This window comes from Numenius arquata, chromosome 6 (genome assembly GCF_964106895.1).
Source record: "Numenius arquata chromosome 6, bNumArq3.hap1.1, whole genome shotgun sequence".
Classification (NCBI taxonomy): domain Eukaryota; kingdom Metazoa; phylum Chordata; class Aves; order Charadriiformes; family Scolopacidae; genus Numenius; species Numenius arquata.
Genome location: NC_133581.1, coordinates 40187577 through 40301635, shown reverse-complemented (window position 1 = coordinate 40301635; position 114059 = coordinate 40187577). Strand labels below are relative to the sequence as shown.

The following is a 114059-nucleotide window of genomic DNA, read 5'->3' as shown; positions in this document are numbered from 1 at the left end:
CAATGCCACCTGTCTCATTTTTAATTATTGTTTTCTGCTAAAGAATTAAGATTGATTTTGGTGCAGCATCTTCCAGAACCATTAGTTTCAGTCTCTAGCCTTCAAAACCGTAAGTCTCAGTCTCTATGATTATGTGCAATGAAGCTGGGCTTCATTTAGGATTTGCATTTCCTGGTAAGAAAAATAATGAAGGCTTGCATGAAGAAGGAAAAAAAATAAATTAAAAAAAAAGCAGCCAGAACATTTCTACTCTGCATTTTTCCAGTTGATGATAAGCTTGACTGTATCTGTCCCCCACCCATGCAAACACTGAGCTTTGTTTCTGTAGGTCACAAATGGCATGATTTTGCATTTCTGCCTGCCTGCTGGTCTGGGTGAAGTAAAGCAGTGAGGCTTTGCAGAGTGGGACAGCTGGGTGAAATGCTTCTTGCTCTCTTGATTCTTTCTTTCTCTTTCAAAGTGAGTTGCACTAGTCCTTGTGGGAAGGAAGGAGAAGATGGTGGTTTTGTCATTCTCAGTGACTGTTCTTTTCTTTGGCAATCTTGGAATTTCCCCAAAGGCTTTTGTTTCTTGCAGGTCCTCTGATATATTTTTTTTCTTCAGTTTCTTTCCTAAGTCTCTGAGCCCCAACCAAACTTGATCGCTCTCTTTCGGCAACATAATGGAAAACTAACCTTTGACCCATCCAGACCCTTTGGAACACCAGGGCTGTAATAAACTACAAAAAGATGTGAAGGTATGGCTGCTGCTTGCCTCTGGTCGATGGATTTTATCAGAAAAGGTAGTGCAGATTCGTATCACTCAGCCACACCAAGGTTATACAAAGAGCAGCAAAGCCCCAGGAGCGTAACAGTCGGTCTGCTCTTAAACCTCAACCTTTATCTTTCACAGCCAGCTTCCTTCCCACACCGCAAGCACCACATGTTATTTTACACTGAAGCAACACTCAGCAACTGGGGTCTCTCTGCCTGAAGAATGGAAAGGGAGAAGGAGGATGACATGAACGCAAGATGGGTGGGCAGCATGAGGACTAACAACTATGGAACAATGCTCTTACAAACCAGTGCCAATCTACTACCTGCCACAGCGTGTGAGCTTTGGAGTGGTCAGGATGGGCTTTTCATCAGTCATTTCTTTTTGTCTCAAGCTGTTATCTTCACCTCTAGGTGATGAGAAGTGAATTTGACTGACGACTGCTGAATGAAATGAGAGAAAGCTGAAGGAATCAGAGGGTGGTAACACCTGCTTCAGCCTGCCGGAAGGCACCCATGACTAAAAGCAGTGCCCCCCCCCGCCATACCCCAGGGGAATGTATTCACTGTACCCGGAGGTTGGTGGCAGCTCCCATAAGGTTCCATCACTAAAAGGTCACATCACCCCACATCTGGTTTGAAAGTTGTTGAACCCCATGAATAAGTGAGGAAACTGGTTGTACTCTTCTATGCATGTCCAGTTAATCATCTCTATAGGGGCAAGAGCGGCGCTTACTGGAGTTCACAAGGAGTGAGGCCTTCTGAAGTCTTTGGCAGGGGATAAATTCCTGAGCATATATGCCTGGACAACAAAAAGAAAACAAAGGAGAATCTAAAGCCCTAGGGTAAAGGTCTGTCTGAGTCAGAATGTGTTGGTATTTACTGATTACTAACAAACAGGACAGGTATTTGGTAGGTGATCAATATGTTGCAGAAATCAGAATAGTATTTCTTACTCTTCATCTCCCTGATATGCAACATAAAATGATAAGCCATTTATAAACATGAGGTGGGGTAGACAAGAAAAAAAAACACCCCAGAGACAGCTGCACAGACCAGCAGCTGTGACACAGGAAATTTGGATGGAAAGAACCATTAGTGCATTGAGACCATCTCCTCGCCTGTTAGCAGGGCCAGCCCCCTTTTAGCAGACTTTGAAAAAGCAGCTCCTTCGTGATAGATAGACTTTAAGATTTTGTGCTTCTCAAATAGCGTCTCAGGGAAAAAGCCTTTTCAGGTATTAGTCTCTGGCTCACCTTTTCTAATTTGAACTTGTGTCCATCCTGCAACAGAAATAGGCCTGTCCTCTGTATTTGAAAGACCTGTCAAACTACCATTTTGCTCCGTGTTATCCAAATAATGACTGTTCCTTTGTTGTTCTACAGCAAGTTCAGTTAGATGACAAAGCCCATCCTAGGATAGGCATATGATGACTAGGAACAGCTGTTTTGCAGCCAATTTGTTGAGTGATGTATGATTGTCTTAAATGCTAAAGGAAATAAATAGCGGACAAGACTGTACATGCCTCTTGGCCAAAATGCACATCTCCCATCAAGCTTCAAATATTATAGTTTTGCTTTGCAGACCATCTGCTTATCCTCTCAGTCCCTTAGGAATGGAGTGTATTGAGCTGTTGATAAACACAAGTTCAAATTTTCGAGACTTTGTGACAAGTCTGTAGTTGGGTCATCCTGATTTCCTGCTGATAATCTGACCGATTTCAAATTAATTCTGAGGAAAAAATCCAAAGTAAATGTTCCATGTGTAACTGGATAAATTTCACGGCCATTCGGTGTCCAAGAATATTCTATCCAAAATTAAAACCTTTTCTTTTATCCTATTATAAACTACTAAAGATACTCAATGGAAGTTTTTTGAAGAGCCACAGCTGGAAAACTACTAATTGCACTGGCAAAATAAGAACTTCTGAAGTCTTGTCTGGCTCTTAAGCCCAGTCTGTCATCTTCCCCATCTTGCCAAACACAGAAAAGCATGTGTTTTCTGTCAAAGTCCCACAGCAAACCATGTGGAAAACAAAGAGCTATAAATAACTCCTCCCCAACATGAGAGCTGACTAATCTCCTGCTTCCAATAATATCGCCCTCCAAATCCCCAAAATTTTCCTTCGCCTTTACCTGTCTTTGTATTAAAGCCACATCGCTGCTCTTTTCCTGACCACCTATCTCTTGAGATCTCATCCTGCTATATTTGGTGTTCTCTTTCAGTCCTCAAATACTTGCAAAAATGTCACTTTGATTACCTGTAACCTCCAAATTACTTTTGTGGAAAGGCAGATTTCATAAAAGAAAATGGAATTGCAAATGATAACATAGGAGAGTATGATCCACTGTTTGGGGTCTGGATTGTAATCTAGGATATTGGGTTAATTTTCTAGCTCCTTGACTCATTAGCTATCCACTTGCACTCTCTATGCCTTTATTTTTTCCTGTCAGTCATGAGGGGGTACATGTTTGGTGCCTTGTTTGAAGTGAAATACTGTGTCTAAAGAAGAGTAAAATGTTTTGAGATGTATTGATTGAAAAAAACAAGGAAAAAGGAAAAAAAAAAAGGCAATATAAGCATTAAATACTACTTCCACAAAGAAAAGTCAGCTGAAACTGTGCTACAGAGCTTAAAATACAGGTCTGGGGAAAAAAAATACAGGGAGGGATTTCCTCCTGCTGTCACTGTTGTCGCTCACCGTTTATCAGTTATGGGGCATAAATCACCCAATCACCCACTCGGTCTTGAATCTGCCCTACATTTAATGGAAATATGCTGCCAGAAGTGGTGTCATCTTTACAAAGCATATGCTAGCAGTTTAAAAGGGAGGATAGTTCAACAGCCTATGACATTAGAGCACAGTTCCATAAACCTTCATATAATAGTGGCACAACAGGGTGTTTTCTCAGTAGAACTGGCATGGATTTGTTTGAAACTGTGAGATACATAAAGCACATGATAAGGAAGTTTATGCAGAGTTTTAAGGTCTGGTTTTAACTAACCACTTAGTAATGACTATGTCAGTATTTTTAATTTTGTACTATGTTTTAATGTGTTATAAGCCAAACAAATGATAGTTGAACTGAGCAAGAGAGATGATTTCATTTGTTGTTAAAAAAGGAATTTTTCACATGACCTAAGTCACACAGTTAATGTAAGTCACTAGCTGTATTTTTTTAATTTATCTTCTTTTGTCTCCAATAATTTCTTCTATAGGTTCTGTCATTCATTTGTTGCATTTAATTTCAAGTTAGGTTACAAAATTTTCCTTGCACATGTATCATTTCATCCAGATGTTGGTCTCATCTACTGCTAAAATAATAATAGCAACAATAACAATTTTGTAATGTGTTAAAAATCAATTATTTGTGTTGGCTACAGTATTTCAGAATTCCAGCGTAGTTTGTTGTTTTGAATTTATTATGTATTTTGATAATGTTAGGGTGAGTCATAGTTAGTGGGGAAGACTCAATAAATGAAGAACTGAAATCTTTATTGCTTTTCCATATTTTCTTTTTGAGTACAGCTTGGTCTGTTTCTCAGCTGATTGTAAATTAAGAATTTGGAAGAGAACAGCAGAGGAACAGTATTCCAGTGAAAGAAATTACAGCTTTCTTTTCATTTGTGAATGAAATTGTTTCTTTTCAATTGTTAATTTTCCTAGATTTTCCTAATTGTTGTCACAGTTTTAAATTTAATTTCTGCAAGAGATCTATAGGTATCTTTTCCTGATAAATTTGTTTAGACAAAGTCTGGAAGTTTCCCCTGCATACTTTAGCAAATCTCTATGGAGTGTATGTATTAAAGTAGGAAAGTTAAATCTTACTGAGCCATGAAAATATGGCTTCATAAAGCATTTATCTGCACAGAAAATTTTTAAATGTCTGTGACTTTATATGTAGAAAATTTTGATTGTTTTGAAGTTTTTTGTACAGCTTGATTACAATCTCTTCCTTTTCTTGTGTTTTGCCAGGCCTATCAGAGTTTCTCTTCTACATAACTTGCCCTCATTCCCTGTATATTTTTAATAGTTCATTTCTCTGTAATTTCTTGTCTCTGGGCATCAGTGTCTCCCTGACTATAAGCCCGCCTCTCCCTGCCTCTTTCTTCTCTTTTCTGGGTCCTTGTGTCTTTCTGTGCTGTCTAATGCTTTCCAAGTCCTTCTATTCCATGCATCCCTTTCCAGGTACCGCACTTTCCTCAACACTCTGGTTTGTTAGGAATCCAGTTACGGTGCTGAAAAGGCAAGCCATAGTTCAGCTCCATCTACAGGCTTAGGAATAACGACTATTGTAACTAAGCACCCTAACAAAATATTTTTGCAGTGCAAATAAGTCCTCTGTGTGGGAGGCCAACTTTTCAAATGTGCAGTGTATCGTTTGAAAAACTCCCTTGGGGCTCTGACCTTGTAGGCAAATCTCTTAGAACCTAGTTCCAAATGGCTTTTCATGGTGAACTGTCCGGATAGATAGCGTCTACTCACAAGACTGCCTTTTTAGCAGGCCAGAATCAAATCTTGCTTGTGTCTGTACATGTATTTCATCCTAGCCCGAATGAGGAGAACTCGGCCTGCTTCACCCAAAGTGCCAGCGCAGGAGGAGCTAGAACAAAAATCAGTGACTCCATTTTGACACAGGCAGGAAACAATGAGAGGGAGGGGGCCTTGTTTCTACAGCATAAATAACATTTTTGTGACTCCCATATCATGATTCAGCAGCTCTGATGTCAATTTACAGTAACAAAGGAGATGGGAGATGGTCTGTGTGGGAAGGAGTGTTGACAAAAGCATCTTGTACAACTTCCTCTGGGCTCCTCAGCTGTGTTATCAGGGGTGGGCAGCTGTGTAGGACAAGCCCAGCATTAGGGGAGCAAGCCCCAGACTGCTGAGAAGAGGTCTGTGGCAACAGCAAGAAATGAGGGTGGTAGATAAGCTTTCAAACTCAGGATCTGTGATCTTCGTGGGGCCGCTGGCTCTGCCAACCAGGAGATGCATTTACATAATGTAAGTAAATGCCTGTACTGCAAAAAACGCTATGTGCACTGTTCAAAGCATACCCCATTTCTGATAACGCAAATTTGTGAAGTTTAAAGATAGAGGGATGAACCTAAAAATGTCATGGTTGGTTAAAACGTGTAAATCCTTGCAATATTAATTTGGGGTTCTCTTTTTTGCATTCAGATTTTTCAATTTTTTCAGTTTCATGTTTTCAAATTTTTCAAGCTGCCTGATAAAACCTTCTGAAAGAAAGAGAAACTGAGATTCCACAGAACCTCTCAGTGAGAGGCTTGGCTTCTAAGAACACCCAACAAAAGATAGAATACAAAACATTGAGTGTGGAGTTGTGGGGGAAAAAAAGGATTTGGCAGTATTGTATCTCACAACTTTTCTCAGCTGTCTGTTTCTCTGTCGCTATTGTATCTGCTACCATCCATATCCAACTACACTAAAATCAGTTTTCTAGACCTCATCTTTGAGATGCTATGCCTGCATCCCAGTTTTCTCCTCCTAAGACACCCTTTGAGCTGATCTCTACACAGCCTTTCTTGTCCCAGGCTGCTTGTTTTCTTCTTCTAATCATTTCTCTTGATGTCTCTGCTAAATTTTCACCTTTTCATCACTGATTACAGCACCAGGAAAACATTGCTGTGTACTGGATTGCTCATCTTGGATGTTGTGTGTGAATTGTTCCGTTTAACCAAAACTTCAAGTTTCTCTGATGCCTGGTAACAGTGAATGTTAGTTGAGGTTCAGTGGCAATTCTCTTTGCTGTTCTTGTTCTGAATCCTCCTCCATAATAATGTCTGCCACTGAGTTTCAGTGTTGCCTGTGGCACTCCCTCTATTGCTCCAGTCCCGGGCTGCTTTGCCAACTAGAGAAGAAAAAAAAAAAGGGCTTCCCCCACCTACTTTGAAGCACCTCAGATGAACTTTGCTATCAATTGTACTTTTTTTAGTGCTAGCTTTATACAACTTCTGTCACCTTAGACAAACAGAAATGGAAAAACCCTGATCTCATAGTTTTCTTCCGTCTTTGAGAACGTATTCCATAATGCAACGTGTCAGATTGAAACATAGCAAGAGATGTTCTCCTTGGTCCTCTTCCAGAATTGTTTGTACCAGCCTACTGAGTAGTTTTGTATTTTGCCTCAATGGAGACTGCCTAGATTCATCAAGAGTCTGGAAGGAGGCTGTGAACCACTGACCTCTACACCATTGTGGCCTCCTCATTAGAAGAAAATTGAGACTAGGCTTTAATACTTGGACATAGAATTTGAGTGGTGAATGCTAATAATGGATCCTCATGCATTTAAGAAGCTGGAGAATTTAGTTCTGTCTCTGCTGGCTTGAGGTGGGCATTGTTGTGAATCACAGTATTCCTGCTTTGGAGATCCTTTTGCACTCCGTGAACCCCTTCGTTACAGAGGCCTGATACTTAACACTTCCTGCACTTAGAGTGTAAGCACTAATCGTACAACTCTGCCAAGTGATGGCTACTCCGCATACAGGGTATGTAGCACTGTACAGTCTGGAGCTTGCACCACCACTCAGGGCGAGTGACAGCCCAGCTCTCACTGCTTGCAGTAGCTGAGAGTGTGAATCTTGGAACTAAGTATTCAGAATATGGACCTCCCTAGGGAGAGATGTAGCTCTCACTGTGCAGAGAATGAAAGCATGAATATTGGTTACAAAGTATTGGTATGCCTGCAACACTGATACTGAAACATCCATACTGAACTCCAGCTTGTCCTCTGTCAACGTAAGAGCAGGAACCATTGTTTGGGCTATACCCTGGAAGATGTGTTAGGTTGTAGGAATCCGTGCTTTCATTATTGAGCGCAGAAGAACATACAAAAACCCTCTTTCATGGTCAGAACCCAGCCTTAACTACATTTAGATATAAGATAAAGATCATGTACCTAACATATAACATATACTGAAACGCAGCTTGGCAGGGTAATATTTAAGTCTGAAACCTCAGCAAAGAACAAACCAAGGCTGGTCTTCTGCTAGAGGTCTAGATTCTGTTAGACCTTCCAACACTATTCATTGTTCACGGTCCTATGGATTTCCCTTCCTTTTCTCATTTACATTTGTTAAGTCTAGGTAGATCACCTTTTCAGGATGAACCATTGGTTCTAACTTTTGTAAATCCTCTATGACTCATCTGCTACAGTTCACTCCTCTGCCCTAACCTGCTCTCTGGCTGTATCTTTCCCAGACCAGGCCCGTCTTTCGTCTTTTTTCTCCAGCATGACACTGAAATCTGCCCAGATTAAATAGTGTTCACCAGGCAGCCTGGTTTATTCCTTACAAACACTAGGAAAGTGCGGTGGGTCAGACTGAGCTCCCAGCCGGAAGTTGTCCGTCTCTGCATGGAGGCAGGTGTAAAGGAGTCAGTGGGGCTAGTGGACAGACTTGTGGTGCACACAGAGTTAATGTGCTGACAGAAACACTGAGGTTTACATCTGTAAAACCAAATATAAAAATAATATGATGAGTAAGACTAAAATTCCCTGTTCTGAGCTTCCAGGGGGCCAGCTCCCCTCCCCCCCATTCAGGGCTCAGAAGTCACTTCTCCTTTTCTGCTGTGCCTTGCAGAAATGTGTCCTGGGATGAGTCAGAGCAGGACTTCCAAGCAGTAGCGTTACTGCATTTGGCTCTCACCAAACAGCAGGCAAAAATGCCTGCTGCTGGGGCCTTGCAGTTCGTTTCATACACTTAGAGAGCTCTCCTTCTGATTCACTTGTTGCCCCTTGATACTGTTTTTTTTTCTGAATCATAGGATCATAGAAAACATTAGGTTGGAAGGGACTTCTGGAGGTCACTTCGTCCAGTCTCCTGCTCAGAGCTTCACAATTAGATCAGGTTGCTCAAGGTTGTGGCCAGCTGAACTTCTGAAAATCTACAAGAGATACCACAGCAACCTTGGACACCTCTTCCAGTGCCTGGCCACCTTTATCGAGAAGAACTTCTTAAAATCTGTGTGCCCTATCTACATTCACGGTCTGTCCATGTTTCTCTGCTTGCCCGTGCCCCATCTGTCAGTGTTTAACATCTAGTCTTCCATATGTGGGCACTCCAGAGATGTTTTTATGTGGCCTCTCCAGAGATTTTGCTCTGGTACCTCCTCTTTGCAGTTAATGCACTCTCAGGGCACCATGCATGTCACACTGCTCTCAAAAGTGAGCTATGTTTAACGATGTCCTGAGGACAGAGTGCTGATAGCACTATCAGGTGTGAAGAAGCATGAATTTACAAAGCCACTCTGATCCCTTTATTAGCAAGTTTTATGGTGGAAATTCAGCTGCCAAAATGTCTTCCTAGGAAAGAACACCCCCCCGCGGTGGCTAGGGAGCCAGACTCCTCTGGAGGGTTGAGCAGATGCTTGCCAGGCTTTCATGAGACACTTGGGGCCTAACTCCCACCGAGGCTGTGCCTGGCTAAAGCAAAGTCTCCCACAGTGCTGGAGTGACTGGGGGAAGGTTTAGCACCACCCCAGCGCTGGCGGTGTTCCCATCCTGCCAGCAGACCACCTCATCTTCGTGGGGAGAGGCGAGCAGTGATACAGCCGTACCAGCCTCATACCCCGACTCCATACAAAGCCCACGTCCTGCGCTCAGCTGGGAACTGCCACGGCAAAATAAGTCATTACCAAACTCTCCCTGCAAGGTGCAGTCAACTCCCCGTGGCATTTGGGTATTTTACGAAGGCCACTCATGTAGTATGACCCTTGAGTTTAATTGCTTGTATGCAGTAGCTGTGTGAAAGATCAGATCTTATCTACCAAGTTATATCTTCTTCCTCGCCCTGACGCTGGTCAAATTCCCGATTTCCCCGCGGACAGGCGCCTTAGCGCGAACCTCGGCAGGGACACGGGAAGTTGGTGGGTGCCCAGCGATCTGGTTTTGCGGGCAGGTAGCGCCTCCCTGCGGTGGCTCTGCAGAAATACAGCTTTAACGGGATCGCCCCTTTGTCCAGCACGGCGTCAAGCTGCTCCCGAGCAACTGTGAGCTACAAACTCCAGAACCTCAAGAACCAGAGAATAACTGATTTTCCATTTTTCCTTTTACATTTAGTCCATTTTTTTCCCCAGCTGAATGCTGTAAACGGGTTTGTCAGATTGGTAACCCAGCTAATAATGTAATACTTTATCAAAGTAGGACTTTGAAAAAAGAATAGCAATTAAAAAATCAAAAGTAATGCTTTTAAAAACAATCTGCTTGCAGAATTTGTCATTAATTGACTAGAAGATTTGAGTGACTGAATTTTTCAGTAAACAAATTATTTGCCCGGAGCACTGTGTCCAGCTTTGGAGTCCTCAACACAGGAAGGACATGGACCTGTTGGAACGGGTCCAGCAGAGGGCCACAAAGATGATCAGAGGGATGGAGCACCTCCCCTATGAAGACAGGCTGAGAGAGCTGGGGTTGTTCAGCCTGGAGAAGAGAAGGCTCTGGGGAGACCTCATAGCAGCCTTCCAATATCTGAAGGGAGCCTACAGGAGAGCCGGAGAGGGACTCTTTGTCAGGAGATGTCCTACAGGACAAGGGGTAATGGTTTTAAATTGGAAGAGGGGAGATTTAGATTAGATATCAGGAAGAAATTCTTTCCTGTGAGGGTGGTGAGGCACTGGAACAGGTTGCCCAGGGAAGTTGTGGATGCCCCATCCCTGGAGGTGTTCAAGGCCAGGCTGGATGGGGCTTTGAGCAACCTGGTCTATTGGAGGTGTCCCTGCCCAGGGCAGGGAGGTTGAAACTTGATGATCTTTAAGGTCCCTTCCAACTCTAACCGTTCTATAATTCTGTGATTCTGTGAAGATGTGCCAGGCTCCACTGATATCTCTTGGCTTTTGTGGATGCACAACGCGCCAGACTTTGGGGGCTGTGCACAAGGTGTACCCCACGGCTCTGTCTTCATGAGTCCCAGTGAGCTATAGTGGGTTTACATATTTTCTGGAAAGCTGCTTCAGTTCGATCATTGCCTCACTCTAGCAAGAAAGACACAAGAGACCACAAGGGTAAGCGCTGGAGACACCCAAGTAAAGATGTTAGAGAGGCAAGAACATCAGTTACAAGTCAAAGAACTGGATATATGGTGACTTGTTTTGTTAGTCTGCCTTAAAAGTGATCTGCTTTGGGTTTTTGTTATTGGTGTGTTTTTTTCCTCAGCTGAGAAAATAATTATAAAGTAAATAAAGTAAAGAATACAGAAACCTCAAAGTCACTTTCAGAGAAATCAGGTTGAAGCGGCTCCATGGCTTGGGGGAGGCAGGAGAAGGTCCCTTCTCCCCGCTCCAGTCGGCTAGTCTCTATTGTGACAAAATACCAGCTTTCGGACCCAGCCTGCTGGACCCTGATTTTACCATACTGGTCTCTAGACTAGCACTGAAAATTCACTGCAGTTAAGAATTCAGCCACGAACTGTGAAAAAGCTCCCTTTGATCCATGCTGTAGTAGCAGCTGCCACTTGATGACATGAGCTACTGAGTGCACATTTCATCCAGAATTCTTCCAGTGTTGGCTTGTGGCAGGATGCCACAGAAACTGAAATTCTTGCAGGGAAATCCTACGTCACTGAAGTCAAAAGCGAACTCTCACTCGTTTCTCTGAGGCTGTGACACCACTATGGATTGCAATAGTCCAAAATTCTCCGTGTGGCGTGGTTTACCGGAGGAGGTGCCTGTTGTCGCTGTGTTAATCCCAGGTATGATCCATCAGCACAGGGAACCATGGAACGCTGGTGGTAGTTATTCAGGCAGTAGGAAAGGGGCTGTGGAACACAAGAACCAAAAAGCTTACAACTCGAAATTGTAAGATTCAATGCAAAATACTTTTTTCTTAAAAAATTTACTTTCAGGATTCAGCTTCCTGTATAAACATTCTGCTTGCAAGTGAGAAAGATATAACTTTTCTTAAAACTGTGTTTTCGGTGCAGTAGTGTGTAGGGTTGTGTTCCCATCACATGAAAGCAGAAAGAGCGGCTAAACCAGACACTGGCTGACTTAATTCCTAACTCCTGCTCCAGGGCATGACATCGGTATGATGCGATGAGGTGAGGGCAAAACTGGAGAAAGAAGCATCAGCAGCGTCTCCTTGGGGAATGGGATCCATTCCGAAAATTGGCGTGAGGAACAAGTTCTGTGTCTCGGGGAAAAGGGTAAGAGATGGAAGGAAATGGTACCTCAGTATGTTTTGGAAAGTGTCTGTGTTGGAAACTATACAGCTCCGAAGTAGCTCAGCTTGTAGAAAAGTAAATCTTTGTTCTCCTCTGACCTAGTTTCTTTAGCACATGCAAGTTTCTGCCCATCTCTGCAAGAGCCATGGATATTATTCTCCACTAATAGTCAGGACACGGGTGATTCTGGAGCTCTGGGGTTACATAAGTGTCATCCTGAAGGCTGTAATGAACCGTAAAGATGAGGCAAATGTGTTTAAAAGTCATTGTATCTTTTAAAAAACGTGTGGAGGCTAAATCTTAGAGGAGGCTGTCATATTTTCTTCTGCTCTAGCAACTTCCAGAAATTCAGCTCAAAACCAGGTTTCCGCTCTGCTCGTCTTTACGCATCTGTAGCCCAAAGAATTTATAATCCAATTAAGACGGGTTTTTTTTTTTTTGTTTGTTTGTTTAAATGTAAAAAGATCTCAGTAAGCGTATTCTGGAAAGACACGTTTTCCACAGCATGCCTGTTTCTGTCCCACCGTCCAGAAGCTCCTACCGGGGATGTGTAAGAACATCTCGGGAACGGTACCAGACGCGGACCGTCAAAGGCTGTTTGCAGGGACTTTCCTTCCGCTGGGGTAGGACCTGCCGCCCGGGGGCTCGCCGAGGCACCGAGCGTCCCGGCGGCGGAGATGCCCCTTCCCCCCGCCCCCGGCCGTGGCTGTCGGGACGGGGATGGGCGCCGGGGACGCGCTTCCTGCCCGGGCCGGCGGGGCGGGAGCGGGGCTCGCCGGGCCGGGGCGGCAGGAAGCGCTCCGGGCTCCCGCCCCCCCCGCGGCGGCGGCCGGAAGCGCGCGCGGTGGCGAGTCCCCGCCGGGGCGGCGACGCTGGTTGCCGAGGAGGCCGGGACCGACGTGGCCGGCCGGGGGAGGCGGGGCCGAGGGGCCGCCGGGCGGGGCAGGCCCGCGCCGAGCCGCGGCTGGATGGCAGCGGCGGGGCCCGCGGCACGGTGGCGGCGGTGGCGCACGGTAACGACGGCTGGCGGGCCCTGGAGCGGCGTAGCGGGGGGAGGGGGGTCGCCGGGCTACCCCCGCTCTGCTGTTGCGGGGCCGGGGGCCGAGTACGGCCGCGCAGCTCAGCCCCGGGCGGCGGCGGGACGGGGTGAGCGTGGGCGGCGGCGGGCAGCGCCGCCCGTAGCGGAGCCGAGTCTGGCATCGGCGGGGCTCGGCCCGGGGCAAGTTTGGGAAAGACGTGGGGGGCAGCGCCTGGCCGGGCCGCTGCTACCGGGAGCCGTGCCCCAGCCCGGCGAGACCGCGGGCTCCGCACCGTCCGCTCCCGGGGCCCCAGCTCTCCCCAGGCTCCCGGGACCGGCGTTCTCCCCCTCCAGCCCGCCTTTGCTGCAGCTCGCTGGGGGAGCGGCGCCCTGTGGCTGCCGCTGCGGGCGTGCCCGGAGCTGGGAGCTCGGAGCTCAGCCCCAGCGGGACGCGGCGGAGAAAGTTTTGGAAGTCGCTTCTCCGGCAGACGATGCTGCGGGAAGGTCTTGGCGCCGGGGGGGGTGCCCGGCTCTGCCTCCCCCGCGGGACGCGAGGAGCGGGGCGATGTCCCCGGCTTCGCGGGCTGGCCGGGGTCTGCGTGGCCACGGTGGCACATGGACCTCGCGGGGCAACTAATGTGCCGGTCCAGTAAGGTGCGTGAACAGGCAGGGTTAATTTCCCTCCCCCGCACCCTCCAGTATGCCTCACGTTGCGTTGGTCAGCATTCCTCTGATGGAAAAACCTCGCTGTCTGTCCCGTCAGACGCCATCCCCCGTGATGACAGAAACAGTGACAAGAGCGGGGCCGCCGTATTAATCGCCTGCGGATAGGAGCTGTGCGGGAGCCTGGCCCAGGCTGGGTGCGGGTGTCTGCTCGGGGCGGGGGGTGCGGGAGGGGAGGTTCTGCCCGACCTCTGCCTCCGGCTGCCACGGTGAGTGGGCTGGGAGGAGAGAAATCCCACCTAGCCCCGAGGGGGTGAACGCTATTGCCTGATCCGCGGACTTTCCTCTGTCATCCTGGGGAGGATGGGGAAGGAGCCGCTGTCTCCCAGACTACGGTAGTTTTAACTGCCTTAGGTTTTCCCGGGGTCTGTGGTCCGTTCTGGTCTGTGATACCCCGTTGGCGTTAAATCCTGTGCATCTCTAGCTTTTAGCTGCGCGTGCAGCGATGGGTGTGATTTGCAGAAATGCGAGTCTCTCTGCAAAGGGAGTTTTTACGAGACGGATGGGGGAAAGGGGAAGGGTCCCGCCAGAGCGGTGCGTTCCCTAAAGATGGGCAGTGATTGAGAGAGAAGGGAGTGCTCGGCGCGGCGGGCGGACACGGGAACTGGAGACCTTCTGTGCCACCGCCGAGGTCAGGGCTTCCAGGAGGAATTCAAAGCTCTCCACAGGGCTAATGGAGGGAGGCGGCTTGTGGAGAATTTTTTGGCTGAAAATTATGCTTCCTCCCTGGAAAATTACTTTTTTCCATTCCATGCAGTACTCTTTTGCAACTGTAATACCAAGCAACCGGCTTCCAGGGAAAACACTTGTAAAAAAGCCTTTTCTTTTTCACCAACACCCCCCACCCCCCAACATCTAAAACGTTATTGTGTGGCAATGGGTAATTACGCTGAGACAAAGATGAAGCTGTGTGGTCTGAAAAGGCAGTGTCTAGGAAGGGAGGCGGCAGGTTGCTGCAGGAATTGTCGTCGTGTCAATATTTTGTTTTCTCTTTTCCAATAGGTTTTTGCCTTGGCATTTTAAGTTTTGTCCGTGTATTTTCTCAGCTACTGCCTGCTACAGAGGTGCTCAGTGAGCGCTGTGAGGTGGGGGGGAGTCTCCTGGGAGGAGGGTAGGAGCTCTTCTGGCTTGGGGTGCAGCCTCCCCCGGCCACCACTCAGGGATGTGTAAAATGGCAAATTCTCATTTGTTTCTTCTTCCTGAGCTGGGAAGACCTCACGGTTATTCCAGTCCTGAGGCTGTTGCAGAAGGAACTGAACGGACCTGACTCCTGAATGCTCGGTTCAGAGACCTGCATGGGACACGTGGTGTTCTGGAGAACGCTGCCAGTGGTAACGGTGACCGGGTTGTGATCCGGCAGGGCTGGGAGCTGTGATCTCAAATGGTGTCGTTGTCAAAACTGACAAGTAAATGATGCACTGGCTATTTCTTTGCCATGCGTGTTCTTAAATAGGTCATATACCCTTCTTCAGAAAAACACATCTCTATAAGCCTGGTTATGCCTCTGCCTCATTGCGACCCCCGACTTCTCTGAGAGCCTGCAGGTCCTTTCTCTAGAAATTTCTCAAGACCTTCTCTAGCTGGGTTCCTAAAACAGATGATGTTGCCTAAAATTAGGGGTATGTAAAGACTTCTTCCACCCTCTGCAACTTTAGTGGCAAGGTATTATTTTCTCTCTGGAGCATTTTTTCCCTAGGACTGCATCTTGACTACTCCTTTTCTTCCTCCTACATGTTTGTCTTAGGAGCAGCCAGTTTGAATATTTTTACAAACTTTACAAACATGCAGTAAACTTAACGTCCTGTGAGGAGTGTGTACTAATGAGATAGAGAAGCAAAGGGGCTATAGAGATAAAAAGTGCATTTTTTTTAGAGCAAATGGTAATGATACGTTAAGAAGAAGCAAATGCTGGGAATATGCTCTAACTAGCTGGGCACAAAGATCAGGTGTGTTCCAGGTGATGCACGAAGTTCGTCATAGATGTTTTATAAGCATCAGGAATTTATGGCACGAGATAGGGGTTGTTCTTGAGCCACAGGGTAATGACAGGCAGGCAGCACAGGTGTAAAGAAATGCAGTTTTTCTCTTGTGTGAGTAAGAAGAGAAGAAAGGCCTGGGGGCTGCAGAAAGTTGACTGACACAAATGTGAGTTAGGGGCATGGGTTTTCTACCCCTTCATGCCCATTTATTGTCCATCACTGTCCCTTTTTGGAGGAAAAAAGGTCCCTTTCACTGCTGTAAGAAGGACATGAAGCCAGGTGTGCAGCCTGTTTTCAGAGACCTCGACATGGCCTCTGTCCTGTGTGCTGCTGCCTCTCTCCAGGATTTTGGTCACTTAGCCGTGAAGACCCTTTCAGGTGTCCCTTGGGGCTGTGAGTATGGAGAACAAGATGGAAAAAATGGACCTGTTGCAGTGATTTCTTTTCCAGGCTTTCTCAAACGCTGTTAACTTTGTGATGACAGTGTTGCAGAAGACGCCCGTTTGTGCCACTTCCTGTCATTGCCGAGCTGCAGAGAGCATTTGTTTTGCTGTGTGTGTTTGTTGCCTCTTCGTAGGCATGTGGTGATTGTATAAATCCCGATTTTTTTGCTCTGCTCCTCGCAGTAAGCTGTTCTCAGTCATTTTCTAGGTCTAATCGTGCCGTAAAGGAAAAGAGCATCCATCAGGCCCGCTCTGGGGTTGGAAGGGGTGCCCGTCTTTTTTTTAAAGTAGAAAATTCTCTAACTGCAGATTGTCGTGCAGCAGCTGGGGAGCAGAGAGAAGGCTGTGGCTGGTGTAGTCTGCCAGAAGAGTCCCGTCACCTCCCTGTGCAGATGCCTCTGTGGCTGCTGGCTTCAGAAGAAACTCTGTTTAGTTAGGGGACAGCTAACATTTTAAGAGCTTCCTATCTTTTTGTGGTTTCATTGGGTTTTTTTGGTTTCTTTTGAAGGAGAAATTTGGGGGATTCTGTGGCATAGTTTTACCACAGTTGTGTGTCTGCATAGCTGTGGGAGGAGCCTGAATCCCAGTGAGAGGAGCCAGAGGGCCTGGCAGCGTCCCAGGTACGTTGGATGGTGGAGCGGGGCAGAGGGCAGCATCTCTGGTCCGTCAGGCTCTCCTCACAGTTGTTACTGATGATCCGAGCATCAGCCCAGTGTCTGTTCACTTCCGTGCCTGAGCTGAATTGGTGCATGGAGTGGTCTAAGAGATGTGTCCTTTGCTGCCTGCCCTCCTCCCCCCCGCCTTCCCTGTTGTTTTGCAGTAGTTGTTCCAATAATGATTTACAGCTGAAAACCCCCTTTGGTCGAGCGCTGCCAGTAGAACAAGGATTTCAGCAGCTTACATTGAATTATAGGTGTAGGGCTAGAGGGACTTCAAGAAGGGGTCTAGTCTTTGCAATGAAATGACATTTACATCAAGTGTTTATTATTTTTCTCAAAAGGAAAAAAAAAACCAACCAGAAACAGTCCTGGAGTTTCTGCATCATAGATAACCTGTTTCAGTATATCACCACTTTGGCAATATGTAAATTTGTTTCTTCATATCCAGGTTGGATCTTGTTTACCATTTGAGCTGATGCCACAATGTGGAAGAAGAGTTGAGCACTTTCCCCCTTTCTTGTCACTTTTAGTGGATGCAGACTGTTCTGTTCCCTTCAGTGTTATCTTTTTAAGACTAAACACTCCCAGGTCCTTCGGTCTTTTTTTTTTTTTTTTTTTTCCTAGGTCATGATTTCTACATCCTAAGTTATGTTTCTTTCCACTGCAATGTCTCTGATTTTTGCATCTGTTTTATAAAGAAGAGTATGTGAGGCTAGGTGCGGTCTGTTGGCTGAAGTCTCACCTGTGTGAATGGAATCACTGCTTCTGTGTCACACCTACTCCGTATCTACTAATATGTCCCAGGATATGCCATTTGCCTACTTTGCAGCAACATAAGCCTGCCAGCTTGGAATTAATTTGGGAATTTTTTTTTTTCTGGTGACACATCAGAGTTACTGTTTTGTCATGTCCATTTGATTTTTTTTTTTTTCCCCTCAATATACTGTTTTGTACAGATCTTTACCAAGATTGGTTTGATAGTATGTTATAGGCAGGTCTAGGGTTCCTGCAGCTGGTTCAAAGCACTGCAATAAGATGCCACAAAATCCTGAGCTGGTTTGAACTTGCTATGTTGAGGGATTTTTTTTTTTTCTTGGGGGGGGGGGGGGGAAGTGCTGGGTTTTGTATGGGTCAGTAGAGTTTACACTTGATCAGACATTATCTTGCCACAAAAAGTTGTAGTGGTTCTTGCACAGCCAGCCAAACCAGTGTCTTCATTGGCTCCGTCTTGCATCCTCCCTGCCCCTGGTGTCCACACGGTCACTGCAACTCAGTGTTCTCCTTCATGGGAGCCAGGGGACCCTGTCCTTTCATTTTCTTCTTGATTGCTCACTGCAGCTGGGCCTTCCTCCTGCAGTGATTTAGCTCAGGGACTGAAATTGGAAAAGGGCCAAGTCTTTAAAAATAACAGTTTTTCCTGCTAGTTTGTTCTGACCCTGCTCACTCTCAGAGTCAGGTCTGAACATGGGGAGGGGAAGCTTCATGAGGGGGTTGGGGAGAAGGGGCAACAACACCTTTTTCAGCTGCAGTGAGCCCTTACATTGGTTCCAACACCCTGAATTTTGCCTTGATGATTTCAGGCCCCTTTCTGTCTGGCTGTTACTTAATGCTTTGCTATCTGTATCACTTTCTTATCTTGTAGGTAACTACAAACTGATCATTTAACTTGATCAAGAATATTTCAGAGGATTGAAGTTACTGGTCTGTAACTTCTTAAGTCTTCTCCCACCTTTTTTTTTCTTTTTATAAAGGTAGGTGAGGCATGATGCTTCTCCAGCCTTCTGTGGCCTTCCCATATTCCTGCAAATTTTCAAAGATGGTCACTAATGCTTCAGAGATTACTTTGACTGGTTTCTTAAATGCTTTCAGGTGAATGCCATTATTCCCTCTCAACGCACAGCTGTTTTGTAAACATTTGTTAAGCTGTTCTTTCCTAACCTGCCCTTTTCTCCCATTTCCAAGTTAATTTTGCTTGTCACATTTCACTTTTTCTTCTGGAGACTGAAGGAGCATTTGTACTTCAGCCTTTGCATCTTTTGCTTTCCTGCTTGCCAAAGAGAGTGTAATTATCTTAATTTTCCTCTTCTAATATGCCTGCTTTTCTCCAGTTTCCTTGTGACTGAAGAGTTCTTAGTAACAGCTGTGCTGATTTTGACTAAGAGACCATCTAACCCAGTATTATTCTAGGAAAGAATAAAAATAGGACAAGTATATATGATATTTTCCAACTACTCTTCCAGCTCCTTTCAGATAAGAGGATTTCCTGAGTCTAATGTGAGCTGTCTAATCATGAAAAAGAAATAGATTTGTCTTTCTAGTACTTGTTCTGTCTTTTGTTGCATCCATGTAAAATTTTCCATCATTTTTGGAGAAGTACTATCACACAAGTTACCTGCTGATGAGGAGTCACATTTGTTCGTGGTGTTAGGAAGCTGACCCTCACTGGCTTCACATGGTGGCTGTTAGCACTTATGTCCAAAGAGATGGTGAAAAATCTATCCCGTTCACCATCTTTACACCACTCGTGATTTTACAGACCTCTGTTATGTTGCCTGTCTTGCATCCTTATTTGTTACACGGATGCTGTTTCATGGCAAAGAGTAATCTTATCTGGGTAGCATCTCTGCTCAATACCTTTCTCTGAAGCCTCAGGACACTCAAGGGCAAGGACAAGGGTACTTGGAGTCCTTGTCCAGCCCACCTGAGGGGAGATGCTGAAAGCCAGACTCTTTCACAAGATGTCTCATGTGCAGTTTCATACACTCGATGATAAACAGCCTCTCTGCCCTTTAGTGCTGTGTTGAAATCAAGAAGAGTTTCAGATGCTCTTTATGGGGCTACATACCTGTGCTAAAATGCTGAGGGAGGGGATGGTGTGACTGAGGCCTTTCCTCTGGGATGGTGGGAGGGAGTCTCGTGCCCACTCTCAGAACTGCTCTCCCCTGCTCTTTTCAGAGACTGGCCAGCCTGGCTGAGACCACTTAGCGATGACAAAACAAAAGCTTCTGCTTGATGGGACACTCTCCTTGTTTCTAATCGTGGCCTGTGAAGCTCAGCAGCTCCCGAGGAGTCATGTTGCTGCTAGTTCTGGTCCTCTGTGTGAGAAGGAGGCAGAGTCCTGGGGAAACCTTTTCAGCAGCGAGCGGCTGGATGCCTGGATTTGTTCCCTCATCGGTTCGTTTATGGTGGGGCTGAGTGGGGTCTTCCCCTTGCTGGTGATCCCCTTTGAGACAGGAGCTGCTCTGCGGTCAGAAGGTAAGCCTGCTGCCTGGATTAGCCTTTCTGAAGCCAAAAATCCTGGGTTGTGGCTGAATGGCACAGTGGTGAACAGAACCTTGTCATAGAAATACAGTCTTCTAAAATAGACAGTCCGTTTCTGGTGCTTTAGTCCATACCTGCCAGTTTGGTAGGGAGTCCTTGGACAAATGCAGGCCCTGGATGGAGCTTGTACAAAGAGTATTGTTTGTTTTGCACCCTGCTTGGTCCAGGACCCTGCCACACACTGCTGTCCCATCCAAGTGGTGCAAGGGCTTTCTCTTGCACTCCAGCTATTTGTTTTATGCTCACTCCTTTGAAAGCTTGCTTTGCAGATGCTTCTAATTTAAGTCTCTGTTCAAAATCTCAGCTGGAGATGTTTTGGGTCCCGTCTGAGTTGTGATTGGTTTTTGTTTTGTTTTGTTTTTTTTTTTAGCTGGATCACACCGTTTGAAGCAGTTGTTGAGTTTTGCAATTGGAGGACTACTGGGGAATGTGTTTCTGCACCTGCTTCCCGAAGCCTGGGCCTACACATGCAGTGCAACGACAGGTATGAAAGGCTTATATGCCCAGAAACTGTCCGTGCTATGCCTGCTGCTAGATTTTTTAAGTCCTTTCCATGTTGAAAACACAAGACCAGCCAGGCTGGGTCAGCCTGAAAACTGGTCTAGGCTGGTATTCTCTTTCAAACAATGTTTAAAAGTGAATGCCGAGGGAAGGATATAAGAACAATAAAACCACATCTAATACTTCATCTGTGTACTCTGCAGTTCTCCAGAGATTTTGAGATTGGAGGCTTCCTGAGTTGGCCATCGTTTCTTTATGTTTAGTAACGAGCAGTAGATTTCTTGTTTATCAGCTTTTCCTATCTTGACTTGGACTCTGTAAATTTCTGTTGATTTTCCCTTGTCCTTTCTGTAAGGAAAGGGAATGCTGCTTTAACCTGATGAGAAGTTATTAACGTGTGTGTTGTCTGGTACACGATCATGTGCACCATCTCAGCTGGGGATGGTGGGTACTTTGATCTATGGGAGCCCAGATGTATTGCTGTCTCAATCTTTGCTCAAGGAAGTAATGGAAAATTGTTCATAGAGCCATGACTAAGGTGGGGGGGAGAGAAAAAGGAAATGCAGGTGACAGAAACCTGTGTTTGCCAGAGAACTGAACACTGTTTGGGTTGGGATAGAGCTTACGGTATCGGTGTATCTCCTTCACCCCCCGAATAGCTAGGGCTGTTGAAACCTGTAGTGATTTTATCTCTCTGCTTCAGCAAACTGATAGCATAGAAGGCAAGTGCTGCTGCATCCCACCTGTTGAGAAACCAAGAAATCATTTCCACACTGAAAATGTGAGAGAGGGAGAAGGATGCCCTGGATTTGCCAGACTTCCTTGCACTTATGTCCTGGGATTTCAAATCTGCTGGGGCTTTGGTCCTCTTCTTCCTCATGTACCGCCAGCAGAACCTGTTGTCCTTTATTCCCCCCTTTCTGCAGTGGTTCCCAAATGACTCTGTCTTCCTGCTCTAGCTTGTTTGCTTCTGCCAGACTGTCCTGAAGCATAAAGGTTTCCTTGACCCATGTAAGCCCCATTACAGAGTCATTCTGTTCTTCCACTGCAATGCGATCTCCATTTCTGCAGCCAGGCTGGATGGATGATTATCTCACAAGCTTGGCTGTAATTGAAGAGAAAGTTTATAGCTTTGAGCTTAATAACTTGCTCAGGTGTGGCAGAAAGGGGAAGGTGAGTCTGTAGCTCCACTAATGGCAGATTTCATGTCAGGGCTTGCTGCTCAGTAGATATAGCTGCAGGATTTTTGTTGCTGTAATCTTCACTTGCCTCTGGAGCTCAGGAAAATTGCCAGTGTTGTCAGGAAATATTCTGGATTGCACTGCTGAAGCAAAAGGGGTGGGGGCTCTCACTCTGAGTGTCCTGAGATGAGGATACATGTTACATCAAGAATGAGCAAGTTAAACTAATTTGCTGTGTGATGTGTTTGCTCCTTGTTCCTACAGCAGGTGTTCCCATTGTCCTTTCTTGGTTTTTGTCTTGGAACTGCTCATTAAACTGTCTGAGGCGGGGAGGGTTCACATGTGGGAAACACTGTGTACTTGATAGTGACACAAAGATTTCTCTCTTGTTCCTCAGGAGAAGGGCAGAGCTTTCAGCAGCAGAAGCTTCTGGGTCTCTGGGTGATCATTGGTTTCCTGACTTTCCTCGTTCTAGAGAAGATCTTCCTGGAGAAAGAAGAGAAGGAGTGCCCTGGTGTGGTAAGTTAGCAGCCAGAGGGGAGGGAGTGCTGTTATGTTTGGAGCATTGTACTAAACACCGTATCTGCCCTATCTGACAGGCTCAGCAAATGATCCCGGAGCTGTGAGTAGCTTGTCAATGCCCTTTGGGAGCTTTTTGCCACTTCTTTGACACTGGGCTCTAGAAGAAGGTGTTTCATCTCCGGGCTTTGGTTTTGTGGTTTTAGCTGAAATTTCTCACCTCTGGGCTGGTTTTGTTCTTGATGTGGTGTGTGTGTAGCAAAGCTCCCCTTTTATGGGGACTGGGAGCTGGAGCCCTCTGCAGATGAGACTCTTGCTCAAGTAAGCTTTAAGGGATGACAGCTTGCTGGTGCATGTTCCACTGAGCCATCGTGACTCACGCCCCTTCTGGGTCCTTAGTCAGGACAAAGACCAGCCTTCTCTAAAAGGTGTTCTTCAGTGTCCACTCTTCTTGGGTATGGCCTGGACTAGGCATTTGTTCGGGTAATTTTGTGTAGTAGAAAAGGTTTATGGTTGGCTAGAAAATACTAAGTACAGAGGAGAGTCACCCACCTGGAAAGGGGCAACGTAGACAGAGGTACCAGAAGGTAATTCCAAGATAGAGGAGAGCGGGTAGTCCTCAGCAGAACACCTAGCAGCAGTTCCTATAGACTATTCAGTCCTTGCTGTGCCATGTCTTTTGAGAGGCGAGTCTGCAGGTCAGGCACTGCATAAGAGCAATGAGGGGTTACTTTGACTCAATATGAGACTTTAAAGTCTGAAAGGAACTTAATCTTCTCATTTACAGAGAGACTGAAGCCTGAGGTGAGCATTTTGTTGTTTGGGATAATTCTCTAGACTTAGTAAAACTCTTTTTTTTCCCCCATCCTCTACCCAGATGGAGCTGTATTTCTCTGGGCAGCAGCTGCCAGCAGGAGCGGCAGACTCAGTCCCTCCTCTTTCCAGTGGAACCTGGTTCATGCCAAGGGGCAAGACTCCAAGGGGGCATGACTCCAATTCCTCCTCTCTGCTTTCCTTCGGTGACTGGGGAAGTCTTTGTTCTTGTTGTCTCACAGTGCAGATATCACAATGCTCTCTGAAATCTGTCTCATTTCTGGCAGTTGTTGTTATTAAACTGGTGTACCAAAGCTGCTGCTTTGCATTGTAAAGACAAAAGGATTAAGGGTGAAGATTGGATTTCTGACCCTAATTCACGCTCATTCATCAATGACAAAAAGGCAGTGACAAGTTGTTTTCCCCTAATTTAGGCCCATGATTCCAAAGCACCAGCTGGAAAGATTCCCAATGGAAGTGGCTACCCGCTGCCGAAGGTGGCAGGCCAATCCCAAAGAGCAGGAAAGGGTTCAACTCAGTGTAACGGCTCCTCTCTCCAGTCTTGTCCAACAGACAACAGAATCAAGGTAAGAGACCCACAAACTGACCTTCACATCTCTTTGGGGCACGTATTTTAATATTCAGTCAGGAGGATGAGTTGTCTCTGGAAAGAATCGTGCCTGAGCGAGGAACTCAGTGTTTAAATGAGTTGTGCTTAATTTTGCTCTCTCAAAGTGTCTGTCCAAGTCACAGCAGGGAGGAAATAGCGAACTTGGAGAAAATCTGCCCTGCAGCTTATGCAAAAGAGGCAAAGTCACTATTGTGAAGGCATAAGTCTGATGATGTGCGTTTTGGCTGAATCCCGAGACCAAAGTCTGCTTTCACGTTTTGTTACTCCATAACATATAGTAGTTATATCTTTATTTGCTTAAATTTTTCTGCCATGATTTCTCTGCTCTCTAGTGCCTGCATCGTACCAATTGAGCTGCACGTTTCCATCTAAGGCACCTTTTGGAAGCGTTTTGCCAGTTGAAGCTGCCCACTGTAACACTTAGTTCAGTTTCTCAGATTAACAGTTTATCTGCTGGCAAAAAGGGCTTCTTGTCCACTTCTGCCTCCAGTCCTGTGCTTCCCATCGCTTCTTTTGCACTGGACCTCATCTGACCCCACATTGAGCCTACTCAGGGAGCTAAAAAGGGAAAGAATTATTTTTTTCTTTCCCCAACCCCAGGTTTATTTCTCTCCTAACTTAACTTCTTGAATTATCTTGGCAGGTAGATAGGTAGCCTGTAGTGATGGGATCCTTCTCACAGGATTGGAGGTAGAGGAGGGAAAAGGAGTGCTGTACCATTGGGCAGTGGCTAACCTTTCAATTGGCTTTGCTTTCAGTTTTATGTTACTATCTTTGCACTGCAGAAACCCCCGTCTGGGTGAATATTACAAGCAAGAGGGTAAACAACTGCTTTGGTGAAGGAGGACCTATAATTTGAGTTTGAAAGCCCATAAAAATGTGCAAGATCGTAGGAGAGTAGCTACGAACAGAAAGTATGGTTGCATGAACTAGCCCAAACCTGGACACGTGGTCAGTCAGAGGCTCTTCAGTCTTTTCTATTTTAAATGTATTTTGCTGTAACTTTATAGCTCTTACTATGCAATGTGAAAGAAATGCTGAGGTCACTGGGTATTTTTGATATCTGTCGCATTCATGTAATCTGTACAGAACAGTGTACAAACTGCAAGGTGCTGCGTTGGCGTTTCTAGAGGTGATGGTGGTGAAGGAACCAGTATTACTGGGTTATGAAACATTGTGCCATTATTTTAGAAACGTTTATATAAGGAACTACAGACTTAGAAGATGGTTAGACTACCACTGATTTCAAATAGAAATGAAACACTGATGCAGGACACAATTGCTCAGGGCCTGGTCCTAATGTAAAAAATAATAATGTAATTAATGCTAATTGATACGATCTTAGGGAAGATAAATGCTTGCCAACCAGACATTTTTCCCAGCCTTTTATTCAGTCATAAGATTGTTTGATAGAGGTTATGACGCTGGAAAATGTGTATGAAACATAACTTTCTCCCACATTTTAATAAAACTAGTACTGCGCAAAATCAAATTTGCTAGTATTAGCTGTATTAAAAATCACTTATTCTATATTATATATACTATATTAAGCAGGGACTAGATTAATGCAGCCCCCCTCAAATCTGTTCACTGATGGTTTATGCTTTTTCTAAGTGGTTATTTATAAAACCAGTATATCTTCACATTTGCAGATAGTACTATATTACTTAAATGGCACATTGTGACTGCATGAGGTCAGTGATACTGATTAAACTGAGTAATTTCATCAAAAGAGCTGAATTTTACCATGTTTTGGTACATGCAAATATTTAGGAAAGAATGCAGATCACATTTACAAGATAGGGACAGTTTCCAGGAAGTCAGTGCCTTGGAAAAAGGTATGAAAATCACAGTAGGATATTGTTTGAACATGTTCTTCCATTATCGTGCTACAGCCAGAAGGATGGGTGAGTAGGAAATAGTACATAAGAGGCAAGTGTTCCTCTTTCTATATAGCAGTAACAAAACAGCTATCTGACTTTTTCCAGTAGCATTATGCACAGTATCCAAAATACTACTGATAATTTGTAAAGGGGTCGGGAAAGAGCTGAAATACTTATTTTAGGTTTACAGTATGTGATAAGAAGTGGTTTTCTTTAGTCTTTAGCTCTGCAGATGTGACAGATTAGGGGTGACTTAAAGTATACAAATACCTGTGTAGAGACATGACTAAATTTGAATAGTTAAAGCTATACCAAACTGCAGCAGACTAGAAATCAAAGACAACTCTGTAACTGGGCGTAACTTGCCAGTGGACCAACTTACCTTAGAGACATAGGAGGTTCTTTGTCACTAGTGGGCTTTAACCTGTGATTTAAGCTACTTTGGAGAAAGTATGCTATATCTTAAGAAACAATGGGCTTTGTGCAGAAATTGAATGAGATCATTTCAGTTGTGTTATGTAGAAGGTCTAGACAATGGAGAGCCTTTCTAGCTTTAAAACTCTAATGTGTCTGTTCAGTCTTACAGACTTTTAAATATGTCAACTAGAAACCAGTGAGTTCACTTGTGTAATTTTAACTTTCTACTTTCTGAGTGTATAATCTGAATATATTAATAGTCTTTCTGATAGGGGGGAAATTACCAAAACTACCAAGATATTCCTGCGTTGTTAGCCCGTTTCCTTAGGCAACAACATAAGCAGTCATTCCATCTGTCTGTCCATCTGTTCTGCCCTTCATTTTCAATAACTTTTGAACCCGTAATTAATTTTACCTGAGTTCAAGAGAGGATAGAAATCTTGAGGGTAATCAAAATTTCTGCAAGTTCCATAAAAATCAGCGTGGCGGTAGAGGAGGAATGCAATCTAATGCCCTGTTGAAAAACTGGCAGAACTTAAACACTGCATTGCTGCTTGGCAGATCAGCAGGTAGGTCTTGCTGCCCCTACCTGGGGGGGAAGTGGCTGTCATGCAGTGCAAGGAGGGGAAGGGGCATGAAGGGAAACCAGTGTTGGCTGGAAGTGAGCGAAGTAGGTGCTTGCAAAGAAAAGAGAGAAAGCCATAGCAAGCCAGACTTCTGTTATTCACTCGGTAACCCCCTTTTTTCAGAGAGGAAAAAAAAAAAAAAAGTGAAAGGTACTATTTAAACGAAGTCACCCTTCAGGGCTTAACGATTAGTGAGCTGTAATCAGTCATCCTTTGTACATATATATTAGAACTTCTGCTCTTCAGCTGCTGCTGTAATGATTTGTCCTAGCTTGAAAACTGCAGGTGGGAGTCTTCCTTTGCACCCGTAGATCAGTTCTGTCCTGCATTGCAGCCTTTATTCCCTCAACAAGTAAAAACACTGAAGAGTACTCTTGTCTTGCTTATTCTTTTTTCTTCCCTGTGGCATATGGGGTCTTTGCTGATTTGTAGAAGTATGTTTTATTGCACAGTGACATTAATTCTGAAGCATGAACATAAACACTTCATCTGGCTGTCTGCTTTATGAGCAACGAGAATATCCTATTAGGAATTCGCAGAATGTAAATGTCAGAAGCTCATAACTGTCAAATCAACCCAATTTATTTCTGAGCACTCCAAGGCTTTGCTTCTTTCAATGACAGCTTTTGCCCAAGCCACTGACAGGAAAAAAATCATAATGTTTTAATCATGAAGTCTATTTTTTTCCCTATACAGTGGTATGGGAAAGCATTTTTGTGTAAAACTTATGTGAATAATTATTACTAGCCTGTGGGGAAAATGCAATCACATAAAATCCCAACATGAAAAGGACACATTTTAGGCAGTTATATTTGACTGAAAATGAGAAATGAGAAGTAAAACTGCTGTGTTCATGGGTCTGCCTGCATGCATCCCTTTGTGTTCCCCTTCTTACAAAAATATGCAGCGAACTACTTCTGCATCCACTGTAGAGATGTTACGCAGGTTATTACTTAAACGTGATCTGTAGTTAGATTTTGCTGAATTCTTTATTTTCATATTTAATCATCAATGCACTTTTAAAAGGGTAGAGCCTATAAGGATGTCTTGGGATTGTGCAGTAGAAGTGTCCTGCAGAAAGGTGATGCTTTGGGGAGGTCAGACAGAAAGCCTGACCTGAGCTGGGGCCCGCAGATGGCAGGAAGAGAAGGTGTCCCAGGCAGAGTTTGATAGAAACAGGGAAGAGCAGGAGACCAGAAGGGCTGATGAAACCCATCAGCACTTGCGTTTTTCCAGCTGAACGTTGGCACCTGATGCTATGGCGAAGTAAGAAGCCTTACAGTTTCTAGACAGTCTTTCCACTCACTGGATGCTGCCCTATATCTGGAGTTAGTGTATGCCAGCTTGGTTCTTGCAATCCAGAGACAGCCTGATCTATTATCAAACACCTGGTTTGGTAATAATTTAAACTGCAGTGCTGTTATAGCGAAATGCAGTATCTCAGGACCCACACGCAGTAGTTTTTGTTAAATCTGAAGGAAATTTCCCAAAAACCTTTGAGCAAAAGATCTAGAGCGGTACCCTCATAAATCACTTTTAGGTCAAATACTCAGAATTTGTCTGGAGATGACCATAGTTATCATGATAGTCTAACACGGAGAGGGACTTGTAAGGAAGGAAGCTGCTTTATGCTTATAGTTTTTAAAAATGTGTTTATATGCAAATACATATACATGCTATCCAGCCTTCTAGTAGGTGGTTTTTTGGTGACTGTCATCACTATCTTCTCTTTTTATTCTTTGGTAAGGGAAAGCAAACCCACAAGCACAAGTTTTTTTTAGTACAATACTTGAAAATTTGTTTAGTTATAAAAAGCAATTTCAGCAGCATTTGTTCTGTTGCATTGTTCTTGCCAGCTTTTGAAGAGGAGGTATTTAACCATTGGATATTAAAGTACATGACTAGAAAACAAGGTCAGGTCATATTTGAAGCCAGTCACCTGTGTAAATTAGTGTTAGCTAAAATTGACTTGGAATCAGATATATTATTCATTTTTGCTTTCTTCTTTTTCCTCTCTCATTTTCTGTTTCTAGAGCTCTTTGTCATTTGCATAAGATGATTCTCCTAATCTCAGACAGTACTTGCCTACCCTAAAACTTAGTTTACTCTAAAACTGAACATAACAGTTTGTACTTGACCACTGACATAGTTTCAGGTCTTCACCAGAAGATCTGAAGACGTGCCATGTCCTGACCTTTCCCATCTGACCGTGACTCTGCATAACCTTTGTCTAAGCCATGTGCTTTCTTTTGTCTTGTTATGTCTCTGCCTTTATCAGGGGCTCTTCCTTCTCTTTGCAGATTAGTGGATACCTCAATCTGCTGGCCAACACCATCGATAACTTCACACATGGCCTGGCAGTAGCAGCCAGCTTCCTGGTCAGCAGAAAGGTAAGGTTTCTGTCACCAGCTGCGTACTGAACTGGAGAGGCCTGTTCTCACATGTGAGTCGTCATGCAAAAAAGACCCCAAAGATGCGAGGAGTTCCCTCCTATTTTCTGGAAGTTTCTGAGAAAATGGAGACAACAGTAAAGAGCAACCCTATCCTGACCCTCTAATGCAGAGCTTCTTCGAACTTGGGACATGTTAGTCATTTGTACTGGCTTTAGGGGAAGGGTTAGCTCATCTACTCTTTTGTTGAATAGTTCTAAAGTCTGAGTAACAAATCTTAACTTGGAGAAAGGGTCCTTGACATGCTGATGAAAGTCTCATCTCTCAGAGCTGAGGGCACTGTTTCCTAATCATCTTCTTTCCTCTGCTACAGGTTGGATTCCTAACCACAATGGCCATTCTCCTGCATGAAATCCCACATGAGGTGAGACGGGCTTTGTATCCTGCCATCATGAGAGATTACAAGGGTGCTTCATATACTAAGAGGAGGGCTGTGTCTGGTTAACATTTTCTTGTCCCTTTGAAAGCTGCTCCCTCTGGGAGACTGGCAACATGGAAAACCAGAAACAGTCTTGAAGCACTGGTCTTGTGACTGAGAATGTTCATATTTGTTAACTGTCAGCTCTTGGTTTTCTTAGGTTGGAGACTTTGCAATCCTCCTTCGGGCTGGCTTTGACCGCTGGAGTGCAGCCAAGATGCAGCTTTCCACAGCTCTGGGGGGGATTCTAGGAGCCTGCTTTGCAATATGCGCTCAGTCACCGAAAGGAGCAGGTAAGGCTCCCTGGGACCTCTGTAGGAATGGGAGGGTGGGGCCTGTCATCCCCATGTGTGCATCTTCTTTGTCTTCTCTGTTCTCTCCCGTGTCTTTGTCTCAGTAATAAGAAGAGCTTTCTGTATTTGTGCAGGGGAAACGGTAGCTTGGATCCTGCCTTTCACTTCTGGAGGATTTCTGTATATTGCCTTGGTAAATGTTGTGCCTGATCTCCTGGAGGAAAAGAACCCTTGGTAAGTGCTCCCTCCTATTCTGCTGCAGCAGTTCTTGCTGCCAGAGAGTGGGGATATAACCCTTCTCCATGCCTGTTCTGGGAGCACGTGAATGCCAGCTTTCCAAATCCCACGGGCGAGGCTGGAATCTAGGTAGACTGCTGCACTAGCTGTTGCATTTATGGGGCTACAAAGACCCTATAAAACATGAGAACCTTCAACTGGGTCAGTCCCAAAGACTGTGCTAGAGCCATATGTAGCACGACCAGCTAGAGCAGGTTGCTTAGAAAGAAGTCCAGTAAGGTGACTCGTTCTCCAGTTTTGTCAGCTTCTGTTGTGTAGTGGTTTAGGGGCTGTCTGAACCAGGGCCCCATCGAGGTGTGTGTGTCTGATAACCCCACATGAACCTATCCGTCACATACTTATCTCGTCCTTTTTTGACCCTGTCCATTATTTTGGGCTTCTGCGATCTGCCTTCTGCAGCAAGTTTGCATAGTTTGACTGCAGTGTGTTAAATGATGATGCTTATTATTGAGGGGTTTTTTTCTTGCTTATTAATTTGTATTAGATGCTGCTGTGTTGCTGTGTGAGTAGAAAATAATAGTTTTCTTCTCAATATCATTCAGCATTTCATAGTCTGTTATTATATACCACCTCAGTCATCTCTCTTCTACACTGGTATATATATTCTGGTATATTTGGCCTACCCTCATTTGTATTATTCTAATTTTTTGTAGCCTGATTTAAGGCTGTAGCAGGTCCAAATCCAGCTGTACCACAGTAAAGGCCTCTCAGATCTGCTGGCAGAGCTGCCCCTGAATGCTCCCTCTTATTTTGGTTGTAATGAGATAGGTAACTTCAGTAGTGCAGTAGCCAAGAAGCCTTGGCTCAGCTCGTTCATTTTGACTGAAACAGTTAAGAAAGCATTCAAAAAAACAGCTCCACAGTTACGTCTGAGGAGGCAGGAGCCTCTGGTGGATCAATGTTACCAATGGGGAGCTTGCTTTTGGATTGGTAGCCTTCATAGAGCTGTTGTGTTCTCTGTGTGGTAGATTTGGAAGGGCAAAGAACAAACCGTTCACAAACCTATTGGGATTGGTCTGTGGCTCTTCCTAATTTTACTGTTTCTTTCCCAGGAACTCCCTGCAGCAAATTCTGCTCCTGTGTACAGGCATTACAGTCATGGTGCTACTCTCGCTCACAACTGAGTGACCTCTGCGCAGACCTCATGATGCCTCCCAGAGCCACCACAGTGACTCTGAGCTGTTACAAAGCAATAAGGAACATTAATGTTACTTCCTATGTGTGAGTGTGCGGATCTGGCTGCTAGTATGAGAAGCAGGTGAGAAAGAGGTCTGGGTGTGCAAGACTTCATTCCCTGGCTCTCCTATCCCTGTTCTGCTAAAATCCACACATTGGGGCTTCTGGGTTTTTTTGTTAGTTTGTTTTTTTTAATGGAGCAAAAGATAACAGTGAGCAGAAACAAACTGAACAACTGCTCCACAGCAAATGGACAATGTTTCATTCTGATGGAACTGCACCTCCCAAGCTCTTGTGTGAAAACAACAGAGGCGATTCCTGTAGCTGATGAAGAGGAAGCACTTTTCCTACCACTCTAATGGCTGGAGGCAGAACAAGAATGGCAAAGCAAAAATAAGCTAACAGCTTTAGCCAGAGCTCCCTGCCCATGAGAAGTTACGGTGCTATGAGATAGAGGGGAAAAGACCCTTTCCAACTTGATCTCCGGCTTTTCATTGACATCACTTGTTCCTAAAGATAGTATTAGCCTCAGCAGTCCACCTCTTTGGTCTATTTTGTATTTGTTTATGCTGAAATCGAGCCAAAAGCTTGAGGCACTTTAGTCACTACAATTAAACGGAGCTTGGAGATTACTTGCCTCAGACCAAACCACTCCAGTAGCCAGGACACCTAACTGTTTATCTGAAAAGCAGTCAGTAAATGTTTCTTCTGTTGCCATACTACCAGCTCACCTACATCTGGAAGGAAGGCCACGTAGCTGTTATGACTGAGTCCCCTCTCTTCATACCCATTAGCTGAACATGGCTCTCAGCCTGCTTTCGAGACCCAACTCACCCACCCTCTGCCCCACACCAAAGTTTCAGAGCTCTCTTGAAGTGTAGCTTGTTAGCCCTGCCTGGCACACTACAGGAGCCCTAGACTGTAATGGCAGAGGTTTGGGCAATAGTTGAACACTACAGCCTGGTCAGGAGCCGATGACCCATGGGTAGCTTTTCCTCTGTCAAATGTAGACTATTTAAGAGCGCGCTATAACCAAAAATATTGATAGTGGCCTGTTTCTGGGCTTCTTACCTCACGGTGGAGTTAGTCTGTTGGGGACGAAGGGATAAGAAGTAATACTGACAGCCCTTAGAGGAAGGGGCACAGCAGGAAATAATACTGAAGGGAGGGTGAAGTGGGAAGGGTGAAACTGCTGGTGAAAAGAATTTAAAAAACAGGTCTAGAAAAGCTATGTGCTAAGTAAGGAGAGAAAGGGATACGAAAGGGCAACAGTAAGTATGCTTTAAGAGGAGTTTTCTGTTGGGATAAATTTTTTGGCAATTTGAGACCAATAAAAATAAATTGCATTTCTAGTGCTTTCCCACATCCCAGCTCCCAGAGCTGACCAGGCCAGTGTTCCCCAGGGATATTTTGTTGCCACAGAGATGTGCACAATTACTATATTATCCCTTCTGCAGGGCGTATCCTCACTTTGCTTAAATCTGTTTAAAATCGGGTCTAATTGAACTAGCGGAGTCATTGGACACAAAACGGGTGCCACAATGTGTATTTCACCAACTCAGCTGTCTTTTAAACAGCTTTGATAAATCAGTACAGCTCTCTGGTCTGCACAGGGCCTTATCGAGAGGGCTCGTCCCTGGAGAGGGCGATTTGGGTCAGAGCAACGAGGCAGGTATGCTGCCCACAGCAGAGGCATTTAATTCCCTAAGAGATTCCTGAACTGTTGACACAGTTCTTTTTTTATGACAGCTCCTGTCCTACTTTTCAGAGAGCGCCGGAGAGCTTGTGCTTGCAGTTCTCTCTGCTCTCTGTTTAAAATTTTTTTCAGCTTTCCTTACCCCAGGCTTACATCAGTAACTGGTTTCACTGCAACAACAAGGGAGGCTTAGTGCAATGTTTTTATTCCTCTTTACAAAATTGCCTTCCTTTGCCAATTTACTCCCTCTATCATTCAGTTGTCACGAAGGTAGCATCCGCTTCCTGCTTTCCTGGAAGGAGGATTAATCCAACTAGCCTGCAGGGACTGGGGAGTGTGCTAACCCTCTAGTTCTAGCTTTGGAGTGTTTTTTCCACACACCCCCCCTCACTCCCCCTTCCCCAAGGACTGAAGCGAAGCGGACCATGTAGTAGGGCTCCAGGGAAAGCGGGTTTGCACAGAAAGATGTGCCTGCTGTTTCCCAAGGTGGCTTTCTCAAAATGAGGTCGGCATTTAAGTTGAGGCCTTGCCAGGTGAGTGCCCGTGAGTTGGCGTTGTTGCATCAGCACTGAGCCTTGCCAAGACTGAAAACCACAGTCAGGGTTTTGTGCTCAGCGTTCAGGAATGTGAAGTGGATGACACTGAAGAAAGAATTCCTGAGTTGTTTTTCTTGGCTGCTACCATGGGCCTGGACAGTCTGCGGTTCTTGGGAAGATACCCTGGAGGTTGCACAGGGCTTGCAGGAGGGAGAGGCTCGTTAGTTTTCCACTACATCAGACCTGGGGCTGAGGATGGAGAGCCTTGGGAGGAAATGGAGCATCACTCCACCACGTTTGTCACTTTTGGAAATGCAGAGAGAATCGTATTTTCTAGCTCTATTTTTTCAGCTGCTCTTATGCATTTTCCCCCTTCATCTGTATTGGTCTGCTCTGCATGGAGACAATAGAGATGAAATAAATGGTTTTCCATGTGGGTTTGTGGTATTTCTTGTTGAAGCTACTACTTCTCTTTGAATTACAAATTCAATTCAAATTTCATTTGAATTGCAGAGCAGTATCTCTGGGTTAGTCTAGAGAAGTCTGGGCTCTGTCTTGTCTTCCTTTCTACTCCTCAGACTTCCACAGTTGAAAGAAAAGGTTCTGATGCGGTTCCCTGTTCCTGCAGCGGTGTGGGCCAGGAGCCCTGTGGTCTGATCATAATTCGTGGCTGCTGGTCTAGGTTCCCTGAAAAGCATCACCAGATGAACTGCTCCTCTTTGAGGGGAGAGCTTGCATGGTAACTGACTATCCAGAGAGTTTTGCAACTGTACTTCGTCGTGATCAGGTTTGTTTGTTTGGGTTTTTTTAATCTAAAAAACTCAAGGCCTATCTGGTATGAGATAACATGAAGCTGGTTACCTGCCGCGTGGGACAAAGGCACACTCATCAAACGTACATTAAGAATTGCCCAGAAAGGACTAAAAAGGGTTTTCTCTACCCTTCAAAAAACACAGGTTCAGAGCACAATTATCCCCCTCTTCATTTGTGTCCTTGTGGCCAGGAAGGCCAATGGCATCCTGGGGTGCATCAAGAAGAGCATGACAAGCAGGTCAAGGGAGGTTATCCTCCTCTTCTACTCTGCCCTGGTGAGACCCCATCTGGAGCACTGTGTCCAGCAGTTCTAGGCTCCCCAGTTCAAGAAGGATAGGGAACTGCTGGAGAGGGTACAGCAGAGGACCACAAAGATGATGAGGGGCCTGGAGCATCTCTCTTACAAGGAAAGGCTGAGGGACTTGGGTCTTTTTAGTCTGGAGGAGAGAAGGCTGAGGGGGGATCTGATCAACACTTATAAATACTTAAAGGGTGGGTGTCAAGAGGAAGGGGCCGGTCTTTTTCAGTGGTGCTCAGTGACAAGACAAGAGGAAATGGGCACAAACTTGAATATAAGAAGTTCCACCTAAACATGAGGAGGGACTTCTTCACTTTGAGGGTGGCAGAGCCCAGGAACAGGCTGCCCAGGGAGGTGGTGGAGTCTCCATCTCTGGAGATGTGATTCTCTGATTTGAAAGATTTTCAGCCTATAAATACCGAGTGATACCATGTTGCTCTTGGTTCTTAGTGAAGCCTTCTTTAAGAAGGAAGGGAAAACCATAACCCTGGAAGAAGATGAAGGCAGGCAGGTGATCAAGGGCTTGATTTCATGGTCTGGTGACTTTGCCAGCAATCTGTGTTTGGAATCTCTGTCTCTGGCTTTGGAATGCCCCTGCCTCTGGGGCTGTGCTGTGAGCCTCCCTCCCCCCCATTCTCAAAAGTAATCAAAAATAACATGGATTAATGAGTTCGCTGGCTCACAGGCTCAGCAAAGGGCGGCTCTGACACAATTGCGGTAGCCCAGAGGGGACAACAATTGGAAGGAGTCTCGTACATGGAACTTTCTAAGGTGGTGGTCTTGCCGATGCCCTTGTCTTCTGAAACCATAGCCTGAGGAACTAATGTAGAGCATAGGATGTCATACTAAGATTGCAGATTTCGGAAACATGAATATTTGGATCTTTCCAGGAAAGAGCTGTTACAAGTGAAGGATTTTTCCCTGTTATCTAGAGCAGTCATTGTATTTGAAAATTATTTTTCATTCTTGATGTGGGAGACTTAATTTAGCTGGTACGTGTAAGAAAATTCTTTTGACAGCAGCCCTCTCAGTTTGTTTGCCTCAGAGGCACTAATGTGCAGCTGCATGGATAGTAATCCCATCTGTCCAGGGCAAACTGCTGAAGAGGATCATGCTGAAATGTGGTTAAAACAAGCTTTTATCTGTGGTTTGCTGCATGTTTCTACCAGGCACAGTGCTGTGGGGGGAGAGCAGCAGTACCTTTTTCTGGGCGGGGGCCCTGGGAAGGCATTTGGGTTGTGCTCAGTGCAGCCGAGAGAGCGAGAAGTGATGAGGTGATGGTGGGGGAAGGACCTCAATCTCCTACAGTTGAACAGTTGCACCTGGAAAACAATTTCAAGTACTTGTAGCAAACAAAACGAAGAATTTTTAGAACCAGACATTAAATTTGTAATTTAGACTAACCATATCACTAGATCATGATGAGGTTCAACAAGGCCAAGTGCTGGGTCCTGCATTTCGGTCACAACAGCCCCAGGCAACTCTACAGGCTTGGGGAAGAGTGGCTGGAAAGCTGCCCAGCAGAAAAGGACCTGGGGGTGTTGGTGGACAGCCGGCTTAACATGAGCCAGCAGTGTGCCCAGGTGGCCAAGAAGGCCAGCAGCATCCTGACCTGTATCAGGAACAGCGTGGCCAGCAGGAGTAGGGCAGTGATGGTGCCTCTGTACTGGGCACTGGTGAGGCCTCACCTCGAGGGCTGTGTTCAGTTCTGGGCCCCTCACTACAGGAAGGACATTGAGCTGCTGGAGCGTGTCCAGAGGAGAGCCACCAAGCTGGTGAGGGGTCTAGAGAACAAGTCATAGGAGGAGAGGCTGAGGGAACTGGGCATGTTTAGTTTGGAGAAGAGGAGGCTGAGGGGAGACCTCATTGCCCTCTACAACTACCTGAAAGGAGGTTTGTAGAGAGGTGGGTGTTGGCCTCTTCTCCCAAGGGAATAATGACAGGAGCAGAGGAAATGGTCTGAAGTTGGGGCAGGGGAGGATTAGATTAGATATTAGGAAGAATTCCTTCACTGAGAGGGTGGTCAGGCACTGGAGCAGCCTGCCCAGGGAGGTGGTGGAGTCGCCATCCCTGGAGGTATTTAAGGAACGTGTAGACGTGGCACTTCAGGGCATGCTCTAGTGCCCGAGATTGTTGGGGGAGTTGTGTGTGTGTGTGTGTGTATGGTTGGACTCGGTGATCTCGGCTGTCCTTTCCAACCATGACGACTCCGTGATTCTGTGATCATTTTATCTGGAGGCCAGAATTGAAAAGTCGATGCCCTGACAGTTGCCTTTGGGGACTGACAGGGCTGCAGCTGGAGGGGCCAGTCCCATAGAACACGCAGGATCAAAAAGGGATTTTGTGCCCTTGGAAATGTTGCATTTAGCTAATGGCTTGGATTTAGCCTGTTTCTCGTGGCATAAAATAGATTGACGTTTTTTCAGCTCTTCGGGCCTTGTTTTCCATTCACTGATAATGAAGGGCCGAGGATAAATCGTGATCAAAGGACCAGCAAATGCTGCTGCTGGTGGTATTTCATCCGGTTAAAACGGCTTGATCCCGTGGCGTCTCGCTGGTAGCCGGGCTGATCTCTGCCCTTCCGCCCTCCGGCTCAGCCCTGGCGGGCAGCTCGGGCCTTGGAGGGGCGAGGGGGAGGCAAGAGGGGGCTACGGGCACGGTCGGGGGCCCGGCTCATCCCCTGGCAGCTGCCGCCGCTCCCCCCGGCCGGCCCGCGGGCACCCACGCTGCGCGCGCGGGGCGAGCGGCGGGCTCCCCTCAGGGCCGCTGCGCGCGCGGCCGGGCCGTTACTGGCCGTTAGCGCGGCCCTTGCCCCGCGCGCGGGACGTGAGGGGCCTCGCGCCGCGGAGCAGGAGCCGGGGGCGTTGTGGCGGGGGGCTTGCGGGCGGCCCCGGGACCCGCTTGAGACCGGGCCTCGGGTGCCCCGGGGGCCGCACCGGTGCAAGACCGAGCTCCCACCCGGGCCCCGTGTCGGGGAGCGGGGGTCGCCGGCCTCGTTTCCCTTCCGGGGGCGGCGCGGCGGGCGGAGGCCCCCAGCCGGGCTGCAGGGGAAGCGCCCGCCCCTGCCGCCCCCGGCGCGGTAAGATGGCGGCCGCGGCTCAGGCGCTGAGCGGCTCCGGGCTGCTCCTGGCCGCCGCCGCCCTCGCCCTCCTGGCCGTGGCCATCGGCACCGACTCCTGGTACGAGACGGACGCGCGGCGGCACCGTGAGCGCTGCCGCGGCTTCGGCCACAAGCGCAGCGACCCGCCCGGCTCCATGTCGGCGCCCAGCTCGCACCTGCCGCTCCGCGCCCGGCCCCCGCGGGCCTTGCTGCCCGGGCGGCCCCCGGCACCGGCACCGGCAGCCGCCGCCGCCGCTCTGGACTCGCACTGCGGCCGCCGCTTCAACTCTACCGTCTCGGGGCTCTGGAGGCGCTGCCACCGCGCGGGCTACGAGCCGGACAGCGAGGAGCTCATCCGGAAAGGTGCGGCGACGGGGGGGGTGGGAGCGGCCAAGGGCCCCGGCGGGGAGGCGGTGGGGCTCCGCCGCTGTCCGTGGTGCTGAGCGCGGCTGCGGCGCGGCCCGGCCGGGGCTCCGGGTGTGCGGGTGGGGCCGCGGCTGCCGCCGCTGCGGAGCGAAGAGGGCGGCGGGAGCGCGCGGACGCAGCCCCGCACGGCCCCCGTGGCTCCAGGTGTGCCCTGGCGTGCGGTAAGCGGCGAGCGTGGCCCTGACCCGATCCCGGGGTCTTGTACGCCTCCCCATCTGCTTAGAATGCTGCAGTGCTGGGTGGGACCGTGTCCTCGGAGAGCCCCATCCGTGGCCCGGTGCGGGGCCTGACGCTCGAGCAGGGTCTCGATGGGCATTCTCCTAACCTTGTTATTGAGCGCTGAGAAATGCACTGTGTTGTTTATAGCTCTGTGATGTTTGCATCAAGGGGAAAGGGACCTGTTGTTTGTGTTGTAGCATGGGGGAGTTCTCGCTGCTGCAGTGGATTGCTGGGCCTTCATGGTGGCAGATGACACTCAGGGCTCCAGGGGTGAGAGGAGAGAAAGCTGTGGATCTTTCGCTATTGTGGCACACGATACAAAGCCAAGCAGTTCACAAAGTATGAGTAAAATTCAGGGACTGGATGGTACAAATAATGTAGTGGGCTGACCCATTAAGTCAAAATAAATGACATATAAAACAAGCTTAGGATTAGAAATGCCATGTATGGTTAATGATAAATAACAGGACTTATTGTTCCAGCAGGTACATATTAGCACAGGGAGAGTAGGAGTTAGGAGAAGTGCTTCCATTGAGGCAAAAAATGGAAATGCTATCTTAAGAAAGTGGGAGCAGTTCTTCAGTGTGGCTTCCAACTGTGACGCCAGTCCTGCACAGCAGAGGATGGATAGACTGGCACTGCGAAGCGAAGCTCGTCTTTGTCCCTTCTTTCCAATGCACAGCAGTGGCTCTCACTTTTAGAAACTCGAGTGCTGTGTGATCTTCCCTCTCTAGTTAATCTCCTAGGATCTATTTTATGCATTTTCATTTTTATTTCTATGTTGATCTAATTTCACTAAAAGGAAGCTCATTAATTTATTTCTATTAATTGTGCCTGTCATGTAAAATATTTATCTATTTTTTTTGCTTCACTGAAATGCTTTCAGCTCCCCTTGAGATTAGCAGACATGGGGGAAGGGATGGGAAGAATACTAGTTTGGTCCTCAGTACTTCTGTTTCTGAGGTATTTTCCCAACACTACAACGGTCGGGCAGAGAGGCTGGAACCTGCATTCTGCGTGCACAAGGGTGTTACGGGGGGTAAATGATCTTCCTCAGGGTCTGATGTGTAAAACTGGAGGGACTCTAAATCCAAAAGATTTTCCTTCTACTTTCTTTTTTTCTTCAGCTGTTCTAATAAAAGACCTTGCCTTTCCCTACAACCCCTGCTCCCCTCATATTCTTTGCCTATTAGGTCTGCAGTTGCTTCTGTGAAGGTTTATGTGTTATCTTATGGAGGGAAATTATTAATAATAGTTCTTGTAGAGTCAGATCTTTAAATAGATATGACTCTTTTCTTATCCCTTCCCCTGACCTGTTTTACTAGCAGCCTTCCCTTGTTCCCGCTGTGTCTATCTTTTCTCTGACAGCTGTGATTAAGCAGCCTTTTCTGGCCGATGGTCAGGTGTGGCTGTGGCTGAGCTGTTCTCTGAAGCATGATACTAGATCTGGGGCTTCCAAAAAGCAAAAATGGGCATTTTTTTCCTAGTGTAAGCTGAAGATCACTACTGTGCACTTCTGAAAGCCATACTTTCTCCTCCATTTGCAGTAAGTTTTCAACTAGCTCTTTGGTGACATGTCATGCCTTCTTATATTCCCAATATTCCTTAAACTAGAGAATTTTATAGGCTTTCAGTGACAAAGGAATAGATTTTTTTTTTTTTTTTGGTGATAGTCCCATGGTAATTTCAGTTTGGGTTTATACTTTCTTTTCTAGTACCTCTGAAGTAAGGTGTCTTTTCTTCTGTCTCTCTCTTGAGTTCTGAATAAATGACTAAGTCCATAAGTATCTTTATCCATTTAGATAGTTCCGCGGATTTCTAGTCCGTTATTTATCTACTGCTCTTAATATAAAGCAGTTCTGTGGAAACTTTTATACTTGAGCATTTTAACTGGCAATGCGTATGCATGCATACATTTATATATCTAAAATATATATATATTTTTAAATGTAAAATATATTCACTTCATATATTTAAAAGGAAAAAGCAGGAGTCAAAAATGTAGCATGAAACTGAGAGGTGGGGAATGTTTAAATGTAAGAGGGGAATGATGTGTGAGATTTTTCTTAAAATGCAAAATCAATATTTTGGAACTGTGAAAAAATAGATAGTTTCATTTTAAAAATACAGTTAGGAAGGCAAAAGAAGAAATAACATACAAACCAAAAAGGGAAAATGGAGATAAGCAATTAGTGAAAGATAGCAGCCAAAGAACTGAAACACTTGGTGGGGAAACTAAGAGGATCTGTGTGTTGGGGGGAACCTCCGAGTGTAAGAACTTGAGCACTACCATCACCTTGTGGAGCCTGTGCTGTGCGGCTCACACGCTGGGTAACTGATGCTGCGACAGAAACCTTTTGCACGGAGAGTTCTTAACTAGTGAGGTCTTGCAGGGTTTTTATTATACGCTGTTTAGTGGTCTTCTCTATTAATGTGGAAAAAAAGCATTGCTTACAAAGTGATGACAGTAGAAGCTGATTAATTAGGAAAGATCCATGCTAATAGGCTGCTTTGGATAACTTGGTGGGCTCATTTGAACAACAGGCATTTTAACAGCAGTAAATTGAAGGAATTAAAAAAGAAAAGGTTCATCACTGTTCATAAACTGGAGATTTTATTGCTTTTCAAGCTTGCTCTGAAAAGACTCTGGGGTGGGACTGGTATGTCTCACATGTACTGGGCAGAAATGACTTCTTAGTACCGTGATGTAGAGAGTGAGAGAAAGTGAGAAGAACCACTGGATGCTAAAGCAGAGGAACACAACAGTTTGTGGCAGTAATGAGGCCCTTGAGAGAAAACTGCTCAGTCCTCGTGCCTGTGCTTCCTGTCCTTTCCAACTGATGATAAATTGAAAGAGTTACAGGAATGACTGTGAGGTCTGTAGAGCATCTGTAACAGTGGCATATTTAATAAACTCGATCTTTTTGGTCACGGCCATTAGAAGTATGATCTGTTGGTAAATATGATCTGTAGGAGTTATTGTGGTGTTTTAAAGGAAAGTTGATTTACTAGATTTAGCGGCCTTTGGGTGGCGATGTGGACAGAGTGATCCCGTAGCTGTGATGCTTTCCACAATCTTGGGCAGAAATGGTAGGAATAGGCCAGGGAGCTTCAGTGGCTACTTGGTTCTGGAGCATGAGGTAGGGGAGGGCCAGACCTCATGTGGTGGCTTAGTGTTAACCGCCCGTGGCTGCTCCCTGACCTTGCTCATGGTGAGAAGGAGAGGGTCTCTCCCACCTGTCAAAGTTTGTCTTAGAGCCAAACTGCTCTACGACAGGACTGGGCCAGGTAGCAGAACTGAAAATGAGAACCCCTCCATTTCTTCCTCATAATGCTGGCAGCACAGAGACGAAAACTTGCACGTTTCAAAGAGAGAGATGAGAACTAAACTGAGAGAAAGTCTCAGCGTGCTGAGCCCGGGATTACAAACTGAATGTGTCTCAGCAGGCCTGGGCCTGGCTTTCCAGGTGTCTGGCAGCCAAGGGGCCTGTGTTCTGCCTGGGTATCTGGAGGTCCAGAAATTATTCCTAGCCAACGTCCTCTGATCTTTCCCAGCCTTCGTGTTCAGTCAGGAGAAAGGACTCATCCAGGGACACTCACAGGTAGTGTCCCAAAGGTTGTGAGAAGGTATGGGAGAGGAACCTGTCTGCAGTTGCAATCCTGAGGGGGGAAAAACCACATTGAGGACAAGGTGTGAGGAAACAATGTTTGCCATGGGAGGGCACAGGCATGTAGCTCAGCCATGAAAGTGTCGATGTGACACTGCCGGATGCAGTTCATTGCTTCTTATGTTTATTTTTTAATCAAGAAAATTGCACATGCAGTGCAACTTTCATAGTGTTCTTTTAACGCCCAAGAGATGCCAGGATCAGGCTGTCTGTGTCACCTTTTTCTTGGACGTGTGCTTTATGCTAAGCTAAAGACATGAGCACCTGCCCCCTTCTGTCCTGTATTCTCAACGTACTTGTGTGCCAAAAAAGACAAGGCTCGCTTACTTGTTCACCGCATGACTCCATTCTATTCAAGCTCTTGCCTGAAGGCAAAGTTGTTCATTTTGGCAGGCTTTCTTATGGTACTCGTGTGAGCCTGTTATAAACGAAAGCGAAATCGCTTTCCTAACAGGTTTCTGAAATGGAGGGCAGGATGCTGTCCCTATTTTATAGACTGCCATTTAAGGTATGTGAGGGCTTAGGACAAAGGGCTTACTGGAGTACCTTTGAAATACCTTTGACTTTGCAATAATTTTGAGACTGCAAACCTGATTTTTTAATCCTTTTTTTTTCTTGAGTGCTTCGAGAACAAGGTGTTATATCGCTCTACATGCAGCCCCGTGGAGTTACCTGCCTATATCTGAGTGCATAGCATCTCTGCAAATTATAGATTCACTCAGAAAACGGGAAGCCTGAACTAGTGACTGCAGATGCAAAATCTGGCTGCTGAGGATTGTCTGGGTGCATGTTATAATTTTCCGGGAGAGAGTAGGTAGGTATTCAGCTGAGAGATCACCCTCACTGCTTCCCTAATCCCCTGACTCTCTTGCCTACCTGTTTCAGCTTTTCTAGCAGACCTACAGCGAGAGGCCTCCTTTCTTTTGCCTGTGGTGGCTCACACCAGAGCAGGTCCAGCCTGTGCTCTCAGAGAAATGGGAATCTTAGTGGAAAAAAATGGCTTGTGATGGTGTAATCAAAGGCTGTCACCAAGCCCATGGATTAGAGGTCAGCACTGAGCATAAACCCTAAAATTCACTAGCTCCTGAGCTCTTCGTTTTGCAAACTTGCTGTTTTAATATAATTTTATGTGCTACCCACATAAAATTAGCACTTTGAATTCTGGGGAAGAAAGGATTAGGGGTAAAGGTTTTAAATCAGAGGCCAAATGGATTGATATTGGAAAATTTCTGGATAACCGAGTTTGTATAAAAAGGTGGGAAGGTTTTACTTTTAGTCTACGTGTAAGCTCTTGTAATAATACAGAGCAAAGATTTTCTCAGTGACATTTTAGCTGAGGAGTCCATAGCTTTGATCATAAGGGATGTACATCTTTAGTCTTTGATTTTTCTTTAATGAGCTATAAAAGTAGTAATCCTTGCTCTTAGATAAAATACTGCTTCGTATGTAGTACTTTTAGAATCAGAATATGTAAGTGCATAGATCTTACTTTTAGTGAATCCACTGCATTGTCATCTAAAATCTGATGTCGTCAGTTGTACCATAGACATATTTCTCAACAACATGTAAATCATATCAATATTGAAACTGAATCCGGTCAACAGTTATAGGTGAAATTTAATTAGATATTGTTAATTAGATACAGATCTGCTGTATATGGCCTAAATTCCTAATTCAGATGTTTACAGAGCTTTTGCAAATGAACTGGCACTCTCTGTTGCTGGGCTGCTTTCTGATCCGTTTGCTCAGGCAGCGCTACAGATTTGTTGTGAAATAACCTGAAAGAGGAGGCAAATGGCTGAAGGTGAAGGGCAGCATCTCACTGTATGTATCAGTCTGTGGTGTCGGGGGGGTGGCAGGGACCCAGAGCAGGGGAGGGGAGTGGTGGGAAGCACAGCTGAGGATGGGGTCCTGCTTGAGATGGTTTCCTGCTCAGAGGCTATTGGAACTCTAGCTTTGATTTTCCCCTTTCGGGGCGTGTTCTTTACATGTCTGTTCCACTCAGTAATAAATGTCACTATTTTGTTAATATGGGGAAATTCAGACCAGCTTTCCCTCCCCGGCCTGATGGCTGGAACTGGCTGGGCCTCTTGTGTGAAACTCCTGATACTTGTGAAGCCAGGACTTCGTCTTTGCAAGTCCTTGCAGGAACCAGGTCAGTACAGTCCCAGTGAACGTTGGTTAGAGAACAAAATCATGCTTCCCGTTGCGGCAGGAGCAGCACAAAGCCCATTTCTTCTCCTGGGTTGTCTTTTGCAAGGCTGATCACTGAGCCCACAGCGCCCTGCTAGTGTAAGCTTAATTAGCTCACTGGCCAGCTGATTGTTTCTGAATGGTTCTTCTGCCCCAGTATTCAAATAGCAGTAATGACCCTGTAGCTGTTAAGGGGAACCTTTTGTACTTGTTTAGCTCTTTTATGTTTCTGGCTGTTCTCTTCCACCCCACCATCCACATTTATTCTCCTCCCAAACCGCACCCTCAGCTTTACTTATATCAGGGCAGGCAAGGCACCTTCCTCTCCCTCCTCCCCCCCCCCCCAGTATCTTCTCTATTACTGGTTGATTTCTAAACTAAAAATCCCATTCAAGAAGAGCATGCATCTAGGTTTGCATTTGTTTCTGGGGTACGCTTTTCTTTAAGCTATAATGGAAACAAGCCTACTTGGGTACTACTGTTTAGCAAAAGGAAAGCAATGGAGTGAATTCAGACTCTTCTCCTATGCAGTTCACTTCCCAGCATTCATTCAAAATTTTCTGAGTGATTCAACTCTGTCTTCTTAGAGACAAAACAGTCCTGTTGGTATTCAACCACGTTCTTGTCTCCTCAGCCATCCCAGAGATATCATACCAGTTCCTCTAGGAACCTTCTGGAGCTGGTTTTGCTGACTGGTGGTCCCGTTTACCACCAGCTGTGCCTTCCTGGAGCCTGCCTGGGTCAGCACCTTGCTCCCTCTTTGCCGGTGTTTCTTTGTAGCAAGGCTCTCTCCCCTTGCTAAGCCCCAAAGCCTTTGAAGTAAACTGTTCTTTTTTGCTTGTTTTTGCTCGGTTACTGAACTAAGCCTTCCCCTGTGTAGCTCTGTTGGGCCGGGCAACGCAGCAGCAAGTGCAAGGCACAGGGGCTTCATGCCGTTTCACGCCGATGTCTCTTTTTCACAGGGGTTATTCAGCGCTGCACTGCTGTGAAGTACCACTACACCTCCAGCTCGCTGCCTCGCAACTTACCCATCAACATCACAAACACCATCCGGCAGGATGAGTGGCACGCGCTCCGTAAGTAGCCAAAGCAGCAAACAGGACTGTTGGGATTAGTGAATGCTTCAGTGCAAGGCCACGTGAGGGCTCTACCTCAGCTGGCCGTCACCGGGCTCTAAGCATAAATATATATTTGGTAGCAAGGAAGGGCACGCCGCTGGGAGTATAGTTGGAAGGGGACGAGAGCTTTGGAGGGGCTTAAGCAGTGAATTCCCGAATTACAGGCATGTGTTGTGTGTTGCAAGGTGTAATCATATTCTGGATTTGAGGAGAGACAGTTCCTAGCTGACTTACAGCAAAGGTGCTGCATTACTGTGTAGTCTGTATAGATCTCGTTGCATTTTCCTGTGTGCGCACCAGTGACCCTGGCAACCAGCTTTTTCAGGGAACAGCTCAGCTTGTCTTCGCAACCTCGTTACCAGCCCCTGGCCTACAAGCTGCCTCATGCCCAAGTCCTTCCCACACAGGTGACTGACCAGTAGCCTGTCGCTGAGAATGATGTAATCAGTTTTTTCTGCTGCTGCTTCTCTCTCTGTTTGTTTCTGGTTCTCTTGCCTCACATAATTCTGCCTAACCCTTGTCATGTGAGCCTCAGTGCTGAGGAAATCCAGCTAGGGACGGAACTAGGAGGAGACAAGAACAGCACTTGTATTATGGATGACAAAGTACTGTTCGTATCACTGGTGCCCAAGCTTTTTTTTTTTTTCCAAGCTTGCTCCTGGAGTTGTTCCCATGATACTGTATTGATCTGCTGTCTGCTTCTGTCCTCCTGCTATTCTTCTTTTCAGAAGCTGCCTTCCATGCACTAGTCCTTTACTTCTCTTCAGTGTCCCCTCTCGCTTCTTTTATTTCTGTTTTCAGCAGACGCTCACCCAACAAACTCCATCCCAAAGAAACCCCAACAACAACAAACCCTTGCAGTACGAACATTTACAAATCGTTGCTGAATTCATCATGCACTCCTCCTGTCCCACATTGGGGAGTATTTGGCCAGTATTCCTCTTGATCAGGGCAGAAATGCGCTCTAATTGTACAGTGCCCAAGTTAGCTGGGTTCCCTTAGTGTAATGGGCAAACCATCTACCTCAGAGAAGCTTCAGGAGGAGCAGTTCATGGGTGAAGTATGAACTTTAGAACCAGCAAATCTAAATCTGTCTGGACTCTCCCCTGGCTGTCTTGTCTGGGTGCTACCATCTTCACGTCTCCTTTCTTGCCTTTCTCCTTTCTCTTTCCTCAGACCTGCGGAGGATGACAGCTGGCTTCATTGGCATGGCAGTCTCCATCATCCTGTTTGGGTGGATCATCGGTGTGCTGGGCTGCTGCAAACAGCAGGAGCTCATGCAGTATGTGGCTGGGCTGCTCTTCCTAATGGGAGGTGAGGGCCTTTCGCTTCTACTCCTGAAGTCACCACGGTCGCTATTGCTGCTTGGGGAGGTGCTCTTAAAAGTCAAGTCAGCCCACAGCAAACAGCAGTTCGTTAGTGCAGTGAGCCATCAGCACAGCGCAGAGTTACCACGTCCAGCACTGGGCAGGACCTGTGCTTGCCATTTGCAGCCTTCTGAGTAGACCCTGCAGTATGTACACGAGCCTTCTGCTTGGGAAAGCCGGTGCATAGCCACAGGGACCACGAGGAGCACAGTCCTTGTGCCTGCTCCGAGTGTGTGTCAGACAGCTCAGCTCAGTTTTCCCCAGGGAATCTTAACAAACAAACAAGCAAATCAATGTAGAGCACCTTTCTGCTGCTCAAAGATGCTTACATCTTTGGGTAACAATGAAGTCCAACCTCAGCCCAGCTGGAGAACATCAGCCCAGTGGTAAGGACATGAGCTCAGTGCTTGCCGGGGGTATAACATCTGTTCTTCCTGCCTCGGAGCAGACTTTCTGCAGGGCCAAAGGTTTCTCTGAACTTTGATTTTTTTTTTCAGCTCAAAAATGGGCAGTGTTTTGTCTTTAATTGAAAGTAACAAGTGCACCAAAAAGGTGGGCTACTGAGATGCTATAAGGATGGGGGTGGGGGGATGGGGGGGAGGTCCTCTTGAATTGCAAGCAGTGAAGAGACAACTTTCAAGTATGAAAAATGAGGCGCTACTTAAAAGCCAGAGCTGCTCGCCTAGAAGCGAGCCTTCTCGAGGAGCGGTTTTGGGGAGCTGCACAACCAACCACTGCTGACGCTACATGACGCTAGACAGCCTGGAAGTTAGGCTTGTGCTGTCCTTAGCCATCGTATGTGCTGCTTAACTGCAGTTTCCTTTGGGAACAATTTCATTTCTTCATTGCACAGCAGTGAGAGAGTAAAGTATTATAAATGGAACGGGTCGACTGGGTCCCCTTCGAGTGCTTCTGCACTTGGTGATGGGCATGCCGTCAGCTGTAAGAGCTGCCATTCGTATTTAGACACAGATCCAGAGCTGGAGAGAGTAAAACGATCACCTCGGCCTTGAGTCTGGTGTCCTAGTGTATATTAGACACACTGGAGTGACTTGTGGTATAAGTTTCTTCAGCTTTTTTGCTCCTCTCTATAGGTGCTGCAGCTATTTACCTTCCATAGGAGAGACTGCCCAAGTACTGTCCCCAACCTGATGACGTTAGTCTTTGGAAATAAATAAAGACTCGGGAGACTCGAAGCATGATAAGTTACATGTGCCTGAGTTCAAAATAGCAACAGAGGGAGCTGAAGCAATATTGTGTATTTGTGAAGTACTTTAACCTGTAGTCCTACATATTTTGCCTTATTTTTCTCTCCTGCCACATAAGAGTGACTGTAGGATTACAGAAAAAAAAGGGGGGAGGGCTGATTTTGAAATTTCATGGTTTTGAGAACACCTGCGGAAAAAAAAAAAAGCGCAGTGTATAATTAACCTTTCCGAGGGCAATGTAGAACCCTCTTGCTTTTCTCCTGCAGGTACATGCTGTATCATCTCCCTCTGCACATGCGTAGCTGGGATCAATTTTGAGTTGTCCCGCTATCCTCGCTACGTCTATGGGCTGCCAGAGGACATCAGTCATGGCTATGGCTGGTCCATGTTCTGTGCCTGGGGAGGCCTGGGCCTCACCCTGCTGGCTGGGTTCCTCTGCACGTTGGCCCCATCACTCAACACTTCTCGGGCGTCCGTACAAAAACCCAGACAAGAAAACGGGGCCGTGTGACCTCGGCGGGTGCGAGGAGAGACTCTGGAAAGCGCAGCCTGGGCAGAGCCGTGGGTTAACACCGGGAAGAGGTGGCATGTCAGCGTGTGGAGAGCGGCACCACGGCTGCAGAATTACTGGCCTGTGGGATGCTGCTACAGCCTCCAGTCGCGGACACAGACATTGCAAGTGACTCCAGGTTTGAATTATTGGCGATTTTGCTCATTGATGGTTTAAGGGGGACAGTTCTTTTGATTTGTTTTTCTTCTGTTTACAAGGGATTAAGTCCAAGGCTGTGTCTTTTTTTGTGCTGTTTTTTGAACTGTACCTCCATGGTCCTGTTTGTTATTGTCCAGTTGTAAGGGATGTTTACGCACCAACTCTATTGCTGCAGGTCTGGGTAATTCAGACCCAAATTAGGGCAAGGAGCTACGTGAAGTTGGCTTGAACACTTTTGCAACAGGCGTGTCTTGTGTTGGCTCAGGCCATCAGTTCCCAAAAGAACCTTGATCTAAGCCGAGGTTTAGGCCAAAGAATTAGCCCATTCTTAGTATTAATTCATTTAAATCAAAAATCTGTGCTATTTCATGCTGTGGTATCAGCTATTTACTCACTACTGAAGCTGTTTCCAAAAGGAGCTGGCTGTAACTGAGCAGCAAGACTCTAAAAAAAAAAAAACCCTTACTGGCTTTAGGAAAAGAGAGGTTTCCTCAGCTTCTTATGCAGTAAGGTTACTCATTTGGCTAACGAACATACCCTTGTTTTAACGGGGAGATGTATGCAACATGCAGCTTCTAACTATTCCACCAGAGGCCAGGGTGTATCTCTTAAAGTATGTCATAGTTTGAGCTGCCGGGATCAACTTTCACCCCCCGACTAACTTGTGGGTGCAACTCCTGTTCTGTGACAGGAGACGAGTAATTCTCCCCAAGCTCAACCACCAGTACTGCTAAAATAGCAGATGTACAGCTCCCCTCTAATATTAATGTCCAAAGGAACCGCAATGTATTTTCCTCAGGAATGCGTGGCTTCTGCTCACTTCCCCACTCACTCACCCCTTCTAACGTCCAATGCCCCCGGAGCGCAGAGTGTCTAGAACACGGACGCTCCGCTGGAACAAGCTCCCCTCTCCAAAACGAGCAGCAACGACCTTGGAACCAGCGCAGGTACTCGGGCTAACTCAGGAACATCAGCCAAAGTACTTTGGGGTGCATTTTTCTTTCATTCATCTATTCTTTCTTCCCTCACATTCCCTGCCCCTCTCCCAAGTGTCCAAAAACTGCACAGGTAAAGATGAGATGGCCAGCATTTGGAGATGTTTACATTGTATTTAAAATACAATACAGTGGCATGTAAGATACTTAATGCTAAAGTCAGTGTATTTATGAAAAGTGTAATTTTTAAATGGAAGTTGTAATTCTCAACTGGCATTAAAAGTACTGAAAGACTTGCTCAGTGGATGAAACCTTGAATTCTTTCTAATTACCAGACTCATTCACCAGAGAGCTCACCTACCTATCAGCAATGGTGTTAAAGCTTCCAAGGTTAAGTTTAAATGATAAAGTTAAAACATCATTCGTGTTCACTTCTCCCTTGCAAAATGAGTGTTAGGTCAACAGTTTCAAAGACTGGCACAGCTGTACCAGCTGTTCACAGGTTAAAAACGGGGGACGCTGTCTGAGCTGCAGTGCCTCGATTTCAAAGTGCACTTCCTGCAGTACAACCTGCTGGTCCCCATCCAGAAGTAGCAGAGCAGGATTTAATCCAGTTCTAGCAGTAGGAGGCTCTGATGGGCACTGTGGACAGGAGGGTCTCACCTTCCCTTTTGCAGATGTAGAACCACCGAGCAAGGGTGACAGCCCCGACACATCACGTATTTGGTTTTTAGAGGGAAAAAAACGCTTTATTTTTTCCAGACAGAAAGGAAGTGGTACAGTCCAGTCTAGTCCTGTCCTCTGCCAAGGCCACAACCTTGACTGAGCAGAGATCAGGCATAGTACTGCAGGTTGGCTTTTTTCTTTGCTTGAACCTCCAAGATTCCCTCCATGTAGTCCTCGTGGGTGAGCTCTGTAGCTCCACGACGGAGGGCAATCATCCCCTGCCCAATGACACAGTATTTAGAGTAGGCACACGAGCACCACATCAGTTCAAAGTCATTACTCCACACCAGCTTCCCCAATTCCCTCCTGCCAGCGCTGGCTGCTGCAGAGGGACACTTACCGCTTCAACGCACACAGCCTTGCACTGGGCTCCGTTGAAGTCATCTGTGCAGCGAGCCAGCTCCTCGTAGTTCACATCGGGGCTGATATGAGTGGGAGGGGGGAAAAGAAAAAAGTCTGAGAACATGTACCAGATAGAAAAAGCAAGGTATAGAGCTTCCTTAAAACCCAACAATGAGCTCTCAACAAAAGACAGTGTCTACCACGCCACAGCCCTGAGGCACCACCATGAGTGACAAACATAGCCCCAGAAGGCCATGCCTCTTCCATACCTGACATTCATTTTGCGTGAATGAATCTGCATAATTCTGGCTCTGGCCTCCTCATTAGGCATCGGGAACTCAATCTTGCGATCTAATCGTCCAGAGCGGAGCAAAGCGGGGTCCAAGATATCAACCCGGTTGGTTGCAGCTATCACCTAAAAAGAAGTAGGGTCACCAGACTGAGGCAGCTGGAGGACAGGCCTCTTCTCCCCAAGGGTCCACCAAGCTTCTTCCCTAGACATTGTTCTCCTTCCCCTGCCAGGGCGCCCTGGACCTCAGTAGCGGTCCCTGCTAGATCCCAACCTTGACTTGTGTGTTGGGCTGGAAACCATCAAGCTGATTAAGCAGCTCCAGCATGGTCCTCTGCACCTCCCGATCACCAGCCTTCTCACTGTCAAACCTGTGGAGGAAACAAGGGTAAAACTATCAGCGTGAACCTGATACCCCCTGGCCCCTATGTTTTCAACCACATAAAAAGACAGGATGACTGCGGTTCACGCTCTTTGGCCAACGTTTTCCAGATTCCTCCTGGAAACTACAAGAAGTCCTACCTTGATGAGGAGTGCAACCAGAATAACTGTCAGCAGCAGCTAAGTCTCATTATGTCCTTAGAGCTGAACGGGGCTAATGTTGTCCAGGCCCAAGAAGTAATTGAGGGTGAACATCTCCATATGCCTGATGCAGTTATCAGAAAACAGTTTTATACAGCAGGAGACCATCAGACAGACTCCAGGTCTCATAAACTCCACTCACGAGCCCAAGGATTGTGGCAACTGCCACCTGTGATTGGCTTTACACTCTGTTTCTGAACGGGCCATGCTTTACGCTCGGCTTCCCTCACGTACACAGGCAAAGGGGGCTGCTGGGCAGCTCCCAAGAGCTTTAGAACACGGCCCACACCTCACCTTTTAGTGCCAATGGCATCCAGTTCGTCAATAAAGATGATGGAAGGAGCTTTCTCCTTGGCTAGAGCGAAAGCATCGCGTACCAGCTTAGCTCCATCGCCAATGAACATCTGCACGAGTTGAGGACCAGCAAGCTTCAGGAACGTGGCCTGAGAAGTGGAAGAGAATCCTATGCCTCATTTCTCAGTAGGGTCAGTTCTGAGTACTACAAAAAGCCCTTAATTAGAACAAGCAAGCAAGCAAACAGACAGGAAAATCCCAGCCTTTGTAACACCAGTTTGCGTGTACGACCCCTCTCCCCTGCTTTTTCAGGTACTGTTCTACAGCAGTACATGCTTTCAAAGGTTCCTTTTACCTTGGTCTGGGCAGCACATGCTCGAGCTAAAAGCGTCTTCCCTGTTCCTGGAGGCCCGTACATAAGGACCCCTTTGGGCGGCTGTATACCCAGGTTTTCAAATTTCTCCTTATGATTCATCGGCAGAACAATGGCCTCCACGAGCTACAGCAAAAGAAAAATATTACTACACAAACCCAGTCTCCTCCGCGGACTCAGGCTGCCTGCTTTGAGCTGAAGCTCAGAGCTGAAGTTCCAAGACTGTTGTCCTCGGTCACACCAGAAACTAAACATAAAGCATCACCTCTTGGATTTGTTTATCCAGGCCCCCGATGTCACTGTACTGCTCTGTGGGTCTCTCATCCACCTCCATGGCTTTCACCCGTGAATCGTATTCAGTCGGCAGAGTCTCCAGGATCAAGTAAGAGTCTTTGTTCACCCCCTGCAAACATAAGTCCTTCGCTTTTAACAGGCCCTTCAAACAGCAATTAATAAACACACAATCAAAGATGATTCACTGGACCTCAAGGATGCAGGAATTAGCAGCTCTGACACTGGCACTCATCAAGTCACCACAACTCGGCACAGTGGATGATGTGGACAGCACATCAAGCACGTTTTTCAAAAGAGGGATCCAATTTACTTACGCTACAAAAGACTGGCTTTGGAAAGCTTTCTAGGTGATACCTAAACTTTTAGCACCCAATTGTATATATAAAGAACACACACCCGAACTGCTTTTCTATACTACAAATATGACTAAATCCGTAACATTTTTTTATTAAAGTTTAGGTACAAAAACGGTCTTGGAGTAATCTGGACAGATTTGTCTCTTTTCTGAAGGGCAAGATATATGTAATTTTCTGGCCAGCATCATCTCTAACAGTCACAACAGCATCACTCACCACTAGGTCTCCAGGCTTCAACTTCTCGGCATCAACCAACCCAATAACAGGCAGGAAATACGTCTGTGGGAAAGAAATCAAAGTAAGCAAGGCCAGCCGTGCGAGGAGGAGGTCCTTTCCAGAACCCCTCACACCTCGCTGGGCACACGGCTCTCACCTGGCGCGTAGAGGTCTTGATCACAGCACACTTGCCCTTTCTCTGGGAATCCAGGTCAATGTTTGCTCCATCCTCTTCCTGGTCATTGGGGTCAACATCCAGCAGCTGAAAACCAGAGTGAGACATTTCATGCCAACGTGACCGGGCCAGCAGGATGACCCCCAGGATTAGCGCTTCTACATTACATGCAGTACGAGAGAGAAAAACTTCCCATCATCCAGAATCCTGAAAGCATCAAAGCCTTCCTATAAAAATTAATTTCTTCCTCATGAAGCAGCACACAACAGCGCACAGAAAGACACTGTAAGGTTCAGAACAAAGTAGCAGCTGACGGCACCGATTTATCTTCCCATTACAGCAGCTCACATTAAGCCTTAAGTTCACTAAGTTTTAAAACACTAGTAAAAACCAACCCCCTTTTTTTAAAAATAGAAAACTATCAGATTTTTTTTTTTGCCTATCAGCAAAATTATGGAATTACAGAAAGAACGGGGTGTAGTGACAGAGCTGCTGCTTTTCATTCGCTGTGTCACAAGTTTCAGAAAGCACGTACCAAATTTCACATGCCCAAGTCTACAGTAAGCAAGGCTGCGTCAGCCTCTGATGACTGTGTCACGTGCAGGTAAGGAATAGCCAACACCTAAGGAACGACCCAGACAAAAAGCGGGCAAGTGGCGTGCACGTCCAGGTCACAAACAAAACCTGCAGGTCCTGGCTCCAAGAGCATCAGTAGTTTGAAAATATGCGGTGTCTCTAATTACTGACGAGCTCCCCATCCCACCTCCTTCCCGATAGGTATTGCGCACACTTCTCATGCTGCCGCAGAAGAGCACGCTGCCCTCACCTCAATAACGTTAGAGACAAGGTATGGCAGGGTTTTGTTCACTTTGATCTTCTCGCTGTTCTCTTTGATCTTGTCTTTCATGGCCTGAAGCTCATGGGTCACTCTCAGTACTTCGCTCTTCATGATCTGGAATCAGTAGGCCGAAGAAAGAAATTGGAATAATATCAGAAGACTAAGGCAAGATAAAATTCATACCTTATCCCAAAAGTAAAACAGTTATAAAAACATAACATGAGGAAATAACGTCTCGGTCACAACAACCCCAGGCAATGCTACAGGCTTGGGGCAGAGTGGCTGGAAAGCTGCCCGGCAGAAAAGGACCTGGGGGTGTTGGTGGACAGCCGGCTTAACATGAGCCAGCAGTGTGCCCAGGTGGCCAAGAAGGCCAGCAGCATCCTGGCCTGTATCAGGAACAGCGTGGCCAGCAGGAGTAGGGAAGTGATGGTGCCTCTGTACTGGGCACTGGTGAGGCCTCACCTCGAGGGCTGTGTTCAGTTCTGGGCCCCTCACTACAGGAAGGACATTGAGCTGCTGGAGCGTGTCCAGAGGAGAGCCACCAAGCTGGTGAGGGGTCTAGAGAACAAGTCATAGGAGGAGAGGCTGAGGGAACTGGGCATGTTTAGTTTGGAGAAGAGGAGGCTGAGGGGAGACCTCATTGCCCTCTACAACTACCTGAAAGGAGGTTTGTAGAGAGGTGGGTGTTGGCCTCTTCTCCCAAGGGAATAATGACAGGAGCAGAGGAAATGGTCTGAAGTTGGGGCAGGGGAGGATTAGATTAGATATTAGGAAGAATTCCTTCACTGAGAGGGTGGTCAGGCACTGGAGCAGCCTGCCCAGGGAGGTGGTGGAGTCGCCATCCCTGGAGGTATTTAAGGAACGTTTAAGAAACATGTAGACGTGGCACTTCAGGGCACGCTCTAGTGCCCGAGATTGTTGGGTTTTGTCTGTTTGAGGGTGGGTGTGTTGTTTTTTGAGGGTTTTTTTTGTGGTTGGACTCGATGATCTCAAAGGTCCCTTCCAACCATGAAGATTCTGTGAAACAGTCGTTATAAAGGGAAATGTAATATAAAAAGAGGAAAAGCCAGCAAATTAGCCAAAATTGGTTAGGAATCAAGGCTACACAGTCCATTCTGGTCTCCAACTAATCAGTATCCCTAAGTAATTTCTTCCCAGTGTCACTGGATACCCTTAACCTAATCAATGCATCAGCTTACAGGGTGCAGTATGGCCCTGATGAGGATATGACCTGGGTAAGGCAACTGTGTTTTGGTTTTTATTTTTTAATATATACAGATATGCAGATTAACTAGATATACACATACACGTGCGTATCTATATGCATCCACATACACACACCTATTCTAAAGTTATGTTTTGCTGGGTTTAAAGAAAAATTGTGTGCTGGATCACTGAAGTGGTGACACGCAATAGCACAGGAACAAACAGCCAGAAAAACCCTAAACTGACAGTATCACAGTACAGACCCAAAGTACACTGAAAGTACGATCAGGGAATGGCAGAACTGAGGCTTGTGTCTACCTAGAGCAGTGGGACAAGGAGAAAGAGAGGTGCCATTTTTACAAGGTGGTTCTGTTCCACAAGACCACTCATATCAAGGCCTACATGCGAGAAACAAACATATCAACTGCCTCTGTAAGGGAAAAATACTTTTTGTTTCCCTTAAAAGTAAAACATTCAACACTAGAGTATTATCCACTACTTGTTCCCCACAAAGATAACTGGGTCCTCCAGAAAACAGTGGAACCCACAGGACAACTCAGGTTGAGAAGGACCTCGGGGGTCTCCAGTTCAACCTCCTTCTTAAAGCAGGGTCACCCGTGGTCTCCTCATCAGGCTGCTCAGGGCTTTGCCCAACTGAACCTTGAAAACTTCTAAGGACAGAGACTATACCGTTTCTCTGGAACAACCTGTTCCCCTATCTGCTGCCCTCACAGTGACAAGGTCATCTTCATACCCCTGTGGAACCTCTCAGTTTTTCAATTTATGACTAGTAATTTATGGTTAGAATTAGCCTTAGGCTTTGACGAGATACAAAATCTATCTATAGGAAAAAAAGAAACAAACCAAACTTATATTAGTAGCATGACAGAAAGCTCAAATTTCTACATCTTAATATAATTTTAACTTTTCTGAGGCTTTTACTACGACTGTGGTCAACGGCTCCATGTCCAGATGAGATTGGTGACAAGTGGTGTCCCTTGGGGGTCCATATTGGGACCAGAACTGTGTATTATCACTGACACAGACAGTGCGATCAAGTGCACCCTCAGCAAGTTTGCAGATGACACCAAGCTGAGTGGTGCAGCTGACACACCTGAGGGACAGGATCCCATCCAGAGGGACCTGGAAAAGCTTGAGAAGTGGGCCTGTGTGAATCTCATGAAGTTCAACGAGGCCAAATGCAAGTTCCTGCACCTGGGTCAGGGCAACCCCCAGTATCAATACAGGTTGGACAGAGAACAGATTGAGAGCAGCCCTGAGGAGAAGGACTTGGGGGTGCTGGTGGATGAGAAGCTGGACATGAGCCAGCAATGTGCGCTTGCAGCCCAGAAAGCCAACCGCATCCTGGGCTGCATCCCCAGCAGCGTGGCCAGCAGGGCGAGGGAGGTGGTTCTGCCCCTCTGCTCTGCTCTGGTGAGACCCCACCTGGAGCACTGTGTCCAGCTCTGGAGCCCTCAGCACAGGAAAGACATGGACCCAAGACTAACACACCCAATACAGGTGTTTCTCAGTGCTGTCTGGCTGAGGCTCCCATACGTTTTCCTCCCTTTGAAATCACATGGTTTGTGATCCCCACTGAAGCGACTGTAGCACCACATGGTCTCAGAGAGGTTACACCTGAATTGGCTTACGTGATTCTGTTCAAAGGGGAAATCCACTCTTCTCTAAAAAACTACCCTTTTAAAACTGTCAATGCCTAAGCATAATTCTGTGCTGTAACACATACTTATTCACAGGACAGAACTATTACAGGAGCCAATACGGAACCTGTTACATAAAATGTAAAAAAAATTTAGAAATTTGATTTAATAAACACAGTCTGGAAAACATTCAAGAAAAACTGCACGGAGAGCATCAATAAATATTTCCCAATTATGATGCTCTTACTATAAAACAGAGAAGAATACTCAGAATATAAAACAGAAGAATACTCCTTACTGTATCCTGCAACTTAAAAATAAGACACGCATTTATCTTTGCTGTTGTTAAAGAATAAGAAAGTATGCTAAAAAGTCAGAATTACTTATGGAGCCTGAAGCAGTAGGATGAAGTTGCTCTGTAGAATTTATGAAATAATTTATCTCAATATTGCTAACATGAGGCAGTAGAGACACACTTACCCTAAAGTTATAGATGCTCTTTTATGTGAAACAGGTCTACCTTGGCCCAGGTCTATCCAGGTCTGACCTATCTTTGCAAATAGACCTAGACAAGAGGGTGGAGCACACTCTCCATCTGACGTGTTTGCAGGTGACACCAAATTGGGGGGCACAGTCTCTGTGCTCGAGGGCAGGGCTGCCACTCAGAGGGGCCTTGGGAGATGTGAGGAATAAGCATACAGAAACCTTACAAAATTTAAGGACAAATGCAAAGCCCCACGCCTGGGAAGGAAGAGCACCTTGCAATGACACAGACTGGTGGCTAGCTGGCTGGGAACCCGCTCTGCAGAAAGAGACCTGGGGGGTCTCCATGGACAATAAACTGAACAAGAGGCAGCAATGTGCCCTGCAAACAGCATCCTGGGCTGTACTAACAGGACTGTAGCCAGTAGATGGAGAAAAGTGATCAGCCTTCTTTACCCAACACTTGTTAGATCCCATCCAGAGCATTCTGTCCAGTTTTGTGCCTCTCTCGTACAGCAAAGACATTGATAAACTGGACTGAGTTCAGCACAGGGCCACCAAGATGGCCAGGGGGGCTGAAGCACAGGCCCTGTGAGAAGTAGCTGAGGGAAGTGGGATTGCTCAGCTGAGAAGAGAGCTACTGGAGAAGGTATCAAGACGACAGAACCAGACACTTCACAGCAGTGCATGGTGGATAGACAAGACAACAAAGACTGAAACAAGCGAGGCTCAGGCTGTATGTAAAGCAAATCTTTACCCTCATGAGGGCAGGCAAGCAATGGTACAGAACTCCCTGAGAACCAGTGCGATCTCTGTCTTTAAAGGCTTTCAAGATCCAACTGGACAAAGCCCTGAGCAGCCTGGATTAGGGCTCACCCTGCTTTGAGCAGGAGGTGAGAACAGAGATTTTCTCAAGTTCCTTCCACCCTGAATTACCAGATGAACCCACCTGACCGAGACCACGGAAGACTTCCCCCTCCCCGTGCCCATGAGAGCTGGGAGGACTCCTGCACCTTCAGCTAAAGCACCCATGGCTCTGCAGAACGACCCTCCCCTCAGCTTCCTCGGGTCCTTGCTCTTCTAGTACTTCTTCTCTTACTTTCGAGACTCTGCCGTTCTCGATCGAGTTAACTGCATCTTATTTTTCATCGCAGTCACCTCTATCCCCGTGGCTCTGCCAAGTCCCCACTCACCCGCCCTTCCCCACCCCGGCCCCAGCAGAGCAGGGCTCCCACGGGGCGGCCCCGCCACCGGCAGACGGCCCGACCCGGCCCAGCAGCCCTCGGCCTCTACCTTGATCTCGCTGTCCAGGAGGCGCGTACGCTGCACGATCTCCTCCGTGGACATCTTCAGCACCTCCTCGCCCACGCCATCCTGCGGGGGCACAACGGCAGCGTCACCCTCGGCCCGGCCCCGGCCCCGCCGCCGCAACCCCTCGCCCGCCGGCGGCCCCCCGGCCCGCGGCCCCTCACCTCAGACTCATCCCACACCGACGCCATCTTTCCCCCAGTCAGCGACTGCGCGCAGCGCGCGGCGGGTTCCGGGCGGCAGATTCGGCGCTCCTCGCTCGCCCCGGCAGCGGGAGGCAGCAGGACAGACGGTCCGGGGGGCCCTCGCGTCCCCTCCTCTTCCTCCGCCGCCCCGCCGCCACCCCTCCTCCTCCTCCGCCGCCGCCGCCCGCACAGCGGCCCGGCCGCCCTGACGAATCTGCCGGCGAGAGGCGGGTGTGGGGGTGGGGGGAGGCGGAGAGGAACCGCCGCGCAGGTCACGTGCCACCGGCCAAATCTGCTGAGTGATGGCCCCGCCGCCATCTTGGTGCGGGGCAGGGGCGGGGCCGGCACCCGGCGCTGCTCCCCTCCCGTCCCGTCCCCTCCCCGTCCCCTCCGGCGGAGGCAGGCGGGGCGCTCTCCCGGCGATACGCTTTATTGCAGTCCGTCCCCGTACAGATGAGCAAGGGGAGAAGGGAGGGAGGGATCGGGGCCGGGTCGGCCCATGCGGAGGGGAGGCCGAGGGGGGCCCCCCGCCGTCCGCCCCGGGCCGCCAGGCACAGCCTGAAGGGCCCCCGGGAGCGGCGCCGGGGGTGGGGGGACGACGACACCCAGCGGTGCCGGCGGGTCAGACGTAGCCGGGCTTCACCGACAAGCGGCGGCAGTTGGGGCAGCCCCGGGTCCCGTCGGTCTGGAGGCACCTGCGAAGGGAAGAGGCGTTTCTGGAGGCGGCTCCGTGTCCTGCGGCCGGAGGCTCCCCCAGGGCCCCTCCCAGGGCTGTTCTGTGCATCAACCGAGCTCCCTCCCGGCACGGCCAACGATCTGTTTCCACCCATCTCTCTACAAAAGTAAGGACAAAGCCATAGGGCTCAGAGGGTACTTCTGCCCCTCCCCGCCGTAGTTTGATCCTAATTTCGGTGTCGTCGTGAGGCTTGTGTTTCTAAATTAAAGCGTTTTGTTACGCTGAAAAATCTGTTATTCTGAAAAATCAAATGATGGTCCAGCTAACTTCTTTTGTGGCAGTACCACAGTAACAGAGCGAACACCTTCTTCCCCTGAGTGTACCTCTAGACATGAGAGTAAGTGGGGGGAATTCAGGGGGAAAAAAATCCAAACTGCCGCCGGGAGTGAAGAACTGATTCCCCAGGAGGAATTAAATAAGAATCCTAAGCACCTAGAAGGCAGGGATGTGGGCGAACAATCATTTAGAGGACAGAAGTGGGAGCGGGATGAACAGTGTGGCTAAATCTCCCCCCTTCAGGGCCATGAGATGCACAACACTGCAATGGGACCCTGCAGGGCACAGGCTGGCAGGACACAGCACGCGTAGGTCTGTCCTACTCTGGGTGCAAACAGCTCTTTCCTATGACTAATGTCACGACAAGGATCTTTAGCACTTCCAGCTCATTACTTTAAGTGGAAGAAGTGGGAGCAAGGCAGCGCCTGGAGCTGGTTGTTCTTCTCCCCAATGGACTCTCCGCACATGCCACAGTAGAGCTCCATCTCCTCCACGCATTCATGGAACTTCACTACGTGGTCACGCAATTCTCGCTGCTGCCCCTTTGTGCGATAGATCCTTTCACACAGGCAGTGGAGCTTCAGCAGGCCAAGCTGCACGTGAAGAGCAGAGAAGTGAACAACAAGGTGAAGACAGACCAGTAACAGCAGTGGAAACACCACAGCCCCATCAGCCATCTAGAGAAACATCAGCCCAGAAAGCCGCCCGAGGGATAGGATCAGTCATAAGGACATTTGGTCTCTCAGCACCTCCTGCCATTAACGCTCCTTCTCTGTAGAGGAGATCAGGTTTGAGGCACCCTGCAGCTCTTTCATCAAGATGGTTTTCCTGAGCTATCCATGACATACACGGTATTTCACTTCACTTTGCCTCCAGCCAGCGCACAGTTCAGCTGCTGCTCAGGGCAGTAATGTTTTGCAAGAAGAGACTCTTAATCCTTTAGCACTCTGCTTGTTTCATAGCCCGTTTTTACCGCTTCCCACTCCCCTTTGTTTCTCCCACTGCGAGTCCTCCCTCACTTCTCAGACTTGCACACTGATGGTCATCTGTGCAACTACCCATAACCTGAATGCTTCACAACAAAGCAAGTCCCAAGCATCGACTGGTTAATACGGACACATTAATTAGCAATAACAAGTCTGGATACTTCAATGCTTCCCTTCTTAAGTTGCCTGACAGAAGACTATGGACAGTGCTGAAGAGAAGCTGTAGGATCCTACCTTGTTCCCTAGTCCCTCTGCCAGCTCCTGTGCCTTTTCAATGCTTTCCAGAGCCTGTGAATGGAGAGCATGCATCATCAGTTCTCAGCCTGAGATATCAAACCCAGACTTGTACGAATGCCCTATGGGAATTACTAAAAGAAAGAGGTAGAGGTAGAGTAGAACCTGGATCACTGCATCTCTGCAACTCTGGAGATGCAAGATAGCTGTCTGGCAGATTTCCCTCCCCTCCCAAAAGTACATCCATAAGAAAAGCTTGGTTTCCACGAATAATCCAAGAGCTACATTTGTGTTCCAGCCACACAGTGCAAAGTAGAGGTATGATGCTGGCAGAGACTGGTGTCTCCAGAGAGAATACAGACTTATTTAAACTCATTCACACATGCTCATTGGGGTTGGGATGAAGGACAAGCCAAGCAAGCCTTTTCCCCATCCTACCCTGCAGGCTCAATAATCATTGGGCAGCTCCATGAGGGGAGGAAAGGGATCAACACCACCAACACACCACGCTCTTCCATTTTTTTCCCCTGCTGTTCATATATCCACTTTGTCCAACCTACACATGGTGTGAGGTAGGAGTGTACTGCTATCCAGCTTTTTCAATCTGTCGGAAAGTATTCAGCATAGCAGCCATTATACCAAATGAGTCCCTACTTTCCCCTAAATGCCACAGTGTTCCTCAATGCTCTGATTAACTGTTCTCCAGAACTATTGAGATCTGCTTCAGATTTGTCCAAGGGGAAGAAGAGGTCTCCCTTGTGATGCAGTAGTTTTCAGGAGGAACATTACAAAATTTCTACCTTATAATTTGGCATTACTGCTATTCTAGGAGAAGAGGTCTAGATGAGATCAAAGAATGCACTTTGAATGCAGAGGGGATGGCATTAGACCTGCAGAAGCTGCAACAACCTCGGAAAAGGAACTTGGAGAAGAGGGAAGGCTAGCAGGTAGAACATAACTGAGAGCTGTGCCTCGGGAGAGTCACTGTGTACTCGAAAACCCTCAAATTAATGACCAGGACTAAGAATCAAAGTGAAGCATATGGGGTGGGGGAAGAGATGCTGAAAAGTCTTGAAGACAATTTGTCAGGAATATGAGACTGCACAAGAGTTAGGGCGAGCAGGCTGTGACAGCAGCCTGGGAGGATCTCCAATGGTTCGACTACATGCAAATGAAAGGAAACGGACTAACTGGCCCATGAGACCAGGTAGATGAAGGAAGTCAAGACAAGAATAGGGAATCCACAAGTGGAAAGTTAGCAAACTGCTTTGTTTGGTAACTGATATTGGGATGAATAGCATGAGAAATGGAAACTGGGACTGCCAAGTTGAGGAGCAGGCTTGGGTGAGTATTCAGGGCTGTGACATTTGAGGAGGTCACATCTGGGACAATGGGCATAAGGTCCTTGACCCAGCCCGGCAGACCTTGTCCTAATGCCTGGAGCAGAATTCATCTATTCATTCTCTTCTTTTGTGGGTTTTGGCGAGATTAGGACTCCAGGCAAAGCCCTCACCAGGCTCTGACGGGTGAGAACTGCTTGTGAGATCAGAGGGTGGCAATGGCTGGAGGTGGGATCAGTGGATGCAGGGGTTTGATGAGTGCTCTGAATATTGTCTCATGTAGAGACCTACCTGCCGTGTCCTGTTCCATTCTTTTGAATACAAGATATGAGGCTGGGAAGGGATTATACTGAGCAAAGTTTTTAAGTCCACAGGTGCAATTACAAACGTGGTGTTTACTTACTGAGATTGCAAGGTATGTTATCTCACCCAACTGTTTCCCTGCTGTAGGCAACTCAGATGCTGACAGCACCTTGAACTTGTCTTTTCTGACAGACACACACCTGATTTCCTAATACCTGGGGATGCTTCATTTGAGCTAAAATTCTTTGTGTCTCATTTAAGTGATAAGAGTTAATCTTCATCGTATCTGCATCCAAACCAGCATCCTTATGTAGCATGGTGCGGGCATTCCAGGTTGTTCAGCACTAGTTCAAGGCTAACCTTTGAGCATCTCATTCCTGCAGCCCAGTAATGTTCCTGCAGTGCAATCTGGATTTTAACACACATACACTGCCTAAGCATTTTAAAAATAAGTAATGTCACCCCCTTGTACTATATTTACTGTTTGTCTGTTCCCAAATATTTTTCTGCTCTTATTTCTCAGTTTCATATCACTGTTCATGCACCTTCAAAGCTTCTCTAGGAATTTGATGCCACGTTTGTCTTCAAAGCACATGGTGGAGCTGTAGAGCTGTCTAAATATCATCACTAGCACAACAATGAGCTTAGTCATATAGCTAAAAAGTAGGCAGTGGAATCTGTTTCAGAGCATAAGCTGATTGCCTACAATGGCAGGAGTAGGCTTCCTCCCCTCAGTGCTGGTTTCTCAGTGTAGTGCTTAAAGCCATCAGGATTGACTAATGAGACAATTCTTTAAGTCAGCAGTCTGACTCAGAATGGATGTTAGCAACAAATTCCTGGCTGAGAGGGACCATTCAGAGAAATGTAACTGTACAAGCAACAGACCCTGTCAGTAGAACCAAGGATTACAGGTCTCTACTGCACTTTGATGGGCGTATGGTTCAGAAAAAAGGCTGTATGCGCTAATCTGGTCTAACAAACTTTTGTAGAAACAAGTTTGGAACTGACCTTGTCCAGCTCCTTCTGGATCATCCAGCACTTAGTCACTCCTAGCAGCACCTGGATCAGGCCCAGGCGGTTTCCAATCTCTGTCATGATGCTCATGGAAGAATCATACCGAGGAATGGCTGTCTGCAGAAGCAGGGAAAAAAACACACGTTTTGCTATGGCTTGCTTTTCCCACCCTCTTGCTATCTATCCCCTCTGTCCTTCCTGGCAGGAAAGAGCTGTACCTGCACGTCTTTGCGACTGCGATGGATGTCTGCAAAGCACAGCAGACACAGCGCTTGCAGAGGCCGGTCGCCATGCTGCAGGGCAATCTTCATGGATTCCTGAAAGAAATTGTCTTTGGTCAGTAAAAGCATGTTCCCGAACTGTGCGCTCCAGCCAGTGAAAAGTCAGCTCCAAAGAAACGGCACGATCTTTTTAAGGCAAGTAAAGTCTTGTTCACATATTCCCAACCAAGGACCATTCATAGACCCAAACTTTTGAGGCCCCCTGGGCTACTGAAACCACAGCACTTAAGACCGGGAGGCAGCAGGAACATCTAGAGTCAAGTGTGAATCCCACAGTGTCTCTCTTCCTCCCAGTCCTGTAGGCAAGGGTCCCCTTGCAGAGCCCTCTGACAGCTCTGCAGCTGCCCGCACCCTCTACCTCACAGCAGTCCATGGCATCTGCCAAGCGCCCCAGCTTCCGATAGGCCACCGCCATGTGATACTGGCTCATCGCGCGGTACTTCAAGCTCCAGCCCTTTCCATAGTCATTCACCAGCTCAGCTGCTTTACATGGGAAGAACAAGGCTTTCTCGTAGTCCTGTAAGGCAGACAAACAGCAGTCAGAGCAAAAATTTAGAGAAAAAAGAAAAGAAAAAAAAAAACCCAAATCAATTTTTTATTTACTAACTCTGCAACAGCTAGCAGATTTCTGTACACCTTTCAACTCCTGCTGCTCCTCTTCCACATGCTGTATTTCACTAGATGTTTTCACTGGATATCAAACTGTGGAAGGTGGAATTGCCATATACTGAATTCATATTACTCTCTGGGCTCAGGACACTGGGGCAATGACACAGCAAATGAATTTTATATAGTATGCCATCGACTTTACTCTGCAGGAACCATCTACCCTCCTCTGTAACCAAAGGCTGAAAACTTTCTCTGTTCTTACATCATCTCTGCTTTCAGCGTCTACATAGAGCCCTTGTGTTCTCCACATGGTGAGTCAGGATCTCCAAAAGGCTGGTTATCCATCATTGCAGGAAACAGGAACAAAGTATCATGGCCTCACCAAATCCAAAATAAGTAATAATATGACATATTTTCATTTTTAAGCATCTTGCTGCATTAGAAGTGTTTTAGAAAGAAATCTTATTTTACAATAAGTATGTAAAACTATTATCTAAATATCTAAAACTGTTCTCAAGTAAGTTATATGAGACTGGAGAAATGAAAAAGTCCTCATATTTTATAATCCTCCAAGATGCACAAAGGAAACCACAACTTTTAAAATTTCCTTTCTCCCTAATTTCATACCTTAAAAGTATCCAGCACAATAATCTTTTCTTTTCTTTTTTTTTTTTCTTTTCTTTTTTTTTTTTTTGGTAATTATGAGGGAAGTTTACTGATAATTTTCAACACATCAGTTGGTGAGTCTTCCATCAGTGACAAAAATCAAGACTTTGTGAGGAAAACCTATTTGTTGCTGTTTGTAATAGAAGTTAGAACTGGCAAATCACCCCCATCCTCAGTTCCTGCCTGGTTTTGCTCATAAAAATAGCTATTTGCCTGTGATAGTGGTAGAAATAGAGAATCCATGAGTTCTGGCTGCCAGCCCCCCGAGCAGACAGTATGTCCTCTGATGTGATTTTCTTTGAAGCTAGGTTTGATCTTTTCAACACACAGGAATATTCCCAGCTACTTCTGCTGCGCTATATAAACATTACACTAATCCTCCCATCCTTACTGGGAAGGAGAGTACTCAATGACGATTTTACAATGAAGAGATTTTAGCTTACAACACTCTCTCAGTACTTCACTTTCCATAGCAAAGAAATAAGCTGAAATTCACACCATTTCCAATTCTTTCCTGAATCCACGAGACAATCACCCTTCCATCCCTTCGGTTACTGCACCTTTATCTGGGCGTAGAAGTTCCCGAGGCTGCAGCAGACTCGACACTCCAGCATCTTGTCATCGTTGTTGTGTGCGTAGCGTAAAGCCTTCTCAAAGCACTCCAAAGCCTTCTGGAAGATGCTGAGGCCCAGGAAGGCATTGCCCATGCTGAGGCTCACCTGGCCATTCAGCTGCAGGCTCACCGTGGTTCCCTGCATGTTCAGGCAGGTCTTGCAGTACGAGATGGTTTTCTGGAATTCACAGAGTTTCTCATTGCTGCGAGCCAGGTTTAGGTAGCTCTCTGTAAGGTAATCCGGATCTTCCAGCTCCCGTGCCGTGTCAATCTGTACCACTGCAAACTTTAAGTAGAAAAGACAGTGTTTATAAAAGTGTGTAGTTTATTTAAATGCAGCTCAAACACCAATAGAGTAGCACCCTGTACTGGAGAAGCGGCTCATCTCTGAGCTGGGCAGAGAAGTCCAGCAGCGCAGTCTGAGAAATATATATTGGGCAGTTTTCTGGTGGTTTAAAAGGCCTATGAGCAGTCTGAAGAAACCTCTCCCTCTCTCCACACAGTCTGTGGGGCAAGGAAGATGAACTAGGCTGGTGGGTACCGGAAAAAAAGCTGTTAAGTGACCCTAAAGAGAAGCAGGTGAAGCAATAAATATCTGACACAACGCAGCACAGTTTTATTTCACTCAGTTTAATTTATTTCGCTTTCTCTGCAATTCTTAAGATATTAAAGTAATCCGTTAATAAGTGAAAGAAAGCTACTTCTTTCATCAATTTTTTTTTTACTGACAAATTGCAGTCTTGACAGTTCTTGTTCTATAAGCTTCAGGATTCATTGCATACAGTTCTCTTAAATGAAGTCTCTTTCTTTCAGACCACAAACTCTTCTGAGAAATGACTCTTTTGTGTTTTGTGATGAATCAGGCATGCTACTGGCTTGAATTAATACCAGTTTTTTTTTAAAATATTTCCCCCCTAAGGGAAATATTTAGCAATTTTCTCAGTATGTGTTTTCATTAGAGATTACCAGTTAGGTTTATGGATAACAATTGCCCAAGGGCACCAATTACTTCCTTTTTGTATAGTGGCAACACATAATAATTTAAGCTACTAGAACATTTTACATTCTTCCCAAAATAAAAAACAAAACAAAACAAACCCCACACAACAAACCCAACCATAAATTGGATATGTTTGGGTATATGTGTTCTCAGTTTCCTTAGCACTTTAGGAAAGCTGCTCTGTGAACCCAGTAATATGCATTAGCTCACGTTTTCCCACATTCCCTTACCTTCATACAAGTTCTTCATTATTTCCTGATTGTCACAGCCTCTCTCCTTGGTGTGAAGTAATTTTTCTCTCCATAAGAGGTTGAGCCATCATAACCCTTTTTAAATCATTGTTAATTTCATGCCTTTAATTCTGGCCCCTTTTCTCCTGTCATTTCCTCTCTCAATGGCTTATTGCTAAAGTTCTCCTTCCTCTTGATCTCTCGTGGTATAAAATCAGTTTCACTTAAGTAATTTTTCCTTTCTAATACTGGGAAAAAGTAAAATTCACCTACTCTGATCCCACTTTCTGTTCTCTTCTCAGGGAAGAACTTAAGGTTCAGGTATACTGATGCCACTCCTTTGTCTGTTTCTTGCTTTCCATTAAGCCTTCAGTATTTCTTTCAGGTAGCCACATCTTACCTTTTTTTTTTTTTTTTTGCTTTTCCCTAATCAGTCTGTTGTTTCTGCCACCACCTAATTCCACATCACTTATCAGAATTGTTTTTCTTCAAATGTTTTCCAAGTGTACTAATATCCCTCTTTCCTTCTTCACCCTAAGTATTTGGTTTTAAGACAGGGCTTTGACACCCGCATGGGTTTACTACTAAGATGTGCCTCCCCCAATTCTAAACAGAGCTACCAAAACCATTTTAATGCGGTGTGGGCACCCCCTTCACGTTTGGTGCTAAATGCTGAATGATTACCAGGCTAATAAGAGGCAATCAAAAACATCACGACAAGAATATCAAGACCCTTTAGCAAGACCCTATTTCAGGCTGGGATGGTTTTCTTAACACTATTACAACATCCTCTTGCCTGGTCTTCCAGATTCCTGCGTCACCCTCCCAAACAGTGCCTGCTGCTCTCTATACGCATCCTGTCACTTCTCAGATCCACACATCAGCTTCCTTTTTGTTCCTTTTTTTGTTCATTTAATCAAACACGTTTATCCTAACTTCAGCTGCTTCTTACCACTCTTCCATCAAGCTCAATATCCTTTCTTCTATGCTGTCCTGACAATTGGAAGCCCCTCTCTCACCTCAACTGTCAGACTCCTCCTGGAACGTTTCTCAACCCCCCTGCCAAAAAAGCATCCTCTTTCCCACTTTCCCCTCTTAATCAGCCCCCTTGCAAACAAATAATTGTAATAAAAAGCAATGTAAGATCTATATTAGATACCAAACAGCAGTTGAACAACAAGATAACTGACATATCTCCACAAGACTGCTGCTCATTCTACAGAATCCACTTGGAAATCTCTTTTTACGCTGACATACACACTGTAAACAGTTTTAAGTGGAGCAAAGGCCCTGTTTTCATACCTTTTCCTGAAGACTGATAACATGGTGTGCCTGTATGGGGGGAATAAATCAAGAAAGATCCCCATAGTTAACTGGAGAACCTTAATAACCTGGGAAACCTGAGGGACCAGACCCAGCGAAAAGTAGTATTCTGCGTATCTTGTGGGTTGGAGCTATTGGTCAACAGAGCGATTACAGCAGCCCACAATACGCACTCAATAGCTGCTATGTTCTACTATAAACAAACCAAAAACCCCCGATTTCACATTCTAATCTCCAGCCACTCTCCGTAGTGGGTGCGACACAATGGCATGCATTCATCTCCAGTTCGCCTTACCTTCAGCATATCTTTGTATCTGCCCATCTCTGCATGAGCAGTGATGAGACAACCCAAAACCCGAAACCTGCCAGCAGGATCCGCAGACTTCTCCAAAACCCTCATCCAGACTCGTAGGGCCTTTTCGGTCTGATTAGACTGGTAAAGATGGAGTCCTTTCTCTATCTGTTGCTTTGTCTGGTCCTGACCCATCTCCCATGCATTAAAAAGCCTCATACACTAACCTCTAAGGACAGCAAAAAGAGAACACAACGTAAAATGCCCTAATAGAGGAGGGCAGGTTGTGTGCTCAGAAGGCTTGGAGCCATAAAAGCCCAGCCATGTCAGGGGGCTTCAGTTGTGGTAGGCAGTGGCAAGAAGTGGTTGGTCAGCACTGAAGGTAGAATCCCAAATCCACGTCTTGCTCGCTAGGACTCCATCAGTGCGTTCGCCTGTCCAATCCTATAAACAAAGAGGAAAAGCACAACAGGGAGAGAAAGAGAAAAATCTCAGGCGGCAGGAGTGAAACTCAATCTGAGCAGCCAGTGCTGGTCTCCTCCCCATTGGCTACAGCTGCGCCTGCCAGTCCAGCTCACGTGGCTCCCAGGAATGCTAGCCAGGCTCCCCAGCTCCCAAGGTCACGGCGAGCCAACTGCCCACCCCTGCCAGCCAGTATGCAGCTTATAAATACCCCAGGGAGAGACAATCAGCTGCACTCACAGAGATGTCTCAGTTGTTTCTTCTCCTCCTCTCTCTCTCTGGCCATCCCCTTTCACAAGCACTAGTGGGAGTGGGATAGCCTGGGAGGCGGCAGCCCCAGCTAGGATAGTCCCTTTAGGAACAATACATGCCTTAAAAAGTAAGGTATGAACTAGAAGGCTCCAGCATGTACACACGTGCAGTATTATACTTGCAACAATATGCACGATACTTTGCCAGGCACAAAATTCAGCCTCCCTTTTGAGGACCTCGGCTGGCAATATGGCCTGTTTCTGCAGATGAAGGTCAGCTCTGTCACAGCTTCGCTGCAAATACGGCACGGACTTCTTAATTTCAGGGACAACAAGAAGCTAACCATCCTGAAAGATCTTGTTCATGACCGAATGTCGCTCACTGGTATCGGATACCTGTGACACTCCTCTGAGGGTTTTCAACAGAAGTTCTCAAAGGCGCCGCTGAAATTCTGCATCCAGAACTTGCCGATCTTCTATGATGAATGACAATAACGACCCAAAGCAACAGATTTCTGCATCTTCTGATCGCATCAGAGAATTGCCAGCCCAACTAGAATATAGTTTTAACTCTCCTACACATCTTTGAAAAGACTAAAAGTTAGACTGGTTCCTCTAGGAGTCGGGTGTCATACCCCCATTGATGTGCCGCACTTTTAACGGGTCCAGCCTTGGTTATCTATAGGTTTACTCTGTCCTTCATAAAAAGCGATACCAAACTTGGGGGGGTGTGTGTGGAATGCCTCAGGGATATCTAATATTTTTCAGATAGAGAAGTCCCAGACACCTCTTTCAGGATCCTTTTACAGGCAAAAGACAAGAAACAGCAGTTTGGAGTTTTAGCAGACCAACATGCAGGAGCAGGCGTGTCCCCAGCTGCCTCCCTGCTTCTGTGTGAACTTGGTGGCAGTTCTTCACCATGCAAAGGTAAATACCAACAGAATCATCTCACAGGCCACCAGTTGGACCATCCTGGCCTGTGTCATGGCTGCCTAAGGAAACACAAACCCAAAGGAGCCTTCCTGAGACAGTAACACTAAGGAAAGCAAGACACAAAAGACTAAGTCTACCCAGAGGCTTTACATCATTGCAGTCATGATCTTAAGAGATTCCATCCATACCTTTAGCCAAAATTTCCTCAGAACAGTATTTTAAAAAGAAAAGCGTTTTAAGTGTTAGAAAAGTCTTGCTACAATCAGACCGATTCTCTTTTGGGAGCTTATAGACTCTATAATACTTGCATTATTTAATTTATCATTGTTTTTCAGAGCAGTGATGTGCCAGATGATGTTTCAGCATAGACTCTGTGTTCTCTCAAACTTTGGAAGTAGAAACTGGGAAAACAAAAATCTACAGAAGGCCAAAGAAAAGTAACCCTGAGGTACAGCTGATTGAAGTGCAAAAATCATTTCAGCAGCACTGTTAAAATTATTGTCTGGGTACTTTATAGATTTTAGGGCTTCCATTAAAGTCTGATTCAGAATTTAAAAAAAAGTTTCTCCTCCCTGCAGTAATTCTTAAGTGTCTCTCTGGAGGTGGGTGGCAGGATGGACACAAGATGCAGAAGACTGACCGATCCCCATGGAAAGCACTGATAATGCTGATTTCTGGACTTGCAGAAGTTAAGAGGCCAGGGAAAGCAACTGTTGGGAGTCTGCTGCATAAAAGAAAAGAGCCAGGACTCAAGAAGGGGGAAAACAAAAATCACATCATTCTTTCCTGGAGCAGGCTACTTTGCATAATTAACCTCCCACAAGTAACCTGCCTGCAACTCAAACTCATCCTGATGCTTCTGGACCACTTCACCGAAGCACTGCTCCCTTCAATACTCACTCTCACATCCCACAAAGAACAGGCAAAGTGAGAAGAGGATGCCTTGCAGTCTGACAAAACCCATCTAACAGGAGGGAAATGATCTGCCCTGCATTTTGTTGATCACACTGTACTTCCTTGCTTTCGAGTTCCCCTATGGAACAGTGCTTGGTCTCTTAAAAATCAACTCACAACTCACCTACTGAGATAAACTGCTACTGAGATTCAGTATCCTAGTAAAATAAGGGCTAGATCCAGCTCAAATTGGTCATTTTCAAAAAACCAGAAACATACTCTGATATGGAACATACCACTCTGAGCCCAATGCCTAAATAAGGAGGGGTAAATGGGTAGGATCACCAAGACATGGACAACCTGTGTTGCTTTGAGAAAATAATGGCAACGATCACCAGCCTGTGGCTCAAGATAGCTTAAGTTTGTACAAGATTCAGGTAGCTTCTACAGTAAATGATCCACAGTTTCTTCTCAGGAACTGCAAATAAGTAAGCCTGCAAGGCACATGAAAACACCAAATTGGGGAATCTCACCTGTCACACGGCAGAGCTATACATGCAGTGTAGCTAATCACGTAGTCACTTCTTCAGAGTGACCACACTGAGCTGCTTGTCCTCCTCCTCATTGCTCTTCATCACGTATCCCCGATGACTCCTGGCCATATGAAGACAGCAGAACATGGCTGATAAAGTCAGGAAGACTGGAGACTGGAGTCAAAACAAGTAGTGAAAGGTGGAAGGTGGAGGTGGATGTGAGAGGAAAAAAAAAAAATTCTTCTAAAACATTCAACACCAGGACTTAATCTAAAGGTTTGTGTATTTCCTACTGATGTTGATAAATATAACAACTCATGTGAAATGCTGATTATTTTCAGAGATCAATATGCTGGCTCTTATTTGTAGTTTAATTGTCTACTGGTTTGTGGTGGCCTTTTATTTAAAAGAAAAAAACCTTCAAAAATAAAAAAGCCACCTACCCAGAAGGATCTAGCATCAGTTCTGTAAAGATGCACCTGAGAGAGCTTTGATTGCATAAAATGAGGCTAGCCAGCTTTCTGCACAAGCAGGAATCTTCCATCCCACCTAAACAACTCCTTTTCCTGACTCAATTGTTTCTCTCCATCCCTCACCTCAGACCTATCTGAGCCACAATCTCTCCAGCCTCCCTTCTCAACAGCTGAGAATTAACCGCAGGGATCCCAGTGCACCCGGCAGCAGGTGGCTCAGCGCCTCGCTTCCCAGTTGGTGCGCTGCAGGGAAAGGAATGCGGCACCGAATCCTGATGCTTGCAAGGGCTCTCGGATTTACAATCATGTAGGAAGTAATGGAGTGAAACAGAGTATGCCAGATAACAGAGGAAAAGGACACAGAGGAGAAACACAGCTGCCCTGAAAATGCTTGCTTGCAGTCTCTGAGATGCAAGACAGCAGCAGGAAGGAGTAACACCATTGCCACATTTCTGACAGCTCCTAAAATTCAAAGTCGTGGCCATTGTGGTACTTTCCTTCTGAGAGAGGCAATATTAGTGTCAAACTCGTGGCAAGTTTCTAAAAGAATTATACTTTGCCTACACCCATTTATTATTTTTTTACAACTCAAGTTTATTTCAAATGATTAACATATCTGAGTTCCAAAAGCAAAGCGGGTAAGTTTCACTTACCACAAAACCTGAGCTACTAATCCCAACCCATTTGGAGTTTCCCTGTGTAGTATTTCCAGGACCAGGAGGCACTGGGGACCACAGATACCTTCATGCTGAAGAACCAGGACAGGTTCAGTGAGCTTGGCCATGTTCCTGGAAGGGGTAAGGACGCAGTGGCAGGTACGGGGCTTGCCAGAACAGTATGAGCTATCTAATGACTATTTAATCCCCCACGCCACCACGCACACTGCTGTCAGTTGAAGTTATAGCTGAAGTCTGGTGTTATGCTGAAGTTATTTAGCCCCTGAAACACCACAAAGCACAGTGCAGGGACAGGCAAGTGGCTACGCAGCACCAGTTCTGTGAGGCTGGATACACCTACCCCTCACTACCCAGTGCATCGCTTATTTGCATTATCCAAGATCCTCAGCTTTTCTGTATCTAATGTCTGAAGGGGACTTGACCATCAAATGATACGAAACGGAGGCTAAACAACCAAAAAAACCTTTTCAATTTCTACTCAAAGTAGCTCATCTACATAGAGGTAAAAATCCAGGGCTATATTGTACATCCAGAACAAGTGGTATTGGGCCATGAAAATTTTTGTGGCTCACAGCTAAGAAACCAGAAGGTTTCTCTAGTCTCTCTCCTCCTCTTCCCACACTTGGACCCAAAAAGACCCTCAAGTTTAAGACACAAATACAACACACAAGGACTCTTCTCAAACAGTTTAATAGCAAATAAACAAAGGAAGGTACCACACTTGGCATATACAAAATGACTTGTTGTTGTTGTGTCTGTGCAATTAAAACAGCTTTAAGTTGCCCTTTGGGACAAAAAGAAAAAAAAAAATAAACACACACACAAAAGGAAGAAAATTCCTTTAACACATACTCGCTCGTTCCAAACTTGTAACAAATCTTTTAATTTTTAAATCCACTACACAAACTCTGCGATCAGATCAGAAAAGCAACATGTGCTCCTCTGCTTTTTAAACCATTAAAGTAAAATCCGTAATTCTCTACAGAGTACAACACAATTCCACACAAAAAGACATTTTGTTTTGCAAATCAAAACAAGAAAAAAAGGAACAGCTCAAACAAGGTAAAGAAAAGCATTTCTACGACTGAACCACGACTTCGAGTTGATTAAATCCCGTTACTGCAGAACAGACTCTACATTTGGTCATAGTGGCAATTTGTTTTCTTGTCACATTGTGAATCACTTTACATTGTTTTCTAGTAGAAAAGGCAAAAAACTGTACAAAACCCCTAGTGTTAAATACAATGTTTGTACCAATAAAAAAGCCCACAGGTTTGTCTCCAAAATGTAAATTTTCTTTTTAAATTATTCACAAAAAGCAGCCAAAAATCAGAAAGGCAGCTGCTGCTCCACTGTCTCAAATCCATTAAAACCACCACAGAACAATTAAAACAACCAAAGGAAGAAAAGGAAAGAAGAAAGGAAAGAAACATCCAACGTTTGGCATTTTGGTTTTCTTCAGATATTTTTCCACAGGTTTCCCCAAAGTTCCTTATGGAACCAAATGCGCGTGTAGAGAAAGGTATTAGCAGTTACTCGATACACTGCAGGGCATCAGTGCCCCCCACTGACACACAGCCCTGTGCATTCAGACTGTGGGACTAACAGCAGCCAGCCCACAACCCTACCCCAATAAACAAGTGTCTATCCTTTTTTCATCCAGCCTCGTGCTTCACTCCCAGGTATCTGTACCATATCCAAACATCTTCTGTCTTAGAAGCAGATGAAGGACTGTCTACACAAGCCTAGCCAATATCTACTGAGAATATAGTATCCTCAGCCAACTCAGGAACAGGATAGAAAAAAATCCTTTTGCATCTTTGCATTATCCCAAACACTGGACTAAAGTAAGATTTCTATCCAAACACGATTTGTTTTCTCAGCAAAACCCCCTTCTCCTGGGATTTTGTTTCACATTATTTTCTACTATTAAGATACCTACACTAGCTTGCTTCTCCTCTGACTGAAACTTCATCACAGCACATGCTCTTCAGGCGCCTTCCTCTAGATGCTACATCCCAGTTTCTACCTGTGCGGATGGTACGTAGGGTAGGGGGGAAGCCTGCTACCCAGAAAGCAGTAACCTGTTCGAGTTCACCCTGCAAGCCAAAAAAAAAGAAATAAAAATAATCCTGCTTAGCTCATTACCCAATTAAAAACTAAACAAAAACTAAAAAATCTCCGTAGAGATTCCCCAGCTAAGGCCCTTGAGAAGAGAGCTGGGGATGGTACCCTGTTCAGGTAACAGCTTCAGAGGCTGTTGTATTGTGCTTGTCACTTGGGAAAAGAGCCAGCAGTTGTAGGACCAGGTTTACAAATGCTTTCTCTGGGATATTTCAAACGCTTTATTTAAAGAGCTAACCTAGATCCTTCAAGGATCCTACCACCAAGGTCTGACTGATGGTAATAAACTGGGGCCAGACTTCACAAAAACGTGCCCTGAATTATACAAAATGCTCATAAAGAGTGTTTCAAAGGAGCCCTAGCTTCAGGTAACTTTGGAAAGGGTAATACTGTGAAGTTTCCCCCCACTTTCCTGCTCCCCAGCTATCCCCCTTCCCCCAAAACTTCTGCTAGAGGAAGAGTGCAAGCCAGCCCCCTGGGAGCCTCTGACAGCACTGGAGATGGAACGAGGTCCAGGTGCTCTGTCAGGCAGACAGTCTAAGTGCACAGGTAGATGCCCTCAGGCGGCTTTTCATCAGAGATTTGTCATACCAGAAACACCAATTTAAAGGATACCTTTAAAACCCATTAAATTGCTCAGTTTTTGCACAAACTATAGAAAACAGAGAGGTGAAGGTGATATATACGAGGGTGTGAAGAAAACAGCAGGAAACATGCAAAACATTTCTGGGCACTATCTTAAGTTTGAAAGATTAAAACAAAAACATCACATTTTGCTGAGGAGATTGTAGTTACAAAAAAACCAAGCATGCTGGAGCTTAACAAAATACAACATCAACTTTGATCAAATTTTCACTGCAGACTGATAATTGCACAGGGAAGCGGGGAAAAAAATTAAAAATAATAATAAAAAAATCAATAAATGTCAGGGCAAAAATGTAGCTACAATCAGAAGAAAATGTAGTTCAAGTGTTGTCTGTTGATGCCACTCAAGTCACAAGTTTGAACTCATAAAAACACATGCTGTCTCCTCAAGCACAGAAACCAGATCAGCAAAATGTGACTAGGAAGTCTCCTGAAAGATTGAGTCACACCATATAATTGACTTTTTTTTTTTTTCTTCAAAACTGTGTTTTTAAAACTAAGCACACAGAAAAAACTAAGCCTAGAAAGTGATTGGCTGTATGTTCACAGAAATACAAATACTCCACAAGGTATGCTAGCAAGGCTGCTCTGAAGACAATTACAAAGAATCAGATTCACAAAATCAAGTGGTTTTACGAAGGTCTAGAAAAATAGAAATTCTTTTATATTCAAATGCAAATTTAAATATTCCCCTTCAGCAGTCTTTCTAGCAAAACCAATTTGGCAGCACAAAAAAAAAAAAAAAGAAAGAAACAAACGTAATAAAAATACACATCAGCATCAAAGGTCAACACAAGGTCAAAGGTGAGAGTTCAAGCATCAGAGAAGCTGAAGAGACAAGGATTTGGACGATGTACTTGAACGCCACATCGACATGCTTTAGGCACAACGATGAACAAACGGCAGGAATCTAGAAAAAAAACAAACCAGAAAGAGGGAGACCCACTGAGTTACACAGAGCAGTACATCCAAACACGGAGAGAGAGAACAAGAATGGGCACTGTACAATGAGATCTCCTGGGGAAGGGAGGTGACAGGGAAGGGCAGCACATGCCAACGATGGACAAGTAAAAGTCAAAGTACATGAAGGACACCAAGTAAACATCAAACTGCCAGAAACCAAATGGAAGCAGAGGCCTGGTTTTCCCTCTCACCACCCGGTCTGTGGAGCACTCCACAGCCTAGTGACACATCGATGAGCATGCACTCACCCTGCCCCGTGCCCAGTGTCTCCACTAGCTCTGTTTAGGAGAAGAACAGAGCAAGCTCCCTCCCCCAGGAGACCCACTCTGAAAAATATGGCTCCAGGGCTAACATTTGCCCAAAGAGACTGAGACCATGAGAGACAAGACAGAGGACACAAGGGATTCACAGGTGGTTTGACGGCTGAGACTTTTCTTGCATCCTAACATGGGAAGTTCTTAGGCAGTGGTAGCCCAGGAAATCCATGTTCTTTCCTTCAGCTACAGTCCCTTCTCATTCCCTAGGAGCCCATGAAACTGGGGGTAGGTGATTTGGAATGGGGGGGAGGGGGGGAAAAAAAAAAAAAAAAAAAAAAAAAAGAGATTATACAAGACAAAAACTCCACACATTAGAGAATTCCTTAAGACTTGACTGCAAGTTAAGACTTGTCCTAGCTGAGCACTTTTCATACCATTAGACCTGCACAGGGGATTTTCCATTCCCAACCTTTATATAAAACAGCCCCCAGCTCCCTGACTTCGTGAGGAGGGGATTCTGGACTCTGAGAAGCTCTACAGTCACTGTTGCCAGTTTGATGAGTAGAAAAAAAAAAAAATGTGTTTCCTGAAGCTTTCTTGAAGAGTTTATAAAAAAATAATGATTATATTAAGTGATATAAATACCTTTGTGTCCTCCCCTCAGCTTGTGAACTGCAAGAGACGGGGAAGATTGTGTGAGGTAGGGGAGAGAGGAAGCAAGTTTTTTCTTCTTTCTTCCTCCCTCCCCACCCCCCAAGCCCTACCCTTTATGTCCTGTTTGTGGCCTTATTCTTCAGCACATCTCAAAGCTGCTGGTTAGAGACTAGAGCAAGGTGAGACTTACACATTACCTCATAGCATTTATAGCGTGTTTAAGAATAGCAAGTATCACATTCTAGTTCCAACGCAACAAGCAGCTCGTTGTCCACTAACATGCAATGCTCCACAGACTAGATCTGCTGAGACTAATTTGCTCTTCATACTTTCCAATTCAGGGAAAGGACTCAGTTTGGAGTTGGTTTAAACTCCAGCAAACAGAGTACAATGCAACTCTTGCAGTTATTTCCATAGTTCTAGACATACTCCAGATAGTTTGCAGACAGCTGTAAGGTTTCAGTCCTTAACCAGAAAGGCAAATTCATCATGAACTGTGGCACGAGGAACAAGAGGCATGAAATCAAGGGGCATCTAAGCATCCACCAAAGAAATTCTTTGTGTGATGTGTTTGGGGTTTTTTTTGGTGGAGATTTTCCAAATATTTCACTCAGCAATTTTGAGGGGAAAGACTAAGTTTCATTAAAGCCACGAGGAAGGACTGGCCTACAAGAGCAGAGCCGTGGGATGCTGGATTAAGAACTTAATGACTTGGGGAAAGGTATTCCAGTTTGTCCTTGTTTTATTCTCACAACTGTGTTAATTCTGTCTTCTGTGTTTTACATTTTGTGGTAGGTATGCTCAGCGATATACAACATCCTTGTGTTTAAACGTTTGCAACAAGAAGCTCTCAAAGCACTTAACATGTTCATCGTTGCACTCTCCATTTGCAATTTGCTTTATCCAAGTTGCTTTTAGATATTTCCAAATGAAATAGGAACAATTTCATTCTGCTTGGCTGTTCTTCCCTAACTCGCAACCATTAACAAGAAGCAGCACTTCAGCTCATTCTATATTGCAAGCAGAATCTATCACGTTACATGACCTCCAGTATTCATATGAAAAGCTTTTTCCTTATATATGTATTTGCTAGTGAGAAATTTTCTGAGATGCCTATTTTCCAGATAGTATTGCCCACAGCTAGTAAACTGCCTCACCATTGAAATATAAGGAGACATTCACTGTCATTGTCTCAGATACTTTTGAAAAATTCCAATCCTTATTCTTCTCAGGATTAAAAGTTAATCACTATATATCAAAAGCATTTTCTAATAATGCAAGCTTTGTATTACTGGAAGAAAAAAACCTAAACTACAAAGCGATATCCTATTTTGGACTGTTAATCACCTAGAGGACTGAAGAATCTTTGATTTACTATAGTACTCAATACTACGTACCATCAGACTAAGACATCAGTTGTTCATAATACTTCCATCTTATTATGGCATATCTAGAAAAATCAAATGTCTTCCAAGAAAAACATAAATCTATGAAGTAGACTGTTTCCATCTTGTTTCTAAAAATATTGAAGTACTTCCTGGTGGCACATGTAATATGGAATTCCATTTCACCAGAAGTCCTATTAGTTTTTGTTACAGAAAATTCAGATTCTTTGGTTTATGAGCATACGTAATACTTTGTCCCTGTGGATATTTAAGCCAATCCTTCCACAGTTTATTTGAACTCACCCAAGTCTTATCCTACTATCCAGGAAATAAAGCATTTGACACTGATTTGATTTGCGCTTGAATGAGAGCATGATAGGAATTAAAAATAAAATAAAATTTAGAAGCCCCAAGTCCCCCAAAATCCCAGACTTCCCTGCCAATGAGCAAAGAAGAAAACTGGCTTAAGACTGGAAGGCAAGAAGAGCCTAGATCTCCAGAGTCAGCGTCAGCCACCAGACAGACACAGAAATGTTGACTTTATCTGATCAGTTCTGTTATCAGAAAAAAAAAATATCTGCCCAAGTCACAAACTTGATACATTTATTAACTTTGGCAACATATACATCCATACACCAAGAAAGGGAAATCTGAAACAAATACACAAAAAGGGCAACATCTTCAGCTGGTAAAAATTGATGCAGCTCTACCGAAGAGATCAGAACTGCATTGATTCAAACCATCTGAGGATCACATCTTCTAAAATTTAACCTGCATAGATTTCTTTTTTTTTTATTATTATTTTTATTTTTGGCAATACTTATAGTTACGCCAGTAAGGCACAAGAGCTAGCCCAAGTGAGGTGTCTTAAGGTGATTATGTCCGGGACGAGTCACTGATCAAACTAAACCACGGTGTAAACTGGTGAATCTCCTAAAGTCAATAGGAGTTGCACCTATTTGCAACAGTGCCAAGCTCAATCCGTAAGTTACAGTACTGAGGACACACTATAGGATGCAGAGACTAAAATACCTAATTTTGGGCAATGGAAATGACTGGTAAAGAGGCCAGAGTATCAGGTTAAAAGAAAAACAGGACAAAGGTCTCAGATAGTACAGCGGGGTAGGGTGCAAAGAAGGTAAGAGTGACTGTAGAGACCCCAGAGCACAGTGCTCTCCTCCACTGGTTCACAGCGTTCGTCTTCCCCATTTAGCAGTTGTTGGGCTGCAAACAGGCCACTGAAAATCAGTAGTTTCAATCATGCACATCATTATGTGTGTAAAACAATCACATTCAGGATTCTACAAAACCCTGGCCTTTTTTTTTTTTTTCCAGTGAAATAATTTAGGTAATAAATATTCTCCACCCTGGAGCGGTATAAAACTTCTATAAAAATAGAAACAACATTCTTGGTTACAGCAGGTTGCACTTGGAGCAGTTGCTCCTAACTATGTTTTTTTTTTTAGTTTTTTTTTTTCTTTTTTTGAAAAGTATATTATTTATATATATAAAAAAAATCCCATTATCACCCTGGAGGCCTTCACACTCCAACACTCTTTTCTCAGAAAACCAGGACACATCTTTCCCATCGTGCAGAATTCAAGTGTACATGGTTCACTTAAGTGTATGTTTACGTTTCTAGAGAGATTCAAATAATTAACATAGAAGGGTACCACATGCCAGCATAACTGGGAAATTTGGCAATCTGGCCTTTGAACCTTTGCCACCACAAAATGATGTGAATAATACTGATAGATTTACCCGCCTGCCATCAACATAGACAGACTGGCATTAACTAACTGTTTGATTTTCAATTTAAGAATGGAAAGGGCTCTTCTTGGATCCTATGGGTCAGGCCTTGTACTTCTGAGGTTTGAGATCCCAGGGGAACCAGTCCCTGGGAACATCTGTCCATCCCCAGAAGACAACTGCACATGGGTGGAGATCCTGAACGTGACCTCAGGTTTGATGGGTTTAGTGCTCCTCCTGCTGGAGCAGAACAGAAAGTCCCAATCCTATGTCTGACCCACACACTCATTACTCAGCAGCTGGCTCCCAGTCTGGAGTGTTAGCTGGCACCCTGGGAAACAGCATCACAAACGAGGAATACAAAGAAAACAAGGAAAAAGGAGAAAATATGAGGTAAATGGAACTTCTGTTAAGAGACGCACAGAAATTGTAAACTTCCTCTTGTGACAGAGGTGGATTTTGGTGGTTATAAAATGGGACTCTAATTTCTTAAAACAACTCAGGCCAGAGTGTCAAAAGTCCTTTGAGCCCCCTAAAACCAGTGTATAACGAAGGCCCCTAGCGATGCATTAGCAATTTCACAAGTGTGCAGAAAAAGTGTGTGTTCATTGAAGGGGTGTGTTCAATTTTCCTTCAATATAGAAGACAACAGCTAGTACCAAAAGACAGAATAAGACTCAATGGCTCAATGCTCTGCTCTGGTTCCACAGCTCCTGTGTTGGCCTGTTTTGCGCTGATACACACCACCTTAAAGGAAAACTGCAGTATAAAGAAATACCTAATTACTAGATCAAATCACCACAGAAATTGTTTTGTGGTTGTTTTTTTTTTTTTTTTAAAAAAAAAAAACAAACCCAGGAAGTTATCTTTGCAACAGAGTTAAGACTGAGAAATCAAATCCTATGAGAACACGTATGAAACAGGAGCCTCAAGAGCTGTGTTAGGGTATCTCTGGGCTTTGTATCTCAATTTAACAGTCTTTTTAATAGAGAAACAAACAGCACTTACATTGCGCTTATCAGAATGAATTCAAAGTAATACTCTGCAAAAAGGACATTATTCTACAGAAATGGGGAATGTGATGAACTGTTAAGAAGAAAAATTGTCAAAAAAATTCTGCAGGTTACCAGGGATCAAAAGTTTCTTGTTTCCAGCCCCAGATGTATTCGTCCAGACTAAGCTGTCTCTCTCTATGCCTTTCTACAAAACCTAGATAAATTACACAGGATAAGTTTTCTTAAATATGGAGAAATTCACTGCATCTCATTAATATTCAACTGTAAATGGACAGTGAAATTTTCTGGGCAGGGACATTATCTAATCATTTTATAAAGTGCTGTGTACATTCACAGTGCTATATAAACACTACTTTATATACAGAAAAAGAAAAAAATCACTGCAGTTTTCCTTTGGCTTGTTAATATGGTCACCCTTCTAGCCTGTCTCCTGCTTTAGAGATGATTTACTAAATCCCCACCATGGCATACAGTTAAAGAAATTTTAAAGAGTGGATGGGGCATGACAAAGGCTACATGGAGCCGGTTATTTGCTCACCCAAGCTTTGATGGACTCAGTTTTCCTTCCCCATCTTTGTTTTCATCAGCTGTTCTGTGTTATTTCTGCTGTCCCTTCTCCTCTCCCCCATGGCGGTGTGGTGTCAGTTCCGATTCCCCTTCTCTTTACCCCAAGGCAGTGTGGTGGCAGTTTGTGCTGCTCCCTTTAACCTTCCCTCCCCACCCGCAAGGAGCTGGCATTGGTCCTTCTCAACACACACTAGTTACAAACACAGCAAACTTCAAATAAGGGGAAAAAAAAAAAAAAAAAGAAAAAGAAAAAAAACACCTCAGCGATATGGCACCTAAACTCCAAAGTAAAACACTGGAAACAAAAGCACAAACTTGTCCTCCATCCGAAGCGGGATTCTCAGCAGAGGCTGCAGCCGAGTCTTCAGGGGAAGATGTGCCAGACAGAAGGCATGGATCAGCTTCCAGGACTGTAAAAACACAGCCTTAGGGCTTCGAATGACTAAGTGCGCTCCTCTCCAACTTACCAGAAGATCCTTCTCACTCCAGTCCCGGAGGGGAGGGGCGCTCAGTATGGCTTGCTGTCATTCTTAGAGCGCTTAAGCTGTACTTTCAGACGCTTCATGCCAATCTGAAAGCCATTCATTGACTGAATGGCAGCCTGTGCAGAGACAGGATTGTCGTAACTTACAAAACCTGAAGAAAGGAAAATACAGAATTACACCACGCCGAAGCTGTCCAGAACAGCTACTCAACACTGGAAACGCAGGTACTCACAAGGTAGAAGAGGCTTGCATGGAATGCCATTTTCAGAAGCTCACAACTGTTTTAGACTCTTCATAAAAACTTCTTACTAAGGGCTCTCAGACAAAGCAATTGCTTTCTGACGTATGGAACTTTGGCCAAAAGGCATACAAAGCTCAGGAAATTAAAATAACATTTTCTAGTCTTCCAACAAAAATGAGTACTGCTGTTTGTTTTATAAGAACAATATACCTGAGAGAAAACCAAACCTGGAAAGTGTTAATTTATGTATGAAAATTCGTTAAAGATAAAAGGCTGAAATCACACTTGGCATTATGGGAGTAGATTTGTTTGGGGTGAAGTAGCTGTCAAGGCAGTGTGGCACTTGTACTGTTATTATGTTTAGGTTTCTCTTGGAGAAAAGAGCACCCTCAAAATAAACTTCTCCAGAGTTTTGAAGGAACCCATTTTAAATAACTCCAGCCAATGGCTGCCATCACTGCTTGGGGAGATCACTCCATATGCAGGTGTTACAGCCTGACCCTCAGCATATTTTTGTGTTCTCATAAAGCATTAGACTGTCCACATCTTTTGGCTCAAATGCTAAAAAATACAGGATATTATGTATGCAATGAAACTATCAAAACCATAGAGAAAGGCTAGCCTCCCCCATTTCATCACAAGAAATCTCCATCTATCAAAAGAGTCACAAGAGCGTACAGCACTACAAAAATGCTACAACTGCTTGCACTGGGGCTTCCACGTGGGGAAAATAAAACCATGAATCTTTCAGTCCACATGCACAGCCTCCTACTACACAAACCAAGTAAGAATACGTTCTTTGCTCTTTTGGCATCACAGACTTGAGCAGTTAACTGAAAATAATCTATTTGGATAGCAACAGTAGCACAACAGGTTGATGTACAGTTTTAGGAGACGCTTCCCACCCTGATGTGCCTCCCATCTAAACACACAATAAGAAGAGCAAACACAACCAAAGCTGAAATGGTTGTACTATTCCAAAGTTTTCAAGAACTTAGGGGGAAGCTTTAAAAACTGCCTTGAGAGCATTTACAAAATATGAGAGTCAAATGCTCCTGCACTGTATGGTAGCCATAATAATTTTATATAAAAATATTAATAGAAATCACTCATAATGGTCATGTAGTAGGTAGTATATACAGCAATGTAAGCAATTAGTAAAAAGACAGAAAGGGGGAAGAGGAGGAACTATACCATGATTACGGTCTGCAAACATGAATCATAGTGAATTATCTAAGGCCAAAACAGTATAATGAGGCATAATAATAGTATGAAATTAGGAAAATCAAAAAGTCAAAATGAAAAATCAGGAAAATACAGCTCATTGCTAGAATAGTTCAGATTGATTTATTTATTTTTTAGGAATATAGAGAAAAAGTTACTACTTGACTTAAAAGCTAGACTAGACAACACACTTGAACAGAGATTACTAGAAAGAAGCCACCTTTCTACAGGTAACGATTAGACCCAACGTACCAAAACACTTGCTTAGATTGGTCTGTTTGTCAATGAAAACCTTGGCAGAGACGACGTTTCCAAATGGCATGAACATCTGCAGCAGATCCTGATCCCCAAACTCCTGGGGGAGGTGGTAGATAAACAGATTGGCTCCCTCTGGACCTTCAAACAGTAAGTAGGAATATAAATTCAGAACGAGCATGGATACAACAGGCTCACTCCATAAAAAAAAAAAAAAAAAAAAAAAAAAAAAAAAGGTGAAAGAGCCATTCAAGCCAAATTTTCTAGATAAAACAATGAAACTGCTGTTCACACTTCTGTGGAGTACTCGATTCCAGAATAAATCAGCATGACCCTTTGCTGGTTCTGATCATTCAAATAATTCTAGCTCTTTCTCACTATTTTGGCTCGTAATTTCCACATTGTGCCAAAACTCATTCACAGATCTTTGCTGCAATGAAAGCTGAACAGTAAGTTTGAGCCCCAGATGCTGACTAAAACAAAAATGGCTACGCAAAGCTCACGGCCCAAAGAAACTAAATAAATCTCAGTACAAAATACATTACTTGAAATCCGACAGATTCTTTTCTAAATATTATCCTACATTCTGCTGAAAATTTACATTCTCCATTACACTGCACATTAAACTGATTCTGAATAGAGTGAAGAGATTGGCATTAAGTGTCTGTGGGAAGAAGTGAAGAACCAAGAAAGCAATATTAACAAAATCACAACTGATTCTCTGACAGTGGGATGTATCAGGCTGCAGACTCATACTCTCCTGTTCTCCGAGAAGATGGAGGAGTACTATTACTAGACAAATCCTGGGAGAAACCTCCTGTATAAAAACTACTTTGGACTGCCCTTAACAGAGAGACCTCACAGGTTTTCCTTCTTTATCTTCAGTAACTCTAGGATTCTAAAAAATGCCAAATAAATGCTCCGGAGATAAGGTAGCTGCAAGGGCTGGGCTTGCCCTTTTGAAAACCCTTCTCAAGTTGTTTTGACAACTTTCTCCCTACCTTCTTTTTGACTTCCCGCTGCACCAATACTCTGCTGTGTTAAGAGACTCTGGTTATAGAGTGTGGGCAATGCAGCAGCAGCATATTGCTGGATTCCAGAATAAGCCTGTGTGAGGGCTTCCATTGTGCTACCTGTCCCATTTGAGAGACCACCACTGCCAAGTCCTCCATTTAAGGCTGCCATTCCTGTATAAGGAAGAGAAAATAAAGATGACTGAGTACTTCCACTGAGCCAGATCAATTACCTTTCAAGCAGGGAGCAGGAAAAAGCCCCCACAGAAGTAGCACAGCCTGAGGAATGATAATTAGCCATTCCCCCAACCCACAACACATAGCTTACCTGCTAAAGAGCTAACGTTGAGGCCTGCTGTAGCCCCCGCCAGCGTCTGCAATGCTCCAAGAGAAGCCATTGGATTAACAGAGGAGCTGCTACTGGAGCTAGGTGAGGAACCTGCTATTAAAATAAGATAATTAAACTTCAAGCAATAATTCAACTTTTCATGTTGTTATTTCTGTAGAAAAGGCTAGTAAGGAGCAGATCAAAGCAACACAGCATACTTTATGCCAAAAAAAAAAAACCAACAACAAAACAAACCCAAACCCACATAACTTGATTGATCATGCTGCTTATATATTCTAATCCCTTCCTACATTTTGGAAAAATTTCTACTTCATTATAGCATCTACTCTCTGTAGCAATAATAATTTCACTAAGTGTAAGACACCTAAGATTCAGACAATATACAAATGTTTGCTAAACTCTGTACCTCAACATAAGGTGACCAGCAGCAGTGCCTGTTTCCTGCTGCCTAAACCGAGTAAGAATCACTTGTTACGCATTAACATCTATCCTTGAAACATCACACAAGGTGAAAGAGACCCAAACCACAGATACTAGGGACATTAAAGAAAGTTCCAGTCAATCTGAACATATGGTTTTCCCATACTGCCAGAACAGGAACAGCAGATGCCCAGATTATTCTGACGTAAGAAATGATTTTCCATTAAAAATCCCGCTGCAGCAGCTGGGGCTAGGGCCAAGAAAAGTCTTGGAATTTACATCCGAAATAGATCGTTTATCCTCTGTTGACTGTGCCACTAACATCTTCAACCATGTTTACCCAGTAAGAGAAGTCCACAGTACAGTACCTAACAGACTAACAGCTTACGTGGCCTGCCAAATTCTACAGGTAGTTTGTTCTACAGAAATAGACATCAAAACCACAAGAAAAAAGTTTAGCAAGCTGGTATATCAAAAGAAACAGAAGGTCAAATTAAGGTAATCTACCAAGATTTATGGACATGATAAAATAAGAATAGTATTTTTATGATTACACAGTGGTGGTTTTCCTAACAGCTTTGTGTTTCTAAGTACTTAGAAATCTGAAGAAGGTAAATAAGAAGAGCTATGCATATTGCTATTGATCCGGAAGTTTAAACTTACTGCACAAAATGCACTGTAAAATATTTAATGGGTTCTACAAGTTAAAAGATACTAAAGACTGGTGCTGTAGATGCACCTTGTAGTCTGTTTTCACAAGGAATTCGTCTGTCTGACCAAGTGGGTAACAGAAGAACTGAAATTCAGGCATTTTCAGTTTCCTTTGTGTTTTTGTGATTCTCAGTTATGCTGTGTACATCCATTAAAACTTTTTAAAGAATTGTTAGCATCTTTCAAGCAGATTCACACACTACATATTCCCCACTTCAGATATATGGCACGAAGTCTCTGCTGGAGTGCAATATGATAACTATTTAAATGGAATACACTTGTTTAACAAGCCCCAGCAAAAGCTGTACCTGACAAAAGCAGTTGTACCCAACACAGGCTGCAAGAGAACCCAGGGAGCTGCACTTTACATCACTGTTTAGTTTTTGTACGGATAGAGGAAATGAGAAACCTCCCCTAAGAAAAGTTCTACACTTTTAGCAAGTCAGAAATTGAACGACCATGTCCCAAACTATATGTTAAGATGCTTTACTCTGAGGAAAAGGAGACACTTCTGTCTTACTATCAGTAGTATAAAAAACCTTGGAAAAACACAGAGAACAAGTTACAGTATAACCCTCAAGTCGGTAGAAAAAAAATACTAGACGGCTGAATAAAAGCCAACGTTCAGAAAATCACTTGTTTCTGCAACACTTTGTTGCTAATCTAGATAATTCAAAACAACACGACATTTGACAGATGAGAACACCATTTAAAAAACCAAACCACAATAACATAGTAGCGGTAAGGGAAAAAAAGAATGAAGCCAAGACTAGAGAGCCAAGTAAAAGAGGCAACGGATGCCCCCCCTACTTTTAAAAGCTTGTGATTTTAAATAAATTCATTTAAACCATTACAAAAAGCTGAACACAGTTATTTTAGTTTAGCTGACTTTATCAGAAATCTCTTTAAGCAAAACAAGAAACGTTTTAGTACTGAAAATGCCAAGAAAATTTAACATGGTTTGGTTTATTTTCTTTATCATATGTATATAGGAATTGCTATACTCAGCATCCCATTTCTGATGGCTAAAGGCAGACAAATAACAATAGAGCAGAAATACAGGGCAATTACAAGGTAATTATATATATAGTTGGTGTATATGGTCTACACACCAATGAAGCAACCTGCAAATCCAGGAGTTTTTCAGCCAAGGGCAATGTCTTTGTATTAAAGTTACAAATTTCATTCACTAATTTCAGTGCACTTTGAACACTGAATTTTTTGACTTTACCGTGTTCTAAGGCACAAGTTCTACACTTTAATCATGCACTATGCAAAGAAATAGCGCTTTTTATTTTTGAGCTGTCAGCTGACAACTTCACCCAATAGCCTGTAATTCTTGTGCAGAAATACCTAACAACTGGTTTTTCCCTATTCATCTTCATTGCAACACTAATATATTTGGAGGCTTCAATCATATAGCTAGTGACGGGTCTGGAGAACAAGTCTTATGAAGAGCGGCTGAGGGAGCTGGGGGTGTTCAGCCTGGAGAAAAGGAGGCTGAGGGGAGACCTTCTCATTCTCTACAGCTACCTGAAAGGAGGGTGTAGCAAGGCAGGGTAATCTCCCAGGTAACAGGTGATAGGACAAGAGGAAACGGCCTCAAGTTGCGCCACTGGAGGCTTATACTGGATATTTGGAAAAATTTTTACACTGGAAGGGTTGTTAAGCATTGGAACAGGCTGCCCAGGGAAGTGGTGGAGTCACCATCCCTGGAGGTATTTAAAAGACGGGTAGATGTGGTGCTTAGAGACATGGTTTAGTGATGGTTTATCTCAGTGTTAGGTTGATGGTTGGACTCAATCTGAAAGGTCCTTTACAACCGAGGCAATTCTATGATTCTGTATCCTCCTCCCATGTCAGTCTTCTATTTTTTCAGGCTCCCTCGTTGCTCCTAATAGGGAACGTGTTCCACAGTTCTAGTCATCCTTTCTGTACTTCTGGTTCTTGTGTGTTATTTTAAACCAGAAAACAGCACACAGTAATGGGGACAGAAAACCAATATAGCTCTATACTTGTTCTTTACTCCATCCCTAGTTCTAAATATTGTTTCTGTGAAGTTTTTGGTGGGTTGGTGGGTATTTTTGCCTGATACTGAGGTTATGTTTTCTTAGATCTATCTACTGAGTTATATCTAGTCAAAAGGCTAATTAATTCTAAGATAACTAGCTGAAAATACTTGATTAGGTTTTCAGAAAATTTGGATATGTAGTAAAGAATAGCTAGGAAAAATAAAACAACTTGGACATCAACTACGTGGAGGTAGGTAAACTGAGAGAACAGTAAGTCTGTTCTAATTCAGTCATTTAGCATCCAAGCAATGAGCACTACAGTTCACGCAATGAATCTGACTGAACTGTACCAGCATTAGTTCCAGTAAAAGCAGAAAGACTATGATGTCCCTGAAAACAATTTTGCTGGAGACACACTAAGGCCAGCAAAGTCATCTAGTCTTTGCTGGACCTTTGATGGTCGCACCTTTGAAAGGAGGAGAAATGGAAAATACATCAACTTTTGCAACCATTCTATTTTGCTCTGGAGCAGACAATTCTTATTGACGGCCAAGTCAAAAAGATAGCAGACAAGACACTCCAATCCTGAAATACATCTGTAACATTTTCTTGAAGGTCCCTTTCACAAGCTAGCAGTTTAAATCAGTTTATCTAAGGCCATGGTCTCTGTAACATGGACTACCTATACGTGGATGCAGCAGCAGTCTGTTCAGTTCCAAAGAGTAGCTGCTTTATTGCAAGGTTGAAGGTTTTGCTCCATCCTATTCTACATCAAAATACATAATACTGCTTGGAAATACCAAAAGAAAGTCACCTGAAATGAGCAGGAAGACAGCACAACAACAATACTTAACACCTCTGATTTCAACCATTCTGACATGTAACCTATCCATAGTCCACAGTTCAGCACTGTGTGGACTTTCAAGCTCCCCAAACACAAAAGATATCAGCGCAGATGAGAGAAAATCAAAAAGGTAACTACGCCTAATGATTGTCTGGATTTTTCCACCGATTATGCAATTTGAGGACAATGTGGAAGAGACATCCAAATGAGCATCAGGTCAACATTTGGATGACAGATGGACAGAAGTCAAGCCGGTAGTCATCTCATCTGCAGTTCGGTTTAAGAGGTTTTCACAGTGGATGTTGCCACATGTCTCACAGACAAGGAAGGCATTTACTAATACATGGTACTGAACAGCTATATACTGAGTTTTTCCAAGGCCTAGGTATGGTTCAGGCGGGATGTCTGAATGTGTGCAGTCCAACAGCCTTCTATGTGAATACATACAGTGTGAATGCACATATCAATATTAACCAGAGAATTTCAAGTTTGCTTTTATAAGAGATAATTGCTAGTTCAGAGGAAAGAGTTAAAAAGCTGTATAATTACAGGAAGTACCATGAAATCAAATGCTGTCTGTACATATTGAGGCTTCCCCTCCCCACAATTTAAGTTCAGTTTTAAAAGGTGAAGCATATTCATAACTAATGAGAAGCACTGAAACTGTTTCAGCGTTTGATGTCAGTGACTACATACAGACCACATATCCTCCAGAACTTTTTATTTCTTTTGAACAAAGCTGATCTCTACTCTTTAAAATTATATTTGAAATTAAGTTTAAGAGCAATACAGTAGTGACTGCTTCATGTTACAAGCCTATGAAGAGTGAACTGACTGATACACCTGTATAGGATATTAATTCAAATGACCCATCATGATTACTTGATTGTTGACACATAATCATTTATTGATATGACTGGCAATCAGAAAACTGGGTTCAGCACAGAAGGTACTTAAAACTGGACTGCTCCCCACCCCCTAACCCCTCCACCAGCACGATCAACAGTGGAACAGAGTCCCAAGATATGTCTCTCACCAAGGGAAAAGGAATCCGCAGAGTGCTGGGGAACAGCCAACATTAATGGCGAGGAAACCAACCCCAAAGAATCACACAATTGCAGCATAACTTCAGTTGAAAGGGACATCTGTGGACCATCTAGTATAATGGTCTGCTCAGAGCTGGTCTAACCTCTGACTTAGGTCAGCCTGTTCAGGGTCCTTTCCAATTGCATCTTGAATCTCTGAAGTGACGGAGATTCCACAGCCCCTCTAGCACCTGGTTCCTGAGCATTATTAATCACTCTCACCATTAATTGTATTTTTCTTTTATACCCAGTCAGAATTTTCTCTGTTGCAACTTGGGCCCATTGCCCTTGTCCTTTTACTGTACGCTTCTGAGAAGAGGCCGTCTCTGCCTTTTCTAGCATGCCTGGCATGTGAACTTCACAACCTGCCAGTCTCTTTCCCTACCTCACCAGATCAGAGAACAAACTTGCTCCAGTCAGTACACGAGAAAGCCAACAAGGAAATCTTAGTTCTAAACACCAGTCACAGCAACCTGTAACCTGACAATTCCAGCTCTGCTTCTGCATGAGGAAATATGGGAGAAATTCTCAGATAGATTCACCTTCACGCTTTCTCTAAGATGAAGAAGCATTAGTGGGTTATAAATGCAGCTCTTCTATAGCCTCAACTCTTTGGTTTTTGTTTTTTTTTTTTTTTTTAATTATAGAATGTGATACCATAGCAGGGAGTCAAGATAAATTTTGATATTTTAATCTTTAAAGATTGCAGACCACAAAATTTTCATGCAAAACCCCCAAAACTGATCAGCAACAGAACACTCTTTGAACTGAATTTTTTCTGGGGGATTTCTCTAAGTAGAAAACTGTGCAAAGCACTCATGGTTTAACTCCTGGGGCATAAGGTTTTCTAAACAGCTTTTCCTTGTAATCTCTTTATAATCTCTTAGTCCAGCTCCTTGGTCCTCCTTATGCAATACAAAAAGCTACCTGTGTAAATTTAAAACATCTCCAACCCCTTTGGCCTCTCACAATCACTGGTGAGGATGTCAACTCTGTAAACCGGATTTCAAAACCAGATAAGCAATTTGTCTTTTTATAAGAAACAACAACAACAAAAAAACCACCCAACTACTACCAAACCCACATACCACGCTGTAGAAGCTGGAAAACTGACACCCTGAAAACACAAGGTCTCCCTTCCCATGTCAGTATTTAGAAACAACTGAAAACAGGATAGATTTGTGGTAAAAACTGAGTATGTCTGCTGTAAGCACAATTTAATTTATTTTTTGTTGTCTTGTTTGTTGCATTTATGATCACATTTAACAGTAAGACAGCAAAAGAACACTACTGGACATTCTAGCCTCTCTGGATAGTGTACATAACCTAAAGTAAAAAACAAAACAACTCAAACCACAAAAAAAAAAAAACCCAGAAGAGCAAGATACTGACTTTTATGTGCAACTCATACACTCATTTCTAGACAATCACTTTCCAATAAATGTGCTAGGGGTCTATTTATTCTACTTCTATGAGGTAGTTTTCTTCATTCATGCCAGAGGAATATAAACCGTACTGTTGTAGTGCACAGAATGCATTACTGATGCTTAAGATATCTTCTCTCTCCATGTCCAGAGGAGCAGGGTACATCTGTCACAGTACCTGCCTAAAATCACAGAGGAACCGAATACGTGATGAGATTTCAATAACGCCACTGGAAAGAGGTCACCTACCTTTCTGCTTCACGATGACCTCAAAAATTCTTTTCACTCTTAATTAACCTGACCATTGGAGGAAGGAACACAGCAGGTAAAAAGTCTTTGCTTTTTAGCAAAGATATCTACCCTAAACAAAGGCCAGTGAATCTACTAGTAAAACTCCTTATCTATTAAAGAATCAATACCAAAGTGGCAAAAAGGGATAGACCAAACAGGTGACGTTACCCTGAAATGACTCCTCCAGCATAGGCAGCCTCTTACCTGAGCTGGTGAGCACACTCAGGGGACTGCTGGAGGACGTGAGGGCAGCGGTACCACTCGGTGTATTCTGCGCTGCACTGGCCGCAGCTGCTAATGCCGCCAGGTTCTGTAACTGCATCGCATTCAGGCCTGCAACACATTGAAGAATGCACAGAGTTTCTCCTGTAATAGTCACCATCATCCAAGCTTAGCAGACCCAGCAACCTCAGCACATCACAAAGGAGTAACAGGAAGGAGCTTAAAAACAACAGGCTTAATACCAGTTACTGATCTACATTGCAATTCATCATTGTAACTAAAAAAGAGTATTTTTTTTTTTCCCAGATAGATGAGTTTTGGTAAAAGACCAGGTAGTCATGATCCCAGATGTAGACTCCAGAGTACGGAAGTTTTCAAGCACTGTTCTCTCCAGTCACAAAAGCACAGCAGCTTTAACTGAGAGTTAAGCCAGGGTCTGACAGCTCATCTGCAAGCTAGAGAACTTGTCTAGACACCAGGCCAATAACCTCCTCTTCTCTGCTGTCCCTCCGCTCTCTTTGCATGGGAACAGCAACACCTGCAGAATTCTTTCGAGAAGGCCTACACACCACAGCAGCCACAAAGTCACACCTTTAACCCACCATCAGCTGAGCATCAGCACATTTTATTTGGTCCCCTTGGCAGCCGAGAAGCAACAGTCAATTGTGAGACAATGCTAAGTGTCAACTCCTGACCACAAGATCAGCCAATGGACTCGTAGGCTGGTCAGCTGGTCCAACAAAAGTGGTAAGGAAAATGGGAAACATCAGGCATGTTGTGGGTAAACATCCTAAACATCTCCTAAACATCCAGGAATACCGTAGAACGAGGAAGGCATCCCTGTGTTGATGAACTTTTACCAGTCAATTTACTCATCTGACTCACCTTAATTTTGAGTCATAACTTTTCAATGAAACCATTTGGTCAGTACTGACACTGTAGTTTACCCTCTTTTCCTGCCATGGATTTATCATTGATACTGATCATCTTCTGAATTCTGTATTTTAGCCATCCTGCGGTAGGCTAGCTCCATTCTTCCAATTCTGCCTCTCTTCTCTTTAACCTTATTTCCCTTTTTTGTCTCTACTTTTCTTTATTCTAACAATTCCTCCTCTTTTCATCTGACTTGAGACAATCCCTAGTAATTCTTCCCTACAAAATTAAAACCAAAATTAAATTAATCACCATTCATAGAACAACATCAAAACATCCTATGTAGATGTGGCACGTTATCTTTTTGCGCTTTGTCACCAAATATGTACTAAGCATCCACCTCAAATAATTAAAATCTCAGTTTCGTAATCTAAGTATCTAAACAGACAACATAAAAATGTGACAACGCAGTATAAACAATTTATTTTCTAAAAGACTTCTACTACCTTTAGCATAGTTCATTTTGGGGTTTTTTAATCTTTTTCAATTGTTTTCTCTTTGTGACAGTCTGTTTCCTTAACCACATTTAGTGCCTGAAACAAGAGGATTCTGCCTTTATTTAGATTATCAAGGTGCCACTGTAACATAAAAGCATGAAGTTAAAACCAAAAAGTTGTGGGTTTTGTTTTTAGTATGCTAGAGAGCGTTAAAAGTGCAAGTGTTAGAGCTCGTGAAGAAGAGAGCAGCTTGCTTCCTTTCTGAAGCAGTCTGGCGTGTACACACTGCACCTGTCCTCTTATCATCACATTGTTTTCCCATCTGCTTTCAAACAGGGTTAAGATTAAATTCTGTCCACAAAGTCTGATATAGTTTGGGATCTAATTACCTACTTAATTTTTTTATGCATAAATTTCAAGAAAGGCAATCAGCTGAGATATTAACAGGACTTTGAAACTAAAACTCTCTCAGTGAAGAATCAGACTTGAAATAATTCTTTCAAAACACCATGCAACATGCTATTTATACATCTGAATTCTCAATTTTTAAGATTTCTTTTTTTTTTTTTTAAATAGTGAGAACAGAATTACCCTGGAAACTTCACAGGCAACCTCAGCTAGTGAGCACCTTCCCCAGCCCTTAGTGTAGTATCAACATGAGCTGCTGTACTGTTTTTCTCCTTTATTACCACTTGCTTTTAAACAGACACAAGGAGGGGGGCAGGAAACAGTATCATGTGCATAACAATATCTAGTATAGATCACCACCACACAGGATATTAATGAAACTAATTTTTAAAAAATTACTTGTGGCAAGAGTCTTAGATTTAAGAGTTCTGAAGAGGTCCAACTTGAAAAAAGTAAACAGAAGTAGTTAAGGTTAGAATCAACCTCAAGTATAAATCAAACTTTTTACAATCAAAATCATAACACTTTACAAAAGCCTGCAATTGTTACTGATGGGTGTGCCAACACAAATCAGATGGAGAAAGCCACTTTATTTTCTTAACACTTTTAGATCAACCTCTGCACAGACAGGGCACGTAATATTGTGAACTACCATAAAACTCCAGGAGGCAATTTTAAAAGCTTAAGGAGTTCAGTATTAAAACCAAAACTACAGGGTTTTTTGGCCAGCAGAAGGATTTATAGAATGCAGCTACTGGAGTTACTAACATATGTTTTATTATTCCCTGCCCTGTGAAGACAGAAGGGACAATCAATTTGCAGCCCCAGTACTGCTATACTTTGTGAATATTCTGACTAGCAGGCCACAGCAAGGAATTTGGCTCATACCTATTACGTTGATACTTCCCTAACAGCAATGGTGTAATCAATGGTAATTCAAACGAAGGAATTAAAGAACCTGAACGAAGGACTAGTTCACATTCCTACCAACATTGCATTTCCAACTTTGATGTATTTAGGAACAAAGAATTTTAAACAGGAAACTTAAGAATCTATTATCACTGAAACACATACATTAGTGCTTATTTCAAAACACAAAGCTTTATGTATGCACCTGTTTGGATAAAAACAAATATACAGAGCCATCTTTTTGTACACATAAGGGAAGATAATGCCAGAGGTAGGGGAGATGACCAGCATACCACAACTTACCTTGGGGACAATGGTTAACTAAGATTAAGAAGGAACATCCATGCTTGTAGCAGAGGATTTCTGTCATTCCAAAGGAGCGGGTAAACTCAGGCCTAATTACTTTAAATGAGGTTAATGTGTCTACAGCCTTCTGGCTACTTTCTCTACCCTCTTCCTCTTTTCTTTGGCACTGAATTTGTCTTCTAGTGGAAAAAACTCACCTCCCATTGGGTGGAGGCTGCTCAATGTGTTCAGGTTCCCAGATGACGCAGCTGCTGTCTGCTGAAGGAGCTGCAAATAAAGCTAGACATTACACCAAAAAACAAAACAAGAGTGAGAGTGAGGGCTGGCTCCGCTTCTGGGAGAAACTGCACCACACCACAGCCAGAGCGCCGTCACAAAGGGAATTCCCACTGCCCATGCACCACATCGTAGCAAAGCGTAAAGAGAATTCCCCTTACACAGTAGAGCCAGAGCACCACCATGGTGAAAATCTGCATTGCCCATGCATCACATTGCAGCCAAAGCAACAGCACGCTTTCCTCACTCAACACCATCAGTGTTGAGGGAAGTTTATAGCTAATACACCAAGACAAAACCAGTAGAATCAGTAGTGAGAGAGAACTATTCAAAGCACCTCAGAGGCAGGATTGCTACCCCTAAGGATCTGCAACCTCAAGCCAGGCTTAACAGCTGACACTGCCAGGACAAGACAAATGCCAAATGCCATACAAAAACAAAGAACTACCATGAGAGGGAAGCCCCTCCAGACATGAGAGAAATGTCAACGCCTCAGCTCAGAAGCAATTTAGAGGGATTTCCTATTCCTCTCTCCATTAACTAGCTTGTCATAAAAAATTCTAACCTACCAAACCTAGCTCGGTTGTAAAAGAGAGAATGCCTCCACTTCAACAGTACACCATACCAAGGATGAAATGAAATGTTCCTTTTCTGTTCCCCAGACCTTCTATTGCATGAATACAGTTCTCATAGTTACTCTGGCAACCTGAGCCAGAGCACATCAATTTATGAGAGGTTCACCCTATAGGGACCCAGCAAAATCAACTACAATCAGTGACAAACGCAGACCACCTTCTGTTGCATCATTTTTGCTAAATAGAATAGTTTCTCTCTATTTTCTGTGGGCTTTTTTGTTTTCTTTGGTTTGGTTTTGTTTTTTTTTTTCCTTTCTTTTTTTTTTCTGTGCACAGTCAGCTACTGGGTGCTTCCAACCTGATCACCTTTTCTATTTGGACAGCACCAAGTACTGTTCTAGGTTTCACTGGAAGGGGATGAGAGAAATAAAGGCTGAAAAAGGAAAAACGGAGGAGGAATACAAGAACTATGTCATCAGATAGACATGAAAGGGGCATTTATATGGGCAAACAGTGAAGCTATAACATAAGAAGAAAATCTTCCCAGCACAAAGTCATTCTACAGAAGAGGAAAGAAAGCTTCAGTAGTCAGGGCTACAGTGATTGAGGTTGAAATCCTCACTTAAATAACTTAATTTCAGCCTCCTCATCCACAAAATGGGGATTAAGAACCCTGCTCCTATCTATCAGGAGCCCTCTAAAAACGAATACATTAAACACTACAAGACAGTCTGATGCTGTAACCCCTGAAGAGGTGAAAAGAACCCAAATTAGAAACTCACTGCTAAGTATTGGGGTCCAAGTGTGTTGAGACCAGCCAGGTTTCCCCATACCGAGGCAGCACTGATCTGTTGCATTTGTTGCTGGAGTTGCTGAGCAATTCGTTTCTGCTCTTTGTCCTTCTGCGTGTCTGCAAATTTTACCACAATGGGAGAAGAGCAACCCTGCAAACAGCAATTCAAACAATTACATACTTGCTACCCCCAGCAGTCACAAAAATACTGCATTAAGACCCAGTCATTGGAAGCATTCTCCTCCCCTCCCCTGATATGCATGCATACATACATACATTCAAACAGCACATTTCATTAAAGGTTCAAAATTTCATTTGCTTTTGATTCTATTTTATATTTTGGTATTTTCTCTGAAGATGAAGTTTCTATCTCGAGTTCTAAAAATAGGAGCAGAACAAACACAAAGGTCCAGGAGTAGTATTTGCGAAGAAACACACACTGCATATCCTTCCCTCTGCTCTCTAGTCCTCCAAACTCCATAGTGACTGCCTGAAAAATTACATCTTCTCCTGACACCCACTAACTTGTTTTACCTCCATGGTTTGTGCTTGGTGCATTGCTTTGATTGCTGTTTGTGCCATGGCTCTTGTTGTAAAAGTCACAAACGCACAACCTGGGGAAAGAACAAAAAGGAACTAAGTCATTTACTACATCCGCAATTACTGGGGTGAATAAAGAAATGAAAATGCCTACGGGGCTGGGGGTGGTGGTGTGGGATCACAGAAAGCGCTGAAATGCCACCCTGAGTTGCAAAAGGCAGCATCCAGTGGAGAACCTTGAACTGTCGGAAGAGCTTCCTGCTTACCTCGGCTCAGGCCATCTGGGCCCCGTAATATCCTGCATTCTTCAATCTGCCCAAAGGGGGAGAACATCACTCGGATATCATTTTCATTGCACTTCTTGGATATCATTCCAATAAACAACTTCCTATCTTCTACTGCTAAGAAATCAAAGGATAAGAGTATAATTAACAAATATGTGCTTACTAGATCTTATTTTGTCAAGTCTTCCCCATCAACTAGAGTTACTTCCCTTGTATTTAGGGTAGGGAATTGTCAAAACCAGATTCCCAATAATGGAATGTCTTCAGTTTAAGAGAATGCATATGAAATACCTCAATGAACCTGAAAGATGCCTGTTTTATGATGTTTTATGTTTACGTTTTGCTGACTGTTTCTCCCTTGCAAGCCTGTGAACTGCAAGAACGTAAGGAAAGGAAAAATATATCAGATTCAGCATTTCCCTGTACCTCCTATATTCAGTTCATGGTGACTGAGAGAAGACCTACATGTATTTTATGGGACTATTTTCATTCCCTCTCCTCTGTCTCTTCTATCTTTAGACTACCAACATACCTCGCTGTCTCTAAACAAGCAAGTGAGCTGCAGAAAGCTGCTTTCTAGCCTCTTCGTCATGCCAATCACTTAAATTTATATCTGCCTATTTCCTCATGCTCCTGTCTCAACAGCAGAAGCTATAGCAGTTGCTAAAACTGAGCAGTTTTAGTTCTGTTTCAGATTCATCCCTTCTGATCTGTACTAAAAGCCTGAAAATAACACCTCAGATCATAACAATGGACTGTGTGCTGCTGTACCTTGCCTCTAAATGCTGATGGTACTAGATTAATCATTAGAGTTGAAGAATACCTTTCAGTGTGCAGACTATTTTAAAATAAATGGTCCAGAAATACATCTCAGCAGTTACTAACATCAGTCTAAGGTCACCTATGGGAGCAGGGTAAATTCAAATCCAGAGCAGAACTTTATACCTCTTGTTTTACTTACATACGGATGCTATTCACCTCTGAAATACTTCCTTTTAAAAGATGAAGCAAATTATGTAGAATACCATTTGGAAATAAAAACCAGTTTGCAAATGCAACATTCAGCACAATACAAAATATAATATGACAAAGGCTGTGGCACGATTTGAAGCTTCAAGAGAGAAAAATCTCCTATTTGGTGCCGTGGTGAGGGGAAATCAACTTATTTGCTGAGTCTTCCACAGTGTTGAAGACAAAAGTTCCAAACTATTCAAGCTGACATAACTTTAACTGACTATTAAATCTTAATGTCGTACCCAGGTCACTTTGAAGTTCTTAGAGTAGAAAGCTACTTTCAAATCCTTTTTTCAGTCCCGTTTAGCTCAAGAGATTCAAAATCCCTTTTATTAAAGGTAAGCTAAAATAATTTTTAAACTGATGCTTTCTTATTTGTATTTTCACTTACACATTTTACTAAAACTCCTATCATTATATAATAGCCTCAGAACTGTCACCCTAAAATTCCATTAAATACTTTTTTCCCCCTTTACGTTATTTTCCCAGGATATTCGTGTGGGTGTTTGTATAATGCAAGATCCATTTCAGCTTAGAGAACCTATTCTATTCTCCTCCCAACTATGCTTCAAAAGAAGTACTGTATTCTAGATATATTTACACAGAAACATTCTGCATACACACGGAGGAATCTGCAGGTGGAATTACTCCTACTATATGTTATCTCATCTTCTGTTTTCAATTATCTGAAGATATAAGCTTTCTGGAACCAGGATTATATTCTCCATGATGCAACACTAATTTTATAGTAACTATGGGAAATGAAGAAAATAAAATTCAGCCAAAGCTAGACAAGCTGAAACTATAAAATGGTAAACTTACTTTGCTTATCTTGCAGCAATATATACAGACACACACACACATTTGAGCCATGTACATATATGTACATATAGAAACTCATCATGGAAATATATGGATAAATTTACATAAATATATGGATAAATTAATATATGGATACATTTACCCTAATGTAGATGCTAAATGTCTTAATCCATCTGAAATGGCCAATATGCAGACATATTCTTTTTTTTCTCTATTGACCTGTTGTGAATTATCCTGTAAACTATAAGAAGTTTTAACTCCCACTGTAGCTGCAACAGGCCTTGCTTCAAACTGGTCAAGCACTTGAAAAAACATTTCTAGATTTCATAGAATCATAGAATAGTTTGGGTTGGAAAGGACCTTACAGATCACCTAATTCCAAGCCCCTGTCATGGGCAGGGACACCTCCCATCAGACCAGGTTGCTCAAAGTCCCATCCAACCTGGCCTTGAACGCTTCCAGTAAGAGGGCATCCACAGCTTCTCTGGGCAACCTGTTCCAGTGAAGAATTTCTTCCTAATATCTCATCTAAATGTCCCCTCTTTCAGTTTAAAACCGTTACCCATTCACCTATCACTACACTCCCTGACAAAGAATCCCTCCCCATCTCTCCTGTAGGCCCCCTTTTAAGTCCTGGAAGGCCGCAATAAAATCTCCCCAGAGCTTTCTCTTCTCCAGGCTGAACAACCCCAACTCTCTCAGCCTGTCCTCACAGCAGAAGTGCTCCAACCCTCTGATCATCTTCACAGCCCTCCTCTGGACCAGCTCAAGCAGGTCCATGTCTTTGTTATGCTGGGAGCCCCAGAGCTGAACACAGCACTCCAGGTGAGTACAAGAGCGGAGCATAATGGGAGAATCACCTCCCTTGACATTCTTTTCATGCAGCCCAGGATACAACTGGCTTTCTGGGCTGCAAGTGCACATTGCCAGATTATATTCAGTTTTCACCTACCAATACCCTGAAGTCCTTCTCTGCAGGGCTGCTCTCAATCCCTTCATCACAATTGCCCCTGACCCATGTGCTGGACGTTGCAGTTGGCCCTGCTGAACTTCATGGGGTTCACATGGGCCCATCTCTCTAGCGTGTCAAGTTCCCTCTAGATGGCATCCCTTCCCTCTAGGGTATCAACCACAGCACTCAGCTTGGTGTCATCCACAAACTTGCTGAGAGTGCACTCGATCCCACTGTCCATGTCCCCAACAAAGATTTAAACCACCTTAGTACAAAGAAGAACTCACTGGATGTTTCTCTAATTGACAACGTGGTTCTATCACAAGCAGCAACAGTGGCAGATACCGAGTCATGGAATTTTAGAGACATCATTTACGCTACCTACTATATTGAAAACACACCTTTTTCCCTTTTTTTTTTTTTTAAAAAACAATCAGGTCTCCAATTCAAGCAGACTTCATCAGAAGCTGTTCAAGGAAAGGAAAATCTTCAAGCTTCCCTATTAGCGCAAATGATGCCACCAAACTCAGACTCTAGTAACACTTACCATTACTCTTTTCACTGTCAGCTGGTTTCATCTGGATAGGATGGTGCATCTGAAACGTGAAAAGATTATTTAATTCTAGATGCATTCACTTCATACTATATGGAATACATCCCATAAGAATTGCAGAAGAGAAGCAAAAAATGGTAGCCCAAATTGTCTCTACAGAAGTGCCTATGGAACAATACCTAAATTTCTAGAAGAAAGAAAAACCTTTCCTAATGATATGCCATCATTCCTCCTCAGAGAGTGTTATAGGAACCATGTCCACCCACTTCACTACCATATAATTCTCCCAAATGTTCCAAAATTCCCTTAAGATCTGTTATCATACAAATCTCATTACATCACTCTTTTAAAACATTATTTGAGGGCAAGATAACATATGTTTGTACATCAGCGGGGCCAGAGCTCAGAAAAACAGGACAGAGTTGCAATGTAAGCATGGTTCTTCTCTTACCCCTGGGAGGATCTTCATGTTGTGAAGAGCATTCTGTGCTTCTAGTGCAGCTTTACGGGTATAAAATGTAACAAAACAGCACCCTGCAATTGAAACAAAATGCTAGCCAGGTAGGTACACTATGAATCTTGACATGCTGTATGGAAATGGCAAGTCCCACTTCTATCCTTCCAATGCAAAACATATGACAAGTAGAAGAGGTTAGACATCAAAATAAGATTCTATGAAATAGGTAGGTCCTACTGATTGAGACTGTTCAAAAGAAGATTTCTAAGTGTAATAAAATAGGATATATTCAGAACTGACCGAACATCACCAATACACCATTAACACAAAGATTTAGATACATCTATCAAATACTTGTGGGCTACTTCCATTACCAAACTCAACAATTATTTGCTAGTACCAAAAACTTACATAGTTTCACAGGAAATAAGATATTGCATATAACTGAACCGTACATCAAGGCACAGCATTTAGTTAGGATTTGATGTACACAAATGACTAAGACTTCAATTTTATATTTTATCTGAAACAGAGACACTTCCAGCAACATTTTGATCATATTGTAGCATCACAATGATGCTCTGAAGCAACACAATACACTTTGCAATTATAATCCATATTCTTTAAGCACCTCCATCACTTCTGAGCTCTAAAAAAGTAATTCTGATTTTCCTCAGTTCAGCCAATAACTGCATCACAGTCCGAGTATAAATAGACACGTACGCTTAAAGACTATAAAGACTGGGCTCGCACGCATGCCTGGTCACAGAGACCTCCAAAACACATGGATGCCTGAATAAGCAAACAGCTAAGATTGTAAGTATGTGAAAGCAGCTGAGAACCCAAGTCTCCAATGAGAAGTACAGAAGTTCTCACCTTTGCTTTGAGGAGGGTTTTGGCTCCTGTCCCTCAAGACATTGATTTCGTAGACAGCACCATACTGTTCAAAGAGTTCTCTTAGATCCTTCTCACACCAGCTCCGTGGGACTTGACCCACAAACATCTTGATAGCATCTAGATCAGGTTGGTCTGGGTGATCCAGTGTGCCATTCATTTTCTTTGAGCTATGAAAAAACAAGAAGTAATTTCTGGTTTATTTGTTTCCACAGATTATAGATGCTATTGCAGCTAGAAGCAGCATGCTTACAGTGAGATTTAAGAAAAAAAAAATTATTTCTACACATATAAATGTATATGATTAAAATATATATAAAGAGAGACTCTTGCACATTCCCAGTCCGGCATACCAGAGAATATTCAGAAACGTCATTCACGTTCATTGGCACGCTGTGTATTTAGAAACCAAATGTTCTACACAGCTGTTTAAAACTTCTCTTAACGTTTAAACCTATAATGTAGTCAACATCTGGGATTCAGGACACAAATCTATTGAGATGACTGAAAAATACTATGTATTTTTCATGTAACCATGTAAAATTTTACAGAAAAAGAAACCAGAACAGGAAGGCACCTAAACACAGTCTACCCACGGACTACTGATGTTATCAGTAACCACTGAAAATGGGAGAGTAACATTTTTTTCGAGTTGTTTTTAAACGTGACTATCTGGAACTGTTTCCCAGGGTGAAGATCCAGTCATAGCCTGGTATACCAAAGGACCTATCTCTGGAAGATTGACTGTAACGACACCCTATTGTAGGTATAGTGATTAGTAGGTTAAAATTGCTGACCAACCCCTGCATAATCTAGAAAGAACGTGCGGAGTGGAACAGTAACTATACAATGATTCCCCCTGCCCCCAAACTTTGTTGAAGAATACAGGTGGCCTTCTCCCAGAGTAGGCGGCTCTCTTCATTTCTCCTTTTTTTCTTTAAACATAGTTTTTCAATTACTTATTCACTGCACATTACAGTAAACTGTTCCTCTTACTGTCCATCTCCAACCATATTCCCCCCGAATAGAATTTTAAAATAATAGTTAAAAAAATTTCCAAACCAGGTAATGTTTAGTTAATTCTTCCCCTTGATACACTGCTGTTTGAGCCTAAGGAAAAACTGAAGCCAGGGAAAGCTCATGATTTTATAGCTGTATGAACAGACCTCAGAAACAACAAAGCTTCTTACTAGAAGGCAAGGAAATAGTCTTAAATCCTTTCACTCCTCTCTACCTTTTCACTCAGAAAGGGTCAGCACCTCTGCAAGTAGCCAAAACAAATACCTTTTACAAAGAGGTAAACTATTTCTTTTCATTCAGTGGTTTTTTTCATTCCAATTGAGAACAACTGGAAATCATTTACCCTCTTCCAATAATAAATTTCAGCCCTGCCTTTTATGCCAAGGGTAGCTTAAAGAAGATAGTGTGGCTCCTTTACATTAACTGGCCAACTCTTAACATGACCTCAGCAGTATTCAAGGAATCTTTCACTCCTAATTAAAAGGTTTAGTCTGGAGTCATTAATAGGGACAAACAGAAACTGTTCTCCCAACAACTGATTTAAAAAAACGATTTAAGATATCAGCACCTGTAGCATACTATAAACAGTACTGCCAAATAGCCTTATTCCTCCTTAGCCCTCATCGCCAAAATTATCAGATCATTTTCCCCTCTATCCAGAATCCAACATCAATTGTCAATGCCCACTAGGATTTCTTCAAGAAAACAAACTGCAGGGTCTCCTATCTCTCTTTTTCCCCCTCCTTGAGTGGAGTTCATCAGACAGCAGAGGCTTCAGAGACAGCCATTCCAACTATCGCTTTAGTTATAAACTTAGACATGAAGAAAAAAATACTTACACAGGGCTAGCATTCAAGGAGCAATGGTCCACCATCATCTCTGGGAGGAAATCCAACTTGAACGCAGCCATCACCTCAGTCTGACAAACTACTAACACTAAATCAGTGTATTGCCTAACCCCCAAACAACGCCTCTTCCAAAAGTCCTGCAGGTCTTAGCACTCAGCCACACAAAAAACACTCAAACCACAGAAACAGAAGCTCAGGGAGACCAGCAATAGACACCACAGAAACAGGCTGGACTGGGAAAGGGACATGGAATCCCAGATTAAAAAGGGGATGTGACCATGTGAAGGGAGGCTCAGCTTGATACACAATGAAAATGCTGATGCACTGGGCTTGTTTTGTGCAATTTTCCCTGGCGAAGCAGTACTGAGTGCACTGTCAGATAAACAGAGTGTCAGATCCATGAAGATAGCAATGGGTAACAGAGCAGAAAGAATACAAACTCCAGTCTTTCCATCCCCAACTAACTCCTTGCCTCCCAAAATGGCAGCCCAAGGCCTTGAGGTTCAGACAGACACTTGCCATACCACCAATGTTGAGGTGTGAAGTCAAGAGGTTCCTTCACCATAAACATTTTAAATGGCTCTTTTCACCTTCTGCTCTATTTTTGACACTCTTCTAACTTCTAGGAAGAAAAATGCCAACTAAAATGTTTGCCTGAACCTGCCAAAGAAATCAAAGCTAAGATCTGATTACTCAAAAACTCCTTAACTACCACAGAACATCAAAACCTACTCCTTTTATAGGAGCAAAGCATACACTGTTTTGGAAACAACACTTTGCCCGTGATGCATCGATAAATCCAGAGATAGACAGAGCCTACAGATCATAAAGAATGGGAAAAACACAGTGATTTGTTGAAAACTGTTTTATAATCAATGAAAACGCTGATCAGAACGCCTCAGCTGCTTCATCATTAAAACAGGAATAACATGTTCATCAAGGAACTGTGAGATGTATTTATATGTGAGGTGCACTTATATGTATTTATACACACAATACAGACCTCCGATACACAAACTACTGGGGAGATAATCTGGATAATACTGGATGCACTGGGAGATGCAGAAATATTTGATTGCAGAGAGCGAGTGGTGCAGAGGCAGCTGGGTGTGTCCAAGCGCTCCAGGAGGGATGATGAATTCAAGTCCAACATGAATCCAGATAAGCCTTACGTATATGATTGATATAACCACAAAATAAACTCTTAGAGCATCAAGGAATGCATGCTGTGGCAGCTGCTATCACTTCTTTCTTGTCTGTCAATGACTGCAACACGCACTTGCAGCTATTTAGATGAGCCAGTATATACAGCTTGCTTTCTGCTTGCACAGTTACAGCATGTCAATTATTTTTTTATAAATAACCATTTCCAACCTCTGAACAAAAAGAATATTTCCAATCTTCTGCCTACAGCAAGGTTAATTAAAAGGTTATTAAAAGGAGTTAGGCCTCATAATACAAAGAGATATGCATGTTACTGCAAAGTAAGAGAGGACGTGAATTTAGCCCACATCAGTTATTCAACAGTAACTACTTCATGAGTGCTCTTACTATGTAGTAAATGCAAGAAAGCTTATTCTTTAAAGAAAAAGGTAGAAGCTACCTGTTAAGTACCACTGTTAAAAGCATGCAAATAGGCACTACGGAGCACAGGTCAATTTATTAGCTTTCAGTAAATTGTTCATATCTACCTTCAGACACATCCTACAGGCTTTCCACTTGAAAAATGCCATGTTGTGTCAAACACATAATATCCACTTTATGGATTTCTCTAAAATGAGCCCACAGAAAGAAACACTTCAAATTTATGTGATTAGAACAGCAGAAGATACAGTGGGATTCTTGCCACTGTTCACATAAATCTATAGACCAACACTGTAAATTCTGGTCTTACCTATGAAGACCAGAATTCATTCCTTCTGGTCTTCCAATCGTCTTTAGCTATTTTAAGCAGCCAGTAAAATACCCCAGCAGCCATGCTCACTGTAGGTTCGATGAAAGATGATGCTGGCCACAGATACTCTAGAAAATGGGTTTTAAAAAGGTTACTGAGATTGATTAGTTTACTGAAGAAAATCATTAAGTCATTATGATCTGATCCTACGCCCACCCCCTCCCTCATCTCTCTGCTCTTCACAACGGAAGTCATATCTGCCTCGATCCATTAAAACAAAACTGCATCAAGTTACAGGCATTGTCACACTGTTATACTCCAGGTCAAATTCAGTGCGCTGGCTTTCACAATTAAAACATTAGTTTTCTGCAACTATCCTGCTACGTGTTAAATTTTGAATTCTTGTTATACTTAACTTTAATTTCTCCCATGATGTGCTCTCTTCATGTAATGAACAGTGGCAAAAATATTTCACATGCTGTTGTGTGTACAATTTGGGGGAAAGGAAGAATCGATACTAGAATGGCAAATAAGTATCTGAAGGTATGTCAACCAAGACTCAGTGCTTCAGAGTACCATACTTCTGCAGTAATGATGGCAATTTCAGTGACAAAACACTACTGTACAAACAGGTTTGGTTTAGCATTATTTTGCTGAAGGCATCAAGCTAGTGGAATGAAAAGACTTACGGACTTCAATTGTGAAAATATCAGAGTGGAAAAAGATGGTGTTTCGCTACTGCACAGAATTAAGAAGAATTAAATGAGGAAGCAGTGTTTCTCTGGAATTATAAAAAACACAAAAATCATCCCAGCCATTGCTCACAAAGAAAGAAAAATAAGAGAGCTAAACACACTTATTTTTTGCTCAGATGTCAAATTCCTGCTGGCTTCCAGATCCATTCTTTAACTGTTTCTATTCAAAGGATAATAGAAACAATGTCTGAAATTCCAAGCTCTACGGACTGTAGCTACACATTTAAATGTGGTGCTAATCTGACAATACGAACGTTAAAAACACTGAAACCCTAGATTATGCTGTAGAATATATCACTATACACGCTCCTCAGAGATTGCAGAGTATAAATGCTACAAGTTTTGCTTTTAAGTTTACAGAACCACATCACATCCCGGGGGTACAAAACCTAAAAAAACTACCCCACCAAACAAAAAACCTGTGTCATATTTTCTTTCCTAAGAAAGCCTTATTCACTTCAATGAGCAATTAACTCTGAAAGCTAACAATAATACCGTCTTTTATTTTATACAGTCTGAACCTTGGATAACATACACAAATCTGAAGCTGAGGGACTACTGGGATGGCGAGAGCAAACTATGGGAAAGGACACGGGCTATAGGGAAATCAGACACTGTGAAGCTTTGAAGGAGACAGGTCCTAGAATAAACTTCCCCTTGTATTATCTGCGTGTATCCAGATCTCTACAGTGCTGCTGAACTGCAGTTTTGTTTTTAAACAGATAACCCCCAGGTTACATGCATCAAAATACAGTAACTACTTGTCAATATTTTGTTGTTTCATTGTTGGTGGTGGAAGCATGCGGTCAGAATGTTTTCTGCCTATGTTGAAATCCAAACTGCCTCCCCATGCCTCACTGGATACAAAAAGCCCCTTACCTAGTTGCCAAAGCTGCAGTATCTTCCTCTGCCAATCTCTATGACAGTTATGCACCTCGGGTACACAAATCAGACACACGCAGAATGTTGAATTTACCATCAAAATACATGAAGTTTTGGGCTGCCTATGATTCAGATTAAATTAACTGAAAAACATCCTTATTTATATGAAATTTTTGTAGAGGTTCCCAGGTGGAGAAAAAGAATAGGAGGGGATGATAATTGCTTTTATCTCAGAAATAGCAAAGTTTCATGGTGGTCTCTCATGCATTTATTCCTCCATACTCTCCAGACCTAGATGGATTTTCACAAATCAGGTAAGTAAATTTTATTCTAAAAAGAGCTTATAATAGGATTTTTTTTCCCTCTCCCCTCAAAATATTTCTGGAGAAAAAAACTCCTCACGTTTAAGGTAAATCAATACATTCTTGACCTACTTCTCTGGCTTGTGAACGAAGTCCTGCTTACCCGTAGCTTCCACTCCAATTAATTCTGTGAAAGCTCAAAAGGAGTAAGTTCTGAACTTTTGCCTGACTGAAGAATCCCCAGGACTCCCAGCTGTCCGCCAGCAGATGAAGCAGCGAGTCACTTCTCCCTCTGGCTTACAGGATGATGCTTGCTCTGCCTAAGCGCTCTTAGAAAAGGAAAAATAAAATGGCAACTAAACTTACCCTTTTATTTGACAGTAAAGACAAAAAATTCAAAGTCAATTTTACAAAACCTATTTTCAAAATGAGGGAATTGGGTTATTTTTTCCGGAAAAGGAAATAAACCTTTGCACTCAAGTGAACAAATTTGTTATTCTAATGAATTCTAAACAGTGGAGCTTATAAGAAGATAGACAAGAAACACATACAGGCACATTTTCTTTTAAGTTGTCTACGGGCTTCCTTAAATTCACATCCTTCTTATGCAAGTTCCACTTCTGTTGTTCCTGCCTTCGTACTGCTATGCAACATTCACTTGAAACAGAATCTATTGTTACACAGTTCACAAAACAGCTGTAGTTTCCTATGTTCGTGTAAGTAAAGCAGGAAACTGGCAAAGGTAAATTTGAAAGTGGTAAGAGAACACTTCTTAATAAATTCAGAGATAAAATAAATATTTAGTGGTGGTGACTTCTGTAACCCTGTCAAAGCTTTACAGCGTTTGAGCACAACTGAATGCTTGCAGGGTTATATTTTTCAACTTCTATTTACTGCATACATGTATAAAAAAAAATTCCCAACTGTTTTGTTTTTTTTTTTTTTAAACTGATAACCCAAAATACTGCACATAAGAACCACCACCTTCTAGATAACATCAGGAAGGAACAACTAAGTAACCTCATCTTTAAACACGGACTAATCAATAATTATTAAGATGTCAGACCCATTTGTCTAATGTACATAGTACTAGGCATTATCAGAAGGAAACCACAAACTAGACTGTGTCCTCTGTGGCAGTTCTCAAGTTCCCTAAGTCACAATTTTTTACCTTCAACACATCCAGTGCAAAATCTTCATGTTAAAATAGGTATGGAAGACATTGTTTGGATTAAAACCACAAAAGTTCCTGCTTCTCTGTAGCAACTGAGATCACATCCATGAGGTGGCAAAACATTATATAAAGTTCTATATCTCTGTAAGTAACCCCTATATGAAACAGTTCTGAACTAAGCCGGTCAGAAAAGACCTATTGCTCGAACAAGCTGTTTCAGAAAGGTATCAAGGGATTGCAAGCTGTGGTAGCAAAAGGCGCCTCTGTTCCCAGCTTTGTACCAGCCTGGTGCAAAAATCCAAGAAACTTCCTTTAGATCCTCAATTTCCAAATGTCACATGGGCAAATCAGGATGCAGTGATGCTTTCCTACGACACAGAAAACTGGGAATACTGTTTGCTATACAATAAATCTATACGCTAGAGAGGGAACCCTAAACACAAGTATGCCAATACATACCAAAAGGAGAACTAAAAAAAGCTGTTCCTACAGATGTGTCTTACCTCCGTACAATAAATCCACTGAGTCTCAAGATCCTTTACTGACTTCTAGCAGTTTAGCTGTGCACGACCATAGCCAATATTCAGGCTAATTCAAAGCTACTTGCACACTGATGGGAAAAAGTCAAGGGCTGAATGTTCTGTTTTGACCTCCCCTGCACTTAATGCTAAGTGATTAGGAACTTAATGCCTTGAGACATTTACTGCTCTTACAAATTTAGTTAAATATGGACAGTGGATTCAAAGTTTTCAGGAAGAAACAACAGTAAAAAGCTTGTGCATTGTTTCCTTTAAAAACACGCCAACAAAAATCCAACTGAGCTCTCTGTAGCAGATAACTATTTTTCCATTAATCAAAATACTTCTAGATTAGAGCACAGACTGCACAAAGACATCCCATTCCCCCGCTTTTTTCCCTATGCTGCATGCATGAGTGCAAAGACACTTCAAAAGGCACCAGCAAAGTAGTGCAGAACATTAGGTGTTTAGACAGGCCAGTGACATAAAGCCATCATTTCGCTGGAAGTACAAACAGTGAAGTCCAGGAATCAACTAATGCTCTGATAGAAACAGCTTTGACCTTAATGTAACAGCAAAAAAAAGTAAGGAAGACTGGTATCTTCTGGTATCTACAGTATTATCCACATACCAACACGATGCCAAACAGTCCTGCTTCGACTGCCACACATTTATTTGTCTGGCCAGTCTAGATGTCCCTCTTGCTTTTATTTCAAACAACATGTCCTGAAGTGAATGCATGTATCGACTGTAATAGGTTGTGTGTGGCCATTATTTTCTTAAGCAGCTACTATCTCCAAACTAACTTCTCAAGTGATAGCTAAAAAAGGAAAAATCTTAGTGACCGATGCAACAGAATTCCTCCTCTGAGGAGGAAAGGAGATGGTATTTCATACAAAGGGTAGTAGATTTTTGGAACGGCTTGTTGGCAGGATAGTGCAGGTGCAATAAATTTACACAAGTGCAAGTACAGACTGGACAAGGACTTTGAAGAGACCCATCAGAGGGTACCAGACAAACCACAACAGCTTGGGTTCTCCTGAGTTGAAAACAGAGAGGCCAAGAGACAACTGAGTCAGTTTTGTGGTGAAAAAAACCCAACACTATAGATTATTAGCCTTTGTGAATGGCAAAGACAGGTCTGGAACATGCCAAAGAACAAGAGTAGGACTAAGCATTTGTGTTGGGACAAAACAAAAAGCACTATAAAAAAAACCACAACAAAACAGTTGCCCTGTTAAAACTACTCAAGAACTGAACTATACACATACTAGGTAAATGCCAATTAAAAATGCTCAGCTATTATCAGCAATATATTCAATTGCTTTAGTAAGTAACAACAATCCCACCCCTAACCCCTCACCCTGAAAAACTACACAACAAAAACCCCAACCACCCCCCTTCCAAGAACACCTCTGGACTTCAGGAAATGTTACAGCACAGAGAGTAACCAGGTGGTGCACTTTCCCCTCTTCTTAAAACGCCTTGCAATTGCTTTCAATACGCCATCACATAACTGATGAACAAACTCAATCTGTGGTACACTCGACATTTGGCTCCCTCATGAGGATAACTTACATCAAACAGCAGACGGTAACTCCGCAATATGAGAGCTTATCTACCAGGAAACAGGTTACAACATCTGCTCAAGTCTGAGAAGCCAAAAAAAACCCTACAATTAGGTCCTGCTCTGCCAATAACTGCTAGTAAAAGGACATCTAACAAGAACTCAGAAGCTGAATTATCAGTCTTAAGACCCTCCTATAGCAGATGAATGAAGTTCACAAACTTTAAAGACAGTTTACAAACTTTAAGGCAGTGGCCTCCAAACTTCTTCAACGCCCTCTGACACGTTGCCTCTTCACCTGCTTGCTGAGAGGGGACACAGGAATGCGCTGTGAACACACTGACAGGGCTGTGGGTGTGGGAGTTCTGCAATGGGAGCAACCCACAGCTCTGCCGACAATGATCCGTTTCTCTAGGGCAGCAAAGCTGGACGACGCTGCCCTAAGTTTTGCTTCCTCAGTGCATCGCTGTCAGCTAACACCGCAGCACGAGGCTGCTGACCCACTGCTTGACCCGCTGCAGCCGTGTGCCATGATACTACAGAGACTTGCACGGGCATTACCAAAAAGAGAAAAAAATGGAATAGACTCGGCCGTGAAACTGCCTCCTGATTGGTGCTGGTCTCTTCTCACAAGCAAATAGCAATAGAACAAGAGGGAATGGCTTCAAGTTGCAACAGGGTAGGTTTAGACTGGACATTAGGAAGAAATTCTTCACAGTAAGAGTGATCAGACACTGGAACTGGTTGCCCAGGGAGGTGGTTGAGTCACCATCCTTGGATGAGTTTAAGAGTCACTTAGATGTGGTGTTGGGGGATATGGTGTAGGGAAAAACTTTGTAGAGTAGGTTAGATGGTTGGACTCGATGATCCCAAGGGTCTTTTCCAACCTGAATGATTCTATGATGATGACCTCAAACACCCATCTCCGACCATAAAACTTCTCATTCCCCTATGGCATCGAGAAATAAGCAAGCTGATGGCCTCCAAAGCTCTCTGCTTTGAGATTACTCAAATATTTTTGCATTAGTTTGAAGTGTAGTTGAACTATTATTTCCAAATATTTTATTCTTTTTTACACAAAGGCAGAACTCCAAAGAACTTCAAATATCACAATTTGCAATATTGCCCTTGACAGAGTGACAGACAACTTTGGTTAGTATTTACCTGGATTTTTCCAAAGGCAGCCAGTATCTGCCCACGCTGTTTTCAGCAAGAGTACCTGTGCAGCATTAGGATAATAGTCTAATACATTAGCACAGTGAAATAAGTAAACAAAAAAGATGGCCGTGTAAGTAAAATCTTCAAATTAAAATATTTTCCTAGAAACTCCACCTTCTCCTTGGTGTTTAATTATATCCTTCTTATACCTGTTCCCCCATGATACATTAAGCACTTCCATTAATCTTCATAGAAATATAACAAGAGTGGTACCCAGACTGTTGCCTTTCCCTTACAGTGTAAGGCATTTTATTTTGCTAGCTTTAAACTTCAATTTTCTAATTAAAGTTCACAATTGTGATCTTCAGAATAGTGATCTGAAATGCATATTAAACTTCTGTCTTTCCTGCTAAATTTTGTTTCTTTATTGTGCATATTTCATCATTTTTCTCAGATTAAGGGAACGGAAAGGGAGACAAAAATCAGCATTATCAGCTATTTCTTGGTAGTAGTAGTGAATTAAAAAAAAACAACAAAACAAAACCCCCAAAAACACAACACAGTAAAACTTACTGTGATGCAAATATGACAGCAGAGGCCTGGCTGAGAAGACAATGTATGAAAGATAATAGACACGAAGCAAATAAGCAGATGAACAAATTGCCAAAAGACCAAATCATGCATTTGCAGCAATTAACGCATGACAACCTATTAGAGCATCTGTACTTGTAGGACAGATAACAACATGCCTTAATGCAGGCTCCCTAGAATAATTAATTTAGGCAAAACATAGACAAGGGGTAATCATCACATGTTTATCCCTCTTTGCAA

At 44.0% G+C, this 114059-nt stretch overlaps 5 protein-coding genes across 17 annotated transcripts; 2 read left to right on the top strand and 3 right to left on the bottom strand.

Annotated features, from left to right (window-relative positions):
- The first annotated feature begins 11780 nt into the window (after positions 1-11780).
- Positions 11781-33956, top strand: SLC39A13 (solute carrier family 39 member 13). 3 transcript variants are annotated; one of them, XM_074149112.1, is made up of 11 exons: positions 12859-12943; positions 18395-18503; positions 19708-20007; positions 20444-20557; positions 22153-22274; positions 23522-23674; positions 28945-29034; positions 29408-29458; positions 29673-29805; positions 29940-30039; positions 31155-33956. In XM_074149112.1, the coding sequence occupies exons 3-11, from the start codon at positions 19740-19742 to the stop codon at positions 31228-31230; spliced, it is 1107 nt and encodes a 368-aa protein (XP_074005213.1). In that variant the 5' UTR covers positions 12859-12943; positions 18395-18503; positions 19708-19739; the 3' UTR covers positions 31231-33956. The 3 variants fall into 3 exon arrangements, with proteins under 3 accessions (XP_074005214.1, XP_074005213.1, XP_074005215.1); XM_074149113.1 differs by lacking the exons at positions 12859-12943; positions 18395-18503 and adding an exon at positions 11781-11912; XM_074149114.1 differs by lacking the exon at positions 18395-18503.
- Positions 33957-37700: 3744 nt separating this feature from the next.
- LOC141465177 (transmembrane protein 178B-like) lies at positions 37701-49860 on the top strand. The gene is made up of 4 exons (XM_074148418.1): positions 37701-38084; positions 45190-45303; positions 46522-46659; positions 48187-49860. The coding sequence occupies exons 1-4, from the start codon at positions 37706-37708 to the stop codon at positions 48429-48431; spliced, it is 876 nt and encodes a 291-aa protein (XP_074004519.1). The 5' UTR covers positions 37701-37705; the 3' UTR covers positions 48432-49860.
- Positions 49722-59039, bottom strand: PSMC3 (proteasome 26S subunit, ATPase 3). Its single transcript, XM_074148417.1, has 12 exons — positions 58875-59039; positions 58696-58776; positions 54038-54163; positions 53194-53298; positions 53037-53099; positions 52436-52573; positions 52153-52296; positions 51798-51946; positions 51196-51292; positions 50902-51047; positions 50631-50712; positions 49722-50508 (listed from the first exon to the last, which is right to left on the bottom strand). The coding sequence occupies exons 1-12, from the start codon at positions 58899-58901 to the stop codon at positions 50398-50400; spliced, it is 1269 nt and encodes a 422-aa protein (XP_074004518.1). The 5' UTR covers positions 58902-59039; the 3' UTR covers positions 49722-50397.
- A 271-nt stretch (positions 59040-59310) lies between these two features.
- RAPSN (receptor associated protein of the synapse) lies at positions 59311-69349 on the bottom strand. Of its 10 annotated transcripts, none has more exons than XM_074149019.1 (8): positions 68802-69349; positions 65901-66239; positions 64424-64582; positions 64003-64101; positions 63779-63901; positions 61128-61181; positions 60301-60500; positions 59311-59590 (listed from the first exon to the last, which is right to left on the bottom strand). In XM_074149019.1, the coding sequence occupies exons 1-8, from the start codon at positions 69015-69017 to the stop codon at positions 59518-59520; spliced, it is 1263 nt and encodes a 420-aa protein (XP_074005120.1). In that variant the 5' UTR covers positions 69018-69349; the 3' UTR covers positions 59311-59517. The 10 variants fall into 10 exon arrangements, with proteins under 10 accessions (XP_074005120.1, XP_074005123.1, XP_074005125.1 ...); XM_074149022.1 differs by having other exon boundaries at positions 59312-59590; positions 65901-66092; positions 68802-68993; XM_074149024.1 differs by having other exon boundaries at positions 59518-59590; positions 66060-66239; positions 68802-68993.
- Positions 69350-73692: 4343 nt separating this feature from the next.
- On the bottom strand, positions 73693-105040 carry CELF1 (CUGBP Elav-like family member 1). Of its 2 annotated transcripts, XM_074148710.1 has the most exons (14): positions 104970-105040; positions 103093-103280; positions 102211-102293; positions 101754-101802; positions 98401-98535; positions 98129-98208; positions 97584-97745; positions 96148-96229; positions 92940-93068; positions 85928-86038; positions 85588-85773; positions 84584-84727; positions 82849-83017; positions 73693-76700 (listed from the first exon to the last, which is right to left on the bottom strand). In XM_074148710.1, the coding sequence occupies exons 1-13, from the start codon at positions 105038-105040 to the stop codon at positions 82890-82892; spliced, it is 1548 nt and encodes a 515-aa protein (XP_074004811.1). In that variant the 3' UTR covers positions 73693-76700; positions 82849-82889. The 2 variants fall into 2 exon arrangements, with proteins under 2 accessions (XP_074004811.1, XP_074004812.1); XM_074148711.1 differs by lacking the exon at positions 104970-105040 and having other exon boundaries at positions 96148-96217; positions 98401-98532; positions 103093-103273.
- Between the last annotated feature and the right edge of the window lie 9019 nt (positions 105041-114059).

Excerpts from the sequence above, each read along its gene's own strand:
- PSMC3 (XM_074148417.1), bottom strand. The coding sequence starts at position 58,901 with ATGGCGTCGGTGTGGGATGAGTCTGAG. Across the intron at positions 53,100-53,193 it reads TCAAGACCTCTACGCGCCAG|ACGTATTTCCTGCCTGTTAT; the intron begins GTGAGAGCCGTG and ends TCTTTCCCACAG. Across the intron at positions 52,574-53,036 it reads TGAAGCCTGGAGACCTAGTG|GGGGTGAACAAAGACTCTTA; the intron begins GTGAGTGATGCT and ends TTATGTTTGCAG.
- RAPSN (XM_074149019.1), bottom strand. The coding sequence starts at position 69,017 with ATGAGGCTTTTTAATGCATGGGAGATGGGTCAGGACCAGACAAAGCAA. Across the intron at positions 66,240-68,801 it reads GATACAAAGATATGCTGAAG|TTTGCAGTGGTACAGATTGA; the intron begins GTAAGGCGAACT and ends TTCTACTTAAAG. Across the intron at positions 64,583-65,900 it reads ACTTCTACGCCCAGATAAAG|GACTACGAGAAAGCCTTGTT; the intron begins GTGCAGTAACCG and ends TCTGCCTTACAG.
- CELF1 (XM_074148710.1), bottom strand. The coding sequence starts at position 105,040 with ATGGCTGCGTTCAAGTTGGATTTCCTCCCAGAGATGATGGTGGACCAT. Across the intron at positions 96,230-97,583 it reads TTGGACCCCAATACTTAGCA|CTTTATTTGCAGCTCCTTCA; the intron begins GTGAGTTTCTAA and ends TGTAATGTCTAG. Across the intron at positions 84,728-85,587 it reads AGCGGGAAGTCAAAAAGAAG|GTCCAGAGGGAGCCAATCTG; the intron begins GTAGGGAGAAAG and ends TACTGTTTGAAG.
- SLC39A13 (XM_074149113.1), top strand. The coding sequence starts at position 19,740 with ATGACAAAACAAAAGCTTCTGCTTGATGGGACACTCTCCTTGTTTCTA. Across the intron at positions 22,275-23,521 it reads AGAAGGAGTGCCCTGGTGTG|GCCCATGATTCCAAAGCACC; the intron begins GTAAGTTAGCAG and ends CCCCTAATTTAG. Across the intron at positions 29,806-29,939 it reads TCAGTCACCGAAAGGAGCAG|GGGAAACGGTAGCTTGGATC; the intron begins GTAAGGCTCCCT and ends GTATTTGTGCAG.
- LOC141465177 (XM_074148418.1), top strand. The coding sequence starts at position 37,706 with ATGGCGGCCGCGGCTCAGGCGCTGAGCGGCTCCGGGCTGCTCCTGGCC. Across the intron at positions 38,085-45,189 it reads CGAGGAGCTCATCCGGAAAG|GGGTTATTCAGCGCTGCACT; the intron begins GTGCGGCGACGG and ends TCTTTTTCACAG. Across the intron at positions 46,660-48,186 it reads GCTGCTCTTCCTAATGGGAG|GTACATGCTGTATCATCTCC; the intron begins GTGAGGGCCTTT and ends TTTCTCCTGCAG.